Source organism: Rutidosis leptorrhynchoides, chromosome 1 (assembly GCF_046630445.1).
Source record: "Rutidosis leptorrhynchoides isolate AG116_Rl617_1_P2 chromosome 1, CSIRO_AGI_Rlap_v1, whole genome shotgun sequence".
Lineage (NCBI taxonomy): Eukaryota > Viridiplantae > Streptophyta > Magnoliopsida > Asterales > Asteraceae > Rutidosis > Rutidosis leptorrhynchoides.
The window spans coordinates 167,208,732-167,352,910 of NC_092333.1; the positions used below are offsets into that span (position 1 = coordinate 167,208,732).

At 35.1% G+C, this 144,179-nt stretch overlaps 10 protein-coding genes across 10 annotated transcripts; 3 read left to right on the forward strand and 7 right to left on the reverse strand.

Annotated features, from left to right (window-relative positions):
• Positions 1-2,578: 2,578 nt before the first annotated feature.
• LOC139891232 (DNA polymerase epsilon catalytic subunit A-like) lies at positions 2,579-14,650 on the reverse strand. The gene is made up of 37 exons (XM_071874183.1): positions 14,306-14,650; positions 13,514-13,618; positions 13,237-13,401; positions 12,955-13,131; positions 12,658-12,771; positions 12,204-12,308; positions 11,995-12,113; positions 11,688-11,915; positions 11,483-11,588; positions 11,315-11,394; positions 11,052-11,228; positions 10,872-10,956; positions 10,298-10,378; positions 10,047-10,190; positions 9,848-9,943; positions 9,538-9,738; positions 9,361-9,415; positions 9,144-9,286; positions 8,617-9,071; positions 7,946-8,288; positions 7,781-7,855; positions 7,485-7,675; positions 7,216-7,399; positions 7,066-7,130; positions 6,821-6,953; positions 6,634-6,735; positions 6,457-6,540; positions 5,820-5,894; positions 5,667-5,726; positions 4,891-5,153; positions 4,603-4,812; positions 4,444-4,510; positions 4,200-4,328; positions 3,897-4,073; positions 3,604-3,789; positions 3,404-3,510; positions 2,579-2,959 (listed from the first exon to the last, which is right to left on the reverse strand). Exons 1-37 carry the CDS (start codon positions 14,648-14,650, stop codon positions 2,599-2,601), a joined length of 5,793 nt encoding a protein of 1,930 aa, XP_071730284.1. The 3' UTR covers positions 2,579-2,598.
• Positions 14,651-17,119: 2,469 nt separating this feature from the next.
• Positions 17,120-20,203, forward strand: LOC139866834 (uncharacterized). The gene is made up of 2 exons (XM_071855128.1): positions 17,120-19,873; positions 19,998-20,203. The coding sequence occupies exon 1, from the start codon at positions 17,569-17,571 to the stop codon at positions 19,846-19,848; it is 2,280 nt and encodes a 759-aa protein (XP_071711229.1). The 5' UTR covers positions 17,120-17,568; the 3' UTR covers positions 19,849-19,873; positions 19,998-20,203.
• Positions 20,204-37,426: 17,223 nt separating this feature from the next.
• On the reverse strand, positions 37,427-38,440 carry LOC139891258 (uncharacterized). The gene is made up of 2 exons (XM_071874213.1): positions 37,637-38,440; positions 37,427-37,582 (listed from the first exon to the last, which is right to left on the reverse strand). The coding sequence occupies exons 1-2, from the start codon at positions 38,438-38,440 to the stop codon at positions 37,427-37,429; spliced, it is 960 nt and encodes a 319-aa protein (XP_071730314.1).
• A 3,289-nt stretch (positions 38,441-41,729) lies between these two features.
• On the reverse strand, positions 41,730-53,795 carry LOC139891269 (DNA polymerase epsilon catalytic subunit A-like). The gene is made up of 37 exons (XM_071874223.1): positions 53,451-53,795; positions 52,659-52,763; positions 52,382-52,546; positions 52,100-52,276; positions 51,803-51,916; positions 51,349-51,453; positions 51,140-51,258; positions 50,833-51,060; positions 50,628-50,733; positions 50,460-50,539; positions 50,197-50,373; positions 50,017-50,101; positions 49,443-49,523; positions 49,192-49,335; positions 48,993-49,088; positions 48,683-48,883; positions 48,506-48,560; positions 48,289-48,431; positions 47,762-48,216; positions 47,091-47,433; positions 46,926-47,000; positions 46,630-46,820; positions 46,361-46,544; positions 46,211-46,275; positions 45,976-46,108; positions 45,789-45,890; positions 45,612-45,695; positions 44,975-45,049; positions 44,823-44,882; positions 44,043-44,305; positions 43,755-43,964; positions 43,596-43,662; positions 43,352-43,480; positions 43,049-43,225; positions 42,756-42,941; positions 42,556-42,662; positions 41,730-42,110 (listed from the first exon to the last, which is right to left on the reverse strand). The coding sequence occupies exons 1-37, from the start codon at positions 53,793-53,795 to the stop codon at positions 41,750-41,752; spliced, it is 5,793 nt and encodes a 1,930-aa protein (XP_071730324.1). The 3' UTR covers positions 41,730-41,749.
• A 2,469-nt stretch (positions 53,796-56,264) lies between these two features.
• On the forward strand, positions 56,265-59,348 carry LOC139866843 (uncharacterized). The gene is made up of 2 exons (XM_071855138.1): positions 56,265-59,018; positions 59,143-59,348. The coding sequence occupies exon 1, from the start codon at positions 56,714-56,716 to the stop codon at positions 58,991-58,993; it is 2,280 nt and encodes a 759-aa protein (XP_071711239.1). The 5' UTR covers positions 56,265-56,713; the 3' UTR covers positions 58,994-59,018; positions 59,143-59,348.
• Positions 59,349-63,457: 4,109 nt separating this feature from the next.
• LOC139891287 (uncharacterized) lies at positions 63,458-64,393 on the reverse strand. The gene is made up of 2 exons (XM_071874243.1): positions 63,668-64,393; positions 63,458-63,613 (listed from the first exon to the last, which is right to left on the reverse strand). The coding sequence occupies exons 1-2, from the start codon at positions 64,391-64,393 to the stop codon at positions 63,458-63,460; spliced, it is 882 nt and encodes a 293-aa protein (XP_071730344.1).
• A 3,367-nt stretch (positions 64,394-67,760) lies between these two features.
• On the reverse strand, positions 67,761-79,833 carry LOC139891296 (DNA polymerase epsilon catalytic subunit A-like). The gene is made up of 37 exons (XM_071874253.1): positions 79,489-79,833; positions 78,697-78,801; positions 78,420-78,584; positions 78,138-78,314; positions 77,841-77,954; positions 77,387-77,491; positions 77,178-77,296; positions 76,871-77,098; positions 76,666-76,771; positions 76,498-76,577; positions 76,235-76,411; positions 76,055-76,139; positions 75,481-75,561; positions 75,230-75,373; positions 75,031-75,126; positions 74,721-74,921; positions 74,544-74,598; positions 74,327-74,469; positions 73,800-74,254; positions 73,129-73,471; positions 72,964-73,038; positions 72,668-72,858; positions 72,399-72,582; positions 72,249-72,313; positions 72,006-72,138; positions 71,819-71,920; positions 71,642-71,725; positions 71,005-71,079; positions 70,853-70,912; positions 70,073-70,335; positions 69,785-69,994; positions 69,626-69,692; positions 69,382-69,510; positions 69,079-69,255; positions 68,786-68,971; positions 68,586-68,692; positions 67,761-68,141 (listed from the first exon to the last, which is right to left on the reverse strand). Exons 1-37 carry the CDS (start codon positions 79,831-79,833, stop codon positions 67,781-67,783), a joined length of 5,793 nt encoding a protein of 1,930 aa, XP_071730354.1. The 3' UTR covers positions 67,761-67,780.
• A 2,459-nt stretch (positions 79,834-82,292) lies between these two features.
• On the forward strand, positions 82,293-85,392 carry LOC139866855 (uncharacterized). The gene is made up of 2 exons (XM_071855149.1): positions 82,293-85,056; positions 85,181-85,392. The coding sequence occupies exon 1, from the start codon at positions 82,752-82,754 to the stop codon at positions 85,029-85,031; it is 2,280 nt and encodes a 759-aa protein (XP_071711250.1). The 5' UTR covers positions 82,293-82,751; the 3' UTR covers positions 85,032-85,056; positions 85,181-85,392.
• A 4,102-nt stretch (positions 85,393-89,494) lies between these two features.
• Positions 89,495-90,430, reverse strand: LOC139891316 (uncharacterized). Its single transcript, XM_071874275.1, has 2 exons — positions 89,705-90,430; positions 89,495-89,650 (listed from the first exon to the last, which is right to left on the reverse strand). Exons 1-2 carry the CDS (start codon positions 90,428-90,430, stop codon positions 89,495-89,497), a joined length of 882 nt encoding a protein of 293 aa, XP_071730376.1.
• A 3,367-nt stretch (positions 90,431-93,797) lies between these two features.
• LOC139866863 (DNA polymerase epsilon catalytic subunit A-like) lies at positions 93,798-107,345 on the reverse strand. The gene is made up of 46 exons (XM_071855159.1): positions 107,184-107,345; positions 106,817-106,882; positions 106,639-106,698; positions 106,454-106,549; positions 106,113-106,273; positions 105,897-105,985; positions 105,586-105,803; positions 105,348-105,434; positions 105,121-105,255; positions 104,922-105,044; positions 104,709-104,792; positions 104,432-104,596; positions 104,150-104,326; positions 103,853-103,966; positions 103,399-103,503; positions 103,190-103,308; positions 102,883-103,110; positions 102,678-102,783; positions 102,510-102,589; positions 102,247-102,423; positions 102,069-102,153; positions 101,494-101,574; positions 101,243-101,386; positions 101,044-101,139; positions 100,734-100,934; positions 100,575-100,629; positions 100,358-100,500; positions 99,831-100,285; positions 99,160-99,502; positions 98,996-99,070; positions 98,700-98,890; positions 98,431-98,614; positions 98,281-98,345; positions 98,044-98,176; positions 97,857-97,958; positions 97,680-97,763; positions 97,043-97,117; positions 96,893-96,952; positions 96,111-96,373; positions 95,823-96,032; positions 95,664-95,730; positions 95,420-95,548; positions 95,117-95,293; positions 94,824-95,009; positions 94,624-94,730; positions 93,798-94,178 (listed from the first exon to the last, which is right to left on the reverse strand). Exons 1-46 carry the CDS (start codon positions 107,343-107,345, stop codon positions 93,818-93,820), a joined length of 6,624 nt encoding a protein of 2,207 aa, XP_071711260.1. The 3' UTR covers positions 93,798-93,817.
• Between the last annotated feature and the right edge of the window lie 36,834 nt (positions 107,346-144,179).

Below are 144,179 nucleotides of genomic sequence, written 5' to 3' on the forward strand. Positions count from 1 at the left end.
CCATGATTGGGTGAGTCTTGAATGTTTAAGTTGCGCTGGGTTTGAATTAAAATTGGGCCGGATGGACTGGATTTGTTTGTGCAGATTTTATGTGTGGTGGGTTCTTGGGCTGATGGGTCAGGTTGAGTGTTTTTTTCATTTGGGTTGGGAACATTCGGTGGATTTGTATGGGCCGAGATATGATTCTGACCAGAGACATCAAAATGATTACCTTGGGGTGATTGAGGTGGACTTTTCAGATTCGAAGCGTTTTGAGGATCATTTTTTGATGAATCTGTGTTACTTTTTTGATTATCTTTAATGCACTCCTCGAAATTGTCACCTGTGTTCAGACATTTGGATGATTGATCTTCCACTCTTTCTTTTTTCTCTGGTGATACAGTTTCCGAGACCCATTCATCATCTAAATTAATCTCATTGTCATCTTCTCTCTCTGAACACCATACACTTGAATTCTCATCGTCATCCAATTCGAGCTCGAAAACATTTCTACTATTTTCTGAGATTGTAGAAAAGAAAATGGTGGATTTAGTTTTTAACTTAATGGTTTCCTCAATTGGCTTAGTACCATGAACTTTGATAAGGACTCTTCCGGCTATTAGATTTTGATCTTTACTTTCAATAGAGCAGTTTTCATAATCAAAAACAGGACCCCACCATTGAGCGATTTTTTTGAACGTGTTAACTTTCCAACATGAAACCGGGACCCCGTAAATATTGACCCAAGTTAATCTAGTTGATCGTAAGCGATTATCATCCCACCTTCTGATATTAAGAATCCATCTGCGGATGTTATGGTCATCATCAGCTAGAATATTTTCGATTGTCTCATGAGAATCAAACATTATCATAACTTCTAGACCACCTAGGTATTTGATTGAATAATTGTTAAGTCCTTCTTCATCACAAAGATTATGTAATTGTTCAAGAATATCGATTTTTTCCACGTTTCCTAATAAGGTTCGATTGAATGACACTGCCGGTTCTTCTTCATCTTCAACGTTTATTGTTCTTTGACGATTGGGATTTGGTTCATGTTCATTATGATTAGTTTCAGGTTCATGTTTTGCATGTTGATTAGGGTTTTCAGAATTGTTTGAATTGGCTGCAAGTTCAGAAAAGTTGTTTGAATGTTGATGGTTGGTTGAGGTATTGGCATTGATGTTGGTATGGATGTTATTTGTTGCTTTAGGTTGCCATGCTTTCGAAGGAGTACGGATCTGATGGATGTTGGAGATAGGATTTTTAGGAGGGTTAGCACTATGAAAGGTATGATGGGTAGACTTATGGTTTTGGGAACGATGACGAGTTTGATTGAATGGGTTGGAGTGGGGTGGAGGATGAGGGATATTGTTATTGTCTGTTGTAGATTAGGGTTGGAAAACCTATCGTTTCTTGCTTTTTCAGAACGAGCCTTATAAACCCTAAGATAATATTCGCCTGCTTTAATCTGACATAACTTAATAGCAAACGACTCTGGATCTGAGATACCTTCGTAACGAACGAAACCAAATCGTTGCCCACTTGGTAACAATCTCTTTGCCATGTAGATATCCGATAACTAACTGACCAAAATTTTTGAAATTTCTCCAAATTTCTTCAACATCCCAGTTAGTTGGAAAATTAAAGAATAAGAAAGATGTTACCCGATTGACGTTAACCCTAGAAACCGATCTGTCGTAGCCAAACCTGTAACCTTCGTGCGCCGCCGCCGTGCTCCTCCTGCAATCATAACCTGCAAAACTCACATTAGTTCTCTCTCTCTCACCGTTTTTGTTCACACTATTTTGGTGCAACCACTTCCCGGTGGTTGATTGATTATTGAATTTAGGTTTGAAGGTTGTTGTCCGGCGTTGATTTGCCGGAAAAGGAGGCGTGAAAGGTGAAGTAGGGAAGGTGAAAGGGGTGTAGGGGAGCGGCATGATTATTTAACTCTTAGCTTATGTGGTTACCGATTTTGGGTGAAGGTAATGGTTGGATGGTGTATTATGGTGATGTTTGTTGGTGGTTTCTGGAAAAAAGAAATTAAAAATGAATTTTTTGGGTGAATTTTGATGATGAAGATGGTGGTTGGGTGGTGGATTGTGGTGGTGTGTGGTTGTTAGGTAAAAGATATTCAAATTAAAGGTATGGGGTTGTTAGCCAAAAGTTGAGAGAATCATATCCGGATCTTTTGGTAAAAGATATTCCTCAATTATAAAGGAAGTTTATTAGCTTAGTCAATTTTAGTTGGTAAGATCATAATCCATTAAAAGCCAGCTAATTTGTTGCCTTTCTTAAAGTTCAAGTGTAAATTTGAAAACTAAGTGCAAACTGCAAAGTGTAAAATTTAAAACAAAGTATACAGCTACTTTTGATATTGCTGTTTGAATCTTTTTCTTTCAGCAACATTTTTTCTTGAACAGAAAGCACTAGTTTTAAAATTAACAAATAACATAACAAAAACTTCAAAATAACATAATAATCTGGATACCTCTGTTCTTCCTGCTTCTAAAAATGTTTATTTTTGATAAATATACTATTCACTTAAACATAATACATATATACTAAATAAAAAATGAATACATAATAAGCTCAACTATATTTGTTTTTCTTTTTTTAGTTTAATTCAAGAATCCAGGAAACACATTCTTCGAGTAATTGAAACTTTTGAAACCTGGCAATGTTTAGAAACACTTCCATTTTGTCCCTAAAATCTTTCACATCCTCTCTGAGAATAAAAGATCCAGCGCAACCACAATGTTCAGCCAAATGTGCAGCTTTGATTTGCTTGCATTTTAAACAAACCAAATCTTGAAGATGGTAAAGTCGTTCTCTCTGTCGGACAATTTGCACAAGACTATTTTCCATCACCTCTCGGTTGTAAAGTTGACCACATTGCGGAACACCACATCTCCACTCTTGAGTTAATAGAGCTCGATCCTGACACAAATCTAGATCTCGACAGTCGTTGCAGTAACTGCCAAATTCGTACATTACAATTAGAAACGTTAAACGTTCACATAAACAACTGTAGATTTACTGGGAAAAAAATGATGTTTAATAGCCTACCAACTAAGAATAGGTTAAGGTTGATTTGGTACACATGTTAAAGCTTTGTAAAATGCATGATATAATATTTGGATCTGTTATTCAGACGTAGCATGCGTCTTACACTTGTATCACAACTAGATCTTGGATCTAATGATCTATTTTATTTTTAATTACTGTTTTTCGCTGAAAAAAAAAAAGAGACTGCTTATGTAAATTATTTTGTATTTAAAATTAAAACTACAACTACTATACTATAAACAATCAAGCCCCACAAAGGTATTATGGTCAAGAACATAGTGCATGAGATCCTATTATGCTATAGTTTTATATTTTATTTTTATTGATCAAGAATATACTCGTATTATTTTACCTGCAAATCACGTTTGGTAGAGTGAAGGAGAATGAAGAATTTTGAAACTGTGCCTCTGGAGCAAACTCCCTTACATGCACCAACTTTAACAGATTCCTCCTCAATATCTGCATTTTTTTTAAATGAATAAGAAGACTAATAAAATCAACAGATAGCCCATTATAAAAAGAAACCGGAAATCATTATTGAAAAGTTCTTACCCTAATATCATGCTGCACATATTGGTCAAGAAGAAGAACAGCACACACATGCTTAATGAATTCTAACGCTGGGTTTCCTTTATTCATAGTATTATCTTGAACTGCCTGAGATTTGCCTGTTTTTCTCATGTGATGATCAGTTTCACGAACTATCTTCAATAGTTTTCCACTGAAGTTAGTTCTAATCTGTAACCAAAAATTAAAAATAAAAATATAAAAAAATAACATATTATTAAAAAAAAAAAAAAAAAGTTGTCAGATTCCATAAAAAAACCAATCGTTCTGAATTAGACCTGCTCCCTAAGATGTTCAGTCATGGATGATTCAAATACTTCAGCAGCAGCAGCAGTGATTGATGGAGTGCATGAATCATCATCATCATCCCTTATAGTTGCTCTTTTTCTTAGTTCAACTTGTGCAAATTTCCAAGGGATGTATAGAAACTCTGAGACTGTAGAAATGAAGCGTTCCTGAAAATTTTGAATAATTAAATAAATAAATAGTCAAATACATCAGACAACAAGGGTACGAAAGATGGACTGCAATCGTAAATGATTAAAAATATTTGCATGTTGATGTTCAAAAAGGTCATGTACCTGAGTCTCCATTGGCAGGTTTTCAGCAATATTCCACATGGATACAACTTCCACTTGGGGAATAGGAACAGTATATGTGCTATCATTTGTTTCATCTGATGATATACCTTGAATTGCACCAAAGTTGTACTGTTATACAACATTGAATGGTAAATTATCGGTCGACCCAAATAAAACTATCAAGTTTTAAATAATTAACAATGTAGCTCAGAAGTAGAAATAAAGATATTCTTATTTAGCTGACCTGATCCATGAATAGGAGTGAGTGCCAAAATTGCATGGGTTCAAGCTCAATCCATTCAAACAAATCTCTAATAAATCCAAATGATAAAGAAATTAAAGATGATATAAGGGCACGAATCAGTTTAACTAACTTTTGAATGAAATATGCAAAACAACCAACCTTGATTGTATAGTTTTCAGTAAGCTATCACAGTAAGCTTGGGCAGCAAATAAGTCTGACTTTCCAGTGTCTAATATAATTCTTGAAAAATTGGCAAATATAATAGTGGCACCCAATTTCCGAAATTCGGCTAGCAGTAACGCAAAAACCTTTTGCATGACCTTGTGAAGCATTCGATGAAGAGCTGGATCGTGAAGTTTTGACCACGGACTGGATTACAGAATAAATTGTAAGTCAACATTAAGTCAAAATACAATGGATGCATTTAGGAAGAAAACGAGAAAGTACCTGCAGAGCCATCTGTATAAATGTTGTAACATTGCATCAGCGTATATGTTTCCTGATGAAACTGCGTCAGCAAGACATCTTTGAATCAATTGTTTAAGCACACGAAAGGCCTGTGAACAAGATGTGTCCACATCATATCCTAACTGCTCATTTGGAAGAAGTGATCCAGAAGTCAAATCCTGGTCAAACCCAAACAAGGTACCTCCCTCCATTTCATTTACTTGGTTGCTCTTTAGCAAAGCATTAACAGCCAAGTGATGAATCTGCACAAATTAGGCAATTTATAAGGATTCCTTGGTTCTCTCCAAATATATAGGGGAACTGGATCAAGAGAGAACCTAACCCTTCATTAATAAATAGTGAATAACACACACACACACACACACACACACACATATTTATCAATCATCGATGAATACTAAATAAACCCATTAAAAATTCGTGAACTACCACAAATTGGTGATTTTTCACATGTGATTAACTTCATACACGTGAGCATTGGTGAGGACAAAAAGAAAATAAACCATTATTTGTTCACACACAAACGATTTTGACCATTCACAGGTGAAACATCATCTAAAATTCCTTTGAACACATAATTTTACAGGATTCAACATTTCAGTGATTTTCATTAACTTCAGCCTTTTTTGACAAAATTGTATGCAAATTAACAAACAATAATATGGTTCTCCCGAGTTTTCAACTTTCCATTGGTTCTCTTAAAGTAGCGCAGTGACAGAATAAGAAACAGAATAAAAATAAAGAAAATAACAGACCTTTAGCTCAACTGTCACTTTCCTATAAGCACCGGGATAAATAAGAACTGGTTGATTGACCTATTTTCAAAAAAAAAAAAAAAAAAAATGCAATTTAGATCATAAAAGAATTTCAAACTAGATTCTAGAGTGAGATCGTTCATAAGATTTTACCTCATCAGAATAACAAGTCTCTTCTTCATGATTCCCTCCAAGGTCTGGATTTCCATCATCTGATATCCAAAGTATCTGCATATATTGTGAAAACAACAAGGCGAGATAAATAAAAACAGACATGATACTCAATAATATTCCATGTTCAACTTTCAAAGAACGTGATTAAAAAGTCAATAAACATAATCAGTAAAGCATAAACTGATGTCTTAGAAAAATAGACTTACACATGCATAAAGCAAATTGATTTACAAGTCAGCATAAGCAAACATATGCTGAACATGATACTGGCTAGAGGTGGCAAAATGGGTGGGTTGGTCAGATTGGGCGACAGGCCAAACCGGGTCCGGTTGAAACAGTAGTAATTTATGTTCAGATCGAAACAGCTTCTGTTGACACTTTGTCCAATTATTCAGTTATAAAATAAATTTCTGTGTCCAACGTGACCACAATATTGTATTACTTCAGTTATAACTCTTTGATCTAAAGCGGATTTTCCACCAGTTCAATCTGTTTAACCCTTCAGTTATAAGTTACTCATTTTTCTTTTATTAAACCCGTTAAGAGCACAAATCGCCTATTGACAAGTAAACAGTCCTGACCACCTCTAAATTAATAACATGAACCAGAGACATACCTGTTGTTGATCACGTAATGCTCTTGAAAAGAAGATATCAGCAGTGTGCATAAGCCAATCTATTTCAAAATTGCCTAGTGGAACCTGTTCAAATAACATCATCATAAACTCAGTAATAACGACTTAAAAATGTTGATGACATATACACACGAAGGCCGAAGCAGATATAAATATTACATGGGAATATCTGGAAAGAGAAATTTTTTCATTTAACCAAAGAGATGATGCAGCACAACGCTGCAACCCGATTTTTGCCGCTCCATTTTGCCACCCAAGAGTCTGTATAGAGCAACAAAAGAGTATAATGAGTACCAAAACAATGTCAGCTCATCAGTTGAAGCAGTTAATAAGGTTAGTCAACTACCTGATATTCACTGTCACGAGCATTAGAAGGAATGTTGACGCACGGGAAATCATCTAAAGCCCGTATACCGGACTTCATTGAGTTGACGTCTGGGCACTCGATTACAGCAATTGCAGGTCCATGATGCTGATGTCTGTCAATCAGTAGAGACTTAAAAAAATACAAAAAAAAAAAAAAAAAAAAAAAAAAAAAAAAAAAAAAGCTTTGTATTATATAATGTTATTATTGCTTGGAAAATCAAATACCTGAATTCACTTATCGATATCTGTAAGATCTTTTCAGCATCCCTGGGGTTTCCAACATAGTCCACCTGAATGATTTCATGAAACTTAATAAGCCACGAAACATGACATTATATTACATGACATTTTTGGATTAGAAAAGTCAAAGCTGACCTTGAAACTGGAAGCTTCTCTAGACATAGAAGGTTCAATTGACAATGCGTTGCATGCTTCACGAAACTGTTTCTCTAAAATATTTGGTGATAAGTCTTTATTCTGAAAACGATGAACCACTATCGCATGGATGGTTGAAGATGATGGAAAATATATAAGATATATACCACGCGCTTCGGATGTGCTGGAATTGAAAATGATACAAAGACAATTTTCAGTTCTCACCCTATAATAATCATCAAGAAAATGCAATAAAATCTTTAACTTACCTTTGATATAAGTAGAAAAAAGGGATGGAAGAATCCAGATAAGAGCATTCTGTAGTGGTTTTCATGTGCAATTCACTTAAATCCCAACCATCTTTCGGATCTCGCTTCTTGGCTGATTTATCCACTTTACAAACGCAACCAATCTGAAGAATAGAATTAAAATCGAGCCCTACTTTCATTTCATATAACCCCTGAAATGTGATTGAACATATAGCAGATAAAAACAAGTTTGATGAGTTTAATAATTTTTGGAAATAGGCAAACCAGCAATCTGGAACTGTTAATATTAAACTGACCTCCACATCAGGATCGGCCAGGTGAGCAGCAAGTTTCCTGCTTTCTTCTATAAACTCAACTTCACCAGTAACGACCTATACATGATACAGTATGCTAATCATTTAGCTTGTGTAGATTAATCATTTCCTTAGTAAAAAAAGTTATAAAATTACAGATTTTTTTACCTCAATCAAGTTATAGGAACGGCGTCCATGAGGAAGAATCTTATTGACAAGTCTTCCAGGTAATTCTTCAGTTGTAGGAGTTTTATAATTAGCATAAAATACTCTGGGAACATTGACAGGGATCTTATGCATGGTTCCATCCACAACAACCCAAGCAAAAAACTGGCCAGGTTGCAAACTTGGAACAAGTTGAATTATCTGCCAGTGGCTAACTCCTACGGCTGCTTCTCGCCTTTTAAAATATGAGCCAACCCCAGTTCCCTTGGCTTGTGTCTTATATGCCACCCCATTAGGAATACCAGAAACTGCATCCCTTTGATTAAACTTGTCCATACGGTCCAACCTGGCAAGCCAAAATATACCACAATCAACAATCAATATAGATCGTCGCTGGAGGCGGCAATTTTGATCGATTTATTCAAAAATGGGTTAAGAGGGATCGTTTACTTATCCTAATAGGTCGATAAATTTTGCTATAAGGGGAACAGTTCAAAAGCATTGAAATAATTGTAATAATTATTATTGGCCTTTACAACATAAAATCCAACTCATTATATAGACACATTTGAACCCGCCCATATTGACACGTTTCCAAACCTGCCTAACCAATTTGACCATCTATTCTTTTCTATGCACACCCATGATAGTATTGGGGCACCCAAGATACTTACTTTTGCCTCTTCCTTTTTTCACGAATCTGCTTCCACTTACGTTTCCTTGAATCGAGCCATCCTTGGTAATCCAAATGTCTATCTATTTCCTCATCATTGATATCCAACGGTTGTGGTGATGACATCAGTGGATGCATGTTTTTATCCTGACCAGGTTTTTCCCTAGAACTTCCTTTGCCACTTGCATTCGGGTTGGTTTCATAAGAACGACTGATAGGTCTAGGTCCAACATTTGAAGCTTTTCGATTGTTCCCGAAGTCCTCTAGATCCACAACATTTTGTTCATGGGGTAAATGATCTTTTCCATTTGCATCAATTTGTGGGCCATCTTCATTACCCTTTTTCAAAGAACTAAATATATCAACCAACTTTCTTTGACGCATTTTGTCCTCTTTCTCACGAACCTTCTTGTGCAACCAATCAGGATGAACTACTCTTGGAACAGGGTTTGAAACCTGAACAAACATACATATCAGTTGCAAGCCAAAAAGATGTAATACTTCACTAACTTATGAGAAATAGTGTACCTTCTGCATTGCTGCTGGAATAGTAATAATTTTTTGTATTGCAGAGCTAAGCCTTTGTTTGTAATATGACCAGTCAATAATGGATCGAATGCCAATATCTGATGAGATTTTGCACCACTTTTTCACATAGAACTTCATTATTTCTGCAAATGAAACAAAGTAAGTCTTTGTCCCTTCAAGTTCAAAACAATATAGGCATAACAGTCAAGAGTTCTACCAGCATCAGTTTCAAATATAGCAACAGGAACAGCCCTTTCACTCACTGGAGTTCCCTGTTCTCATCAAGATACAAATTTGATCAAGATTCAATTTTAAGAATGGTGTATAATGGAAATGAAATATACAATAAAAAATATCAGATGGCTATTTTTAACAGAAATATTAAGTCACTTACGCGTGGTTCACATGCAACAACGTATTGACAACGTAGCCCTTTGTCTTTAACCATTGCATCTCCTAGAAAATCAGCAAGACGCCTTGCTGTGGTCACTGCACACGATTTTTGTTCACCATAATCTACTAAAGACTTGCTCATAGTGCTTGATTCTGATATGTAATCAAGCAACTCACTGTCTGCAATATCGTTCCCTTGATTCTGAAATATTTAATTATCAGATAAGCTTTGTACATCCTCATTTTCTTGTCATATAAACAAACCAAAACCAAAAACTTAACAAAAACGTGATTAAAATTTGATTACGTACATCTAGAAGATCAAGCCAACGGTTGGCAACTGAAGCAACTACAGAATAGCATTCCTCTAAGGTAGACCCATGAAGAAACTTGTCAAAAAGTTCAGCCTGAATACAGTTGGATTTCAAGTGTTATGAGAAAACTCCTAGCTATAACTAACAAAATATATGAAAAAACAAACCAAACAGATTTATGAGATGAAGATAGTACTTGGAAAACTTTAATAAGCTTTAGTTCACCCCTCCTTTTTATTTCAAAGCCCTTAAGTTCGGCAAGAGTACCATCGTCATTAAAAACAGCATACCGCTTCTTTATTAAAATTCCTTCTTCTTTAGATGCGGGTAGGATCATTGCCTTCATTCAGAAATAGTACATGAGCATGAGAGGTTCCTTGACCAGATAACTAATAAATTACAGTAATTGCCAAAACATGATGTCACTTTAAGGATTTTTCCATTTACCTTATATGGTCCGTCGACTTCAAATTCAATAGAACATTCACTGTGTGTTGTATAAGTTCTGTTGACAGGATCTTTGAGAGTCTGATGAAAAAACAGAACACAAAGATTTCAGACATAATATATCTAAACCAATAAGTAAATTAACTGTTTAATAGATGACCAGGTTGTGTGGAGGGTTAAAACAAGTCAAATTTTAGTACAACTCTAGGCCAGGTCATACAGATTTGCCTGCAAACGTTTTCTTGACAGTTTCTTTAACATTTAAGAAATAACATTTCTTAATTATTTCCAAGATAACAAGAAAATAATATTACAACAAATCAAATAAAAGAATTTTAAAAAATTGGATACATTGATAAGAGACGAGTTTAATAACTGTCAAGTTTCAACCCATTCATCCCCATCCTCTTCAAGCTAAACTTTTTTTTATTGAACCCATTTGAGATAAAAACGCATACCAAATCAACCATGGGCCAAAACCATAAATCTCTATTTATTATTAGATAACCTATTATAAAACTTGTCTTAAGTGAAATAATTACAGGAGCGGAATAGAAATGATAACCCATCTAACCTGGTATTGGTCATTTGTGTTGTTTCTTGCCACATCAACATTTAGCATAACACATGGATAGGAAATTGTTAGCTTCTTTGAGTCTCTGCAATTGAAGTTCCAAAGAAGGTGAAAAAAATGCAGTGCCAAAAAACTACAACAAATTCACATTAATAATTTGGCAGAAAAAAAAAAACACACCTCGTTTTAAAAGTGAAGTTTTCGGGAAATGACCCGGGCAAAGCACACCATATACCATCTGTGTCCAGTTCAAGTGGTCTTCCAATCTTTTCAACCAGTAAACTAGCATTTTGGATAATTTTTGCTCCAGTATAAGTAACAACTCCTGCCATTTCCATTGAATACCATCTTGCACCTCTGAAACAATAAAATATAATGTCATATTTATTTACATTACATTATAAAAAAATGTGTAAAAAATCTATGCTACATAAAATACATACTTGCGCATGACATATCCATAGAAAGAATTCAGAATACATTTATGTGCCAGCTGAAGTGAATCATAAAGAACCACCATATCCTGCAATAATAAAATATATCAACAATAAATAAAACTTAAGTATAATAGTAATTTAAAATACTAATTGAAAAGGTCACGATAAAATTACTTGTGCTTCCTGGATTTTTATAGGATTTCCACTAGCCTTTGCTTCTGACAATTTCCCCTTCCACACTTTATTGAGTCCTTTGTATTCATATCTTCTATCACGAAAACTTTAATACACAAGATAAAATGTTATGATCTCATACTACATACACAGGCAGACAATAAAGTTATGTGCATTAAACTGCATAGATTAACGCAATGCTTACCTTCTGACAGTATCAACGTAAAACGGATTCTCACGCATGCATATCCCTGCTTCACGAACCTCAGTAACTGGTTTATCAAGCACTCGCTTATATGCCTTTTGGCAGTATTTCTTTAAACGATCTTTCAACTTCAATTGTTGGTCCACTTTAGGCAGGTCAAGAAACGGTTTTGATGTGGACCCATCAACAAACTCGGATTCAATTTGCCTCTTAATATGATAGTAATCACTAATTTCCAATTTTGAGATAAGTAAAATTCAATTATGAATAAGTAGCCAAGTTAAGGTAAAAGAGTAAACATATGTACCTTCTCTTTGCTGTATATGTTTCTCCACGCCAAACCCATTCAAGTTTTCTAAGACAAGTTTTCCCTGGACGATTGAAATCACATGCAGTGCAAACCTCATCTGAAACGATAGATGGTGGCTGATATTGCATAAAAGTAATGGTTTTTATCAGTAAGTAGCAAGTTACATCAACATATACATATTTCTAAAAGATAATCGATGTGTGAACCTGAAGTCTGTTTGTCAAAATAATATTGGGATACATCGCAGCAACATCTAGATGATAAATAAGAGGGCATTCTTCTCGTGTCGGTTCATCTCGTAATGAAATAAGCTGCAAATGTAAAAAGAAATAAACTAGGTGTAAATTTGCAACATCTTTATAGCTCCTTGGACTTCAGATATAGCTTATAGAAGCATACGAAGCATGTGAGAAAAGAATATCTATAGTGGATATGATCTTAAGTTGTTAGGCGAGATAACAAACGAAAGACCACGACTACGGTGAACAAGCCCCTTCAGTATTTGTCACACATAGATACAATAAATGTTTCATGGAGACTTCAAAAGACCAGTAAAATAGAACATTGCCAGTTGACAATTAAAACTTGTCATGCCACTGGAAAATTTATGCTATTTCCTAGCGTCATTACAACCACATGCAGTTAAAGTCCTTACAGTACCTTTTCCATGATAGCATTCTTCACTTCGTTGTAGTTTAAAACTGATTCAATGTCCATCTTACCCTCAACTCTAATAGCATATAGCAGATCACGATCAAGATTTTCGATAAGTTGCTGGAGAAAATAACATAAAACCAAGCTAAAGTTAGCTAACATCTCAAACAACATGCTATACAAGTCTTGTCCAACCACACACACACGTATGTGTATAGATAGATATATTACATCTGACTGATAACTAATACTATATTTAACTAAATTTAATTAATCTAAGTACATTTCCAGTTCCAAATTTACCTTAAAGGCAGATGGATCAAGTTTGAAACTAGTTGGAAGGTCAGATCTGAAGACACCAGTTTCTAGACACTCTACATGGCCACCAATATATGTCTCACTTTCAAGAAGGCGACTGTTATAAAACTTTTCTGGTTCAGCTTGGTGCTTATTAGGACATATAACATTTGCCATGTATGCCTGCATATATAACACAAAGTTAAAGTGTGAGGTTTTAACTTATGTAGTATGCAAATCAAGAAAATATAAATCAATCAGGTTACAAGATATGTCCAAACCACGCACCTGAACCATGAGAAGCATTTCACAAAGGGTCCCACTTCCTTTACGCAATACTTCATCAGGTGGCATTGGTATTATAGTTGCAAGGGAGAAAATAAACGGATGAACATAAGTCATATACAAGTAATACGTTGATACAGCATCGGATACAGAATAGGATGCCATCATCTGCAATTAAGTATTTCCAAGATAAATATTAAAAAACATTCTAAATAGCTTAAAATGCCCTTAAGAATAGATTGTTGAACCATATAGATGATCATTTCTACCAAGTCCATACCTTCTTAGCATCTGCATCAGATATGCTGCTAAAAAATTGGGCTAGTGAAGGACACATCATGGCGTTTAAAAAATTCATGAAATCCTGGTAAGAGTGTGGTGGTCCCTTTAAAAAGAAGGAAAGTATATTTGTGTCAAGATTGGGAAGCGTAATTTGTTGCTGAGAAGAACTAGTGCCAGCTCCTTGTTGAGCGGATAACGGAGGATTTTGACCAGTTCTTCTTCTCTTGGCGGAAGGCGGAAGAGTCACTAATGTAGTATCTTGGTGTGATGCACTAGCTGTTGGAGACAAAGGGAAATTGTTACTTATAAAAGAGTTCCAATATGCTTCACAAGATTTCAAGGGTGGCATAATGTATAAAGAAGGGTCGGGATTATAAAATCCACCAGTACTGGGCCTAAAAGAAAACAAATACAGGTTGTGGTATGGTATTTTACTAAATTCAGTGATATCATTCTCATTACCCGAGTCACGACGTTCCCTAGAAGCAACTCGGTTCATACCTATGTCTTCTACTTCTTCTTCTTGATCTTCCTCCTCCCTTACAGCATCCTCTTCAGGAATGGGAGTATCGTCAATAATTGTTTACGTGGTAAAGGTAAGTTGTGAGTAAGATGACGATCGCATGGCGGTAAGCAGAGTAATTTATGCAGAATATTAACAGTCACAGGGATTAATAGGATAAATAAAGGGGAGCATTTTATTAAGCATATATAGCAAAAGTAAGCACTTACTCTTCCTGCCAGCAAGAACACAGGCATAACCTTGTGTGATATCTCAATCCTAGCTTACAGATGTCAACGAAAGCATGTGTTCTCCATATTTAACGTCATTGATCTGTTCAGCTTTAATTCTCTTAAACAACATGTTTTCCTTGTTCTTTAGTCTCGGAAAGGTAACTGATACGGTATGCAAGTATTTACGCCAAACTCGAGCAGCTGAGTATTTATCATCAATTGCATCTTCATTTATAAAGATAAATGAAGCGTACCAATCATTGCTGGGATGATCAAGTGCAGGTCTCAGAAAACCATGAACTTTGTTGAATATAAACCAACCTTTTTCGTGGGATGCTATACGCACCAAATGGCAAAATATACGAATAGATGGCTCTATATTTCTTGCGTGGCAATACATTTCAAAAATAAGAATCTTTCGAATTGATGCTGGTTCGAATTACCCAACGGCAACACCTAGAACTTGCAAACTTCTAAAAAGAACGGCGTAAATGGCAGTCGCAAACAAAAGTTGAAAATTGAATGGCAATAAATAGCAACCTTGCCAGGGGGTGGTGATCAGGCTCTGGCATTAGTTGCAGGAATAATTGGTTCAATGCCAGCTAATCTAGGAAAACGTTGCAGTAGCTCGCCCAAATATTTCTCATTTACTCTGCTATGAATAGCTGTAACATCCTTTATGGCTGCTATTAAAGCTTTAATGTAACAGGAAATAAAGAGGGTATTGATGGTAGATGATGAAGACTGTAGAAAAAAGCTGTGAAAGTGAAAAATTGATTAGGGTTTTTGGTGGTTAAAAAGGGAGAAGATATAACAGCTGTGATCGGTGGTGATTTTGGGGGTTTTATTTTCAACCACACACGTATAAGGACACGATTAAAGGACGAGTACATCGAAATGCCTTTTTACAGCTAGAGGCGCGTGGGGTATTATAGCCATGCGAAAAGCAATCATCACGATGTCAGTAAATTTCGCCTATCATTTAATGCCTGTAATGTGCTCCCCGATGCAAAAGGGAAACGTGGAGACTTGGTTGGGATGTGTTTATCAAAAGTTTAACAACTTAATCATTTTTCAAACGCTTAAGTCATTAAACTGGGGGGACTTAATGGTGTATCCTATCGTATACACGCATAAAAGGCATAATGATCGTATAAAATTACCATCAGAAGCACTGAGAACAACAGTTTTATGAGACTGTCCGTCCAGCGTTCTCCGCTGTACAGGCTGCTCCGTCATGCGTAAGCCCTAAAGGCCGCCTAGCGCGTAAGCCCTGGCCGGAGAATGCCACTTTTAGCATAAATTTCGGATCACAAGCAACAGAACGTATCATCATCTGACACGTGTCCCCGAACAATCCGGTGGATCTGACACTATAAATAGACCCCTTGGGTCGTCATTTTACACAGTTCAGATATTCTGACAAACTTGAGAGCTGAGACTTCATCTCTATCTCTCTAGCACTTTCTCTCACTAGAAGTCATCCGGCTAGCACTTCTACGCTCTACGGACGACAGATTGATTAAGCCACCCCACAAGTTTCTACACTTGTGAACCGGGTCTGCAGGGATTATTTCTCAAGGGCAAACATCAATCGGCAACACTCACCCACCTAAAGCTAGATCACTTCTAGTATCGTGTTGACACACTAAGCCTTACCTCAGAAGGAAATAGGTGTTAACAGTAACCTACATGCGATGGGTGCATAAACATACAGTTGGGAACATATGTACTGTTTGCGCCACATTCGTAGCAACTTAATGACCAAATTTAAAGTTGCAGCGCTCAAACAGTTGTGTTGGACAGCCGGTTCGACATCGAATCAAATACTCTACAAGAATTCCCTCAAAGCAATCAAACGCGCAAGTCGAGAGGCTTGGGATTATTTGCATGAAGCGGATGTAGGAATATAATGTGGACTGTGTATAGGGACAAAGACATGAGTCGTTGGGGTAACACAACGATAAATATTGTTGATTCCCTCAACAATGTATTCAGTCATGCCCGTATGGACGATCAAAGCGTGTACTGAATATACAATTAAATATATGAGAAGTGATCCTCACACACTCCTTTCTATCTATCCACTGGAGCGATTCTAGTATGGGTACGGTCATACTACTAGTTTGAAAAAAAAAATCAAAGTAACCTCCAACATATAGAACAACATTAAATTTAAATATGTGACTCTCTGTATTCTCAGAATTTACGCTCAAAGGGGTCCTGAAATTTTTTCTCAAACTAATTATATTTAAATGGAACGGTGATTATAAACCTTCCAAAGACTAGATTCGCCACCATTGTCCACACCAATTATTTCCTCCGTCTCAAAATAACTGTATACCTTACTATTTTGGTTTGTTCCAAAAATATTGTCCCTTACTTTAAATAATTATAAAAAAAAAAAACCAATTCATTTTCAATTAAACACTTTTTATAATTGAAAATGTAAACATTTGATATAGAAACAAATATACTAATTACTCTTTGTAATACAAAAAGTTAATCCAGACAATAATTCAATTAAATTAATCACTAGACCCTTCAACAAAACTTGCATATTTTGCCCCAATAAAGCCTTCAGCAAAGACTTACATATTTTAAGTCAATAAACCCCAACTGGAGCTTAATTTTGGTGGTGATTGACTGGTTGAGTGATTAAATTTCCAAGAATATGATGAGAACTTTCAAAGTGTACCCAATGTATTATTATTGCATTATTCGTCAACGTTCTGAAAGTCAACGTCAACGGCACTCCGCACCAGTTATTACGATTATTGCAAATCAATTAACAATATCCACATATATATAACACTTATCTTATTGCATTATTGGTGTTACCTGTTGAAAGTCCAAGTCACCCAAGTGGCTACAAATTTATTTTGGTGACTCATACAACTTTAAAGGTTGCATTTCATATGGTTCGTACCAATATCGGAGTGGAAATTACATTTACTTACATATGCAACCACTTTTTTTAAAATGCAATAGTTGGCATCGAATACTCTCATTTACCACGCACACACACGCTTTCGGGCGGAAACCCGAACCATATTACAGGGATCGGAACCTTAAACGATCCCGAGGGGCAGACGGGTCAGACCTGGATCCTGAATATGGTTGGTAAAACCTCTCATGGGACAACCCGGCTTATCGGAATAAATTCCACGGGTATACAACCACTTTTTTTTTTAACTCTCATATTTTTCTCTTGCATTCTTTTTCTTTCAAATATTTAACCATCTATAATACAGCATAATATATATCTTTAGTTTTTCTCAAATTCATTTCATCATTGTCTTTGCAAGGAACCTAATTATGAGTGAAATCACGTATGGATGGTATCGAGATCTTTTGGATGAACTAGCAAAAACCTTTTCAGTAGATTTGTGGTTTTCATTTAGTGCTTTCAGCACAACAATATACCATGCAGAAGAGCAAAACAAGTACAGCAAACCAATGCCATGGATAGGGATGTATATCGCATTAGCTTCTCTGTTTTGCATACTTGCAATGGTGGCTGATTTATTACATGGTTTAAAAATTAAAAAACTATGGTTCCCGTGTAAATATTTCACACTTAATGCTGCTTCTCTCACAGTGATAGCTGTTGCAATGAAGTTACCTACGGATCTAACTACTGTAATGCCGCGTATTGTAGACCAAACGGTTAAGCTTGGAAGCTTATCTTTTATGTGCACCATGATGGCTAACTTGTTGCCTTCTCTAGCAACCATGGACAACAATGAACTTGTTACAAACATCATAGCTTTAGGTATTCTAGTTATCACTGTGGTTGTCAATGTTTGCATTGAGATAACAACAGGAGCTTTATCCACCCCTGAATCTGAGATCTTCTTGGGTATCATTTTTAAAAATAATACTTTTATTAAAATAGCGGCAATCACTTATGTGGTTATGTTACTCATGTTGCTGATTATACACACATCTTCAACTTTAACGATTGTGAAGTTCAAACAACTACTAGAATCAAAATACCAAACAGGTCATGAAAAAGCTCTCGGGGACGTAAAGACACAAGAATCAATATTAACTTTTGAGAAGATAAAGCAGCATGTTACAAAGTATTGGATTATGGCAGGAACTGGTAGCCCTCAATTCGTTACAGGTTGCTCTGCCACAAATTCTGCTTCTGGGGTAATATGTGCTTCAAGCACCTTCTTACACATTCTTATTATGATTCCAACTATTACAAATATAAATTACTATGAGTCAGATTATAAGTGGTCAACATATGTAATATTTGTTACACAATCTATCGGAGTCCTACTTGGTACAATTTCACCAGTTTCGAGATGTTTTGCAAACTTGAGCTTTGAGCTTTCCATTAAATGGATATGGAGTCATATTAAGGTCTTTAATGTAGAGAACTACTGGACTGAGAAGTTGTGTGATTGGAAACAGAGTAGCATACCGTTCTTTGCTAGAAACCGCAAAATCAAGATTATCATTAAGAAATTAAAAATACTTATTCTGAAGTTTTGTGTAATATTTCAGAAGACCGTTGTTGTGACATGCAAAACGATAGCGTTGATACCAACTTTATTTGTGATTTGTGTCTTGTATTGTAAACGTTGTAAGAAGTGCTTAAAGGAAATGTTTAGTGATTCAGATATGGTATTAGGTGATGCGGCTAGTCAACAAGGTACAAACTCAGATCTTAGCCATTTTGTTTTAAAGTATCAAGACGATATGGAGCTTACTATGACAACATTCAAGAAGATTTTGAACTCCATGGAGGTCATAATCAAGAAGGCGGAAAAGCAACAACCGTATAACCTTATGAAGCTACTAGAGAGATCTAATGGTTTTCAAGGAGTTGAAAGTTTTGATAACCATGATGTTATAGGTTTACTTATAGAAGAACCCCATAATAGTTGGAGCTTACCCGTAGTAACCTTGACATGCATCGCTATTTCTCTTCCTAACATCCCAAAGAACAGAGTTAATAGCTTGTTGCAAGGTGTAAGTGAAGGTCTTGTATATGTTAGGCTTGTGGAAAAAGTACTCAACGGTATGGATGAATACGTATGCATTCAAAAAGCGGCTGAAATGTTGTGGATAGAAGTTGAAGATTCACATAAGTGGTTAGGAAACAACCTGCAAAACCTTCCTCGTCAAGTGAATATGGTTGGACAAATATTGCAATGGTTCAAAGATACAGCAAAAAATGTGGTAGATGAGGTAAAAAGTATGGATATTGAAAGCGCAAAAGCTAATTCCAGGCAAAAGTCTATTTGCGCCAACTCTATGTACCGGATAACTGAAAAAATGTTGCTTTCATACCACACCAACATTGACCAGGTTCGTGAAGAGGAACTATTTGAGAAATTATCATCGTTGGTCTCTGACATATTGGCCGCTTGTTTGACCAACTTACCTCAAGTCATAATAACTAAATGCCATGAAAGTGCAATTGAGAAGAGGGAGGCGAGTGTCACTGATGTAGTCAAACTCCTTGGTACGACTGAAAAGATAATCATCGGCCTTCAAGAACGTGAACTTCCAAACTTGAATCTGGACGAATTTCCGTTTATTGACAAGTGGCGTGCTAAATTAATGCATACCTCTCCTTAATAACCAAACCGGTTCAACCAATGAGGTATGTTCTTGAAGTTTTTCATTGCCTATTATTTTCTTTTTGGGTAAAGCTATCTCATTTGTTATTCAAACTCTTCTGTTAATTGTATTTGATACTTGTTAAAATTCTTAAACTTGAACTGCAGAATCAAGCTATTTAATAATCGAAGACAACGAAGTTTTTGAAAGATTTAGAATGAGAGCATTAATAGAGTATGTTAAGTTTGGGTTTCTTCTAGTTAATTTGTAAACTTAGATGGTCGATCTTGTGGCGTAGTCCTTGTTTCTCATCGTATTTACTCTCATGTGGTGGATTATTTTTAATGATAAGACAATATATCGTTTGTTTCAATGCATTTACCGGTATATCTGTATATATTTTCTTTTTCTTTTTTTTACAGCGATTGGGATCACCCGAGGGGGACTAAACCACCTGTTGCGATCATCTCCCGTTTCGACTATGCCGATGCAGCGATAATAACCCCGCCCCCATCACTGCCCGGGAGGAAACCTTGAAACCGATCCAAGGGCACGGCCAAGTAAAACCCCCTCCCCTTTACCCCCCAAACGATATGGGAAATATGTCATGGGTGAATACTTCATGGCAGGGACTGGACCACATCACAACTTCATAGTATATTTGTATATATACTTGCTGATATTATGTGTCCCTAATGAATGTACGTTGTTCTAATTTTGAAATACTCACCCAAGTTCTGAAATATTTGTTTAGTTACATTAGTTACATACCCTTTGATTTCATTTTACTGAAAATTTGTCACTTCATTCGGAATTGGAATTTTCGGATGAATGGTTTTATGGTTGATAAAAAAACATTCGTATGTTTAGTGGTGAGATTGCCTCAAACTAGTTTATAGAAAATTAGAATTCGTATGTTATAGTATGTTTAAGCAAACGAAGTGATCAGAAGAAGAATTGAGCAAGGTTATTCAGAAGTATATTCAGTTCAAATTGTTGACTTTGAAAGTCAAACAATGGGATGATGTGATGATGGTGTCGAATTAATGGAATCTGAAGTGGGCAAACATGTGCTTTAGTCATTATGGGAAATTGTTCAAAATACACTTTTTTTTAAATGTCTTTAAACAAAATATATTTTTTTTTTTAAATTGTCTTTTTACACCATTCAGTAGACGGGAATTTTGTCTACCACCTTTATCTGTCGTCTACTATCATTTTTACAAAGTAGTAGACAGTTTCAATAAGATAGTAGACAGTGAGAACAAAGCAGTAGACAGCCAATTACAAGGTAGCTGACCGTCTACTGCCTTGTTGTTATTGTCTACTACCTTGTTGTAGGTGTCGACTGATATGTATTATTGGTGTCGACACCTACAACAAGGTAGTAGACAATAACAACAAGGCAGTAGACAGTCAGCTACCTTGTAAATTGGCTGTCTACTGCTTTGTTCTCACTGTCTACTACCTTGTTGTTACTGTCTACTACTTTGTAAAAATGGTAGTAGACGACAGATAAAGGTGGTAGACTAAATTTTCGTCTACTGAATGGTGTAAAAAGACAAAAAAAATTTAAAAAAGTGTATTTTGTTTGAAGGCATTAAAAAAAGTGACCGTCTACTGCCTTGTTGTTATTGTCTACTACTTTGTTGTAGGTGTCGACTGATATGTATTATTGGTGTCGACACCTACAACAAGGTAGTAGACAATAACAACAAGGCAGTAGACGGTCAGCTACCTTGTAAATTGGCTGTCTACTGCTTTGTTCTCACTGTCTACTACCTTGTTGTTACTGTCTACTACTTTGTAAAAATGGTAGTAAACGACAGAAGCCAATCATTCCAATTAAGCGTTATTTTCTTCGACCTTCTCGAAATCCATTCAAACGTATTAACTTGGATGTCGTTAAGCAACATGGGACCACTACTTTTATTATTTTTGAATAATGTAAGGTTCTGATTTTTCCAAATTGTGTAACCACACACCCACTTGATTGCTTGCCAAATTTGCAATTTCGACGAAGGTTGTGAGTTAATCTGAATGCCTTCGAACATATCCTCAAACTTTGTGTAGTCGTTTCTCCCGGATTTCCACCATCTTATAACTCAAGACCAGATCTCTTTTGCGAGGGGGCAATGAAAAAAAATGTGTTCGACCGTTTCAACCTCATTTTTACAAACCGAACATAAGACCGAGTCTAGGTCGATTCCCCTTTTATCTAGTTCAACTCGAATCGGTAGTCTATGACGCTTCACTCTCCAAATGAATATGCGAATTTTGGAAGGAAGAAACGGGTTCAGCAGTGTTCCATTCTAGTTAGCATAAGACCCGAGTAGTTTAGCATCCAAAAGCGAAGTTAGTGCTTTTGTAGTAAACAACCCGTTGCTTTGTAGCTTCCAATTCCAAGTATTTGAATCCGAACCTGCATACCTAAAACCGTTAATACATACGAGCAACTCATTCAATTCTCCCAAAGTGCGTCCGCTGGGAATTCTGGACCACGACCAAGAAGCTTGCCAAGATTGACTCGTTTTCAATAAACGATCATTGAGTAGCGCATCCTTATTGTCCTCCAGACGAAACAATCTTCCAAATTTAATGTACAACGGTTGATCACCCATCCATAAGTCTTTCCAAAAAAGAACGTCATCACCATTGCCAATGCTCCTAGTAAACGAGTCAGAGAAAGGAATGCCAAGTGAAATGATTTGATTCCCTACTTCACATATAGATCTCCAAGTTGATTGTTTTGCTTTCGGGATGTTTAAACCGAAATGACCCAAACCCCCTTCCCGGCCGTATAGACTTTTTATTACTTTTGTCCAAAGCGCGTCTTTTTCTATTCGAAAACGCCACCACCACTTGCCTAACAAAGCCAAGTTTTTTGCTTTTAAAGTACCTATGTTTAACCCCCCGCCCGCATAAAGTGAAAGAATGTTTTCCCATTTTACCCATGAAATTTTGGATTTTTCATCCGACCCGCCCCAAAAAAACTTACGACGAATACCCTCGAGCAAGTTGATGACGCTTGATGGAGCACGGAATAGGGAGAAGGCGTACAATGGTAAACTACTCAAGACCGATTTGATTAGGGTTAAACGACCACCGAAAGACATAACCTTTGTTTTCCAACCCGCCAATCTAGATCGAAATTTATCAATAATTGGATCCCATTCTTTTACACTTTTCATCTTTTGACCAATTGGGAGACCAAGATAGGTAAATGGAAACTCCCCTACACGACATCCGTACGAACCAGCCATTTCGGAAATAGAAGAATCATGCACCCCGATACCGTAAATACAACTTTTCGAGAAATTAACTTTAAGGCCCGAATAAATTTCAAAACATTTCAAAAGTTTGAAAAGGTTACTTACGTTTCTTTTGCTCCACTCTCCAAAAAAAATTGTATCATCTGCATATTGCAAATGAGATATAACTACTTTATCCACTCCTAATTCTAGGCCCTTGAATAGTTTCGAAGAGATAGCATGCTTGACCATTTGGTTTAGACCTTCGTCAACTATTATGAAGAGGTAAGGTGATAATGGATCACCTTGTCTAATGCCTCTTTGCAAAGTAAATTCTTTCGTTGGTGAACCATTAACCAAAACCGAGATTAAAGCCGATTGAAGGCATGCGTTAATCCAACTTATCCATCTCGAGCTAAAACCCATTTTTTCCATGATCTTAAAAAGAAAATTCCACTTAATGCTATCAAAAGCTTTTTGAAAATCGGCTTTAAAGAGCAAATCTTTTTGTTTTTTGAATTTAAGATCCGAAATTAATTCGTTTGTCACAAGGATTCCATCAAGAATGTAATGCCCTTATATGAAGGCGCTTTGTTCAACCCCAACGATTTTGGTAATGATCTTTTGAAGACGACATTCAAGAATTTTTGTGATGATTTTGTAATAGCTTCCTATCAAGCTAATTGGTCGGTAATCTCCAAGTCCGATTGGATCGATTTTTTTTGGCAACAAAGTAAGGAAAGATGCGTTACAACTGTAGTGACCCGAACTTTTCCATGTTTATATATATATATTAAATGAAATTTTTATTTACATGATTAAGTGTTTCCAACATGTTAAGCAATCAAACTTGTCAAGACTTGATTAATTGAAATATGTTTCATATAGACAATTGACCACCCAAGTTGACCGGCGATTCACGAACGTTAAAACTTGTAAAAACGACATGACGATATATATATGGATATACATATGGTTAACATGAGATTATGATAAGTAAGTATCTCCATAAGTATATTAACAATGAGTTATATATATATAAACAAGACTACTAACTTAAGGATTTCGAAACGAGACATATATGTAACGATTATCGTTGTAACGACATTTAAATGTATATATATCATATTAAGATATATTAATATATTATAATATCATGATAATATAATAATTTAACATCTCATTAGATATAATAAACAATGGGTTAACAACATTAATTGAGATCGTTAACTTAAAGGTTTCAAAACAACACTTACATGTAACGACTAACGATGACTTAACGACTCAGTTAAAATGTATATACATGTAGTGTATTTAGATGTATTAAAATACTTTTGGAAGACTTCAAGACATATATCAAAACACTCATACTTAACGAAAATGGTTACAGTTACTTTTCCATTCTTTTCTTTCATCAAGAATTCTAGTCGTATTCTTACCCGTATTATACACAGCTTCAAAACGTATTTACTATGAGTATATACCAATAGGAACTAGCATGGGATTCCACTCTTGATTATGTCATGTATGACTAATCAATTTTAACTTCTACCATGAGCTAGTCAACTAACTAGAACTCCTTTTAACCCCACTCACCACTCACCAATTACCACTCATCATTCACTCCATTTCACTTCCAATTCTCTTTCTAATTCTCTCTCAACACACACACACTATTATGAACGTATTTTTCCAGTAGTTAATCATCATCTTCATCAAAAATCACTTCAAGAATCAAGCTATAATCATCATAGGAAGAACACTTCAAGAACACTTCAAAAATCCCTTCAAGTTTACTAATTTACTTCCAAGCTTTCTAATCCATTCCAAGTAATCATCTAAGATCAAGAAACCTTTGTTATATACAGTAGGTTATCTTTCTTATTCAAGGTAATATTCATATTCAAACTTTGATTCAATTTCTATAACTATAAACTATCTTAATTCGAGTAAAAATCTTACTTGAACTTGTTTTGGTGTCATGATCCTACTTCAAGAACTTTCAAGCCATCCAAGATCCTTTGAAGCTAGATCATTTCTTGTCACTTCCAGTAGGTTTACCTACTAAACTTGAGGTAGTAATGATGTTCATAACATCATTCAATTCATATATATAAAACTATCTTATTCGAAGGTTTAAACTCGTAATCACTAGAACATAGTTTAGTTAATTCTAAACTTGTTCGCAAACAAAAGTTAATCCTTCTAACTTGACTTTTAAAATTAACTATACACATGTTCTATATCTATATGATATGCTAACTTAATGATTTAAAACCTGGAAACACGAAAAACACCGTAAAATCGGATTTACGCCGTCGTAGTAACACCGCGGGCTGTTTTGGGTTAGTTAATTAAAAACTATGATAAACTTTGATTTAAAAGTTGTTATTCTGGGAAAATGATTTTTATTATGAACATGAAACTATATCCAAAAATTATGGTTAAACTCAAAGTGTAAGTATGTTTTCTAAAATGGTCATCTAGACGTCGTTCTTTCGACTGAAATGACTACCTTTACAAAAACGACTTGTAACTTATTTTTTCGACTATAAACCTATACTTTTTATGTTTAGATTCATAAAATAGAGTTCAATATTAAACCATCGCAATTTGATTCACTCAAAACGGATTTAAAATGAAGAAGTTATGGGTAAAACAAGATTGGATAATTTTTCTCATTTTAGCTACGTGAAAATTGGTAACAAATCTATTCCAACCATAACTTAATCAACTTGTATTGTATATTATGTAATCTTGAGATACCATAGACACGTATACAATGTTTCGACCTATCATGTCGACACATCTATATATATTTCGGAACAACCATAGACACTCTATATGTGAATGTTGGAGTTAGCTATACAGGGTTGAGGTTGATTCCAAAATATATATAGTTTGAGTTGTGATCAATACTGAGATACGTATACACTGGGTCGTGGATTGATTCAAGATAATATTTATCGATTTATTTCTGTACATCTAACTGTGGACAACTAGTTGTAGGTTACTAACGAGGACAGCTGACTTAATAAACTTAAAACATCAAAATATATTAAAAGTGTTGTAAATATATTTTGAACATACTTTGATATATATGTATATATTGTTATAGGTTCGTGAATCAACCAGTGGCCAAGTCTTACTTCCCGACGAAGTAAAAATCTGTGAAAGTGAGTTATAGTCCCACTTTTAAAATCTAATATTTTTGGGATGAGAATACATGCAGGTTTTATAAATGATTTACAAAATAGACACAAGTACGTAAAACTACATTCTATGGTTGAATTATCGAAATCGAATATGCCCCTTTTTATTAAGTCTGGTAATCTAAGAATTAGGGAACAGACACCCTAATTGACGCGAATCCTAAAGATAGATCTATTGGGCCTAACAAACTCCATCCAAAGTACCGGATGCTTTAGTACTTCGAAATTTATATCATATCCGAAGGGTGTCCCGGAATGATGGGGATATTCTTATATATGCATCTTGTTAATGTCGGTTACCAGGTGTTCACCATATGAATGATTTTTATCTCTATGTATGGGATGTGTATTGAAATATAAAATCTTGTGGTCTATTGTTACGATTTGATATATATAGGTTAAACCTATAACTCACCAACATTTTTGTTGACGTTTAAACCATGTTTATTCTCAGGTGAATACTAAGAGCTTCCGCTGTTGCATACTAAAATAAGGACAAGATTTGGAGTCCATGTTTGTATGATATTGTGTAAAAACTGCATTCAAGAAACTGATTTCGATGTAACATATTTGTATTGTAAACCATTATGTAATGGTCGTGTGTAAACATGATATTTTAGATTATCATTATTTGATAATCTACGTAAAGCTTTTTAAACCTTTATTTATGAAATAAAGGTTATGGTTTGTTTTAAAAATGAATGCAGTCTTTGAAAAACATCTCATATAGAGGTCAAAATCTCGCAACGAAATCAATTAATATGGAACGTTTTTAATCAATAAGAACGGGACATTTCAGTTGGTATCAGAGCGTTGGTCTTAGAGAACCAGAAAATTTGCATTAGTGTGTCTTATCGAGTTTGTTAGGATGCATTAGTGAGTCTGGACTTCGACCGTGTTTTCTTTAAAAATGATTGCTTAACATTTTTGTTGGAAACTATATATTTTTTAACATATGAATATTATGTGATATATTAATCTCTTAACGTGTTTGATATTATGTGATAGATGTCTACCTCTAGAACAAGTCCCATTGACTCACCTAATAATAATGAAGAGTCAAATGTAAATTGGAATGATTCGTGGACTGATTCACAAGTTCCCGAAGAGGAACCGGAAGAAGAGTCGGAACCGGAAGAAGAATCGGAACCGGAAGAAGAATTGGAACCGGAAGAAGAAATAGAACCGGTGGGGGAAATAATAAAACGGTTAAGTAAAAGAGAATCCTCAACCAACCGACCAAGGTTAATTATGGTCAATGGTGTTTCCGCCAAGGAAGCAAAATATTGGGAGGATTACCAATTCTCCGATGAATCGGATTCCGACGAGAATTCCGATGATGTTATAGAAATTACCCCAACTGAATTTAAAAAGGCAAAAGAAAATAATAAGGGAAAGGGCATAAAAATAGAGAAATCTAATTCCAACCCCGATGAACTTTATATGTATCGTCAACCCCCGAAGTCCTTAAGTTGTAACAATGACCTGGGAACCTCTAAACCACCAGGTTTTTCAAAACCAATGTGGACAATGACGGCTCGTATTAGGGGAACATCATATATCCCTAGAAACTTGGCAAAACGAACCAAAACCGAATAAGAAGAAACGAGCGAGTCGGAATAAGATAGTTGTATTCGTGTGGTGTAATATATGTAATATAGTGTGCTTATGCTTTATGATATATGTAAAAATTGCTTGTATTAATAAGTATTTTTTTTATGAATCTAACTCTTGTCTATTTTACAGTATAAAAACACAAAATGGATAGACAACCCAATATTTTAAGAGACCTACCCGGAGACATGATTGATAAAATCTTGTCTAGAGTCGGTCAGAATTCTTCGGCACAACTATTTACGGCAAAATCAGTTTGTAAGACATTCGAAGAACGTTCCAAGAATGTCTTGGTTTATAAGAGACTTTCGTTTGAAAGATGGGGGATATCACATTGGGAAAACCATAAGTTACGACGTGTTTACTTTGACGCATATATTGCGGGGAACCCAAATGCTATTTTACGCATCGGGTTAAGAAATTATTTTGACTCAATGTATCCGAATATAGGACTTCATGATTTAGAAAAAGCGGCTAACATGCAACATAAAGAAGCATGTTATGCTTACGGGTTAGTAATGTTCGCTTCTCACCAAAGTGAGAAAAAGAACATCGGGCTAAAACTATTAAACAAAACGTTCCCACAAGTGACGGAGTCGGTAATTGGGGTAAGAAATGAGGTTTTTAGGTTATTACGAGACTGTTGGTCATTACGTAACCCTCGTCCCTTTGATGACGTTACAACACGCTGTCTTATCAACGGCCATAACGGTTATGTTCCACAAGATCAAGGATGGGAAGTAGTCCTAGTAAAACCAGAATGCATGACTTGTTTCTGGACGTATGAATTACGTGTCTTTATTGCCTTTGCTGAACGACTTGTGTACTAGCTAGAATTATCTTCACAACTATCTTGTATCAAAGTTATTGTGTGCTATATTTCATGCTTTATGTAAAATAAGCGGTATTGTAAGTTTGTAAAATATTGTATAAAAGTTTGAACGCGAAATATTATTATAATCAGTTTTTCATATAGAATTGTAGTAGTTGAATTGTATATTAGCTACTAAGTATGAACTTAACGGGTAGGTACTACCCGAATTTAAACTTATAAAACGCTAATATGAAGAAAAAGCTTTTATAAATGAGTTCATATTATGCTACGAAATACTATTAACTACTCTTAATATTCTGTATGATTAACTTGTTCCATTTGACTATTTTGAAGGAAATGGCACCGACTACTCGACACACCGTGAATATGAATGAAGAGGAATTCCGTACTTTTCTAGCTTCAAACATAGCCGCAGTACAGGCTGCGCTACATACCAACAATAACCTTGGATCTGGCAGTACAGGAAATCGTGTAGGATGTACCTACAAAGAATTCACTGCCTGCAAACCTTTGGAATTTGATGGAACCGAAGGACCGATCGGATTGAAACGGTGGACCGAGAAGGTTGAATCGGTGTTTGCCATAAGTAAGTGTACTGAAGAGGACAAAGTGAAGTACGCTACGCATACCTTCACAGGTTCTGCGTTAACATGGTGGAATACCTATCTAGAGCAAGTGGGACAAGATGATGCGTACGCACTACCGTGGCCAGTATTCAAGCACTTGATGAACGAGAAGTACCGTCCCAGAACCGAGGTCAATAAGCTCAAGACAGAACTTAGAGGGTTACGAACCCAAGGATTTGATATTACCACGTACGAAAGACGATTCACAGAATTGTGCCTATTGTGTCCGGGAGCATTCGAAGATGAGGAAGAGAAGATCGACGCGTTTGTGAAAGGATTACCGGAAAGAATCCAAGAAGATATAAGTTCACACGAGCCCGCCTCCATACAACAGGCATGTAGAATGGCTCACAAACTAGTGAACCAGATTGAAGAAAGAATTAAAGAACAGACTGCTGAAGAGGCCAATGTGAAGCAAGTCAAAAGAAAGTGGGAGGAAAACGGTGATAAGAATCACCAATACAACAACAACAACAACAATTACAACAATAATCGCAACAATTATCCCAACAATCGCAACTACAACAAACGGCCCAACAACAACAACAACAACAACAACAACAGCAACTACAACAATCATCCCAACAACAATAATAACCGTAACAACAACAACAATCAGAAGCAGCTATGCCAAAGGTGTGAAAAGTATCACTCGGGGTTCTGCACCAAATTTTGCAACAAGTGTAAAAGAAATGGTCATAGCACGGCGAAGTGTGAGGTCTACGGACCAGGGGTTAATAGAACGAAAGGAACAAATGGTGTCGGAATGAGTAATGGCGGAGCAAGTAGTGTCGGAGCAAGTTATGCCAATGTAGTTTGTTATAAATGTGGAAAACCGGGCCACATTATTAGAAATTGCCCGAACCAGGAGAACACGAATGGACAAGGCCGCGGAAGAGTTTTCAATATTAATGCGGCAGAGGCACAGGAAGACCCGGAGCTTGTTACGGGTACGTTTCTTATTGACAATAAATCTACTTACGTTTTATTTGATTCGGGTGCGGATAGAAGCTATATGAGTAGAGATTTTTGTGCTAAATAAAGTTGTCCATTGACGCCTTTGAATAGTAAATTTTTACTCGAATTAGCAAATGGTAAATTAATTTCAGCAGATAATATATGTCGGAATCGAGAAATTAAACTGGTTAGCGAAACATTTAAGATTGATTTGATACCAGTAGAGTTAGGGAGTTTTGATGTGATAATCGGTATGGACTGGTTGAAAGAAGTGAAAGCAGAGATCGTTTGTTACAAAAATGCAATTCGCATTATACAAGAAAAAGGAAAACCCTTAATGGTGTACGGAGAAAAGGGCAACACGAAGCTACATATTATTAGTAATTTGGAGGCACAAAAACTAATAAGAAAAGGTTGCTATGCTGTTCTAGCACACGTCAAGAAAGTACAAACTGAAGAAAAGAGCATCAATGATGTTCCCATTGCAAAAGAATTTCCCGATGTATTTCCGAAAGAATTACCGGGATTACCCCCACAGCGATCCGTTGAATTTCAAATAGATCTTGTACCAGGAGCTGCACCAATAGCTCGTGCTTCTTACAGACTCGCACCCAGCGAGATGAAAGAACTGCAAAGCCAATTACAAGAACTTTTAGAGCGTGGTTTCATTCGACCAAGCACATCACCGTGGGGAGCTCCTGTTTTGTTTGTCAAGAAGAAAGATGGCACATTCAGGTTGTGTATCGACTCCCGAGAGTTGAACAAACTTACCATCAAGAACCGCTACCCACTACCGAGAATCGACGACTTATTTGATCAACTACAAGGCTCGTCTGTTTATTCAAAGATTGACTTACGTTCCGGGTATCATCAAATGCGGGTAAAAGAAGATGATATTCCAAAGACTGCTTTCAGAACACGTTACGGTCATTACGAGTTTATGGTCATGCCGTTTGGTTTAACTAATGCACCAGCTGTGTTCATGGACCTTATGAACCGAGTGTGTGGACCATACCTTGACAAGTTTGTCATTGTTTTCATTGATGACATACTTATTTACTCAAAGAATGACCAAGAACACGGTGAACATTTGAGAAAGGTGTTAGAAGTATTGAGGAAGGAAGAATTGTACGCTAAGTTTTCAAAGTGTGCATTTTGGTTGGAAGAAGTTCAATTCCTCGGTCACATAGTGAACAAAGAAGGTATTAAGGTGGATCCGGCAAAGATAGAAACTGTTGAAAAGTGGGAAACCCCGAAAACTCCGAAACACATACGCCAGTTTTTAGGACTAGCTGGTTACTACAGAAGGTTCATCCAAGACTTTTCCAGAATAGCAAAACCCTTGACTGCATTAACGCATAAAGGGAAGAAATTTGAATGGAATGATGAACAAGAGAAAGCGTTTCAGTTATTGAAGAAAAAGCTAACTACGGCACCTATATTGTCATTGCCTGAAGGGAATGATGATTTTGTGATTTATTGTGATGCATCAAAGCAAGGTCTCGGTTGTGTATTAATGCAACGAACGAAGGTGATTGCTTATGCGTCTAGACAATTGAAGATTCACGAACAAAATTATACGACGCATGATTTGGAATTAGGCGCGGTTGTTTTTTGCATTAAAGACTTGGAGGCACTACTTATATGGGGTCAAAAGTATTATATATACCGACCACAAAAGTCTTCAACACATATTTAATCAGAAACAACTGAATATGAGGCAGCGTAGGTGGATTGAATTGTTGAATGATTACGACTTTGAGATTCGTTACCACCCGGGGAAGGCAAATGTGGTAGCCGACGCCTTGAGCAGAAAGGATAGAGAACCCATTCGAGTAAAATCTATGAATATAATGATTCACACTAACCTTACTACTCAAATAAAGGAGGCGCAACAAGGAGTTTTAAAAGAGGAAAATTTAAAGGATGAAATACCCAAAGGATCGGAGAAGCATCTTAATATTCGGGAAAATGGAACCCGGTATAGGGCTGAAAGAATTTGGGTACCAAAATTTGGAGATATGAGAGAAATGGTACTTAGAGAAGCTCATAAAACCAGATACTCAATACATCCTTGAACGGGGAAGATGTACAAGGATCTTAAGAAACATTTTTGGTGGCCAGGTATGAAAGCCGATATTGCTAAATATGTAGGAGAATGTTTGACGTGTTCTAAGGTCAAAGCTGAACATCAGAAACCATCAGGTCTACTACAACAACCTGAAATCCCGGAATGGAAATGGGAAAACATTACCATGGATTTCATTACTAAATTGCCAAGGACTGCAAGTGGTTTTGATACTATTTGGGTAATAGTTGATCGTCTCACCAAATCAGCACATTTCCTGCCAATAAGAGAAGATGACAAGATGGAGAAGTTAGCACGACTGTATTTGAAGGAAGTCGTCTCCAGACATGGAATACCAATCTCTATTATCTCTGATAGGGATGGCAGATTTATTTCAAGATTCTGGCAGACATTACAGCAAGCATTGGGAACTCGTCTAGACATGAGTACTACCTATCATCCACAAACTGATGGGCAGAACGAAAGGACGATACAAACGCTTGAAGACATGCTACGAGCTTGTGTTATTGATTTTGGAAATAGTTGGGATCGACATCTACCATTAGCAGAATTTTCCTTCAACAACAGCTACCATTCAAGCATTGAGATGGCGCCGTTTGAAGCACTTTATGGTAGAAAGTGCAGGTCTCCGATTTGTTGGAGTGAAGTGGGGGATAGACAGATTACGGGTCCAGAGATAATACAAGAAACTACCGAGAAAATCATCCAAATTCAACAAAGATTGAAAACCGCCCAGAGTCGACAAAAGAGCTACGCGGACAGTAAAAGAAAAGATATAGAGTTTGAAATTGGAGAAATGGTCATGCTTAAGGTTTCACCTTGGAAAGGCGTTGTTCGATTTGGTAAACGGGGGAAACTAAATCCAAGGTACATTGGACCATTCAAGATTATAGATCGTGTCGGACCAGTAGCTTACCAACTGGAGCTACCTCAACAACTCGCGGCTGTACATAACACTTTCCACGTCTCAAATTTGAAGAAATGTTTTGCTAAAGAAGATCTCACTATTCCGTTGGACGAAATCCAAATCAATGAAAAACTTCAATTCATTGAAGAACCCGTCGAAATAATGGATCGTGAGGTTAAGAGACTTAAACAAAACAAGATACCGATTGTTAAGGTTCAATGGAATGCTCGTAGAAGACTCGAGTTCACCTGGGATCATGAAGATCAAATGAAGAAGAAATACCCGCATTTATTTCCAGAAGATACGTCAACACCTCCAACTGCTTAAAATTTCGGGACGAAATTTATTTAACGGGTAGGTACTGTAATGACCCGAACTTTTCCATGTTTATATATATATATTAAATGAAATTTTTATTTACATGATTAAGTGTTTCCAACATGTTAAGCAATCAAACTTTTCAAGACTTGATTAATTGAAATATGTTTCATATAGACAATTGACCACCCAAGTTGACCGGCGATTCACGAACGTTAAAACTTGTAAAAATGACATGACGATATATATATGGATATACATATGGTTAACATGAGATTATGATAAGTAAGTATCTCCATAAGTATATTAACAATGAGTTATATACATATAAACAAGACTACTAACTTAAGGATTTCGAAACGAGACATATATGTAACGATTATCGTTGTAACGACATTTAAATGTATATATATCATATTAAGATATATTAATATATCATAATATCATGATAATATAATAATATAATAATTTAACATCTCATTAGATATAATAAACAATGGGTTAACAACATTAATTGAGATCGTTAACTTAAAGGTTTCAAAACAACACTTACATGTAACGACTAACGATGACTTAACGACTCAGTTAAAATGTATATACATGTAGTGTATTTAGATGTATTAAAATACTTTTGGAAGACTTCAAGACATATATCAAAACACTCATACTTAACGAAAATGGTTACAGTTACTTTTCCATTCTTTTCTTTCATCAAGAATTCTAGTCGTATTCTTACCCGTATTATACACAGCTTCAAAACGTATTTACTATGAGTATATACCAATAGGAACTAGCATGGGATTCCACTCTTGATTATGTCATGTATGACTAATCAATTTTAACTTCTACCATGAGCTAGTCAACTAACTAGAACTCCTTTTAACCCCACTCACCACTCACCAATTACCACTCATCATTCACTCCATTTCACTTCCAATTCTCTTTCTAATTCTCTCTCAACACACACACACTATTATGAACGTATTTTTCCAGTAGTTAATCATCATCTTCATCAAAAATCACTTCAAGAATCAAGCTATAATCATCATAGGAAGAACACTTCAAGAACACTTCAAAAATCCCTTCAAGTTTACTAATTTACTTCCAAGCTTTCTAATCCATTCCAAGTAATCATCTAAGATCAAGAAACCTTTGTTATATACAGTAGGTTATCTTTCTTATTCAAGGTAATATTCATATTCAAACTTTGATTCAATTTCTATAACTATAAACTATCTTAATTCGAGTAAAAATCTTACTTGAACTTGTTTTTGTGTCATGATCCTACTTCAAGAACTTTCAAGCCATCCAAGATCCTTTGAAGCTAGATCATTTCTTGTCACTTCCAGTAGGTTTACCTACTAAACTTGAGGTAGTAATGATGTTCATAACATCATTCGATTCATATATATAAAACTATCTTATTCGAAGGTTTAAACTCGTAATCACTAGAACATAGTTTAGTTAATTCTAAACTTGTTCGCAAACAAAAGTTAATTCTTCTAACTTGACTTTTAAAATTAACTATACACATGTTCTATATCTATATGATATGCTAACTTAATGATTTAAAACCTGGAAACACGAAAAACACCGTAAAATCGGATTTACGCCGTCGTAGTAACACCGCGGGCTGTTTTGGGTTAGTTAATTAAAAACTATGATAAACTTTGATTTAAAAGTTGTTATTCTGGGAAAATGATTTTTATTATGAACATGAAACTATATCCAAAAATTATGGTTAAACTCAAAGTGGAAGTATGTTTTCTAAAATGGTCATCTAGACGTCGTTCTTTCGACTGAAATGACTACCTTTACAAAAACGACTTGTAACTTAATTTTTCGACTATAAACCTATACTTTTTCTGTTTAGATTCATAAAATAGAGTTCAATATGAAATCATCGCAATTTGATTCACTCAAAACGGATTTAAAATGAAGAAGTTATGGGTAAAACAAGATTGGATAATTTTTCTCATTTTAGCTACGTGAAAATTGGTAACAAATCTATTCCAACCATAACTTAATCAACTTGTATTGTATATTATGTAATCTTGAGATACCATAGACACGTATACAATGTTTCGACCTATCATGTCGACACATCTATATATATTTTGGAACAACCATAGACACTCTATATGTGAATGTTGGAGTTAGCTATACAGGGTTGAGGTTGATTCCAAAATATATATAGTTTGAGTTGTGATCAATACTGAGATACGTATACACTGGGTCGTGGATTGATTCAAGATAATATTTATCGATTTATTTCTGTACATCTAACTGTGGACAACTAGTTGTAGGTTACTAACGAGGACAGCTGACTTAATAAACTTAAAACATCAAAATATATTAAAAGTGTTGTAAATATATTTTGAACATACTTTGATATATATGTATATATTGTTATAGGTTCGTGAATCAACCAGTGGCCAAGTCTTACTTCCCGACGAAGTAAAAATCTGTGAAAGTGAGTTATAGTCCCACTTTTAAAATCTAATATTTTTGGGATGAGAATACATGCAGGTTTTATAAATGATTTACAAAATAGACACAAGTACGTAAAACTACATTCTATGGTTGAATTATCGAAATCGAATATGCCCCTTTTTATTAAGTCTGGTAATCTAAGAATTAGGGAACAGACACCCTAATTGACGCGAATCCTAAAGATAGATCTATTGGGCCTAACAAACCCCATCCAAAGTACCGGATGCTTTAGTACTTCGAAATTTATATCATATCCGAAGGGTGTCCCGGAATGATGGGGATATTCTTATATATGCATCTTGTTAATGTCGGTTACCAGGTGTTCACCATATGAATGATTTTTATCTCTATGTATGGGATGTGTATTGAAATATGAAATATTGTGGTCTATTGTTACGATTTGATATATATAGGTTAAACCTATAAATCACCAACATTTTTGTTGACGTTTAACGCATGTTTATTCTCAGGTGAATACTAAGAGCTTCCGCTGTTGCATACTAAAATAAGGACAAGATTTGGAGTCCATGTTTGTATGATATTGTGTAAAAACTGCATTCAAGAAACTGATTTCGATGTAACATATTTGTATTGTAAACCATTATGTAATGGTCGTGTGTAAACATGATATTTTAGATTATCATTATTTGATAATCTACGTAAAGCTTTTTAAACCTTTATTTATGAAATAAAGGTTATGGTTTGTTTTAAAAATGAATGCAGTCTTTGAAAAACATCTCATATAGAGGTCAAAATCTCGCAACGAAATCAATTAATATGGAACGTTTTTAATCAATAAGAACGGGACATTTCAACAACCTCTTGAAATTTCACCATGAGCCCAAAACCAATCTATAGCTTTTTTTAAGTCATCTTTTATTAACCAGAAGAATTTTTTGTAAAAGCCAAGATTGAACCCGTCGGGTCCAGGGGCTTTTTCATCCCCACAATCTCTAATAGTGTTCCAAATATCTGATTCAGAAATGGGTGCTTCAAGCATGTCGGCGTCAACAAACAACATCGAAGGGAATGGAAACTGATCGAGACAAGAAAGATCAGGGACCGTTTGACATTTATTTTCAAAAATGGATTTGAAATAATTGTGGATTTCACTTTTGATTGCTTCCGGTTTTGCTTCCCAGATTCCATTAATGTGGAGACCTCTAATATTCGAAGAGTTGTTTCGTCTCCGTATCGTGGAATGGAAAAAAGCGGTGTTTTCATCTCCTTCTTCGCACCATTTTATTCTTGATTTTTGTTGAATCATTTTGGTTTTTTCTTTTTCTTTTTGCAACTAAATTGCTCTCGCGTTAATCCATGAAGTTCGATCATCATCATTTAATGAACCGGAATCAGCCTTTTCTTCCATCTCTTTGGTTATATTTTGCCAATTTTCAATTTCCTCATCAAGCGTTCCATATTGGTATTTGCTCCATGTTCGAAGAGCATTCTTTACATTTTTCAAATGATCTCAAAAAATGCAATCCGGACGTGATCCTGAGACCTGCTCGTTCCAAGCATCAACAATGATCTTTTCGACATCTTTGTTTTCGAGCCAGATATTAAACAATTTAAACGGTTTAGGCCCAAAATCAATGTTCGAATCTCGAAGAATCAACGGACAATGGTCAGAAGTACGTCTATCCAAGGCGATGACAGAGGTATGACCCCATGTTTGAACAAAACTTTCATTTACCAAAAAACGATCAAGCTTACTCAATTTACGACCGTCATCACTAATTCTCGTAAATCTTTTCCCGAGTAGGGGGATTTCAATAAGTTGGTTACGATCAATAAAATCATTGAACACACAAGCTCGCCTACTGATGAATCTCGAATTTTGACATTCTGAACTAAAACGAACCTCATTAAAATCACCCCCTATAATCCAATCGACATTTGAGACGTTTAACAAAACATCCAGGCTATCGAAGAAAATGCTTTTATCATTATCATTATGGGGTCCGTACACATTTACTATGATCGATTCATTATCTTTACCCTTCCATTTACCTTTAATAGCTATGAAGTGCCTCTTTTCGACTGCAGCAGTAACAACGAAGATCGATGGGTCCCAAATTATTAACAATCCACCCGACTTACCAATTTTTGGTTTCTGTACGTAACTAACATTTGATGAACCCCAAATGAGTTCAACCCACCTATCATCAACTGTATTACATTTAGATTCTTGAACGAAAACTATGTCCGGATTTTTAGTTTGGCACATTTTACAAAACCAATTTACCTTACTTTCTGACTCAACATCTTTACCGAATCCGCGGATATTGAGAGTTAGAATCTTCATTTAAAAACATGAGGAAACGAGAAGAAATGACCGCGAATTATTGGGATTTATTATCCCAACGTAATCCAAGTTTGCTCCCATAAATTTCGAGACCAATACTATCGGAGCTTTTAGAAGTGGTAAGTGATTTACTTGAGGTGGACGGAAGGTTGGATTTTGATGTGGTTTTAGTAGGCTTGGAGGTTGATTTTTGTCTAGCTAGATTTTTGAATTGGAGAAAATGGGATGTGGTTTTAAGGGTGGTTGGAGTGCTACTACGTTTCTTGTATTTTGTTGACTTATCTTTGTGACAGCTTTTAGAACATGGGATATTTGAAGATGATAATGATGTATTTGTTGTGACAATGTTGGGTTTACGAGGAGGTGGGAATTGTAAGGTAGGAGAGAGTGTCGATCTTTTGGCTTTGGTGTTGATTGATTTGGAGGAAAGAACGGAGTTATGTTTAGAGTGACGTGTTTTAAAATGAGGAGGATTGGTGCTTGTAAGTTTATCCAGGTTTAAGGTTCTTACTAGACTGAAGGAAATCGGAACGAAAGATGGATTTTGTTCTTGACAGTGATCAGAATTGGATGATATTGGAGTGGTTTCTCTGGGTTCGGTATCAGAAAGGATTGCAGAAGGAATGTGAGTTGGGCTAGAGTGTTGTGGACTACGATGAGTGTTTGAACATGGAGCAGCTTCATTTTGTTTACTGGGTTGAGCTATATGTGGGCCATGATTGGTTGAGTCTTGAATGTTTAAGTTGCGCTGGGTTTGAATTAAAATTGGGCCGGATGGACTGGATTTGTTTGTGCAGATTTTATGTGTGGTGGGTTCGTGGGCTGATGGGTCAGGTTGAGTGTTTTTTTCATTTGGGTTGGGAACATTCGGTGGATTTGTATGGGCCGAGATATGATTCTGACCAGAGACATCAAAATGATTACCTTGGGGTGATTGAGGTGGACTTTTCAGATTCGAAGCGTTTTGAGGATCATTTTTTGATGAATCTGTGTTACTTTTTTGATTATCATTAATGCACTCCTCGAAATTGTCACCTGTGTTCAGACATTTGGATGATTGATCTTCCATTCTTTCTTTTTTCTCTGGTGATACAGTTTCCGAGACCCATTCATCATCTAAATTAATCTCATTGTCATCTTCTCTCTCTGAACACCATACACTTGAATTCTCATCGTCATCCAATTCGAGCTCGAAAACATTTCTACTATTTTCTGAGATTGTAGAAAAGAAAATGGTGGATTTAGTTTTTAACTTAATGGTTTCCTCAATTGGCTTAGTACCATGAACTTTGATAAGGACTCTTCCGGCTATTAGATTTTGATCTTTACTTTCAATAGAGCAGTTTTCATAATCAAAAACAGGACCCCACCATTGAGCGATTTTTTTGAACGTGTTAACTTTCCAACATGAAACCGGGACCCCGTAAATATTGACCCAAGTTAATCTAGTTGATCGTAAGCGATTATCATCCCACCTTCTGATATTAAGAATCCATCTGCGGATGTTATGGTCATCATCAGCTAGAATATTTTCGATTGTCTCATGAGAATCAAACATTATCATAACTTCTAGACCACCTAGGTATTTGATTGAATAATTGTTAAGTCCTTCTTCATCACAAAGATAATGTAATTGTTCAAGAATATCGATTTTTTCCACGTTTCCTAATAAGGTTCGATTGAATGACACTGCCGGTTCTTCTTCATCTTCAACGTTTATTGTTCTTTGACGATTGGGATTTGGTTCATGTTCATTATGATTAGTTTCAGGTTCATGTTTTGCATGTTGATTAGGGTTTTCAGAATTGTTTGAATTGGCTGCAAGTTGAGAAAAGTTGTTTGAATGTTGATGGTTGGTTGAGGTATTGGCATTGATGTTGGTATGGATGTTATTTGTTGCTTTAGGTTGCCATGCTTTCGAAGGAGTACGGATCTGATGGATGTTGGAGATATGATTTTTAGGAGGGTTAGCACTATGGAAGGTATGATGGGTAGACTTATGGTTTTGGGAACGATGACGAGTTTGATTGAATGGGTTGGAGTGGGGTGGAGGATGAGGGATATTGTTATTGTCTGTTGTAGATTAGGGTTGGAAAACCTATCGTTTCTTGCTTTTTCAGAACGAGCCTTATAAACCCTAAGATAATATTCGCCTGCTTTAATCTGACATAACTTAATAGCAAACGACTCTGGATCTGAGATACCTTCGTAACGAACGAAACCAAATCGTTGCCCACTTGGTAACAATCTCTTTGCCATGTAGATATCCGATAACTGACCAAAATTTTTGTAATTTCTCCAAATTTCTTCAACATCCCAGTTAGTTGGAAAATTAAAGAATAAGAAAGATGTTACCCGATTGACGTTAACCCTATAAACCGATCTGTCGTAGCCAAACCCGTAACCTTCGTGCGCCGCCGCCGTGCTCCTCCTGCAATCATAACCTGCAAAACTCACATTAGTTCTCTCTCTCTCACCGTTTTTGTTCACACTATTTTGGTGCAACCACTTCCCGGTGGTTGATTGATTATTGAATTTAGGTTTGAAGGTTGTTGTCCGGCGTTGATTTGCCGGAAAAGGAGGCGTGAAAGGTGAAGTAGGGAAGGTGAAAGGGGTGTAGGGGAGCGGCATGATTATTTAACTCTTAGCTTATGTGGTTACCGATTTTGGGTGAAGGTAATGGTTGGATGGTGTATTATGGTGATGTTTGTTGGTGGTTTCTCGAAAAAAGAAATTAAAAATGAATTTTTTGGGTGAATTTTGGTGATGAAGATGGTGGTTGGGTGGTGGATTGTGGTGGTGTGTGGTTGTTGGGTAAAAGATATTCAAATTAAAGGTATGGGGTTGTTAGCCGAAAGTTGAGAGAGAATCATATCCGGATCTTTTGGTAAAAGATATTCCTCAATTATAAAGGAAGTTTATTAGCTTAGTCAATTTTAGTTGGTAAGATCATAATCCATTAAAAGCCAGCTAATTTGTTGCCTTTCTTAAAGTTCAAGTGTAAATTTGAAAACTAAGTGCAAACTGCAAAGTGTAAAATTTAAAACAAAGTATACAGCTACTTTTGATATTGCTGTTTGAATCTTTTTCTTTCAGCAACATTTTTTCTTGAACAGAAAGCACTAGTTTAAAATTTAACAAATAACATAACAAAAACTTCAAAATAACATAATAATCTGGATACCTCTGTTCTTCCTGCTTCTAAAAATGTTTATTTTTGATAAATATACTATTCACTTAAACATAATACATATATACTAAATAAAAAATGAATACATAATAAGCTCAACTATATTTGTTTTTCTTTTTTTAGTTTAATTCAAGAATCCAGGAAACACATTCTTCGAGTAATTGAAACTTTTGAAACCTGGCAATGTTTAGAAACACTTCCATTTTGTCCCTAAAATCTTTCACATCCTCTCTGAGAATAAAAGATCCAGCGCAACCACAATGTTCAGCCAAATGTGCAGCTTTGATTTGCTTGCATTTTAAACAAACCAAATCTTGAAGATGGTAAAGTCGTTCTCTCTGTCGGACAATTTGCACAAGACTATTTTCCATCACCTCTCGGTTGTAAAGTTGACCACATTGCGGAACACCACATCTCCACTCTTGAGTTAATAGAGCTCGATCCTGACACAAATCTAGATCTCGACAGTCGTTGCAGTAACTGCCAAATTCGTACATTACAATTAGAAACGTTAAACGTTCACATAAACAACTGTAGATTTACTGGGAAAAAAATGATGTTTAATAGCCTACCAACTAAGAATAGGTTAAGGTTGATTTGGTACACATGTTAAAGCTTTGTAAAATGCATGATATAATATTTGGATCTGTTATTCAGACGTAGCATGCGTCTTACACTTGTATCACAACTAGATCTTGGATCTAATGATCTATTTTATTTTTAATTACTGTTTTTCGCTGAAAAAAAAAAAAGAGACTGCTTATGTAAATTATTTTGTATTTAAAATTAAAACTACAACTACTATACTATAAACAATCAAGCCCCACAAAGGTATTATGGTCAAGAACATAGTGCATGAGATCCTATTATGCTATAGTTTTATATTTTATTTTTATTGATCAAGAATATACTCGTATTATTTTACCTGCAAATCACGTTTGGTAGAGTGAAGGAGAATGAAGAATTTTGAAACTGTGCCTCTGGAGCAAACTCCCTTACATGCACCAACTTTAACAGATTCCTCCTCAATATCTGCATTTTTTTTAAATGAATAAGAAGACTAATAAAATCAACAGATAGCCCATTATAAAAAGAAACCGGAAATCATTATTGAAAAGTTCTTACCCTAATATCATGCTGCACATATTGGTCAAGAAGAAGAACAGCACACACATGCTTAATGAATTCTAACGCTGGGTTTCCTTTATTCATAGTATTATCTTGAACTGCCTGAGATTTGCCTGTTTTTCTCATGTGATGATCAGTTTCACGAACTATCTTCAATAGTTTTCCACTGAAGTTAGTTCTAATCTGTAACCAAAAATTAAAAATAAAAATATAAAAAAATAACATATTATTAAAAAAAAAAAAAAAAAGTTGTCAGATTCCATAAAAAAACCAATCGTTCTGAATTAGACCTGCTCCCTAAGATGTTCAGTCATGGATGATTCAAATACTTCAGCAGCAGCAGCAGTGATTGATGGAGTGCATGAATCATCATCATCATCCCTTATAGTTGCTCTTTTTCTTAGTTCAACTTGTGCAAATTTCCAAGGGATGTATAGAAACTCTGAGACTGTAGAAATGAAGCGTTCCTGAAAATTTTGAATAATTAAATAAATAAATAGTCAAATACATCAGACAACAAGGGTACGAAAGATGGACTGCAATCGTAAATGATTAAAAATATTTGCATGTTGATGTTCAAAAAGGTCATGTACCTGAGTCTCCATTGGCAGGTTTTCAGCAATATTCCACATGGATACAACTTCCACTTGGGGAATAGGAACAGTATATGTGCTATCATTTGTTTCATCTGATGATATACCTTGAATTGCACCAAAGTTGTACTGTTATACAACATTGAATGGTAAATTATCGGTCGACCCAAATAAAACTATCAAGTTTTAAATAATTAACAATGTAGCTCAGAAGTAGAAATAAAGATATTCTTATTTAGCTGACCTGATCCATGAATAGGAGTGAGTGCCAAAATTGCATGGGTTCAAGCTCAATCCATTCAAACAAATCTCTAATAAATCCAAATGATAAAGAAATTAAAGATGATATAAGGGCACGAATCAGTTTAACTAACTTTTGAATGAAATATGCAAAACATCCAACCTTGATTGTATAGTTTTCAGTAAGCTATCACAGTAAGCTTGGGCAGCAAATAAGTCTGACTTTCCAGTGTCTAATATAATTCTTGAAAAATTGGCAAATATAATAGTGGCACCCAATTTCCGAAATTCGGCTAGCAGTAACGCAAAAACCTTTTGCATGACCTTGTGAAGCATTCGATGAAGAGCTGGATCGTGAAGTTTTGACCACGGACTGGATTACAGAATAAATTGTAAGTCAACATTAAGTCAAAATACAATGGATGCATTTAGGAAGAAAACGAGAAAGTACCTGCAGAGCCATCTGTATAAATGTTGTAACATTGCATCAGCGTATATGTTTCCTGATGAAACTGCGTCAGCAAGACATCTTTGAATCAATTGTTTAAGCACACGAAAGGCCTGTGAACAAGATGTGTCCACATCATATCCTAACTGCTCATTTGGAAGAAGTGATCCAGAAGTCAAATCCTGGTCAAACCCAAACAAGGTACCTCCCTCCATTTCATTTACTTGGTTGCTCTTTAGCAAAGCATTAACAGCCAAGTGATGAATCTGCACAAATTAGGCAATTTATAAGGATTCCTTGGTTCTCTCCAAATATATAGGGGAACTGGATCAAGAGAGAACCTAACCCTTCATTAATAAATAGTGAATAACACACACACACACACACACACACACACACACATATTTATCAATCATCGATGAGTACTAAATAAACCCATTAAAAATTCGTGAACTACCACAAATTGGTGATTTTTCACATGTGATTAACTTCATACACGTGAGCATTGGTGAGGACAAAAAGAAAATAAACCATTATTTGTTCACACACAAACGATTTTGACCATTCACAGGTGAAACATCATCTAAAATTCCTTTGAACACATAATTTTACAGGATTCAACATTTCAGTGATTTTCATTAACTTCAGCCTTTTTTGACAAAATCGTATGCAAATTAACAAACAATAATATGGTTCTCCCGAGTTTTCAACTTTCCATTGGTTCTCTTAAAGTAGCGCAGTGACAGAATAAGAAACAGAATAAAAATAAAGAAAATAACAGACCTTTAGCTCAATTGTCACTTTCCTATAAGCACCGGGATAAATAAGAACTGGTTGATTGACCTATTTTCAAAAAAAAAAAAAAAAAAATGCAATTTAGATCATAAAAGAATTTCAAACTAGATTCTAGAGTGAGATCGTTCATAAGATTTTACCTCATCAGAATAACAAGTCTCTTCTTCATGATTCCCTCCAAGGTCTGGATTTCCATCATCTGATATCCAAAGTATCTGCATATATTGTGAAAACAACAAGGCGAGATAAATAAAAACAGACATGATACTCAATAATATTCAATGTTCAACTTTCAAAGAACGTGATTAAAAAGTCAATAAACATAATCAGTAAAGCATAAACTGATGTCTTAGAAAAATAGACTTACACATGCATAAAGCAAATTGATTTACAAGTCAGCATAAGCAAACATATGCTGAACATGATACTGGCTAGAGGTGGCAAAATGGGTGGGTTGGTCAGATTGGGCGACAGGCCAAACCGGGTCCGGTTGAAACAGTAGTAATTTATGTTCAGATCGAAACAGCTTCTGTTGACACTTTGTCCAATTATTCAGTTATAAAATAAATTTCTGTGTCCAACGTGACCACAATATTGTATTACTTCAGTTATAACTCTTTGATCTAAAGCGGATTTTCCACCAGTTCAATCTGTTTAACCCTTCAGTTATAAGTTACTCATTTTTCTTTTATTAAACCCGTTAAGAGCACAAATCGCCTATTGACAAGTAAACAGTCCTGACCACCTCTAAATTAATAACATGAACCAGAGACATACCTGTTGTTGATCACGTAATGCTCTTGAAAAGAAGATATCAGCAGTGTGCATAAGCCAATCTATTTCAAAATTGCCTAGTGGAACCTGTTCAAATAACATCATCATAAACTCAGTAATAACGACTTAAAAATGTTGATGACATATACACACGAAGGCCGAAGCAGATATAAATATTACATGGGAATATCTGGAAAGAGAAATTTTTTCATTTAACCAAAGAGATGATGCAGCACAACGCTGCAACCCGATTTTTGCCGCTCCATTTTGCCACCCAAGAGTCTGTATAGAGCAACAAAAGAGTATAATGAGTACCAAAACAATGTCAGCTCATCAGTTGAAGCAGTTAATAAGGTTAGTCAACTACCTGATATTCACTGTCACGAGCATTAGAAGGAATGTTGACGCACGGGAAATCATCTAAAGCCCGTATACCGGACTTCATTGAGTTGACGTCTGGGCACTCGATTACAGCAATTGCAGGTCCATGATGCTGATGTCTGTCAATCAGTAGAGACTTAAAAAAAATACACACACACAAAAAAAAAAAAAAAAAAAGCTTTGTATTATATAATGTTATTATTGCTTGGAAAATCAAATACCTGAATTCACTTATCGATATCTGTAAGATCTTTTCAGCATCCCTGGGGTTTCCAACATAGTCCACCTGAATGATTTCATGAAACTTAATAAGCCACGAAACATGACATTATATTACATGACATTTTTGGATTAGAAAAGTCAAAGCTGACCTTGAAACTGGAAGCTTCTCTAGACATAGAAGGTTCAATTGACAATGCGTTGCATGCTTCACGAAACTGTTTCTCTAAAATATTTGGTGATAAGTCTTTATTCTGAAAACGATGAACCACTATCGCATGGATGGTTGAAGATGATGGAAAATATATAAGATATATACCACGCGCTTCGGATGTGCTGGAATTGAAAATGATACAAAGACAATTTTCAGTTCTCACCCTATAATAATCATCAAGAAAATGCAATAAAATCTTTAACTTACCTTTGATATAAGTAGAAAAAAGGGATGGAAGAATCCAGATAAGAGCATTCTGTAGTGGTTTTCATGTGCAATTCACTTAAATCCCAACCATCTTTCGGATCTCGCTTCTTGGCTGATTTATCCACTTTACAAACGCAACCAATCTGAAGAATAGAATTAAAATCGAGCCCTACTTTCATTTCATATAACCCCTGAAATGTGATTGAACATATAGCAGATAAAAACAAGTTTGATGAGTTTAATAATTTTTGGAAATAGGCAAACCAGCAATCTGGAACTGTTAATATTAAACTGACCTCCACATCAGGATCGGCCAGGTGAGCAGCAAGTTTCCTGCTTTCTTCTATAAACTCAACTTCACCAGTAACGACCTATACATGATACAGTATGCTAATCATTTAGCTTGTGTAGATTAATCATTTCCTTAGTAAAAAAAGTTATAAAATTACAGATTTTTTTACCTCAATCAAGTTATAGGAACGGCGTCCATGAGGAAGAATCTTATTGACAAGTCTTCCAGGTAATTCTTCAGTTGTAGGAGTTTTATAATTAGCATAAAATACTCTGGGAACATTGACAGGGATCTTATGCATGGTTCCATCCACAACAACCCAAGCAAAAAACTGGCCAGGTTGCAAACTTGGAACAAGTTGAATTATCTGCCAGTGGCTAACTCCTACGGCTGCTTCTCGCCTTTTAAAATATGAGCCAACCCCAGTTCCCTTGGCTTGTGTCTTATATGCCACCCCATTAGGAATACCAGAAACTGCATCCCTTTGATTAAACTTGTCCATACGGTCCAACCTGGCAAGCCAAAATATACCACAATCAACAATCAATATAGATCGTCGCTGGAGGCGGCAATTTTGATCGATTTATTCAAAAATGGGTTAAGAGGGATCGTTTACTTATCCTAATAGGTCGATAAATTTTGCTATAAGGGGAACAGTTCAAAAGCATTGAAATAATTGTAATAATTATTATTGGCCTTTACAACATAAAATCCAACTCATTATATAGACACATTTGAACCCGCCCATATTGACACGTTTCCAAACCTGCCTAACCAATTTGACCATCTATTCTTTTCTATGCACACCCATGATAGTATTGGGGCACCCAAGATACTTACTTTTGCCTCTTCCTTTTTTCACGAATCTGCTTCCACTTACGTTTCCTTGAATCGAGCCATCCTTGGTAATCCAAATGTCTATCTATTTCCTCATCATTGATATCCAACGGTTGTGGTGATGACATCAGTGGATGCATGTTTTTATCCTGACCAGGTTTTTCCCTAGAACTTCCTTTGCCACTTGCATTCGGGTTGGTTTCATAAGAACGACTGATAGGTCTAGGTCCAACATTTGAAGCTTTTCGATTGTTCCCGAAGTCCTCTAGATCCACAACATTTTGTTCATGGGGTAAATGATCTTTTCCATTTGCATCAATTTGTGGGCCATCTTCATTACCCTTTTTCAAAGAACTAAATATATCAACCAACTTTCTTTGACGCATTTTGTCCTCTTTCTCACGAACCTTCTTGTGCAACCAATCAGGATGAACTACTCTTGGAACAGGGTTTGAAACCTGAACAAACATACATATCAGTTGCAAGCCAAAAAGATGTAATACTTCACTAACTTATGAGAAATAGTGTACCTTCTGCATTGCTGCTGGAATAGTAATAATTTTTTGTATTGCAGAGCTAAGCCTTTGTTTGTAATATGACCAGTCAATAATGGATCGAATGCCAATATCTGATGAGATTTTGCACCACTTTTTCACATAGAACTTCATTATTTCTGCAAATGAAACAAAGTAAGTCTTTGTCCCTTCAAGTTCAAAACAATATAGGCATAACAGTCAAGAGTTCTACCAGCATCAGTTTCAAATATAGCAACAGGAACAGCCCTTTCACTCACTGGAGTTCCCTGTTCTCATCAAGATACAAATTTGATCAAGATTCAATTTTAAGAATGGTGTATAATGGAAATGAAATATACAATAAAAAATATCAGATGGCTATTTTTAACAGAAATATTAAGTCACTTACGCGTGGTTCACATGCAACAACGTATTGACAACGTAGCCCTTTGTCTTTAACCATTGCATCTCCTAGAAAATCAGCAAGACGCCTTGCTGTGGTCACTGCACACGATTTTTGTTCACCATAATCTACTAAAGACTTGCTCATAGTGCTTGATTCTGATATGTAATCAAGCAACTCACTGTCTGCAATATCGTTCCCTTGATTCTGAAATATTTAATTATCAGATAAGCTTTGTACATCCTCATTTTCTTGTCATATAAACAAACCAAAACCAAAAACTTAACAAAAACGTGATTAAAATTTGATTACGTACATCTAGAAGATCAAGCCAACGGTTGGCAACTGAAGCAACTACAGAATAGCATTCCTCTAAGGTAGACCCATGAAGAAACTTGTCAAAAAGTTCAGCCTGAATACAGTTGGATTTCAAGTGTTATGAGAAAACTCCTAGCTATAACTAACAAAATATATGAAAAAACAAACCAAACAGATTTATGAGATGAAGATAGTACTTGGAAAACTTTAATAAGCTTTAGTTCACCCCTCCTTTTTATTTCAAAGCCCTTAAGTTCGGCAAGAGTACCATCGTCATTAAAAACAGCATACCGCTTCTTTATTAAAATTCCTTCTTCTTTAGATGCGGGTAGGATCATTGCCTTCATTCAGAAATAGTACATGAGCATGAGAGGTTCCTTGACCAGATAACTAATAAATTACAGTAATTGCCAAAACATGATGTCACTTTAAGGATTTTTCCATTTACCTTATATGGTCCGTCGACTTCAAATTCAATAGAACATTCACTGTGTGTTGTATAAGTTCTGTTGACAGGATCTTTGAGAGTCTGATGAAAAAACAGAACACAAAGATTTCAGACATAATATATCTAAACCAATAAGTAAATTAACTGTTTAATAGATGACCAGGTTGTGTGGAGGGTTAAAACAAGTCAAATTTTAGTACAACTCTAGGCCAGGTCATACAGATTTGCCTGCAAACGTTTTCTTGACAGTTTCTTTAACATTTAAGAAATAACATTTCTTAATTATTTCCAAGATAACAAGAAAATAATATTACAACAAATCAAATAAAAGAATTTTAAAAAATTGGATACATTGATAAGAGACGAGTTTAATAACTGTCAAGTTTCAACCCATTCATCCCCATCCTCTTCAAGCTAAACTTTTTTTTATTGAACCCATTTGAGATAAAAACGCATACCAAATCAACCATGGGCCAAAACCATAAATCTCTATTTATTATTAGATAACCTATTATAAAACTTGTCTTAAGTGAAATAATTACAGGAGCGGAATAGAAATGATAACCCATCTAACCTGGTATTGGTCATTTGTGTTGTTTCTTGCCACATCAACATTTAGCATAACACATGGATAGGAAATTGTTAGCTTCTTTGAGTCTCTGCAATTGAAGTTCCAAAGAAGGTGAAAAAAATGCAGTGCCAAAAAACTACAACAAATTCACATTAATAATTTGGCAGAAAAAAAAAAACACACCTCGTTTTAAAAGTGAAGTTTTCGGGAAATGACCCGGGCAAAGCACACCATATACCATCTGTGTCCAGTTCAAGTGGTCTTCCAATCTTTTCAACCAGTAAACTAGCATTTTGGATAATTTTTGCTCCAGTATAAGTAACAACTCCTGCCATTTCCATTGAATACCATCTTGCACCTCTGAAACAATAAAATATAATGTCATATTTATTTACATTACATTATAAAAAAATGTGTAAAAAATCTATGCTACATAAAATACATACTTGCGCATGACATATCCATAGAAAGAATTCAGAATACATTTATGTGCCAGCTGAAGTGAATCATAAAGAACCACCATATCCTGCAATAATAAAATATATCAACAATAAATAAAACTTAAGTATAATAGTAATTTAAAATACTAATTGAAAAGGTCACGATAAAATTACTTGTGCTTCCTGGATTTTTATAGGATTTCCACTAGCCTTTGCTTCTGACAATTTCCCCTTCCACACTTTATTGAGTCCTTTGTATTCATATCTTCTATCACGAAAACTTTAATACACAAGATAAAATGTTATGATCTCATACTACATACACAGGCAGACAATAAAGTTATGTGCATTAAACTGCATAGATTAACGCAATGCTTACCTTCTGACAGTATCAACGTAAAACGGATTCTCACGCATGCATATCCCTGCTTCACGAACCTCAGTAACTGGTTTATCAAGCACTCGCTTATATGCCTTTTGGCAGTATTTCTTTAAACGATCTTTCAACTTCAATTGTTGGTCCACTTTAGGCAGGTCAAGAAACGGTTTTGATGTGGACCCATCAACAAACTCGGATTCAATTTGCCTCTTAATATGATAGTAATCACTAATTTCCAATTTTGAGATAAGTAAAATTCAATTATGAATAAGTAGCCAAGTTAAGGTAAAAGAGTAAACATATGTACCTTCTCTTTGCTGTATATGTTTCTCCACGCCAAACCCATTCAAGTTTTCTAAGACAAGTTTTCCCTGGACGATTGAAATCACATGCAGTGCAAACCTCATCTGAAACGATAGATGGTGGCTGATATTGCATAAAAGTAATGGTTTTTATCAGTAAGTAGCAAGTTACATCAACATATACATATTTCTAAAAGATAATCGATGTGTGAACCTGAAGTCTGTTTGTCAAAATAATATTGGGATACATCGCAGCAACATCTAGATGATAAATAAGAGGGCATTCTTCTCGTGTCGGTTCATCTCGTAATGAAATAAGCTGCAAATGTAAAAAGAAATAAACTAGGTGTAAATTTGCAACATCTTTATAGCTCCTTGGACTTCAGATATAGCTTATAGAAGCATACGAAGCATGTGAGAAAAGAATATCTATAGTGGATATGATCTTAAGTTGTTAGGCGAGATAACAAACGAAAGACCACGACTACGGTGAACAAGCCCCTTCAGTATTTGTCACACATAGATACAATAAATGTTTCATGGAGACTTCAAAAGACCAGTAAAATAGAACATTGCCAGTTGACAATTAAAACTTGTCATGCCACTGGAAAATTTATGCTATTTCCTAGCGTCATTACAACCACATGCAGTTAAAGTCCTTACAGTACCTTTTCCATGATAGCATTCTTCACTTCGTTGTAGTTTAAAACTGATTCAATGTCCATCTTACCCTCAACTCTAATAGCATATAGCAGATCACGATCAAGATTTTCGATAAGTTGCTGGAGAAAATAACATAAAACCAAGCTAAAGTTAGCTAACATCTCAAACAACATGCTATACAAGTCTTGTCCAACCACACACACACGTATGTGTATAGATAGATATATTACATCTGACTGATAACTAATACTATATTTAACTAAATTTAATTAATCTAAGTACATTTCCAGTTCCAAATTTACCTTAAAGGCAGATGGATCAAGTTTGAAACTAGTTGGAAGGTCAGATCTGAAGACACCAGTTTCTAGACACTCTACATGGCCACCAATATATGTCTCACTTTCAAGAAGGCGACTGTTATAAAACTTTTCTGGTTCAGCTTGGTGCTTATTAGGACATATAACATTTGCCATGTATGCCTGCATATATAACACAAAGTTAAAGTGTGAGGTTTTAACTTATGTAGTATGCAAATCAAGAAAATATAAATCAATCAGGTTACAAGATATGTCCAAACCACGCACCTGAACCATGAGAAGCATTTCACAAAGGGTCCCACTTCCTTTACGCAATACTTCATCAGGTGGCATTGGTATTATAGTTGCAAGGGAGAAAATAAACGGATGAACATAAGTCATATACAAGTAATACGTTGATACAGCATCGGATACAGAATAGGATGCCATCATCTGCAATTAAGTATTTCCAAGATAAATATTAAAAAACATTCTAAATAGCTTAAAATGCCCTTAAGAATAGATTGTTGAACCATATAGATGATCATTTCTACCAAGTCCATACCTTCTTAGCATCTGCATCAGATATGCTGCTAAAAAATTGGGCTAGTGAAGGACACATCATGGCGTTTAAAAAATTCATGAAATCCTGGTAAGAGTGTGGTGGTCCCTTTAAAAAGAAGGAAAGTATATTTGTGTCAAGATTGGGAAGCGTAATTTGTTGCTGAGAAGAACTAGTGCCAGCTCCTTGTTGAGCGGATAACGGAGGATTTTGACCAGTTCTTCTTCTCTTGGCGGAAGGCGGAAGAGTCACTAATGTAGTATCTTGGTGTGATGCACTAGCTGTTGGAGACAAAGGGAAATTGTTACTTATAAAAGAGTTCCAATATGCTTCACAAGATTTCAAGGGTGGCATAATGTATAAAGAAGGGTCGGGATTATAAAATCCACCAGTACTGGGCCTAAAAGAAAACAAATACAGGTTGTGGTATGGTATTTTACTAAATTCAGTGATATCATTCTCATTACCCGAGTCACGACGTTCCCTAGAAGCAACTCGGTTCATACCTATGTCTTCTACTTCTTCTTCTTGATCTTCCTCCTCCCTTACAGCATCCTCTTCAGGAATGGGAGTATCGTCAATAATTGTTTACGTGGTAAAGGTAAGTTGTGAGTAAGATGACGATCGCATGGCGGTAAGCAGAGTAATTTATGCAGAATATTAACAGTCACAGGGATTAATAGGATAAATAAAGGGGAGCATTTTATTAAGCATATATAGCAAAAGTAAGCACTTACTCTTCCTGCCAGCAAGAACACAGGCATAACCTTGTGTGATATCTCAATCCTGGCTTACAGATGTCAACGAAAGCATGTGTTCTCCATATTTAACGTCATTGATCTGTTCAGCTTTAATTCTCTTAAACAACATGTTTTCCTTGTTCTTTAGTCTCGGAAAGGTAACTGATACGGTATGCAAGTATTTACGCCAAACTCGAGCAGCTGAGTATTTATCATCAATTGCATCTTCATTTATAAAGATAAATGAAGCGTACCAATCATTGCTGGGATGATCAAGTGCAGGTCTCAGAAAACCATGAACTTTGTTGAATATAAACCAACCTTTTTCGTGGGATGCTATACGCACCAAATGGCAAAATATACGAATAGATGGCTCTATATTTCTTGCGTGGCAATACATTTCAAAAATAAGAATCTTTCGAATTGATGCTGGTTCGAATTACCCAACGGCAACACCTAGAACTTGCAAACTTCTAAAAAGAACGGCGTAAATGGCAGTCGCAAACAAAAGTTGAAAATTGAATGGCAATAAATAGCAACCTTGCCAGGGGGTGGTGATCAGGCTCTGGCATTAGTTGCAGGAATAATTGGTTCAATGCCAGCTAATCTAGGAAAACGTTGCAGTAGCTCGCCCAAATATTTCTCATTTACTCTGCTATGAATAGCTGTAACATCCTTTATGGCTGCTATTAAAGCTTTAATGTAACAGGAAATAAAGAGGGTATTGATGGTAGATGATGAAGACTGTAGAAAAAAGCTGTGAAAGTGAAAAATTGATTAGGGTTTTTGGTGGTTAAAAAGGGAGAAGATATAACAGCTGTGATCGGTGGTGATTTTGAGCGTTTTATTTTCAACCACACACGTATAAGGACACGATTAAAGGACGAGTACATCGAAATGCCTTTTTACAGCTAGAGGCGCGTGGGGTATTATAGCCATGCGAAAAGCAATCATCACGATGTCAGTAAATTTCGCCTATCATTTAATGCCTGTAATGTGCTCCCCGATGCAAAAGGGAAACGTGGAGACTTGGTTGGGATGTGTTTATCAAAAGTTTAACAACTTAATCATTTTTCAAACGCTTAAGTCATTAAACTGGGGGGACTTAATGGTGTATCCTATCGTATACACGCATAAAAGGCATAATGATCGTATAAAATTACCATCAGAAGCACTGAGAACAACAGTTTTACGAGACTGTCCGTCCAGCGTTCTCCGCTGTACAGGCTGCTCCGTCATGCGTAAGCCCTAAAGGCCGCCTAGCGCGTAAGCCCTGGCCGGAGAATGCCACTTTTAGCATAAATTTCGGATCACAAGCAACAGAACGTATCATCATCTGACACGTGTCCCCGAACAATCCGGTGGATCTGACACTATAAATAGACCCCTTGGGTCGTCATTTTACACAGTTCAGATATTCTGACAAACTTGAGAGCTGAGACTTCATCTCTATCTCTCTAGCACTTTCTCTCACTAGAAGTCATCCGGCTAGCACTTCTACGCTCTACGGACGACAGATTGATTAAGCCACCCCACAAGTTTCTACACTTGTGAACCGGGTCTGCAGGGATTATTTCTCAAGGGCAAACATCAATCGGCAACACTCACCCACCTAAAGCTAGATCACTTCTAGTATCGTGTTGACACACTAAGCCTTACCTCAGAAGGAAATAGGTGTTAACAGTAACCTACATGCGATGGGTGCATAAACATACAGTTGGGAACATATGTACTGTTTGCGCCACATTCGTAGCAACTTAATGACCAAATTTAAAGTTGCAGCGCTCAAACAGTTGTGTTGGACAGCCGGTTCGACATCGAATCAAATACTCTACAAGAATTCCCTCAAAGCAATCAAACGCGCAAGTCGAGAGGCTTGGGATTATTTGCATGAAGCGGATGTAGGAATATAATGTGGACTGTGTATAGGGACAAAGACATGAGTCGTTGGGGTAACACAACGATAAATATTGTTGATTCCCTCAACAATGTATTTAGTCATGCCCGTATGGACGATCAAAGCGTGTACTGAATATACAATTAAATATATGAGAAGTGATCCTCACACACTCCTTTCTATCTATCCACTGGAGCGATTCTAGTATGGGTACGGTCATACTACTAGTTTGAAAAAAAAAATCAAAGTAACCTCCAACATATAGAACAACATTAAATTTAAATATGTGACTCTCTGTATTCTCAGAATTTACGCTCAAAGGGGTCCTGAAATTTTTTCTCAAACTAATTATATTTAAATGGAACGGTGATTATAAACCTTCCAAAGACTAGATTCGCCACCATTGTCCACACCAATTATTTCCTCCGTCTCAAAATAACTGTATACCTTACTATTTTGGTTTGTTCCAAAAATATTGTCCCTTACTTTAAATAATTATAAAAAAAAAAAACCAATTCATTTTCAATTAAACACTTTTTATAATTGAAAATGTAAACATTTGATATAGAAACAAATATACTAATTACTCTTTGTAATACAAAAAGTTAATCCAGACAATAATTCAATTAAATTAATCACTAGACCCTTCAACAAAACTTGCATATTTTGCCCCAATAAAGCCTTCAGCAAAGACTTACATATTTTAAGTCAATAAACCCCAACTGGAGCTTAATTTTGGTGGTGATTGACTGGTTGAGTGATTAAATTTCCAAGAATATGATGAGAACTTTCAAAGTGTACCCAATGTATTATTATTGCATTATTCGTCAACGTTCTGAAAGTCAACGTCAACGGCACTCCGCACCAGTTATTACGATTATTGCAAATCAATTAACAATATCCACATATATATAACACTTATCTTATTGCATTATTGGTGTTACCTGTTGAAAGTCCAAGTCACCCAAGTGGCTACAAATTTATTTTGGTGACTCATACAACTTTAAAGGTTGCATTTCATATGGTTCGTACCAATATCGGAGTGGAAATTACATTTACTTACATATGCAACCACTTTTTTTAAAATGCAATAGTTGGCATCGAATACTCTCATTTACCACGCACACACACGCTTTCGGGCGGAAACCCGAACCATATTACAGGGATCGGAACCTTAAACGATCCCGAGGGGCAGACGGGTCAGACCTGGATCCTGAATATGGTTGGTAAAACCTCTCATGGGACAACCCGGCTTATCGGAATAAATTCCACGGGTATACAACCACTTTTTTTTTTAACTCTCATATTTTTCTCTTGCATTCTTTTTCTTTCAAATATTTAACCATCTATAATACAGCATAATATATATCTTTAGTTTTTCTCAAATTCATTTCATCATTGTCTTTGCAAGGAACCTAATTATGAGTGAAATCACGTATGGATGGTATCGAGATCTTTTGGATGAACTAGCAAAAACCTTTTCAGTAGATTTGTGGTTTTCATTTAGTGCTTTCAGCACAACAATATACCATGCAGAAGAGCAAAACAAGTACAGCAAACCAATGCCATGGATAGGGATGTATATCGCATTAGCTTCTCTGTTTTGCATACTTGCAATGGTGGCTGATTTATTACATGGTTTAAAAATTAAAAAACTATGGTTCCCGTGTAAATATTTCACACTTAATGCTGCTTCTCTCACAGTGATAGCTGTTGCAATGAAGTTACCTACGGATCTAACTACTGTAATGCCGCGTATTGTAGACCAAACGGTTAAGCTTGGAAGCTTATCTTTTATGTGCACCATGATGGCTAACTTGTTGCCTTCTCTAGCAACCATGGACAACAATGAACTTGTTACAAACATCATAGCTTTAGGTATTCTAGTTATCACTGTGGTTGTCAATGTTTGCATTGAGATAACAACAGGAGCTTTATCCACCCCTGAATCTGAGATCTTCTTGGGTATCATTTTTAAAAATAATACTTTTATTAAAATAGCGGCAATCACTTATGTGGTTATGTTACTCATGTTGCTGATTATACACACATCTTCAACTTTAACGATTGTGAAGTTCAAACAACTACTAGAATCAAAATACCAAACAGGTCATGAAAAAGCTCTCGGGGACGTAAAGACACAAGAATCAATATTAACTTTTGAGAAGATAAAGCAGCATGTTACAAAGTATTGGATTATGGCAGGAACTGGTAGCCCTCAATTCGTTACAGGTTGCTCTGCCACAAATTCTGCTTCTGGGGTAATATGTGCTTCAAGCACCTTCTTACACATTCTTATTATGATTCCAACTATTACAAATATAAATTACTATGAGTCAGATTATAAGTGGTCAACATATGTAATATTTGTTACACAATCTATCGGAGTCCTACTTGGTACAATTTCACCAGTTTCGAGATGTTTTGCAAACTTGAGCTTTGAGCTTTCCATTAAATGGATATGGAGTCATATTAAGGTCTTTAATGTAGAGAACTACTGGACTGAGAAGTTGTGTGATTGGAAACAGAGTAGCATACCGTTCTTTGCTAGAAACCGCAAAATCAAGATTATCATTAAGAAATTAAAAATACTTATTCTGAAGTTTTGTGTAATATTTCAGAAGACCGTTGTTGTGACATGCAAAACGATAGCGTTGATACCAACTTTATTTGTGATTTGTGTCTTGTATTGTAAACGTTGTAAGAAGTGCTTAAAGGAAATGTTTAGTGATTCAGATATGGTATTAGGTGATGCGGCTAGTCAACAAGGTACAAACTCAGATCTTAGCCATTTTGTTTTAAAGTATCAAGACGATATGGAGCTTACTATGACAACATTCAAGAAGATTTTGAACTCCATGGAGGTCATAATCAAGAAGGCGGAAAAGCAACAACCGTATAACCTTATGAAGCTACTAGAGAGATCTAATGGTTTTCAAGGAGTTGAAAGTTTTGATAACCATGATGTTATAGGTTTACTTATAGAAGAACCCCATAATAGTTGGAGCTTACCCGTAGTAACCTTGACATGCATCGCTATTTCTCTTCCTAACATCCCAAAGAACAGAGTTAATAGCTTGTTGCAAGGTGTAAGTGAAGGTCTTGTATATGTTAGGCTTGTGGAAAAAGTACTCAACGGTATGGATGAATACGTATGCATTCAAAAAGCGGCTGAAATGTTGTGGATAGAAGTTGAAGATTCACATAAGTGGTTAGGAAACAACCTGCAAAACCTTCCTCGTCAAGTGAATATGGTTGGACAAATATTGCAATGGTTCAAAGATACAGCAAAAAATGTGGTAGATGAGGTAAAAAGTATGGATATTGAAAGCGCAAAAGCTAATTCCAGGCAAAAGTCTATTTGCGCCAACTCTATGTACCGGATAACTGAAAAAATGTTGCTTTCATACCACACCAACATTGACCAGGTTCGTGAAGAGGAACTATTTGAGAAATTATCATCGTTGGTCTCTGACATATTGGCCGCTTGTTTGACCAACTTACCTCAAGTCATAATAACTAAATGCCATGAAAGTGCAATTGAGAAGAGGGAGGCGAGTGTCACTGATGTAGTCAAACTCCTTGGTACGACTGAAAAGATAATCATCGGCCTTCAAGAACGTGAACTTCCAAACTTGAATCTGGACGAATTTCCGTTTATTGACAAGTGGCGTGCTAAATTAATGCATACCTCTCCTTAATAACCAAACCGGTTCAACCAATGAGGTATGTTCTTGAAGTTTTTCATTGCCTATTATTTTCTTTTTGGGTAAAGCTATCTCATTTGTTATTCAAACTCTTCTGTTAATTGTATTTGATACTTGTTAAAATTCTTAAACTTGAACTGCAGAATCAAGCTATTTAATAATCGAAGACAACGAAGTTTTTGAAAGATTTAGAATGAGAGCATTAATAGAGTATGTTAAGTTTGGGTTTCTTCTAGTTAATTTGTAAACTTAGATGGTCGATCTTGTGGCGTAGTCCTTGTTTCTCATCGTATTTACTCTCATGTGGTGGATTATTTTTAATGATAAGACAATATATCGTTTGTTTCAATGCATTTACCGGTATATCTGTATATATTTTCTTTTTCTTTTTTTTACAGCGATTGGGATCACCCGAGGGGGACTAAACCACCTGTTGCGATCATCTCCCGTTTCGACTATGCCGATGCAGCGATAATAACCCCGCCCCCATCACTGCCCGGGAGGAAACCTTGAAACCGATCCAAGGGCACGGCCAAGTAAAACCCCCTCCCCTTTACCCCCCAAACGATATGGGAAATATGTCATGGGTGAATACTTCATGGCAGGGACTGGACCACATCACAACTTCATAGTATATTTGTATATATACTTCCTGATATTATGTGTCCCTAATGAATGTACGTTGTTCTAATTTTGAAATACTCACCCAAGTTCTGAAATATTTGTTTAGTTACATTAGTTACATACCCTTTGATTTCATTTTACTGAAAATTTGTCACTTCATTCGGAATTGGAATTTTCGGATGAATGGTTTTATGGTTGATAAAAAACATTCGTATGTTTAGTGGTGAGATTGCCTCAAACTAGTTTATAGAAAATTAAAATTCGTATGTTATAGTATGTTTAAGCAAACGAAGTGATCAGAAGAAGAATTGAGCAAGGTTATTCAGAAGTATATTCAGTTCAAATTGTTGACTTTGAAAGTCAAACAATGGGATGATGTGATGATGGTGTCGAATTAATGGAATCTGAAGTGGGCAAACATGCGCTTTAGTCATTATGGAAAATTGTTCAAAATACACTTTTTTAATGTCTTCAAACAAAATATACTTTTTAAAAAAAATTGTCTTTTTACACCATTCAGTAGACGGGAATTTTGTCTACCACCTTTATCTGTCGTCTACTATCATTTTTACAAAGTAGTAGACAGTTTCAATAAGATAGTAGACAGTGAGAACAAAGCAGTAGACAGCCAATTACAAGGTAGCTGACCGTCTACTGCCTTGTTGTTATTGTCTACTACCTTGTTGTAGGTGTCGACTGATATGTATTATTGGTGTCGACACCTACAACAAGGTAGTAGACAATAACAACAAGGCAGTAGACAGTCAGCTACCTTGTAAATTGGCTGTCTACTGCTTTGTTCTCACTGTCTACTACCTTGTTGTTACTGTCTACTACTTTGTAAAAATGGTAGTAGACGACAGATAAAGGTGGTAGACAAAATTTTCGTCTACTGAATGGTGTAAAAAGACAAAATTTTTTTAAAAAAGTGTATTTTGTTTGAAGGCATTAAAAAAAGTGACCGTCTACTGCCTTGTTGTTATTGTCTACTACCTTGTTGTAGGTGTCGACTGATATGTATTATTGGTGTCGACACCTACAACAAGGTAGTAGACAATAACAACAAGGCAGTAGACGGTCAGCTACCTTGTAAATTGGCTGTCTACTGCTTTGTTCTCACTGTCTACTACCTTGTTGTTACTGTCTACTACTTTGTAAAAATGGTAGTAGACGACAGAAGCCAATCATTCCAATTAAGCGTTATTTTCTTCGACCTTCTCGAAATCCATTCAAACGTATTAACTTGGATGTCGTTAAGCAACATGGGACCACTACTTTTATTATTTTTGAATAATGTAAGGTTCTGATTTTTTCAAATTGTGTAACCACACACCCACTCGATTGCTTGCCAAATTTGCAATTTCGACGAAGGTTGTGAGTTAATCTGAATGCCTTCGAACATATCCTCAAACTTTGTGTATTCGTTTCTCCCGGATTTCCACCATCTTATAACTCAAGACCAGATCTCTTTTGCGAGGGGGCAATGAAAAAAAATGTGTTCGACCGTTTCAACCTCATTTTTACAAACCGGACATAAGACCGAGTCTAGGTCGATTCCCCTTTTATCTAGTTCCACTCGAACCGGTAGTCTATGACGCTTCACTCTCCAAATGAATATGCGAATTTTGGAAGGAAGAAACGGATTCAGCAGTGTTCCATTCGAGTTAGCATAAGACCCGAGTAGTTTAGCATCCAAAAGCGAAGTTAGTGCTTTTGTAGTAAACAACCCGTTGCTTTGTAGCTTCCAATTCCAAGTATTTGAATCCGAACCTGCATACCTAAAACCGTTAATACATACGAGCAACTCATTCAATTCTCCCAAAGTGCGTCCGCTGGGAATTCTGGACCACGACCAAGAAGCTTGCCAAGATTGACTCGTTTTCAATAAACGATCATTGAGTAGCGCATCCTTATTGTCCTCCAGACGAAACAATCTTCCAAATTTAATGTACAACGGTTGATCACCAATCCATAAGTCTTTCCAAAAAAGAACGTCATCACCATTGCCAATGCTCCTAGTAAACGAGTCAGAGAAAGGAATGCCAAGTGAAATGATTTGATTCCCTACTTCACATATAGATCTCCAAGTTGATTGTTTTGCTTTCGGGATGTTTAAACCTAAATGACCCAAACCCCCTTCCCGGCCGTATAGACTTTTTATTACTTTTGTCCAAAGCGCGTCTTTTTCTATTCGAAAACGCCACCACCACTTGCCTAACAAAGTCAAGTTTTTTGCTTTTAAAGTACCTATGTTTAACCCCCCGCCCGCATAAAGTGAAAGAATGTTTTCCCATTTTACCCATGAAATTTTGGATTTTTCATCCGACCCGCCCCAAAAAAACTTACGACGAATACCCTCGAGCAAGTTGATGACGCTTGATGGAGCACGGAATAGGGAGAAGGCGTACAATGGTAAACTACTCAAGACCGATTTGATTAGGGTTAAACGACCACCGAAAGACATAACCTTTGTTTTCCAATCCGCCAATCTAGATCGAAATTTATCAATAATTGGATCCCATTCTTTTACACTTTTCATCTTTTGACCAATTGGGAGACCAAGATAGGTAAATGGAAACTCCCCTACACGACATCCGTACGAACCAGCCATTTCGGCAATAGAAGAATCATGCACCCCGATACAGTAAATACAACTTTTCGAGAAATTAACTTTAAGGCCCAAATAAATTTCAAAACATTTCAAAAGTTTGAAAAGGTTACTTACGTTTCTTTTGCTCCACTCTCCAAAAAAAAAAATTGTATCATCGGCATATTGCAAATGAGATATAACTACTTTATCCACTCCCAATTCTAGGCCCTTGAATAGTTTCGAAGAGATAGCATGCTTGACCATTTGGTTTAGACCTTCGGCAACTATTATGAAGAGGTAAGGTGATAATGGATCACCTTGTCTAATGCCTCTTTGCAAAGTAAATTCTTTCGTTGGTGAACCATTAACCAAAACCGAGATTGAAGCCGATTGAAGGCATGCGTTAATCCAACTTATCCATCTCGAGCTAAAACCCATTTTTTCCATGATCTTAAAAAGAAAATTCCACTTAATGCTATCAAAAGCTTTTTGAAAATCGGCTTTAAAGAGCAAATCTTTTTGTTTTTTGAATTTAAGATCCGAAATTAATTCGTTTGTCACAAGGATTCCATCAAGAATGTAACGCCCTTGTATGAAGGCGCTTTGTTCAACCCCAACGATTTTGGTAATGATCTTTTGAAGACGACATTCAAGAATTTTTGTGATGATTTTGTAATAGCTTCCTATCAAGCTAATTGGTCGGTAATCTCCAAGTCCGATTGGATCGATTTTTTTTGGCAACAAAGTAAGGAAAGACGCGTTACAACCTCTTGAAATTTCACCATGAGCCCAAAACCAATCTATAGCTTTTTTTTTAAGTCATCTTTTATTAACCAGAAGAATTTTTTGTAAAAGCCAAGATTGAACCCGTCGGGTCCAGGGGCTTTTTCATCCCCACAATCTCTAATAGTGTTCCAAATATCTGATTCAGAAATGGGTGCTTCAAGCATGTCGGCGTCAACAAACAACATCGAAGGGAATGGAAACTGATCGAGACAAGAAAGATCAGGGACCGTTTGACATTTATTTTCAAAAATGGATTTGAAATAATTGTGGATTTCACTTTTGATTGCTTCCGGTTTTGCTTCCCAGATTCCATTAATGTGGAGACCTCTAATATTCGAAGAGTTGTTTCGTCTCCGTATCGTGGAATGGAAAAAAGCGGTGTTTTCATCTCCTTCTTCGCACCATTTTATTCTTGATTTTTGTTGAATCATTTTGGTTTTTTCTTTTTCTTTTTGCAACTAAATTGCTCTCGCGTTAATCCATGAAGTTCGATCATCATCATTTAATGAACCGGAATCAGCCTTTTCTTCCATCTCTTTGGTTATATTTTGCCAATTTTCAATTTCCTCATCAAGCGTTCCATATTGGTATTTGCTCCATGTTCGAAGAGCATTCTTTACATTTTTCAAATGATCTCAAAAAATGCAATCCGGACGTGATCCTGAGACCTGCTCGTTCCAAGCATCAACAATGATCTTTTCGACATCTTTGTTTTCGAGCCAGATATTAAACAATTTAAACAGTTTAGGCCCAAAATCAATGTTCGAATCTCGAAGAATCAACGGACAATGGTCAGAAGTACGTCTATCCAAGGCGATGACAGAGGTATGACCCCACATTTGAACAAAACTTTCATTTACCAAAAAACGATCAAGCTTACTCAATTCACGACCGTCATCACTAATTCTCGTAAATCTTTTCCCGAGTAGGGGGATTTCAATAAGTTGGTTACGATCAATAAAATCATTGAACACACAAGCTCGCCTACTGATGAATCTCGAATTTTGACATTCTGAACTAAAATGAACCTCATTAAAATCACCCCCTATAATCCAATCGACATTTGAGGCGTTTAACAAAACATCCAGGCTATCGAAGAAAATGCTTTTATCATTATCATTATGGGGTCCGTACACATTTACTATGATCGATTCATTATCTTTACCCTTCAATTTACCTTTAATAGCTATGAAGTGCCTCTTTTCGACTGCAGCAGTAACAACGAAGATCGATGGGTCCCGAATTATTAACAATCCACCCGACTTACCAATTTTTGGTTTCTGTACGTAACTAACATTTGATGAACCCCAAATGAGTTCAACCCACCTATCATCAACTGTATTACATTTAGATTCTTGAACGAAAACTATGTCCGGATTTTTAGTTCGGCACATTTTACAAAACCAATTTACCTTACTTTCTGACTCAACATCTTTACCAAATCCGCGGATATTGAGAGTTAGAATCTTCATTTAAAAACATGAGGAAACGAGAAGAAATGACCGCGAATTATTGGGATTTATTATCCCAACGTAATCCAAGTTTGCTCCCATAAATTTCGAGACCAATACTATCGGAGCTTTTAGAAGTGGTAAGAAATTTACGTGAGGTGGACGGAAGGTTGGATTTTGATGTGGTTTTGGTAGGCTTGGAGGTTGATTTTTGTCTAGATAGATTTTTGAATTGGAGAAAATGGGATGTGGTTTTAAGGGTGGTTGGAGTGCTACTACGATTCTTGTATTTTGTTGACTTATCTTTGTGAGAAGTTTTAGAACATGGGGTATTTGAAGATGATAATGATGTATTTGTTGTGACAATGTTGGGTTTACGAGGAGGTGGGAATTGTAAGGTAGGAGAGAGTGTCGATCTTTTGGCTTTGGTGTTGATTGATTTGGAGAAAAGAACGGAGTTATGTTTAGAGTGACGTGTTTTAAAATGAGGAGGATTGGTGCTTGTAAGTTTATCCAGGTTTAAGGTTCTTACTGGACTGAAGGAAATCGGAACGGAAGATGGATTTTGTTCTTGACAGTGATCAGAATTGGATGATATTGGAGTGGTTTCTCTGGGTTCGGTATCAGAAAGGATTGCAGAAGGAATGTGAGTTGGGCTAGAGTGTTGTGGACTACGATGAGTGTTTGAACATGGAGCATCTTCATTTTGTTTACTGGGTTGAGCTATATGTGGGCCATGATTGGGTGAGTCTTGAATGTTTAAGTTACGCTGGGTTTGAATTAAAATTGGGTCGGATGGACTGGATTTGTTTGTGCAGATTTTATGTGTGGTGGGTTCGTGGGCTGATGGGTCAGGTTGAGTGTTTTTTTCATTTGGGTTGGGAACATTCGGTGGATTTGTATGGGCCGAGATATGATTCTGACCAGAGACATCAAAATGATTACCTTGGGGTGATTGAGGTGGACTTTTCAGATTCGAAGCGTTTTGAGGATCATTTTTTGATGAATCTGTGTTACTTTTTTGATTATCATTAATGCACTCCTCGAAATTGTCACCTGTGTTCAGACATTTGGATGATTGATCTTCCACTCTTTCTTTTTTCTCTGGTGATACAGTTTCCGAGACCCATTCATCATCTAAATTAATCTCATTGTCATCTTCTCTCTCTGAACACCATACACTTGAATTCTCATCGTCATCCAATTCGAGCTCGAAAACATTTCTACTATTTTCTGAGATTGTAGAAAAGAAAATGGTGGATTTAGTTTTTAACTTAATGGTTTCCTCAATTGGCTTAGTACCATGAACTTTGATAAGGACTCTTCCGGCTATTAGATTTTGATCTTTACTTTCAATAGAGCAGTTTTCATAATCAAAAACAGGACCCCACCATTGAGCGATTTTTTTGAACGTGTTAACTTTCCAACATGAAACCGGGACCCCGTAAATATTGACCCAAGTTAATCTAGTTGATCGTAAGCGATTATCATCCCACCTTCTGATATTAAGAATCCATCTGCGGATGTTATGGTCATCATCAGCTAGAATATTTTCGATTGTCTCATGAGAATCAAACATTATCATAACTTCTAGACCACCTAGGTATTTGATTGAATAATTGTTAAGTCCTTCTTCATCACAAAGATAATGTAATTGTTCAAGAATATCGATTTTTTCCACGTTTCCTAATAAGGTTCGATTGAATGACACTGCCGGTTCTTCTTCATCTTCAACGTTTATTGTTCTTTGACGATTGGGATTTGGTTCATGTTCATTATGATTAGTTTCAGGTTCATGTTTTGCATGTTGATTAGGGTTTTCAGAATTGTTTGAATTGGCTGCAAGTTGAGAAAAGTTGTTTGAATGTTGATGGTTGGTTGAGGTATTGGCATTGATGTTGGTATGGATGTTATTTGTTGCTTTAGGTTGCCATGCTTTCGAAGGAGTACGGATCTGATGGATGTTGGAGATATGATTTTTAGGAGGGTTAGCACTATGGAAGGTATGATGGGTAGACTTATGGTTTTGGGAACGATGACGAGTTTGATTGAATGGGTTGGAGTGGGGTGGAGGATGAGGGATATTGTTATTGTCTGTTGTAGATTAGGGTTGGAAAACCTATCGTTTCTTGCTTTTTCAGAACGAGCCTTATAAACCCTAAGATAATATTCGCCTGCTTTAATCTGACATAACTTAATAGCAAACGACTCTGGATCTGAGATACCTTCGTAACGAACGAAACCAAATCGTTGCCCACTTGGTAACAATCTCTTTGCCATGTAGATATCCGATAACTGACCAAAATTTTTGTAATTTCTCCAAATTTCTTCAACATCCCAGTTAGTTGGAAAATTAAAGAATAAGAAAGATGTTACCCGATTGACGTTAACCCTATAAACCGATCTGTCGTAGCCAAACCCGTAACCTTCGTGCGCCGCCGCCGTGCTCCTCCTGCAATCATAACCTGCAAAACTCACATTAGTTCTCTCTCTCTCACCGTTTTTGTTCACACTATTTTGGTGCAACCACTTCCCGGTGGTTGATTGATTATTGAATTTAGGTTTGAAGGTTGTTGTCCGGCGTTGATTTGCCGGAAAAGGAGGCGTGAAAGGTGAAGTAGGGAAGGTGAAAGGGGTGTAGGGGAGCGGCATGATTATTTAACTCTTAGCTTATGTGGTTACCGATTTTGGGTGAAGGTAATGGTTGGATGGTGTATTATGGTGATGTTTGTTGGTGGTTTCTCGAAAAAAGAAATTAAAAATGAATTTTTTGGGTGAATTTTGGTGATGAAGATGGTGGTTGGGTGGTGGATTGTGGTGGTGTGTGGTTGTTGGGTAAAAGATATTCAAATTAAAGGTATGGGGTTGTTAGCCGAAAGTTGAGAGAGAATCATATCCGGATCTTTTGGTAAAAGATATTCCTCAATTATAAAGGAAGTTTATTAGCTTAGTCAATTTTAGTTGGTAAGATCATAATCCATTAAAAGCCAGCTAATTTGTTGCCTTTCTTAAAGTTCAAGTGTAAATTTGAAAACTAAGTGCAAACTGCAAAGTGTAAAATTTAAAACAAAGTATACAGCTACTTTTGATATTGCTGTTTGAATCTTTTTCTTTCAGCAACATTTTTTCTTGAACAGAAAGCACTAGTTTAAAATTTAACAAATAACATAACAAAAACTTCAAAATAACATAATAATCTGGATACCTCTGTTCTTCCTGCTTCTAAAAATGTTTATTTTTGATAAATATACTATTCACTTAAACATAATACATATATACTAAATAAAAAATGAATACATAATAAGCTCAACTATATTTGTTTTTCTTTTTTTAGTTTAATTCAAGAATCCAGGAAACACATTCTTCGAGTAATTGAAACTTTTGAAACCTGGCAATGTTTAGAAACACTTCCATTTTGTCCCTAAAATCTTTCACATCCTCTCTGAGAATAAAAGATCCAGCGCAACCACAATGTTCAGCCAAATGTGCAGCTTTGATTTGCTTGCATTTTAAACAAACCAAATCTTGAAGATGGTAAAGTCGTTCTCTCTGTCGGACAATTTGCACAAGACTATTTTCCATCACCTCTCGGTTGTAAAGTTGACCACATTGCGGAACACCACATCTCCACTCTTGAGTTAATAGAGCTCGATCCTGACACAAATCTAGATCTCGACAGTCGTTGCAGTAACTGCCAAATTCGTACATTACAATTAGAAACGTTAAACGTTCACATAAACAACTGTAGATTTACTGGGAAAAAAATGATGTTTAATAGCCTACCAACTAAGAATAGGTTAAGGTTGATTTGGTACACATGTTAAAGCTTTGTAAAATGCATGATATAATATTTGGATCTGTTATTCAGACGTAGCATGCGTCTTACACTTGTATCACAACTAGATCTTGGATCTAATGATCTATTTTATTTTTAATTACTGTTTTTCGCTGAAAAAAAAAAAGAGACTGCTTATGTAAATTATTTTGTATTTAAAATTAAAACTACAACTACTATACTATAAACAATCAAGCCCCACAAAGGTATTATGGTCAAGAACATAGTGCATGAGATCCTATTATGCTATAGTTTTATATTTTATTTTTATTGATCAAGAATATACTCGTATTATTTTACCTGCAAATCACGTTTGGTAGAGTGAAGGAGAATGAAGAATTTTGAAACTGTGCCTCTGGAGCAAACTCCCTTACATGCACCAACTTTAACAGATTCCTCCTCAATATCTGCATTTTTTTTAAATGAATAAGAAGACTAATAAAATCAACAGATAGCCCATTATAAAAAGAAACCGGAAATCATTATTGAAAAGTTCTTACCCTAATATCATGCTGCACATATTGGTCAAGAAGAAGAACAGCACACACATGCTTAATGAATTCTAACGCTGGGTTTCCTTTATTCATAGTATTATCTTGAACTGCCTGAGATTTGCCTGTTTTTCTCATGTGATGATCAGTTTCACGAACTATCTTCAATAGTTTTCCACTGAAGTTAGTTCTAATCTGTAACCAAAAATTAAAAATAAAAATATAAAAAAATAACATATTATTAAAAAAAAAAAAAAAAAGTTGTCAGATTCCATAAAAAAACCAATCGTTCTGAATTAGACCTGCTCCCTAAGATGTTCAGTCATGGATGATTCAAATACTTCAGCAGCAGCAGCAGTGATTGATGGAGTGCATGAATCATCATCATCATCCCTTATAGTTGCTCTTTTTCTTAGTTCAACTTGTGCAAATTTCCAAGGGATGTATAGAAACTCTGAGACTGTAGAAATGAAGCGTTCCTGAAAATTTTGAATAATTAAATAAATAAATAGTCAAATACATCAGACAACAAGGGTACGAAAGATGGACTGCAATCGTAAATGATTAAAAATATTTGCATGTTGATGTTCAAAAAGGTCATGTACCTGAGTCTCCATTGGCAGGTTTTCAGCAATATTCCACATGGATACAACTTCCACTTGGGGAATAGGAACAGTATATGTGCTATCATTTGTTTCATCTGATGATATACCTTGAATTGCACCAAAGTTGTACTGTTATACAACATTGAATGGTAAATTATCGGTCGACCCAAATAAAACTATCAAGTTTTAAATAATTAACAATGTAGCTCAGAAGTAGAAATAAAGATATTCTTATTTAGCTGACCTGATCCATGAATAGGAGTGAGTGCCAAAATTGCATGGGTTCAAGCTCAATCCATTCAAACAAATCTCTAATAAATCCAAATGATAAAGAAATTAAAGATGATATAAGGGCACGAATCAGTTTAACTAACTTTTGAATGAAATATGCAAAACATCCAACCTTGATTGTATAGTTTTCAGTAAGCTATCACAGTAAGCTTGGGCAGCAAATAAGTCTGACTTTCCAGTGTCTAATATAATTCTTGAAAAATTGGCAAATATAATAGTGGCACCCAATTTCCGAAATTCGGCTAGCAGTAACGCAAAAACCTTTTGCATGACCTTGTGAAGCATTCGATGAAGAGCTGGATCGTGAAGTTTTGACCACGGACTGGATTACAGAATAAATTGTAAGTCAACATTAAGTCAAAATACAATGGATGCATTTAGGAAGAAAACGAGAAAGTACCTGCAGAGCCATCTGTATAAATGTTGTAACATTGCATCAGCGTATATGTTTCCTGATGAAACTGCGTCAGCAAGACATCTTTGAATCAATTGTTTAAGCACACGAAAGGCCTGTGAACAAGATGTGTCCACATCATATCCTAACTGCTCATTTGGAAGAAGTGATCCAGAAGTCAAATCCTGGTCAAACCCAAACAAGGTACCTCCCTCCATTTCATTTACTTGGTTGCTCTTTAGCAAAGCATTAACAGCCAAGTGATGAATCTGCACAAATTAGGCAATTTATAAGGATTCCTTGGTTCTCTCCAAATATATAGGGGAACTGGATCAAGAGAGAACCTAACCCTTCATTAATAAATAGTGAATAACACACACACACACACACACACACACACACACATATTTATCAATCATCGATGAGTACTAAATAAACCCATTAAAAATTCGTGAACTACCACAAATTGGTGATTTTTCACATGTGATTAACTTCATACACGTGAGCATTGGTGAGGACAAAAAGAAAATAAACCATTATTTGTTCACACACAAACGATTTTGACCATTCACAGGTGAAACATCATCTAAAATTCCTTTGAACACATAATTTTACAGGATTCAACATTTCAGTGATTTTCATTAACTTCAGCCTTTTTTGACAAAATCGTATGCAAATTAACAAACAATAATATGGTTCTCCCGAGTTTTCAACTTTCCATTGGTTCTCTTAAAGTAGCGCAGTGACAGAATAAGAAACAGAATAAAAATAAAGAAAATAACAGACCTTTAGCTCAATTGTCACTTTCCTATAAGCACCGGGATAAATAAGAACTGGTTGATTGACCTATTTTCAAAAAAAAAAAAAAAAAAATGCAATTTAGATCATAAAAGAATTTCAAACTAGATTCTAGAGTGAGATCGTTCATAAGATTTTACCTCATCAGAATAACAAGTCTCTTCTTCATGATTCCCTCCAAGGTCTGGATTTCCATCATCTGATATCCAAAGTATCTGCATATATTGTGAAAACAACAAGGCGAGATAAATAAAAACAGACATGATACTCAATAATATTCAATGTTCAACTTTCAAAGAACGTGATTAAAAAGTCAATAAACATAATCAGTAAAGCATAAACTGATGTCTTAGAAAAATAGACTTACACATGCATAAAGCAAATTGATTTACAAGTCAGCATAAGCAAACATATGCTGAACATGATACTGGCTAGAGGTGGCAAAATGGGTGGGTTGGTCAGATTGGGCGACAGGCCAAACCGGGTCCGGTTGAAACAGTAGTAATTTATGTTCAGATCGAAACAGCTTCTGTTGACACTTTGTCCAATTATTCAGTTATAAAATAAATTTCTGTGTCCAACGTGACCACAATATTGTATTACTTCAGTTATAACTCTTTGATCTAAAGCGGATTTTCCACCAGTTCAATCTGTTTAACCCTTCAGTTATAAGTTACTCATTTTTCTTTTATTAAACCCGTTAAGAGCACAAATCGCCTATTGACAAGTAAACAGTCCTGACCACCTCTAAATTAATAACATGAACCAGAGACATACCTGTTGTTGATCACGTAATGCTCTTGAAAAGAAGATATCAGCAGTGTGCATAAGCCAATCTATTTCAAAATTGCCTAGTGGAACCTGTTCAAATAACATCATCATAAACTCAGTAATAACGACTTAAAAATGTTGATGACATATACACACGAAGGCCGAAGCAGATATAAATATTACATGGGAATATCTGGAAAGAGAAATTTTTTCATTTAACCAAAGAGATGATGCAGCACAACGCTGCAACCCGATTTTTGCCGCTCCATTTTGCCACCCAAGAGTCTGTATAGAGCAACAAAAGAGTATAATGAGTACCAAAACAATGTCAGCTCATCAGTTGAAGCAGTTAATAAGGTTAGTCAACTACCTGATATTCACTGTCACGAGCATTAGAAGGAATGTTGACGCACGGGAAATCATCTAAAGCCCGTATACCGGACTTCATTGAGTTGACGTCTGGGCACTCGATTACAGCAATTGCAGGTCCATGATGCTGATGTCTGTCAATCAGTAGAGACTTAAAAAAATACAAAAAAAAAAAAAAAAAAAAAAAAAAAAAAAAAAAAGCTTTGTATTATATAATGTTATTATTGCTTGGAAAATCAAATACCTGAATTCACTTATCGATATCTGTAAGATCTTTTCAGCATCCCTGGGGTTTCCAACATAGTCCACCTGAATGATTTCATGAAACTTAATAAGCCACGAAACATGACATTATATTACATGACATTTTTGGATTAGAAAAGTCAAAGCTGACCTTGAAACTGGAAGCTTCTCTAGACATAGAAGGTTCAATTGACAATGCGTTGCATGCTTCACGAAACTGTTTCTCTAAAATATTTGGTGATAAGTCTTTATTCTGAAAACGATGAACCACTATCGCATGGATGGTTGAAGATGATGGAAAATATATAATATATATACCACGCGCTTCGGATGTGCTGGAATTGAAAATGATACAAAGACAATTTTCAGTTCTCACCCTATAATAATCATCAAGAAAATGCAATAAAATCTTTAACTTACCTTTGATATAAGTAGAAAAAAGGGATGGAAGAATCCAGATAAGAGCATTCTGTAGTGGTTTTCATGTGCAATTCACTTAAATCCCAACCATCTTTCGGATCTCGCTTCTTGGCTGATTTATCCACTTTACAAACGCAACCAATCTGAAGAATAGAATTAAAATCGAGCCCTACTTTCATTTCATATAACCCCTGAAATGTGATTGAACATATAGCAGATAAAAACAAGTTTGATGAGTTTAATAATTTTTGGAAATAGGCAAACCAGCAATCTGGAACTGTTAATATTAAACTGACCTCCACATCAGGATCGGCCAGGTGAGCAGCAAGTTTCCTGCTTTCTTCTATAAACTCAACTTCACCAGTAACGACCTATACATGATACAGTATGCTAATCATTTAGCTTGTGTAGATTAATCATTTCCTTAGTAAAAAAAGTTATAAAATTACAGATTTTTTTACCTCAATCAAGTTATAGGAACGGCGTCCATGAGGAAGAATCTTATTGACAAGTCTTCCAGGTAATTCTTCAGTTGTAGGAGTTTTATAATTAGCATAAAATACTCTGGGAACATTGACAGGGATCTTATGCATGGTTCCATCCACAACAACCCAAGCAAAAAACTGGCCAGGTTGCAAACTTGGAACAAGTTGAATTATCTGCCAGTGGCTAACTCCTACGGCTGCTTCTCGCCTTTTAAAATATGAGCCAACCCCAGTTCCCTTGGCTTGTGTCTTATATGCCACCCCATTAGGAATACCAGAAACTGCATCCCTTTGATTAAACTTGTCCATACGGTCCAACCTGGCAAGCCAAAATATACCACAATCAACAATCAATATAGATCGTCGCTGGAGGCGGCAATTTTGATCGATTTATTCAAAAATGGGTTAAGAGGGATCGTTTACTTATCCTAATAGGTCGATAAATTTTGCTATAAGGGGAACAGTTCAAAAGCATTGAAATAATTGTAATAATTATTATTGGCCTTTACAACATAAAATCCAACTCATTATATAGACACATTTGAACCCGCCCATATTGACACGTTTCCAAACCTGCCTAACCAATTTGACCATCTATTCTTTTCTATGCACACCCATGATAGTATTGGGGCACCCAAGATACTTACTTTTGCCTCTTCCTTTTTTCACGAATCTGCTTCCACTTACGTTTCCTTGAATCGAGCCATCCTTGGTAATCCAAATGTCTATCTATTTCCTCATCATTGATATCCAACGGTTGTGGTGATGACATCAGTGGATGCATGTTTTTATCCTGACCAGGTTTTTCCCTAGAACTTCCTTTGCCACTTGCATTCGGGTTGGTTTCATAAGAACGACTGATAGGTCTAGGTCCAACATTTGAAGCTTTTCGATTGTTCCCGAAGTCCTCTAGATCCACAACATTTTGTTCATGGGGTAAATGATCTTTTCCATTTGCATCAATTTGTGGGCCATCTTCATTACCCTTTTTCAAAGAACTAAATATATCAACCAACTTTCTTTGACGCATTTTGTCCTCTTTCTCACGAACCTTCTTGTGCAACCAATCAGGATGAACTACTCTTGGAACAGGGTTTGAAACCTGAACAAACATACATATCAGTTGCAAGCCAAAAAGATGTAATACTTCACTAACTTATGAGAAATAGTGTACCTTCTGCATTGCTGCTGGAATAGTAATAATTTTTTGTATTGCAGAGCTAAGCCTTTGTTTGTAATATGACCAGTCAATAATGGATCGAATGCCAATATCTGATGAGATTTTGCACCACTTTTTCACATAGAACTTCATTATTTCTGCAAATGAAACAAAGTAAGTCTTTGTCCCTTCAAGTTCAAAACAATATAGGCATAACAGTCAAGAGTTCTACCAGCATCAGTTTCAAATATAGCAACAGGAACAGCCCTTTCACTCACTGGAGTTCCCTGTTCTCATCAAGATACAAATTTGATCAAGATTCAATTTTAAGAATGGTGTATAATGGAAATGAAATATACAATAAAAAATATCAGATGGCTATTTTTAACAGAAATATTAAGTCACTTACGCGTGGTTCACATGCAACAACGTATTGACAACGTAGCCCTTTGTCTTTAACCATTGCATCTCCTAGAAAATCAGCAAGACGCCTTGCTGTGGTCACTGCACACGATTTTTGTTCACCATAATCTACTAAAGACTTGCTCATAGTGCTTGATTCTGATATGTAATCAAGCAACTCACTGTCTGCAATATCGTTCCCTTGATTCTGAAATATTTAATTATCAGATAAGCTTTGTACATCCTCATTTTCTTGTCATATAAACAAACCAAAACCAAAAACTTAACAAAAACGTGATTAAAATTTGATTACGTACATCTAGAAGATCAAGCCAACGGTTGGCAACTGAAGCAACTACAGAATAGCATTCCTCTAAGGTAGACCCATGAAGAAACTTGTCAAAAAGTTCAGCCTGAATACAGTTGGATTTCAAGTGTTATGAGAAAACTCCTAGCTATAACTAACAAAATATATGAAAAAACAAACCAAACAGATTTATGAGATGAAGATAGTACTTGGAAAACTTTAATAAGCTTTAGTTCACCCCTCCTTTTTATTTCAAAGCCCTTAAGTTCGGCAAGAGTACCATCGTCATTAAAAACAGCATACCGCTTCTTTATTAAAATTCCTTCTTCTTTAGATGCGGGTAGGATCATTGCCTTCATTCAGAAATAGTACATGAGCATGAGAGGTTCCTTGACCAGATAACTAATAAATTACAGTAATTGCCAAAACATGATGTCACTTTAAGGATTTTTCCATTTACCTTATATGGTCCGTCGACTTCAAATTCAATAGAACATTCACTGTGTGTTGTATAAGTTCTGTTGACAGGATCTTTGAGAGTCTGATGAAAAAACAGAACACAAAGATTTCAGACATAATATATCTAAACCAATAAGTAAATTAACTGTTTAATAGATGACCAGGTTGTGTGGAGGGTTAAAACAAGTCAAATTTTAGTACAACTCTAGGCCAGGTCATACAGATTTGCCTGCAAACGTTTTCTTGACAGTTTCTTTAACATTTAAGAAATAACATTTCTTAATTATTTCCAAGATAACAAGAAAATAATATTACAACAAATCAAATAAAAGAATTTTAAAAAATTGGATACATTGATAAGAGACGAGTTTAATAACTGTCAAGTTTCAACCCATTCATCCCCATCCTCTTCAAGCTAAACTTTTTTTTATTGAACCCATTTGAGATAAAAACGCATACCAAATCAACCATGGGCCAAAACCATAAATCTCTATTTATTATTAGATAACCTATTATAAAACTTGTCTTAAGTGAAATAATTACAGGAGCGGAATAGAAATGATAACCCATCTAACCTGGTATTGGTCATTTGTGTTGTTTCTTGCCACATCAACATTTAGCATAACACATGGATAGGAAATTGTTAGCTTCTTTGAGTCTCTGCAATTGAAGTTCCAAAGAAGGTGAAAAAAATGCAGTGCCAAAAAACTACAACAAATTCACATTAATAATTTGGCAGAAAAAAAAAAACACACCTCGTTTTAAAAGTGAAGTTTTCGGGAAATGACCCGGGCAAAGCACACCATATACCATCTGTGTCCAGTTCAAGTGGTCTTCCAATCTTTTCAACCAGTAAACTAGCATTTTGGATAATTTTTGCTCCAGTATAAGTAACAACTCCTGCCATTTCCATTGAATACCATCTTGCACCTCTGAAACAATAAAATATAATGTCATATTTATTTACATTACATTATAAAAAAATGTGTAAAAAATCTATGCTACATAAAATACATACTTGCGCATGACATATCCATAGAAAGAATTCAGAATACATTTATGTGCCAGCTGAAGTGAATCATAAAGAACCACCATATCCTGCAATAATAAAATATATCAACAATAAATAAAACTTAAGTATAATAGTAATTTAAAATACTAATTGAAAAGGTCACGATAAAATTACTTGTGCTTCCTGGATTTTTATAGGATTTCCACTAGCCTTTGCTTCTGACAATTTCCCCTTCCACACTTTATTGAGTCCTTTGTATTCATATCTTCTATCACGAAAACTTTAATACACAAGATAAAATGTTATGATCTCATACTACATACACAGGCAGACAATAAAGTTATGTGCATTAAACTGCATAGATTAACGCAATGCTTACCTTCTGACAGTATCAACGTAAAACGGATTCTCACGCATGCATATCCCTGCTTCACGAACCTCAGTAACTGGTTTATCAAGCACTCGCTTATATGCCTTTTGGCAGTATTTCTTTAAACGATCTTTCAACTTCAATTGTTGGTCCACTTTAGGCAGGTCAAGAAACGGTTTTGATGTGGACCCATCAACAAACTCGGATTCAATTTGCCTCTTAATATGATAGTAATCACTAATTTCCAATTTTGAGATAAGTAAAATTCAATTATGAATAAGTAGCCAAGTTAAGGTAAAAGAGTAAACATATGTACCTTCTCTTTGCTGTATATGTTTCTCCACGCCAAACCCATTCAAGTTTTCTAAGACAAGTTTTCCCTGGACGATTGAAATCACATGCAGTGCAAACCTCATCTGAAACGATAGATGGTGGCTGATATTGCATAAAAGTAATGGTTTTTATCAGTAAGTAGCAAGTTACATCAACATATACATATTTCTAAAAGATAATCGATGTGTGAACCTGAAGTCTGTTTGTCAAAATAATATTGGGATACATCGCAGCAACATCTAGATGATAAATAAGAGGGCATTCTTCTCGTGTCGGTTCATCTCGTAATGAAATAAGCTGCAAATGTAAAAAGAAATAAACTAGGTGTAAATTTGCAACATCTTTATAGCTCCTTGGACTTCAGATATAGCTTATAGAAGCATACGAAGCATGTGAGAAAAGAATATCTATAGTGGATATGATCTTTAGTTGTTAGGCGAGATAACAAACGAAAGACCACGACTACGGTGAACAAGCCCCTTCAGTATTTGTCACACATAGATACAATAAATGTTTCATGGAGACTTCAAAAGACCAGTAAAATAGAACATTGCCAGTTGACAATTAAAACTTGTCATGCCACTGGAAAATTTATGCTATTTCCTAGCGTCATTACAACCACATGCAGTTAAAGTCCTTACAGTACCTTTTCCATGATAGCATTCTTCACTTCGTTGTAGTTTAAAACTGATTCAATGTCCATCTTACCCTCAACTCTAATAGCATATAGCAGATCACGATCAAGATTTTCGATAAGTTGCTGGAGAAAATAACATAAAACCAAGCTAAAGTTAGCTAACATCTCAAACAACATGCTATACAAGTCTTGTCCAACCACACACACACGTATGTGTATAGATAGATATATTACATCTGACTGATAACTAATACTATATTTAACTAAATTTAATTAATCTAAGTACATTTCCAGTTCCAAATTTACCTTAAAGGCAGATGGATCAAGTTTGAAACTAGTTGGAAGGTCAGATCTGAAGACACCAGTTTCTAGACACTCTACATGGCCACCAATATATGTCTCACTTTCAAGAAGGCGACTGTTATAAAACTTTTCTGGTTCAGCTTGGTGCTTATTAGGACATATAACATTTGCCATGTATGCCTGCATATATAACACAAAGTTAAAGTGTGAGGTTTTAACTTATGTAGTATGCAAATCAAGAAAATATAAATCAATCAGGTTACAAGATATGTCCAAACCACGCACCTGAACCATGAGAAGCATTTCACAAAGGGTCCCACTTCCTTTACGCAATACTTCATCAGGTGGCATTGGTATTATAGTTGCAAGGGAGAAAATAAACGGATGAACATAAGTCATATACAAGTAATACGTTGATACAGCATCGGATACAGAATAGGATGCCATCATCTGCAATTAAGTATTTCCAAGATAAATATTAAAAAACATTCTAAATAGCTTAAAATGCCCTTAAGAATAGATTGTTGAACCATATAGATGATCATTTCTACCAAGTCCATACCTTCTTAGCATCTGCATCAGATATGCTGCTAAAAAATTGGGCTAGTGAAGGACACATCATGGCGTTTAAAAAATTCATGAAATCCTGGTAAGAGTGTGGTGGTCCCTTTAAAAAGAAGGAAAGTATATTTGTGTCAAGATTGGGAAGCGTAATTTGTTGCTGAGAAGAACTAGTGCCAGCTCCTTGTTGAGCGGATAACGGAGGATTTTGACCAGTTCTTCTTCTCTTGGCGGAAGGCGGAAGAGTCACTAATGTAGTATCTTGGTGTGATGCACTAGCTGTTGGAGACAAAGGGAAATTGTTACTTATAAAAGAGTTCCAATATGCTTCACAAGATTTCAAGGGTGGCATAATGTATAAAGAAGGGTCGGGATTATAAAATCCACCAGTACTGGGCCTAAAAGAAAACAAATACAGGTTGTGGTATGGTATTTTACTAAATTCAGTGATATCATTCTCATTACCCGAGTCACGACGTTCCCTAGAAGCAACTCGGTTCATACCTATGTCTTCTACTTCTTCTTCTTGATCTTCCTCCTCCCTTACAGCATCCTCTTCAGGAATGGGAGTATCGTCAATAATTGTTTACGTGGTAAAGGTAAGTTGTGAGTAAGATGACGATCGCATGGCGGTAAGCAGAGTAATTTATGCAGAATATTAACAGTCACAGGGATTAATAGGATAAATAAAGGGGAGCATTTTATTAAGCATATATAGCAAAAGTAAGCACTTACTCTTCCTGCCAGCAAGAACACAGGCATAACCTTGTGTGATATCTCAATCCTGGCTTACAGATGTCAACGAAAGCATGTGTTCTCCATATTTAACGTCATTGATCTGTTCAGCTTTAATTCTCTTAAACAACATGTTTTCCTTGTTCTTTAGTCTCGGAAAGGTAACTGATACGGTATGCAAGTATTTACGCCAAACTCGAGCAGCTGAGTATTTATCATCAATTGCATCTTCATTTATAAAGATAAATGAAGCGTACCAATCATTGCTGGGATGATCAAGTGCAGGTCTCAGAAAACCATGAACTTTGTTGAATATAAACCAACCTTTTTCGTGGGATGCTATACGCACCAAATGGCAAAATATACGAATAGATGGCTCTATATTTCTTGCGTGGCAATACATTTCAAAAATAAGAATCTTTCGAATTGATGCTGGTTCGAATTACCCAACGGCAACACCTAGAACTTGCAAACTTCTAAAAAGAACGGCGTAAATGGCAGTCGCAAACAAAAGTTGAAAATTGAATGGCAATAAATAGCAACCTTGCCAGGGGGTGGTGATCAGGCTCTGGCATTAGTTGCAGGAATAATTGGTTCAATGCCAGCTAATCTAGGAAAACGTTGCAGTAGCTCGCCCAAATATTTCTCATTTACTCTGCTATGAATAGCTGTAACATCCTTTATGGCTGCTATTAAAGCTTTAATGTAACAGGAAATAAAGAGGGTATTGATGGTAGATGATGAAGACTGTAGAAAAAAGCTGTGAAAGTGAAAAATTGATTAGGGTTTTTGGTGGTTAAAAAGGGAGAAGATATAACAGCTGTGATCGGTGGTGATTTTGAGCGTTTTATTTTCAACCACACACGTATAAGGACACGATTAAAGGACGAGTACATCGAAATGCCTTTTTACAGCTAGAGGCGCGTGGGGTATTATAGCCATGCGAAAAGCAATCATCACGATGTCAGTAAATTTCGCCTATCATTTAATGCCTGTAATGTGCTCCCCGATGCAAAAGGGAAACGTGGAGACTTGGTTGGGATGTGTTTATCAAAAGTTTAACAACTTAATCATTTTTCAAACGCTTAAGTCATTAAACTGGGGGGACTTAATGGTGTATCCTATCGTATACACGCATAAAAGGCATAATGATCGTATAAAATTACCATCAGAAGCACTGAGAACAACAGTTTTACGAGACTGTCCGTCCAGCGTTCTCCGCTGTACAGGCTGCTCCGTCATGCGTAAGCCCTAAAGGCCGCCTAGCGCGTAAGCCCTGGCCGGAGAATGCCACTTTTAGCATAAATTTCGGATCACAAGCAACAGAACGTATCATCATCTGACACGTGTCCCCGAACAATCCGGTGGATCTGACACTATAAATAGACCCCTTGGGTCGTCATTTTACACAGTTCAGATATTCTGACAAACTTGAGAGCTGAGACTTCATCTCTATCTCTCTAGCACTTTCTCTCACTAGAAGTCATCCGGCTAGCACTTCTACGCTCTACGGACGACAGATTGATTAAGCCACCCCACAAGTTTCTACACTTGTGAACCGGGTCTGCAGGGATTATTTCTCAAGGGCAAACATCAATCGGCAACACTCACCCACCTAAAGCTAGATCACTTCTAGTATCGTGTTGACACACTAAGCCTTACCTCAGAAGGAAATAGGTGTTAACAGTAACCTACATGCGATGGGTGCATAAACATACAGTTGGGAACATATGTACTGTTTGCGCCACATTCGTAGCAACTTAATGACCAAATTTAAAGTTGCAGCGCTCAAACAGTTGTGTTGGACAGCCGGTTCGACATCGAATCAAATACTCTACAAGAATTCCCTCAAAGCAATCAAACGCGCAAGTCGAGAGGCTTGGGATTATTTGCATGAAGCGGATGTAGGAATATAATGTGGACTGTGTATAGGGACAAAGACATGAGTCGTTGGGGTAACACAACGATAAATATTGTTGATTCCCTCAACAATGTATTTAGTCATGCCCGTATGGACGATCAAAGCGTGTACTGAATATACAATTAAATATATGAGAAGTGATCCTCACACACTCCTTTCTATCTATCCACTGGAGCGATTCTAGTATGGGTACGGTCATACTACTAGTTTGAAAAAAAAAATCAAAGTAACCTCCAACATATAGAACAACATTAAATTTAAATATGTGACTCTCTGTATTCTCAGAATTTACGCTCAAAGGGGTCCTGAAATTTTTTCTCAAACTAATTATATTTAAATGGAACGGTGATTATAAACCTTCCAAAGACTAGATTCGCCACCATTGTCCACACCAATTATTTCCTCCGTCTCAAAATAACTGTATACCTTACTATTTTGGTTTGTTCCAAAAATATTGTCCCTTACTTTAAATAATTATAAAAAAAAAAAACCAATTCATTTTCAATTAAACACTTTTTATAATTGAAAATGTAAACATTTGATATAGAAACAAATATACTAATTACTCTTTGTAATACAAAAAGTTAATCCAGACAATAATTCAATTAAATTAATCACTAGACCCTTCAACAAAACTTGCATATTTTGCCCCAATAAAGCCTTCAGCAAAGACTTACATATTTTAAGTCAATAAACCCCAACTGGAGCTTAATTTTGGTGGTGATTGACTGGTTGAGTGATTAAATTTCCAAGAATATGATGAGAACTTTCAAAGTGTACCCAATGTATTATTATTGCATTATTCGTCAACGTTCTGAAAGTCAACGTCAACGGCACTCCGCACCAGTTATTACGATTATTGCAAATCAATTAACAATATCCACATATATATAACACTTATCTTATTGCATTATTGGTGTTACCTGTTGAAAGTCCAAGTCACCCAAGTGGCTACAAATTTATTTTGGTGACTCATACAACTTTAAAGGTTGCATTTCATATGGTTCGTACCAATATCGGAGTGGAAATTACATTTACTTACATATGCAACCACTTTTTTTAAAATGCAATAGTTGGCATCGAATACTCTCATTTACCACGCACACACACGCTTTCGGGCGGAAACCCGAACCATATTACAGGGATCGGAACCTTAAACGATCCCGAGGGGCAGACGGGTCAGACCTGGATCCTGAATATGGTTGGTAAAACCTCTCATGGGACAACCCGGCTTATCGGAATAAATTCCACGGGTATACAACCACTTTTTTTTTTAACTCTCATATTTTTCTCTTGCATTCTTTTTCTTTCAAATATTTAACCATCTATAATACAGCATAATATATATCTTTAGTTTTTCTCAAATTCATTTCATCATTGTCTTTGCAAGGAACCTAATTATGAGTGAAATCACGTATGGATGGTATCGAGATCTTTTGGATGAACTAGCAAAAACCTTTTCAGTAGATTTGTGGTTTTCATTTAGTGCTTTCAGCACAACAATATACCATGCAGAAGAGCAAAACAAGTACAGCAAACCAATGCCATGGATAGGGATGTATATCGCATTAGCTTCTCTGTTTTGCATACTTGCAATGGTGGCTGATTTATTACATGGTTTAAAAATTAAAAAACTATGGTTCCCGTGTAAATATTTCACACTTAATGCTGCTTCTCTCACAGTGATAGCTGTTGCAATGAAGTTACCTACGGATCTAACTACTGTAATGCCGCGTATTGTAGACCAAACGGTTAAGCTTGGAAGCTTATCTTTTATGTGCACCATGATGGCTAACTTGTTGCCTTCTCTAGCAACCATGGACAACAATGAACTTGTTACAAACATCATAGCTTTAGGTATTCTAGTTATCACTGTGGTTGTCAATGTTTGCATTGAGATAACAACAGGAGCTTTATCCACCCCTGAATCTGAGATCTTCTTGGGTATCATTTTTAAAAATAATACTTTTATTAAAATAGCGGCAATCACTTATGTGGTTATGTTACTCATGTTGCTGATTATACACACATCTTCAACTTTAACGATTGTGAAGTTCAAACAACTACTAGAATCAAAATACCAAACAGGTCATGAAAAAGCTCTCGGGGACGTAAAGACACAAGAATCAATATTAACTTTTGAGAAGATAAAGCAGCATGTTACAAAGTATTGGATTATGGCAGGAACTGGTAGCCCTCAATTCGTTACAGGTTGCTCTGCCACAAATTCTGCTTCTGGGGTAATATGTGCTTCAAGCACCTTCTTACACATTCTTATTATGATTCCAACTATTACAAATATAAATTACTATGAGTCAGATTATAAGTGGTCAACATATGTAATATTTGTTACACAATCTATCGGAGTCCTACTTGGTACAATTTCACCAGTTTCGAGATGTTTTGCAAACTTGAGCTTTGAGCTTTCCATTAAATGGATATGGAGTCATATTAAGGTCTTTAATGTAGAGAACTACTGGACTGAGAAGTTGTGTGATTGGAAACAGAGTAGCATACCGTTCTTTGCTAGAAACCGCAAAATCAAGATTATCATTAAGAAATTAAAAATACTTATTCTGAAGTTTTGTGTAATATTTCAGAAGACCGTTGTTGTGACATGCAAAACGATAGCGTTGATACCAACTTTATTTGTGATTTGTGTCTTGTATTGTAAACGTTGTAAGAAGTGCTTAAAGGAAATGTTTAGTGATTCAGATATGGTATTAGGTGATGCGGCTAGTCAACAAGGTACAAACTCAGATCTTAGCCATTTTGTTTTAAAGTATCAAGACGATATGGAGCTTACTATGACAACATTCAAGAAGATTTTGAACTCCATGGAGGTCATAATCAAGAAGGCGGAAAAGCAACAACCGTATAACCTTATGAAGCTACTAGAGAGATCTAATGGTTTTCAAGGAGTTGAAAGTTTTGATAACCATGATGTTATAGGTTTACTTATAGAAGAACCCCATAATAGTTGGAGCTTACCCGTAGTAACCTTGACATGCATCGCTATTTCTCTTCCTAACATCCCAAAGAACAGAGTTAATAGCTTGTTGCAAGGTGTAAGTGAAGGTCTTGTATATGTTAGGCTTGTGGAAAAAGTACTCAACGGTATGGATGAATACGTATGCATTCAAAAAGCGGCTGAAATGTTGTGGATAGAAGTTGAAGATTCACATAAGTGGTTAGGAAACAACCTGCAAAACCTTCCTCGTCAAGTGAATATGGTTGGACAAATATTGCAATGGTTCAAAGATACAGCAAAAAATGTGGTAGATGAGGTAAAAAGTATGGATATTGAAAGCGCAAAAGCTAATTCCAGGCAAAAGTCTATTTGCGCCAACTCTATGTACCGGATAACTGAAAAAATGTTGCTTTCATACCACACCAACATTGACCAGGTTCGTGAAGAGGAACTATTTGAGAAATTATCATCGTTGGTCTCTGACATATTGGCCGCTTGTTTGACCAACTTACCTCAAGTCATAATAACTAAATGCCATGAAAGTGCAATTGAGAAGAGGGAGGCGAGTGTCACTGATGTAGTCAAACTCCTTGGTACGACTGAAAAGATAATCATCGGCCTTCAAGAACGTGAACTTCCAAACTTGAATCTGGACGAATTTCCGTTTATTGACAAGTGGTGTGCTAAATTAATGCATACCTCTCCTTAATAACCAAACCGGTTCAACCAATGAGGTATGTTCTTGAAGTTTTTCATTGCCTATTATTTTCTTTTTGGGTAAAGCTATCTCATTTGTTATTCAAACTCTTCTGTTAATTGTATTTGATACTTGTTAAAATTCTTAAACTTGAACTGCAGAATCAAGCTATTTAATAATCGAAGACAACGAAGTTTTTGAAAGATTTAGAATGAGAGCATTAATAGAGTATGTTAAGTTTGGGTTTCTTCTAGTTAATTTGTAAACTTAGATGGTCGATCTTGTGGCGTAGTCCTTGTTTCTCATCGTATTTACTCTCATGTGGTGGATTATTTTTAATGATAAGACAATATATCGTTTGTTTCAATGCATTTACCGGTATATCTGTATATATTTTCTTTTTCTTTTTTTTACAGCGATTGGGATCACCCGAGGGGGACTAAACCACCTGTTGCGATCATCTCCCGTTTCGACTATGCCGATGCAGCGATAATAACCCCGCCCCCATCACTGCCCGGGAGGAAACCTTGAAACCGATCCAAGGGCACGGCCAAGTAAAACCCCCTCCCCTTTACCCCCCAAACGATATGGGAAATATGTCATGGGTGAATACTTCATGGCAGGGACTGGACCACATCACAACTTCATAGTATATTTGTATATATACTTCCTGATATTATGTGTCCCTAATGAATGTACGTTGTTCTAATTTTGAAATACTCACCCAAGTTCTGAAATATTTGTTTAGTTACATTAGTTACATACCCTTTGATTTCATTTTACTGAAAATTTGTCACTTCATTCGGAATTGGAATTTTCGGATGAATGGTTTTATGGTTGATAAAAAACATTCGTATGTTTAGTGGTGAGATTGCCTCAAACTAGTTTATAGAAAATTAAAATTCGTATGTTATAGTATGTTTAAGCAAACGAAGTGATCAGAAGAAGAATTGAGCAAGATTATTCAGAAGTATATTCAGTTCAAATTGTTGACTTTGAAAGTCAAACAATGGGATGATGTGATGATGGTGTCGAATTAATGGAATCTGAAGTGGGCAAACATGCGCTTTAGTCATTATGGAAAATTGTTCAAAATACACTTTTTTAATGTCTTCAAACAAAATATACTTTTTAAAAAAAATTGTCTTTTTACACCATTCAGTAGACGGGAATTTTGTCTACCACCTTTATCTGTCGTCTACTATCATTTTTACAAAGTAGTAGACAGTTTCAATAAGATAGTAGACAGTGAGAACAAAGCAGTAGACAGCCAATTACAAGGTAGCTGACCGTCTACTGCCTTGTTGTTATTGTCTACTACCTTGTTGTAGGTGTCGACTGATATGTATTATTGGTGTCGACACCTACAACAAGGTAGTAGACAATAACAACAAGGCAGTAGACAGTCAGCTACCTTGTAAATTGGCTGTCTACTGCTTTGTTCTCACTGTCTACTACCTTGTTGTTACTGTCTACTACTTTGTAAAAATGGTAGTAGACGACAGATAAAGGTGGTAGACAAAATTTTCGTCTACTGAATGGTGTAAAAAGACAAAATTTTTTTAAAAAAGTGTATTTTGTTTGAAGGCATTAAAAAAAGTGACCGTCTACTGCCTTGTTGTTATTGTCTACTACCTTGTTGTAGGTGTCGACTGATATGTATTATTGGTGTCGACACCTACAACAAGGTAGTAGACAATAACAACAAGGCAGTAGACGGTCAGCTACCTTGTAAATTGGCTGTCTACTGCTTTGTTCTCACTGTCTACTACCTTGTTGTTACTGTCTACTACTTTGTAAAAATGGTAGTAGACGACAGAAGCCAATCATTCCAATTAAGCGTTATTTTCTTCGACCTTCTCGAAATCCATTCAAACGTATTAACTTGGATGTCGTTAAGCAACATGGGACCACTACTTTTATTATTTTTGAATAATGTAAGGTTCTGATTTTTTCAAATTGTGTAACCACACACCCACTCGATTGCTTGCCAAATTTGCAATTTCGACGAAGGTTGTGAGTTAATCTGAATGCCTTCGAACATATCCTCAAACTTTGTGTATTCGTTTCTCCCGGATTTCCACCATCTTATAACTCAAGACCAGATCTCTTTTGCGAGGGGGCAATGAAAAAAAATGTGTTCGACCGTTTCAACCTCATTTTTACAAACCGGACATAAGACCGAGTCTAGGTCGATTCCCCTTTTATCTAGTTCCACTCGAACCGGTAGTCTATGACGCTTCACTCTCCAAATGAATATGCGAATTTTGGAAGGAAGAAACGGATTCAGCAGTGTTCCATTCGAGTTAGCATAAGACCCGAGTAGTTTAGCATCCAAAAGCGAAGTTAGTGCTTTTGTAGTAAACAACCCGTTGCTTTGTAGCTTCCAATTCCAAGTATTTGAATCCGAACCTGCATACCTAAAACCGTTAATACATACGAGCAACTCATTCAATTCTCCCAAAGTGCGTCCGCTGGGAATTCTGGACCACGACCAAGAAGCTTGCCAAGATTGACTCGTTTTCAATAAACGATCATTGAGTAGCGCATCCTTATTGTCCTCCAGACGAAACAATCTTCCAAATTTAATGTACAACGGTTGATCACCAATCCATAAGTCTTTCCAAAAAAGAACGTCATCACCATTGCCAATGCTCCTAGTAAACGAGTCAGAGAAAGGAATGCCAAGTGAAATGATTTGATTCCCTACTTCACATATAGATCTCCAAGTTGATTGTTTTGCTTTCGGGATGTTTAAACCTAAATGACCCAAACCCCCTTCCCGGCCGTATAGACTTTTTATTACTTTTGTCCAAAGCGCGTCTTTTTCTATTCGAAAACGCCACCACCACTTGCCTAACAAAGTCAAGTTTTTTGCTTTTAAAGTACCTATGTTTAACCCCCCGCCCGCATAAAGTGAAAGAATGTTTTCCCATTTTACCCATGAAATTTTGGATTTTTCATCCGACCCGCCCCAAAAAAACTTACGACGAATACCCTCGAGCAAGTTGATGACGCTTGATGGAGCACGGAATAGGGAGAAGGCGTACAATGGTAAACTACTCAAGACCGATTTGATTAGGGTTAAACGACCACCGAAAGACATAACCTTTGTTTTCCAATCCGCCAATCTAGATCGAAATTTATCAATAATTGGATCCCATTCTTTTACACTTTTCATCTTTTGACCAATTGGGAGACCAAGATAGGTAAATGGAAACTCCCCTACACGACATCCGTACGAACCAGCCATTTCGGCAATAGAAGAATCATGCACCCCGATACAGTAAATACAACTTTTCGAGAAATTAACTTTAAGGCCCAAATAAATTTCAAAACATTTCAAAAGTTTGAAAAGGTTACTTACGTTTCTTTTGCTCCACTCTCCAAAAAAAAAAATTGTATCATCGGCATATTGCAAATGAGATATAACTACTTTATCCACTCCCAATTCTAGGCCCTTGAATAGTTTCGAAGAGATAGCATGCTTGACCATTTGGTTTAGACCTTCGGCAACTATTATGAAGAGGTAAGGTGATAATGGATCACCTTGTCTAATGCCTCTTTGCAAAGTAAATTCTTTCGTTGGTGAACCATTAACCAAAACCGAGATTGAAGCCGATTGAAGGCATGCGTTAATCCAACTTATCCATCTCGAGCTAAAACCCATTTTTTCCATGATCTTAAAAAGAAAATTCCACTTAATGCTATCAAAAGCTTTTTGAAAATCGGCTTTAAAGAGCAAATCTTTTTGTTTTTTGAATTTAAGATCCGAAATTAATTCGTTTGTCACAAGGATTCCATCAAGAATGTAACGCCCTTGTATGAAGGCGCTTTGTTCAACCCCAACGATTTTGGTAATGATCTTTTGAAGACGACATTCAAGAATTTTTGTGATGATTTTGTAATAGCTTCCTATCAAGCTAATTGGTCGGTAATCTCCAAGTCCGATTGGATCGATTTTTTTTGGCAACAAAGTAAGGAAAGACGCGTTACAACCTCTTGAAATTTCACCATGAGCCCAAAACCAATCTATAGCTTTTTTTTAAGTCATCTTTTATTAACCAGAAGAATTTTTTGTAAAAGCCAAGATTGAACCCGTCGGGTCCAGGGGCTTTTTCATCCCCACAATCTCTAATAGTGTTCCAAATATCTGATTCAGAAATGGGTGCTTCAAGCATGTCGGCGTCAACAAACAACATCGAAGGGAATGGAAACTGATCGAGACAAGAAAGATCAGGGACCGTTTGACATTTATTTTCAAAAATGGATTTGAAATAATTGTGGATTTCACTTTTGATTGCTTCCGGTTTTGCTTCCCAGATTCCATTAATGTGGAGACCTCTAATATTCGAAGAGTTGTTTCGTCTCCGTATCGTGGAATGGAAAAAAGCGGTGTTTTCATCTCCTTCTTCGCACCATTTTATTCTTGATTTTTGTTGAATCATTTTGGTTTTTTCTTTTTCTTTTTGCAACTAAATTGCTCTCGCGTTAATCCATGAAGTTCGATCATCATCATTTAATGAACCGGAATCAGCCTTTTCTTCCATCTCTTTGGTTATATTTTGCCAATTTTCAATTTCCTCATCAAGCGTTCCATATTGGTATTTGCTCCATGTTCGAAGAGCATTCTTTACATTTTTCAAATGATCTCAAAAAATGCAATCCGGACGTGATCCTGAGACCTGCTCGTTCCAAGCATCAACAATGATCTTTTCGACATCTTTGTTTTCGAGCCAGATATTAAACAATTTAAACAGTTTAGGCCCAAAATCAATGTTCGAATCTCGAAGAATCAACGGACAATGGTCAGAAGTACGTCTATCCAAGGCGATGACAGAGGTATGACCCCACATTTGAACAAAACTTTCATTTACCAAAAAACGATCAAGCTTACTCAATTCACGACCGTCATCACTAATTCTCGTAAATCTTTTCCCGAGTAGGGGGATTTCAATAAGTTGGTTACGATCAATAAAATCATTGAACACACAAGCTCGCCTACTGATGAATCTCGAATTTTGACATTCTGAACTAAAATGAACCTCATTAAAATCACCCCCTATAATCCAATCGACATTTGAGGCGTTTAACAAAACATCCAGGCTATCGAAGAAAATGCTTTTATCATTATCATTATGGGGTCCGTACACATTTACTATGATCGATTCATTATCTTTACCCTTCAATTTACCTTTAATAGCTATGAAGTGCCTCTTTTCGACTGCAGCAGTAACAACGAAGATCGATGGGTCCCGAATTATTAACAATCCACCCGACTTACCAATTTTTGGTTTCTGTACGTAACTAACATTTGATGAACCCCAAATGAGTTCAACCCACCTATCATCAACTGTATTACATTTAGATTCTTGAACGAAAACTATGTCCGGATTTTTAGTTCGGCACATTTTACAAAACCAATTTACCTTACTTTCTGACTCAACATCTTTACCAAATCCGCGGATATTGAGAGTTAGAATCTTCATTTAAAAACATGAGGAAACGAGAAGAAATGACCGCGAATTATTGGGATTTATTATCCCAACGTAATCCAAGTTTGCTCCCATAAATTTCGAGACCAATACTATCGGAGCTTTTAGAAGTGGTAAGTGATTTACGTGAGGTGGACGGAAGGTTGGATTTTGATGTGGTTTTGGTAGGCTTGGAGGTTGATTTTTGTCTAGATAGATTTTTGAATTGGAGAAAATGGGATGTGGTTTTAAGGGTGGTTGGAGTGCTACTACGATTCTTGTATTTTGTTGACTTATCTTTGTGAGAAGTTTTAGAACATGGGGTATTTGAAGATGATAATGATGTATTTGTTGTGACAATGTTGGGTTTACGAGGAGGTGGGAATTGTAAGGTAGGAGAGAGTGTCGATCTTTTGGCTTTGGTGTTGATTGATTTGGAGAAAAGAACGGAGTTATGTTTAGAGTGACGTGTTTTAAAATGAGGAGGATTGGTGCTTGTAAGTTTATCCAGGTTTAAGGTTCTTACTGGACTGAAGGAAATCGGAACGGAAGATGGATTTTGTTCTTGACAGTGATCAGAATTGGATGATATTGGAGTGGTTTCTCTGGGTTCGGTATCAGAAAGGATTGCAGAAGGAATGTGAGTTGGGCTAGAGTGTTGTGAACTACGATGAGTGTTTGAACATGGAGCATCTTCATTTTGTTTACTGGGTTGAGCTATATGTGGGCCATGATTGGGTGAGTCTTGAATGTTTAAGTTACGCTGGGTTTGAATTAAAATTGGGTCGGATGGACTGGATTTGTTTGTGCAGATTTTATGTGTGGTGGGTTCGTGGGCTGATGGGTCAGGTTGAGTGTTTTTTTCATTTGGGTTGGGAACATTCGGTGGATTTGTATGGGCCGAGATATGATTCTGACCAGAGACATCAAAATGATTACCTTGGGGTGATTGAGGTGGACTTTTCAGATTCGAAGCGTTTTGAGGATCATTTTTTGATGAATCTGTGTTACTTTTTTGATTATCATTAATGCACTCCTCGAAATTGTCACCTGTGTTCAGACATTTGGATGATTGATCTTCCACTCTTTCTTTTTTCTCTGGTGATACAGTTTCCGAGACCCATTCATCATCTAAATTAATCTCATTGTCATCTTCTCTCTCTGAACACCATACACTTGAATTCTCATCGTCATCCAATTCGAGCTCGAAAACATTTCTACTATTTTCTGAGATTGTAGAAAAGAAAATGGTGGATTTAGTTTTTAACTTAATGGTTTCCTCAATTGGCTTAGTACCATGAACTTTGATAAGGACTCTTCCGGCTATTAGATTTTGATCTTTACTTTCAATAGAGCAGTTTTCATAATCAAAAACAGGACCCCACCATTGAGCGATTTTTTTGAACGTGTTAACTTTCCAACATGAAACCGGGACCCCGTAAATATTGACCCAAGTTAATCTAGTTGATCGTAAGCGATTATCATCCCACCTTCTGATATTAAGAATCCATCTGCGGATGTTATGGTCATCATCAGCTAGAATATTTTCGATTGTCTCATGAGAATCAAACATTATCAAAACTTCTAGACCACCTAGGTATTTGATTGAATAATTGTTAAGTCCTTCTTCATCACAAAGATTATGTAATTGTTCAAGAATATCGATTTTTTCCACGTTTCCTAATAAGGTTCGATTGAATGACACTGCCGGTTCTTCTTCATCTTCAACGTTTATTGTTCTTTGACGATTGGGATTTGGTTCATGTTCATTATGATTAGTTTCATGTTCATGTTTTGCATGTTGATTAGGGTTTTCAGAATTGTTTGAATTGGCTGCAAGTTCAGAAAAGTTGTTTGAATGTTGATGGTTGGTTGAGGTATTGGCATTGATGTTGGTATGGATGTTATTTGTTGCTTTAGGTTGCCATGCTTTCGAAGGAGTACGGATCTGATGGATGTTGGAGATAGGATTTTTAGGAGGGTTAGCACTATGGAAGGTATGATGGGTAGACTTATGGTTTTGGGAACGATGACGAGTTTGATTGAATGGGTTGGAGTGGGGTGGAGGATGAGGGATATTGTTATTGTCTGTTGTAGATTAGGGTTGGAAAACCTATCGTTTCTTGCTTTTTCAGAACGAGCCTTATAAACCCTAAGATAATTTTCGCCTGCTTTAATCTGACATAACTTAATAGCAAACGACTCTGGATCTGAGATACCTTCGTAACGAACGAAACCAAATCGTTGCCCACTTGGTAACAATCTCTTTGCCATGTAGATATCCGATAACTGACCAAAATTTTTGAAATTTCTCCAAATTTCTTCAACATCCCAGTTAGTTGGAAAATTAAAGAATAAGAAAGATGTTACCCGATTGACGTTAACCCTATAAACCGATCTGTCGTAGCCAAACCCGTAACCTTCGTGCGCCGCCGTCGTGCTCCTCCTGCAATCATAACCTGCAAAACTCACATTAGTTCTCTCTCTCTCACCGTTTTTGTTCACACTATTTTGGTGCAACCACTTCCCGGTGGTTGATTGATTATTGAATTTAGGTTTGAAGGTTGTTGTCCGGCGTTGATTTGCCGGAAAAGGAGGCGTGAAAGGTGAAGTAGGGAAGGTGAAAGGGGTGTAGGGGAGCGGCATGATTATTTAACTCTTAGCTTATGTGGTTACCGATTTTGGGTGAAGGTAATGGTTGGATGGTGTATTATGGTGATGTTTGTTGGTGGTTTCTGGAAAAAAGAAATTAAAAATGAATTTTTTGGGTGAATTTTGATGATGAAGATGGTGGTTGGGTGGTGGATTGTGGTGGTGTGTGGTTGTTGGGTAAAAGATATTCAAATTAAAGGTATGGGGTTGTTAGCCGAAAGTTGAGAGAGAATCATATCCGGATCTTTTGGTAAAAGATATTCCTCAATTATAAAGGAAGTTTATTAGCTTAGTCAATTTTAGTTGGTAAGATCATAATCCATTAAAAGCCAGCTAATTTGTTGCCTTTCTTAAAGTTCAAGTGTAAATTTGAAAACTAAGTGCAAACTGCAAAGTGTAAAATTTAAAACAAAGTATACAGCTACTTTTGATATTGCTGTTTGAATCTTTTTCTTTCAGCAACATTTTTTCTTGAACAGAAAGCACTAGTTTAAAATTTAACAAATAACATAACAAAAACTTCAAAATAACATAATAATCTGGATACCTCTGTTCTTCCTGCTTCTAAAAATGTTTATTTTTGATAAATATACTATTCACTTAAACATAATACATATATACTAAATAAAAAATGAATACATAATAAGCTCAACTATATTTGTTTTTCTTTTTTTAGTTTAATTCAAGAATCCAGGAAACACATTCTTCGAGTAATTGAAACTTTTGAAACCTGGCAATGTTTAGAAACACTTCCATTTTGTCCCTAAAATCTTTCACATCCTCTCTGAGAATAAAAGATCCAGCGCAACCACAATGTTCAGCCAAATGTGCAGCTTTGATTTGCTTGCATTTTAAACAAACCAAATCTTGAAGATGGTAAAGTCGTTCTCTCTGTCGGACAATTTGCACAAGACTATTTTCCATCACCTCTCGGTTGTAAAGTTGACCACATTGCGGAACACCACATCTCCACTCTTGAGTTAATAGAGCTCGATCCTGACACAAATCTAGATCTCGACAGTCGTTGCAGTAACTGCCAAATTCGTACATTACAATTAGAAACGTTAAACGTTCACATAAACAACTGTAGATTTACTGGGAAAAAAATGATGTTTAATAGCCTACCAACTAAGAATAGGTTAAGGTTGATTTGGTACACATGTTAAAGCTTTGTAAAATGCATGATATAATATTTGGATCTGTTATTCAGACGTAGCATGCGTCTTACACTTGTATCACAACTAGATCTTGGATCTAATGATCTATTTTATTTTTAATTACTGTTTTTCGCTGAAAAAAAAAAAAGAGACTGCTTATGTAAATTATTTTGTATTTAAAATTAAAACTACAACTACTATACTATAAACAATCAAGCCCCACAAAGGTATTATGGTCAAGAACATAGTGCATGAGATCCTATTATGCTATAGTTTTATATTTTATTTTTATTGATCAAGAATATACTCGTATTATTTTACCTGCAAATCACGTTTGGTAGAGTGAAGGAGAATGAAGAATTTTGAAACTGTGCCTCTGGAGCAAACTCCCTTACATGCACCAACTTTAACAGATTCCTCCTCAATATCTGCATTTTTTTTAAATGAATAAGAAGACTAATAAAATCAACAGATAGCCCATTATAAAAAGAAACCGGAAATCATTATTGAAAAGTTCTTACCCTAATATCATGCTGCACATATTGGTCAAGAAGAAGAACAGCACACACATGCTTAATGAATTCTAACGCTGGGTTTCCTTTATTCATAGTATTATCTTGAACTGCCTGAGATTTGCCTGTTTTTCTCATGTGATGATCAGTTTCACGAACTATCTTCAATAGTTTTCCACTGAAGTTAGTTCTAATCTGTAACCAAAAATTAAAAATAAAAATATAAAAAAATAACATATTATTAAAAAAAAAAAAAAAAAGTTGTCAGATTCCATAAAAAAACCAATCGTTCTGAATTAGACCTGCTCCCTAAGATGTTCAGTCATGGATGATTCAAATACTTCAGCAGCAGCAGCAGTGATTGATGGAGTGCATGAATCATCATCATCATCCCTTATAGTTGCTCTTTTTCTTAGTTCAACTTGTGCAAATTTCCAAGGGATGTATAGAAACTCTGAGACTGTAGAAATGAAGCGTTCCTGAAAATTTTGAATAATTAAATAAATAAATAGTCAAATACATCAGACAACAAGGGTACGAAAGATGGACTGCAATCGTAAATGATTAAAAATATTTGCATGTTGATGTTCAAAAAGGTCATGTACCTGAGTCTCCATTGGCAGGTTTTCAGCAATATTCCACATGGATACAACTTCCACTTGGGGAATAGGAACAGTATATGTGCTATCATTTGTTTCATCTGATGATATACCTTGAATTGCACCAAAGTTGTACTGTTATACAACATTGAATGGTAAATTATCGGTCGACCCAAATAAAACTATCAAGTTTTAAATAATTAACAATGTAGCTCAGAAGTAGAAATAAAGATATTCTTATTTAGCTGACCTGATCCATGAATAGGAGTGAGTGCCAAAATTGCATGGGTTCAAGCTCAATCCATTCAAACAAATCTCTAATAAATCCAAATGATAAAGAAATTAAAGATGATATAAGGGCACGAATCAGTTTAACTAACTTTTGAATGAAATATGCAAAACATCCAACCTTGATTGTATAGTTTTCAGTAAGCTATCACAGTAAGCTTGGGCAGCAAATAAGTCTGACTTTCCAGTGTCTAATATAATTCTTGAAAAATTGGCAAATATAATAGTGGCACCCAATTTCCGAAATTCGGCTAGCAGTAACGCAAAAACCTTTTGCATGACCTTGTGAAGCATTCGATGAAGAGCTGGATCGTGAAGTTTTGACCACGGACTGGATTACAGAATAAATTGTAAGTCAACATTAAGTCAAAATACAATGGATGCATTTAGGAAGAAAACGAGAAAGTACCTGCAGAGCCATCTGTATAAATGTTGTAACATTGCATCAGCGTATATGTTTCCTGATGAAACTGCGTCAGCAAGACATCTTTGAATCAATTGTTTAAGCACACGAAAGGCCTGTGAACAAGATGTGTCCACATCATATCCTAACTGCTCATTTGGAAGAAGTGATCCAGAAGTCAAATCCTGGTCAAACCCAAACAAGGTACCTCCCTCCATTTCATTTACTTGGTTGCTCTTTAGCAAAGCATTAACAGCCAAGTGATGAATCTGCACAAATTAGGCAATTTATAAGGATTCCTTGGTTCTCTCCAAATATATAGGGGAACTGGATCAAGAGAGAACCTAACCCTTCATTAATAAATAGTGAATAACACACACACACACACACACACACACACACACACATATTTATCAATCATCGATGAGTACTAAATAAACCCATTAAAAATTCGTGAACTACCACAAATTGGTGATTTTTCACATGTGATTAACTTCATACACGTGAGCATTGGTGAGGACAAAAAGAAAATAAACCATTATTTGTTCACACACAAACGATTTTGACCATTCACAGGTGAAACATCATCTAAAATTCCTTTGAACACATAATTTTACAGGATTCAACATTTCAGTGATTTTCATTAACTTCAGCCTTTTTTGACAAAATCGTATGCAAATTAACAAACAATAATATGGTTCTCCCGAGTTTTCAACTTTCCATTGGTTCTCTTAAAGTAGCGCAGTGACAGAATAAGAAACAGAATAAAAATAAAGAAAATAACAGACCTTTAGCTCAATTGTCACTTTCCTATAAGCACCGGGATAAATAAGAACTGGTTGATTGACCTATTTTCAAAAAAAAAAAAAAAAATGCAATTTAGATCATAAAAGAATTTCAAACTAGATTCTAGAGTGAGATCGTTCATAAGATTTTACCTCATCAGAATAACAAGTCTCTTCTTCATGATTCCCTCCAAGGTCTGGATTTCCATCATCTGATATCCAAAGTATCTGCATATATTGTGAAAACAACAAGGCGAGATAAATAAAAACAGACATGATACTCAATAATATTCAATGTTCAACTTTCAAAGAACGTGATTAAAAAGTCAATAAACATAATCAGTAAAGCATAAACGGATGTCTTAGAAAAATAGACTTACACATGCATAAAGCAAATTGATTTACAAGTCAGCATAAGCAAACATATGCTGAACATGATACTGGCTAGAGGTGGCAAAATGGGTGGGTTGGTCAGATTGGGCGACAGGCCAAACCGGGTCCGGTTGAAACAGTAGTAATTTATGTTCAGATCGAAACAGCTTCTGTTGACACTTTGTCCAATTATTCAGTTATAAAATAAATTTCTGTGTCCAACGTGACCACAATATTGTATTACTTCAGTTATAACTCTTTGATCTAAAGCGGATTTTCCACCAGTTCAATCTGTTTAACCCTTCAGTTATAAGTTACTCATTTTTCTTTTATTAAACCCGTTAAGAGCACAAATCGCCTATTGACAAGTAAACAGTCCTGACCACCTCTAAATTAATAACATGAACCAGAGACATACCTGTTGTTGATCACGTAATGCTCTTGAAAAGAAGATATCAGCAGTGTGCATAAGCCAATCTATTTCAAAATTGCCTAGTGGAACCTGTTCAAATAACATCATCATAAACTCAGTAATAACGACTTAAAAATGTTGATGACATATACACACGAAGGCCGAAGCAGATATAAATATTACATGGGAATATCTGGAAAGAGAAATTTTTTCATTTAACCAAAGAGATGATGCAGCACAACGCTGCAACCCGATTTTTGCCGCTCCATTTTGCCACCCAAGAGTCTGTATAGAGCAACAAAAGAGTATAATGAGTACCAAAACAATGTCAGCTCATCAGTTGAAGCAGTTAATAAGGTTAGTCAACTACCTGATATTCACTGTCACGAGCATTAGAAGGAATGTTGACGCACGGGAAATCATCTAAAGCCCGTATACCGGACTTCATTGAGTTGACGTCTGGGCACTCGATTACAGCAATTGCAGGTCCATGATGCTGATGTCTGTCAATCAGTAGAGACTTAAAAAAAATACACACACACAAAAAAAAAAAAAAAAAAAAAGCTTTGTATTATATAATGTTATTATTGCTTGGAAAATCAAATACCTGAATTCACTTATCGATATCTGTAAGATCTTTTCAGCATCCCTGGGGTTTCCAACATAGTCCACCTGAATGATTTCATGAAACTTAATAAGCCACGAAACATGACATTATATTACATGACATTTTTGGATTAGAAAAGTCAAAGCTGACCTTGAAACTGGAAGCTTCTCTAGACATAGAAGGTTCAATTGACAATGCGTTGCATGCTTCACGAAACTGTTTCTCTAAAATATTTGGTGATAAGTCTTTATTCTGAAAACGATGAACCACTATCGCATGGATGGTTGAAGATGATGGAAAATATATAAGATATATACCACGCGCTTCGGATGTGCTGGAATTGAAAATGATACAAAGACAATTTTCAGTTCTCACCCTATAATAATCATCAAGAAAATGCAATAAAATCTTTAACTTACCTTTGATATAAGTAGAAAAAAGGGATGGAAGAATCCAGATAAGAGCATTCTGTAGTGGTTTTCATGTGCAATTCACTTAAATCCCAACCATCTTTCGGATCTCGCTTCTTGGCTGATTTATCCACTTTACAAACGCAACCAATCTGAAGAATAGAATTAAAATCGAGCCCTACTTTCATTTCATATAACCCCTGAAATGTGATTGAACATATAGCAGATAAAAACAAGTTTGATGAGTTTAATAATTTTTGGAAATAGGCAAACCAGCAATCTGGAACTGTTAATATTAAACTGACCTCCACATCAGGATCGGCCAGGTGAGCAGCAAGTTTCCTGCTTTCTTCTATAAACTCAACTTCACCAGTAACGACCTATACATGATACAGTATGCTAATCATTTAGCTTGTGTAGATTAATCATTTCCGTAGTAAAAACGTTATAAAATTACAGATTTTTTTACCTCAATCAAGTTATAGGAACGGCGTCCATGAGGAAGAATCTTATTGACAAGTCTTCCAGGTAATTCTTCAGTTGTAGGAGTTTTATAATTAGCATAAAATACTCTGGGAACGTTGACAGGGATCTTATGCATGGTTCCATCCACAACAACCCAAGCAAAAAACTGGCCAGGTTGCAAACTTGGAACAAGTTGAATTATCTGCCAGTGGCTAACTCCTACGGCTGCTTCTCGCCTTTTAAAATATGAGCCAACCCCAGTTCCCTTAGCTTGTGTCTTATTTGCCACCCCATTAGGAATACCAGAAACTCCATCCCTTTGATTAAACTTGTCCATACGGTCCAACCTGGCAAGCCAAAATATACCACAATCAACAATCAATATAGATCGTCGCTTGAGGTGGCAATTTTGATCGATTTATTCAAAAATGGGTTAAGAGGGATCGTTTACTTGTCCTAATAGGTCGATAAATTTTGCTATAAGGGGAACAGTTCAAAAGCATTGAAATAATTGTAATAATTATTATTGGCCTTTACAACATAAAATCCAACTCATTCAATAGACACATTTGAACCAGCCCATATTGACACATTTCCCACCCTGCCTAACCAATTTGACCATCTATTCTTCTCTATGCACACCCATGATAGTATTGGGGCACCCAAGATACTTACTTTTGCCTCTTCCTTTTTTCACGAATCTGCTTCCACTTACGTTTCCTTGAATCGAGCCATCCTTGGTAATCCAAATGTCTATCTATTTCCTCATCATTGATATCCAACGGTTGTGGTGATGACATCAGTGGATGCATGTTTTTATCCTGACCAGGTTTTTCCCTAGAACTTCCTTTGCCACTTGCATTTGGGTTGGTTTCATAAGAACGACTGATAGGTCTAGGTCCAACATTTGAAGCTTTTCGATTGTTCCCGAAGTCCTCTAGATCCACAACATTTTGTTCATGGGGTAAATGATCTTTTCCATTTGCATCAATTTGTGGGCCATCTTCATTACCCTTTTTCAAAGAACTAAATATATCAACCAACTTTCTTTGACGCATTTTGTCATCTTTCTCACGAACCTTCTTGTGCAACCAATCAGGATGAACTACTCTTGGAACAGGGTTTGAAACCTGAACAAACATACATATCAGTTGCAAGCCAAAAAGATGTAATACTTCACTAACTTATGAGAAATAGTGTACCTTCTGCATTGCTGCTGGAATAGTAATAATTTTTTGTATTGCAGAGCTAAGCCTTTGTTTGTAATATGACCAGTCAATAATGGATCGAATGCCAATATCTGATGAGATTTTGCACCACTTTTTCACATAGAACTTCATTATTTCTGCAAATGAAACAAAGTAAGTCTTTGTCCCTTCAAGTTCAAAACAATATAGGCATAACAGTCAAGAGTTCTACCAGCATCAGTTTCAAATATAGCAACAGGAACAGCCCGTTCACTCACTGGAGTTCCCTGTTCTCATCAAGATACAAATTTGATCAAGATTCAATTTTAAGAATGGTGTATAATGGAAATGGTCAGATGGCTATTTTTAACAGAAATATTAAGTCACTTACGCGTGGTTCACATGCAACAACATATTGACAACGTAGCCCTTTGTCTTTAACCATTGCATCTCCTAGAAAATCAGCAAGACGCCTTGCTGTGGTTACTGCACACGATTTTTGTTCACCATAATCTACTAAAGACTTGCTCATAGTGCTTGATTCTGATATGTAATCAAGCAACTCACTGTCTGCAATATCGTTCCCTTGATTCTGAAATATTTAATTATCAGATAAGCTTTGTACATCCTCATTTTCTTGTCATATAAACAAACCAAAACCAAAAACTTAACAAAAACGTGATTAAAATTTGATTACGTACATCTAGAAGATCAAGCCAACGGTTGGCAACTGAAGCAACTACAGAATAGCATTCCTCTAAGGTAGACCCATGAAGAAACTTGTCAAAAAGTTCAGCCTGAATACAGTTGGATTTCAAGTGTTATGAGAAAACTCATAGCTATAACTAACAAAATATATGAAAAAACAAACCAAACAGATTTATGAGATGAAGATAGTACTTGGAAAACTTTAATAAGCTTTAGTTCACCCCTCCTTTTTATTTCAAAGCCCTTAAGTTCGGCAAGAGTACCATCGTCATTAAAAACAGCATACCGCTTCTTTATTAAAATTCCTTCTTCTTTAGATGCGGGTAGGATCATTGCCTTCATTCAGAAATAGTACATGAGCATGAGAGGTTCCTTGACCAGATAACTAATAAATTACAGTAATTGCCAAAACATGATGTCACTTTAAGGATTTTTCCATTTACCTTATATGGTCCGTCAACTTCAAATTCAATAGAACATTCACTGTGTGTTGTATAAGTTCTGTTGACAGGATCTTTGAGAGTCTGATGAAAAAACAGAACACAAAGATTTCAGACATAATATATCTAAACCAATAAGTAAATTAACTGTTTAATAGATGACCAGGTTGTGTGGAGGGTTAAAACAAGTTAAATTTTAGTACAACTCTAGGCCAGGTCATACAGATTTGCCTGCAAACGTTTTCTTTACAGTTTCTTTAACATTTAAGAAATAACATTTCTTAATTATTTCCAAGATAACAAGAAAATAATATTACAACAAATCAAATAAAAGAATTTTAAAAAATTGGATACATTGATAAGAGAGGAGTTTAATAACTGTCAAGTTTCAACCCATTCATCCCCATCCTCTTCAAGCTAAACTTTTTTTTTATTGAACCCATTTGAGATAAAAACGCATACCATATCAACCATGGGCCAAAACCATAAATCTCTATTTATTATTAGATAACCTATTATAAAACTTGTCTTAAGTGAAATAATTACAGAAGCGGAATAGAAATGATAACCCATCTAACCTGGTATTGGTCATTTGTGTTGTTTCTTGCCACATCAACATTTAGCATAACACATGGATAGGAAATTGTTAGCTTCTTTGAGTCTCTGCAATTGAAGTTCCAAAGAAGGTGAAAAAAATGTAGTGCCAAAAAACTACAACAAATTCACATTAATAATTTGGCAGAAAAAAAAACACACCTCGTTTTAAAAGTGAAGTTTTCGGGAAATGACCCAGGCAAAGCACACCATATACCATCTGTGTCCAGTTCAAGTGGTCTTCCAATCTTTTCAACCAATAAACGAGCATTTTGGATAATTTTTGCTCCAGTATAAGTAACAACTCCTGCCATTTCCATTGAATACCATCTTGCACCTCTGAAACAATAAAATATAATGTCATATTTATTTACATTACATTATAAAAAAATGTGTAAAAAATCTATGCTACATAAAATACATACTTGCGCATGACATATCCATAGAAAGAATTCAGAATACATTTATGTGCCAGCTGAAGTGAATCATAAAGAACCACCATATCCTGCAATAATAAAATATATCAACAATAAATAAAACTTAAGTATAATAGTAATTTAAAATACTAATTGAAAAGGTCACGATAAAATTACTTGTGCTTCCTGGATTTTTATAGGATTTCCACTAGCCTTTGCTTCTGACAATTTCCCCTTCCACACTTTATTGAGTCCTTTGTATTCATATCTTCTATCACGAAAACTTTAATACACAAGATAAAATGTTATGATCTCATACTACATACACAGGCAGACAATAAAGTTATGTGCATTAAACTGCATAGATTAACGCAATGCTTACCTTCTGACAGTATCAACGTAAAACGGATTCTCACGCATGCATATCCCTGCTTCACGAACCTCAGTAACTGGTTTATCAAGCACTCGCTTATATGCCTTTTGGCAGTATTTCTTTAAACGATCTTTCAACTTCAATTGTTGGTCCACTTTAGGCAGGTCAAGAAACGGTTTTGATGTGGATCCATCAACAAACTCGGATTCAATTTGCCTCTTAATATGATAGTAATCACTAATTTCCAATTTTGAGATTAGTAAAATTCAATTATGAATAAGTAGCCAAGTTAAGGTAAAAGAGTAAACATATGTACCTTCTCTTTGCTGTATATGTTTCTCCACGCCAAACCCATTCAAGTTCTCTAAGACAAGTTTTCCCTGGACGATTGAAATCACATGCAGTGCAAACCTCATCTGAAACGATAGATGGTGGCTGATATTGCACAAAAGTAATTGTTTTTATCAGTAAGTAGCAAGTTACATCAACATATACATATTTCTAAAAGATAATCGATGTGTGAACCTGAAGTCTGTTTGTCAAAATAATATTGGGATACATCGCAGCAACATCTAGATGATAAATAAGAGGGCATTCTTCTCGTGTAGGTTCATCTCGTAATGAAATAAGCTGCAAATGTAAAAAGAAATAAACTAGGTGTAAATTTGCAACATCTTTATAGCTCCTTGCACTTCAGATATAGCTTATAGAAGCATACGAAGCATGTGAGAAAAGAATATCTATAGTGGATATGATCTTAAGTTGTTAGGCGAGATAACAAACGAAAGACCACGACTACGGTGAACAAGCCCCTTCAGTATTTGTCACACATAGATACAACAAATGTTTCATGGAGACTTCAAAAGACCAGTAAAATAGAACATTGCCAGTTGACAATTAAAACTTGTCATGCCACTGGAAAATTTATGTTATTTCCTAGCGTCATTACAACCACATGCAGTTAAAGTCCTTACAGTACCTTTTCCATGATAGCATTCTTCACTTCGTTGTAGTTTAAAACTGATTCAATGTCCATCTTACCCTCAACTCTAATAGCATATAGCAGATCACGATCAAGATTTTCGATAAGTTGCTGGAGAAAATAACATAAAACCAAGCTAAAGTTAGCTAACATCTCAAACAACATGCTATTCAAGTCTTGTCCAACCACACACACACGTATGTGTATAGATAGATATATTACATCTGACTGATAACTAATACTATATTTAACTAAATTTAATTAATCTAAGTACATTTCCAGTTCCAAATTTACCTTAAAGGCAGATGGATCAAGTTTGAAACTAGTTGGAAGGTCAGATCTGAAGACACCAGTTTCTAGACACTCTACATGGCCACCAATATATGTCTCACTTTCAAGAAGGCGACTGTTATAAAACTTTTCTGGTTCAGCTTGGTGCTTATTAGGACATATAACATTTGCCATGTATGCCTGCATATATAACACAAAGTTAAAGTGTGAGGTTTTAACTTATGTAGTATGCAAATCAAGAAAATATAAATCAATCAGGTTACAAGATATGTCCAAACCACGCACCTGAACCATGAGAAGCATTTCACAAAGGGTCCCACTTCCTTTACGCAATACTTCATCAGGTGGCATTGGTATTATAGTTGCAAGGGAGAAAATAAACGGATGAACATAAGTCATATACAAGTAATACGTTGATACAGCATCGGATACAGAATAGGATGCCATCATCTGCAATTAAGTATTTCCAAGATAAATATTAAAAAACATTCTAAATAGCTTAAAATGCCCTTAAGAATAGATTGTTGAACCATATAGAAGATCATTTCTACCAAGTCCATACCTGAGGTTTTTCCATTGCAAAACGAACCATATCCTCCGGATTTACCTCCAATGGATCATAGCCCAATTTGGCTTTAGTGACAGCCTAATATCATATAAGAAGATATTAGTTCTTAACAACAAATCTCATTATTTATAATATACAAAAAATGGTAACCAGCCTTTGTAGTAATCTAGAAGCAAGAAATAGTAGCTATGAATCAAAAGTACGCACCTTTAAACCGTGGCTCCCTTGAGGTAGATAACTATCACGTTTGACCCATGCAAAACAATCCAGATGACAAGCAAACTTAGCACGACATTCACCTTGAACTTTGTCACACTGAAATCCTAGCTCCTGCATGACAAAAGGACTTGGTAACTATTGATAAATCACATTTATTCAAGTTTAAATACCAAAAGGTGCAACATACCTCATTCATTTTCAAGCCATGAAAAGCTGCTCTATTTTCCAAGAATGGCCAATCAAAAAAGTCTCCATTGTAAGTCACATAAATTCCAGGCTTGACGTCTCTCATATGAGAAAACCATAATTTAAGCAACTCGACCTGCATGCAAACAGAAACTTAATTGTTGAACTTCAAAGCATGCACCCAAATACCAGCTAAATGAAACCTGCCCAAATGTTAAGATATCACACCTCATTCTTCACATTTGTCACTTTGAAGTGTCCATCAAATTCAGGTTTTGGGGTATACTCCAAATCCTCTATATCTTCACCAACACACTAAAAATAGTTGCAAACGGAACCAATTGAGTCAAATTTAGTAATACAGAATATCTCATTACAAAAAAGCAACAATTATACTTATGTGTCACAAACAAGATATTAGTTATAGGGTCCAGATGTCAAAGATGACTTTTTTTATTGTACCTACCTCTCTGTTAATAATCAAATATCCTCGTCCATCAACCATGTATGAGATCATCATAACTAAATCATACTCTGCATCGGGGAATTTTAAAGGAAGCTTTGTGGTCTCTATATCAAATGCACAAACGTGAACTTCAGCACGTTGCAAAAGATCGTGCCTTCTTACTAGTGTAACTCCATCACTTGATACATTAACATCATACCACAGCCCGGATCTTACATCTGACAAGAATGATTTGAGAAGAAAGAATCTGAGATATACATCATTGTAAATAACAAAATAGAGAACAATGTTTTACTAAAAGGATATATCACCATTGTCAATGGCAAAACGAACATGGTAAGGCACATCATACTCTCGTAGATCAGTAATGCAATCTATCAAATCTTGATTTCGCTCTTTGCTGCAAACTCAAGAGCCAAAATCAGGCGAAAAATAGAGCAGCAACTTACAAAATATAGTATTAAAAGTACTTCATAAGTGAAGTTATGCAGAGTACATATCAAAACTTTCCATGAAGAATTACATACCTTTTGCCTGCCAATATGGACTCATAAGCCTCTGCAGCTTTAAACTTTTCTTTATTTCTTTCAACTACATGCATTAGGTCACTCTTTACTTGCATCAGTTGTTGTACCGTATCAAACGATATCTTTAAGTAAGTTTTCCGTAATCCAGAAAGATGGTTTTTCTGTCATAATATCAAACAAATTATTCATGTACCATACACCATATCCTTTCACAGTAAAACCAAATTGTTTCAAAAGGCTGAAAGCAACTATAAGGCACCTACTGCACTACGTATTCTAAAGTATCAATCATAACGCAAAAACAACATGAACGAAGCTAATTATATAACAAAATGACTTACAAGATCAAGGTCCTCTTTCTCAACTATTTCAATATCAGCTAATTGCCCTTCGTATCGTCGTCTTAAATGTGCATCAACATCCATTTCCATCTTATCCTATTAACCAACACACCTTTAGTCCAATTCATCAAACCATACATACAAATGCAAAAGCATTCTCCAAAATCATTTCGCTATACCCATACCTTTGTAGTAACATAAAAATAAGGTCTAAACTTGTACTTTGCTTTAAATGTCGAACCATCCTTCAGTCAAAATCAAATACAAATCAAGAATTACACAAAAATAAACAATATAAATTGATAACATCAACTCTGAACATAATTATAACAATTATCGTATTTTATTAAATGCATATTTCACCTGGCAAACGAAATATAAGTCGACACAACTATACACCTTCCGCGTATCCTGATCCTCCCATGAAGACTGCAAAAAGTATGAAAGCATATTATCATTAGCTTACAGCTACACTTTAACACCAAGGCCTAAATGTTTTAAAATATGTATTCAACTTAACACCTGCAAAATATACTGTAAGTATCCTACTTAAAAACTCGATATCGCACGTATCATACTTTAACTATTGCTACTGTAATCATATAATAACATGCTAACTTACATAACTGCCAATTAAGCACAATAAATGTATACAACAACAGTATTTCGGATAATTAGATACAAAATTAGGTTACAGGAAGGCAAAAAAAAAAAAGGTGTGTAGACTTACAGAAGCGAGTGTAAGTAGCCATCCGAGGCGTTTATCGCCTTCAGTGAAAAGGTCAAACCCTAGGTTTGACTCGAGTTTTTCTTCAGCAGATAGGATTAGCTTCTGCTTCTTTGAAATCCTTGTGTCTCTGCGATCTGTTCTTCTTCGATTATCTCCGTTCATCGTAAGAAGATTGAAATTGTCGATTTGAGATCTCGATTTATGAAATGAAAAAATGAATTGAAGAACTGGATTCTACAGATTAATTTGGGGGCGGGGAGAAAGTTTTCCCGCTCTTTTTGTGTGAGATTTGTAGAGAGAAAAAAGTGGGCTGGTAGATTACGGTGTTACCCTTCTGATAGACGGTGAGATACGTATTTTAGTCTAAGAACTTTTTTTTTCTTTTTAAATAGAAAGGAAAAAAATCACTTTGTAATCTTTGTGTTCACCACAAATTCCAAAAGACGTTCATTTTTTTTTAATGATTCACCAATGTTATATGTGTAGTCTCTAACGGTAACATACATTAAATAAGTCAGTTAAGTAAATACTTTGGTGGTCTCTGACATTAACAGATATTAATCGTTTTGATTCCACGTTTCTGTTTATTCCTTTCAGTTTTGCGTTCAAGTTTTGCGTTTCGATTTTCGCTTTTCATTTTTCACATTTCGGTTTCGCGTTTCAGTTCTGCAGTTCGATTCTGCGTTTCGTTTTCGCGTTCAGGTTCGAATCTTGAGAATGTTGTTTTTTATTTTTATTTTTATAACTCAAAACTTGTTCAATATTTAATTATAGAATTACAATTGCTACTTTTCATACCAATTTGGGCCCAATTTCGCGTTTATTTTTGTGATTTTCTACTTCGATTTTTATAACATATATAAATGCAACAAATGCTTTGAATTATTAATCGAAACCAAAAACGGCATGATGGTACGGGTCCTTACATATTGACCAATAGGTCACATGTTTGATTCTTGCAACCTACCCATTGTTTTTATTTTACTTTTTTTTCGAAAGACAAAATATTATAAAGACTAAACGAAAATGCTAGCAAGAAGCTAGCGAATACACAAAACGAAAAAAAACACACGAATCAACACTCAACCTAACCAAACACGAAATCTAACTAGAAGATCATCAAACCCCATGCCTAACAACCAAAAGTCATACGCGAAAAGAAAAAAAACACGAAGATCTTAAGTACATGAAGCCCAATATAAACAAAACGCCACGACTGAACACATAATTCTATGTTTCCGATCCGAATGATGAGCAACAATCGTCGCCGTCATCATCATCATCATCATCATCTTCATCTGAATCATTCAACAAATCATCAATAACGAACCTTTCAAACCGGTAACGCTTATCACGACATCTTTTACGCTTTTATTGTTTCCTTTCCATAACGAACTTAATAAAATGACGTTTGATTAACAGGCAGCGTTTCCTCTTTTTAATCCGAAATCTAGACACTGCACTTTGTGCCAAACTAACATCATTTGAATCCATACGGTCCACATAATTCGAACCAGGGCTCTGAGATTCGCCAATACCAAGCCCAATATCCTGAGTAGGCGCAATAAAAGATTTAGACACACTAGGAGACTTGTGAGCAAATTGTCCACTAACAATGCTATTTGGCCCATTATATTGGATATTATTCGCTTCAGTAGCCGATTGAATTACAGCATTAGAGCGTTTACATGACTTTACCCCCTCGAAACTACACCATTACTTTCTCCACACAAAATATATTCAAACGATTAAATGACATCGGAAGAAGTAAAACTAGAGCATGCTTTTGAGTCCTCAAGAATTGCACCGTCACCTTTTTTACTTGGAAATGATCCAAACGTGTTGCAACTTTCATTGAGAGCCGCACTGCTGTTGTTGGGAATCGAGGGGGCAACACAAGATTCAATCTTCGATCCTTCAACGAATTCACTTGCCGCAAATTCAACCGACGATCTGGATGTTTGATTCACAACCTCCACATGCATTTCATTCTTGAATTACTATAATCAAATATGTTTTTCAATGCATCGCTAACGAAATTCGACGAATTATCACAACCAAATGATGAGCAGGAGGGTGTAGAAACGGAAGGAACTTCAACCTTCTTGGAATCATCCATTAATGAACTGTTAGAATTCTTTTCTGAACCTCCATACTCGCTCTTGCCAACACCATCAGAAACAACATATGATGTTTTGCGATCGTTTTCAATCATGGACCATGTGTACCGCTCCTTGTTAAAGCTAAATACGATGTTGTGGTTTAAACGGATTCAGGAATATTAAATACGAAAATCTTACCATAAACACTTGGGATTCACGTGAAATGTCCCGTTCATATTGATTATAAATGTTCCATATTAATTGATTTCGTCGCGAGGTTTTGACCTCTATATGAGACGTTTTTCAAAGACTGCATTCGATTTTAAAACAAACCATAACCTTTAAAATATTACGACGATTATCAAATAATGATAATCTAAAATATAGTATTCTTCACACGACCATTACATAATGGTTTACAATAATATTACACATCAACATAAGTCTTCGAATGCAGTTTTTAAACAATATTATACAAGCATAGACTCCAAATCTTGTCCTTAATTTAGTATGCAACAGCGGAAGCTCTTAATAATCACCTGAGAATAAACATGCTTAAAATGTCAACAAAATTGTTGGTGAGTTATAGGTTTAACCTACATATTATTAAATCATAATAATAGACCACAAGATTTCATTTTTATAACACATCTCTTATCAGGCATTTCGCAAACTGCATAGAGATAAAAATCATTCATATGTTGAACACCTGGTAACCGACGTTAACTTAATGCATAGAATATCCCCAAAACAGAACCTCTCGTCTGTATAATAATCTCGAAGTACTAAACCATCCATAACCTGAATGGGGGTTGTTAAGCCCAATAGATCTATCTTTAAGATTCGCGTCAATTAGGGGCCATTTCCCTAATTCTTAGGCTACCAGACTTGAAGGGCGATATTCGGTTTAATAATCTAACCATGGAATGTAGTTTTGTGTACTTGTGTCTATTTTGTAAAACATTTATAAAACTGCATGTATTCTCATCCCAAAATATTAGATTTTAAAAGTGGGATTATAACTCACTTTCACAGATTTTTACTTCGTCGGGAAGTAAGACTTGGCCACTGGTCGGTTCACGAACCTATAACAAATATGTACATATATATAAAAGTATGTTCAAAATATATTTACAACATTTTTTAATACGTTTTAATGTTTTAAATATTTTCAGTCAGCTGTCCTTGTTAGTAACCTACAACTAGTTGTCCATAGTTAGATGTACAGAAATAAATTGATATATATTATCTTGAATCAATCCACGACCCAGTGTATACACGTCTCAGGCTAGATCACAACTCAAAGTATATATATTTTTGGAATCAACCTCAACCCTGTATAGCTAACTCCAACATTACTGCATATAAAGTGTCTATGGTTGTTCCAAATAACATATATACATGGGTCGATATGATATGTCAAAACATTTACATATGTGTCTATGGTATCCCAAGATTACATAATATATTAGAATACATGTATAATACAATATAAGTTAGCTAGGATATGATTAATATAGATTTGTTACCAATTTTCACGTAGCTACAACAAGCAAAAATATCCAATCTTGTTTTACCCATAACTTCTTCGTTTTAAATCCGTTTTGAGTGAATAAAATTGCTATGGTTTCATATTGAACTCTATTTTATGAATCTAAACAGAAAAAGTATAGGTTTATAGTCGGAAATATAAGTTACAAGTCATTTTTGTAAGAGGTAGTCATTTCAGTCGAAAGAACGACGTCTTGATGACCATTTTGAAAAACATACTTCCACTTTGAGTTTAATCATGATTTTTGGATATAGTTTCATGTTCATAAGAAAAATCATTTTTCCATAAAAAAAACTTTTAAATCAAAGTTTATCATAGTTTTTAATTAACTAACCCAAAACAGCCCGCGGTGTTACTACGACGGCGTATACCCGGTTTTACGGTGTTTTTCGTGTTTTCAGGTTTTAAATCATTAAGTTAGCATATCATATATATAGAACATGTGTTTAGTTGATTTTAAAAGTCAAGTTAGAAGGATTAACTTTTGTTTGCGAACAAGTTTAGAATTAACTAAACTATGTTCTAGTGATTACAAGTTTAAACCTTCGAATAAGATAGTTTTATATGTATGAATCGAATGATGTTATGAACATCATTACTACCTCAAGTTTAGTAGGTAAACCTACTGGAAGTGACAAGAAATGATCTAGCTTCAAAGGATCTTGGATGGTTTGAAAGTTCTTGAAGTAGAATCATGACACGAAAACAAGTTCAAGTAAGATTATCACTCGAATTAAGATAGTTATAGTTATAGGAATTGAATCAAAGTTTGTATATGAGTATTACCTTGATTTAGAATGATATCTTACTATAAACAACAAGGATTTCTTGAGTTTGGATGATCACTTTACAAGATTGGAAGTGAGCTAGTAAACTTGGAAGTATTCTTGATTTTATGAAACTAGAACTTATAGAATTTATGAAGAACACTTAGAACTTGAAGATGGAACTTGAGAGAGATCAATTAGATGAAGAAAATTGAAGAATGAAAGTATTTGTAGGTGTTTTTAGTCGTTGGTATATGGATTAGATATAAAGGATATGTAATTTTGTTTACATGTAAATAAGTCATGAATGATTACTAATATTTTTGTAATTTTATGAGATATTTCATGCTAGTTGCCAAATGATGGTTCCTACATGTGTTAGGTGACTCACATGGGCTGCTAAGAGCTGATCATTGGAGTGTATATACCAATAGTACATACATCTAAAAGCTGTGTATTGTACGAGTACGAATACGGGTGCATACGAGTAAAATTGTTGATGAAACTGAACGAGGATGTAATTGTAAGCATTTTTGTTAAGTAGAAGTATTTTGATAATTGTATTGAAGTCTTTCAAAAGTGTATAAATACATATTAAAACACTACATGTATATACATTTTAACTGAGTCGTTAAGTCATCGTTAGTCGTTACATGTAAATGTTGTTTTGAAACCTTTAGGTTAACGATCTTGTTAAATGTTGTTAACCCATTGTTTATTATATCTAAATAGATGTTAAATTATTACATTATCATGATATTATGATTTATTAATATATCTTAGTATGATATATATACAGTTAAATGTTGTTACAACGATAATCGTTACATATGTGTCTCGTTTCAAAATCATTAAGTTAGTAGTCTTGTTTTTACATATATAGTTCATTGCTAATACACTTAATGACATGTTTACTTATCATTTATCATGATTAAACATAATGTATCAATAGCTTAATATGATTCATATGTATTTAGTAAGACGTTGTTATAAAAATAATCGTTATATATATCGTTTCGAGTTTCTTAATTCAATAAACTCAATTTTATGTATATAACTCATTGTTAAAATACCTAATGAGATACTTACTTATCATAATATCATGTTAAATATATATATAATCATATATATGTCATCATATAGTTTTTACAAGTTTTAATGTTCGTGAATCATCGGTCAACTTGGGTGGTCAATTGTCTATATGAAACCTATTTCAATTAATCAAGTCTTAACAAGTTTGATTGCTTAACATGTTGGAAACACTTAATTATGTAAATATCAATTTCATTTAATATATATAAACATGGAAAAGTTCGGGTCACTACATGTAATGACCCGGACTTTTTCGATCAATTTATACTTATAAGATTAATATTTACATAAATTAAACCTTACCAACATGATAAGCAATCTAAATTGTTGAGATTTATGTTTTTGAAAAGAGTTTTACACAACGTTTGACCGTCCAATTTGACCGATGATATCACGAACTATATAACATACGATAATTATACGTTTATGTATATATATGTATTTATATATATTTAACATGATCTAAGGATGTTTAACATCTCATTGGGTACTAATAACAATGAGTTATAAGTATATTTTGAAACTACTAACTTAAGTTTTCAAAACGATAACTATACGTAACGTTCTTCGACATAAATACTTATAACCTATAATACTTATACATGCATCGTATAGATATGTATTTTATCACTTTTAAAGGGCTTACATACATAAAACAATATAAGTATATTTACAAAAGATAGCTATATTTGAATCCTCGTTCCGTTTTCTCAAAGATTTCTACACGTATATCTAGGGTATATGTACCCGTATCATACGCAGCTTCTAGATGTATTTACTATTGGTATATACCAATAAAAATCTGCTCCTTAGCAGCCTTAAATGATTAAGAAACATGTGGAACCAACCATTTGTCAAGTAGCATGAATTATTTAGCAAGAAAACAAAGTTAGGTATCTTTTTTTTCCTTTATAACCTAAAAACGTTTTTATGCATGCACACCATTTCTTCACCCCATTTTCTCATACTTACACTCCCATTTCTCTCTCAAAATACTCTTAACTTCATACTTGATCATCTCCAAGCATTTTCCCCATCATTTAGCTTCAAAAATAACCCTTAATCATCATAAGAAAAACCATACAATAACACTTCAAGAATCCTTTCAAGAACACAAGTTTACTTCCAATCTTTCATCCAATTCCATCACTCTTTTGGTTCTAGGTTCTTACTCCTCTTTTACAGAAATCTTGTCCAAGTAACTTGAGGTAGTAACTTTGTTCATAACCTTATTCGATTCATATATATATAGCTAACTTATTTTATGGTATAAAATTTTAACAACAAGAACATAGTTTGAATGTTTTCAAACTTGTTTGCAAACTAAATAGATCCTTCTAACTTAACTTTTAAAATACTTCAAGACCTGTAATATAACTTAAATATATGCTAATTTAACAAGGTATAACTTGGTTTTTCAAAGAACACCTTAAAACTGAATCTACGGTGTCGGAGTGTAACCGGGGGCTGTTTTGGGTTGGATAATTAAAAACTATTTTGAACTTTGAATTGGAGGCTTATTTTCTGGAAAATTGATATTTACTATGAATATGTTAACACATAAAAATTTCATGATTTAACTCAAAGTATAAGTATTTTTAGAAAAATAATCATTTAAGGTTGTTTACATGATGGAAAATGATCAACTCCATAAGTTTCACTAAAGTTTGACCTATGACCTGTGATTTCGAATACAAACTAAGGTATTTACAGTTCATAGTCTTAAAGAGGGACTCGATCCAAGGAAGTGGCAAGTTGAATCAACGAAAACGGAGTTGTAACGAAGAAACTATGACCAAAACGAGATCGGATATCTAAGACTAGTTTAGCTACGAAAATAATTGGAGAAAATTAAATAAATCACATCTTTTTAAAATAACATGATATTTTATATATATGTACTCATAATTTAATTTTATATGGTTCAGGATCACCCGTAAACAATACGAGAAGATTAATCATAAGATCTCATGATTGTACGCAACACGTCATTTGACAACACCGGTACTTTATGTACGCAACACGTCATTTGACAACACCGGTACCGTGGGTCAAGATTAATCTCGACCAATACATATACGATGGGGGTTTTTATTTATTTCATTGGGGGTTTATTAAACACCTAAAAATGAACCATTAAAATTGAATTACTAACATCGGACTGCTAACTACGGACTAAGAAATTATTAAAACTATTAAAAGTATAAAAAGTATATATATGTGACGATTGTTTAAAATAGAAATATATTGATAAACTATATATGGATAGGTTCGTGATATCAATCGGAGACCAAGTCGAAATTACATATCTTCAAGACAAAAGTGAGTATATAGTCCCACTTTTAAACTCTAAGTATTTCGGGATGAGAATACATGTATTTTATGTTTTACGTTATGGACACAAGTAACTGAAAAATATATTCTACGTTGAGTTGTACCACTGGCATACTTCCCTGTAGCTTGGTAACTGTTATTTACAGCGGTATTGTAAACGCGAATCCTGTTGATAGATCTATCGGGCCTGACAACCCCAACCGGACTGGACGACCAGTATTCAACGGTTGCACAGTACTTCGTTTTGTGACTACACTTGGTACGGTGTAGTAAGATTTCATAATAAAGGGAATATGCGACGTGATTAAATGTTAAGTATGGTTACCAAGTGCTCAACCACTTAGAATATTTTTATTAAAATGTTTATATATGAAATCTTGTGGTCTATATTTATATCGCTGCCGGCATTAAACCTATATCTCACCAACTTTATGTTGACGTTTTAAACATGTCTATTCTCAGGTGATAATTAGAAGCTTCCGCTGCAACATGTTGAATTTAAACAAGATCTTGAGTATGCATATTTGTGTCAAAAATAAAACTGCATATCGGAGGATTTGTAATGTAAAATATGCTAGAAATCGTATTGTTATCATCACATGTAAAGTTTGTAAGTCTAAGATTATCGCTAAACGATAATCATCTTTATTTTGTCTAAAGCTTGTATCAAAATAAGAATTATGGTTTGTAATGTAAAATATATGCAGTTGTTCTTTTAAAAATGTCGCATATAGAGGTCAATACCTCGCAATGAAATCATACGTTATCTAACACGTTCTTATGGTTAAGGACGGGTTATGACATGTGGTATCAGAGCGGTGGTCTTAGCGAACCAGGTTTGCATTAGTGTGTCTAAACCGATAAGTCGTTAGGATACATTAGTAAGTCTGGACTTTGACCGGGTCTGATTTAAAAACCATTGCTTATCATTGTTGGTTAAAATTTATATGTAAATATTATGTAGTACTAATGGGTTAGTTGTTGTGTGATAGATGTCGGGCTCAAAACTTGTCATCACATTCAGCGACTCCGAACCAGAATCTTCAGATGGTGTTCCAGTCATTAACCTATCCGATGACGAAAATAATATCTTTGGGGAAGACTCACAAATTCCGGATGAACCGACTATAGAGAACCCGGAAAGTGAACCCGAGGAGGAAAGTGAACCCGAGGAGGAAAGTGAACCCGAGGAGGAAAGTGAACCCGAGGAGGAAAGTGAACCCGAGGAAGAAATACAGGAAATTACAAAAGATGAGTTCGAACTAGGAAAGAAACGAAAGGCTAATGAATTAGAAAATTCAAATCCCGAGTTTAGTAAGGATGATGTGGCACCAACTCCACTAGACACTACCACCCCTATTCCCGCTATTCCTATTCGTTCTATCCCGGCATCCAGTTCTTCAGCCCCACAGCCAAAATATAGGCAGACAGCCAGGATAAGCGTTAAGCGATTCTTTGAACCTAAACGTCCTAGAAAATAGACCAAACGATGCGCTGCCGTATTAAACCATGGGATCATATAATGTTTTGTATAATATTATTAGTGTGGTTTGCTTAATGTTCGATGTAAGATAAGCATATGTAAAATAGTGAAGTGTGAAATGCAATAATTTTCCATGGTTAAGTATTACTTAGATGGTAGTAATTGATTCTGTACTAAGCTATTAAGTATGGACATTAACGGGTAGGTACTACCCTAGATATAATTATAAAACGCTAATAAGAAGAAAAGGCTTTTATAATAATACCTGGTTCATATTATTAATAAGCTATAATGTACTGTAAATATACACTACATCTATAATATTCCATGTGAATAATTATTTTCTTTTCATTCTTATAGAAGAATATGGCGCGATTGAACCGAATGACGGAACAAGAAATCCAGGAACTCATCAATCAGCGAGTGAACGACAGAATGTTATTGGTCGAGGCTGCAAGAGGTGCTGCAGTTAACCCAAATCCTCGTGTGGGGTGCACTTACAAAACTTTTCAAGCTTGCAAGCCCTCATCATTCAGTGGAACAGAAGGACCGATCGGTTTAACCCGGTGGATAGAAAAGATGGAGACTGTGTTTAAAATAAGTGGTTGTGTTGAAAAGGACATGACCAAGTATGCATCGTGCACTTTACAAGATAGTGCACTCACGTGGTGGAAAAATTATGTGAAGGCTGTAGGAGGAGATGTAGCTTATGATACTCCTTGGGAAGAATTCAAAACAATGTTAATCAACGAGTATTGTCCAAGGAACGAGGTTAGGAAGTTGGAAGATGAATTACGAAGCCTGAAGGTTGTTGGTACTGAAATCACCAACTACAATCAGCGATTCATGGAATTAGTTTTGCTATGTCCTGAATTGGTTCCAACCGAAGAACGGAAGATTGAAATGTACAAAGATGGTTTGCCCAAAAAGGTCAAGGCAAACGTTACAGCATCGAAACCTAAGACAATTCATGAAGCTATAACCATGGCAAACGAGCTAATGGATCAGGTCATCATGGATAAGAAAGCATCCAATACTGATGTGAAGGTAGCAGGTAACAAAAGAAAGTGGAATGGAAATTATGATCGAGGTAACCAACAACAATCTTTTAAGAAACAAGAAACCATACAAGGTGCAGGTAGTGGTTCAAGCTTTGGTTACAAAGGACAAAATCCTTTATGCAACCGATGCCACAAACATCACTCTGGCTACTGTAATGTGGTATGCAACAAATGTAATCGAAAGGGTCATCTTACTGAAGATTGTAGGGCTCTCGTTACAAATACAAATGGTACCAAGACTCCTGCCACCAATGCAAATAGAACTGCTTTGGCTACCATTACTTGTTATGGGTGTGGAAAACAAGGTCACTATAAGAGCCAGTGTCCGAATCCAGAGAAGAATAATAGATCTGCACGTGGAAGAGCATTTGTTATTAATGCTAGAGAGGCGTGTGAAGACCCGGAGCTTGTTACGGGTACGTTTACCATTAATAACTTATCCGCATCTATTATATTTGATACTGGTGCCGATAGAAGTTATGTGAGTAGAGGCTTTTACGTTAAATTGAATTGTTCATCATTACCTCTAGATGCTAAGTACATGATTGAGTTAGCTAATGGTAAACTAATTAAAGCCGATAAAATTTGCCGTGATTGTAAAATAAATTTAGCCGGAGAAACATTTAAAATTGACTTAATACCCGTAGAATTAGGAAGTTTTGATGTAATAGTCGGCATGGACTGGATGTCCAAAGTAGGAGCTGAAGTTGTGTGTGCCAAGAAGGCAATTCGCATTCCTTGTAAGGATAGAATGCCGGTGATGATTTATGGAGAGAAGGGTAACTCAAAGCTAAAACTCATTAGTTATTTGAAAGCTCAAAAGTGCTTGAAGAAAGGGTGCTATGCTATCTTAGCACATGTTAATAAAGTAGAAAAGAAAGAAAAAGAGAAGTGCATCAACGACGTGCCTGTGGCAAGAGATTTTCCTGAAGTTTTTCCGGAAGAGTTGCCGGGATTACCTCCATTTAGATCTGTAGAATTTCAAATAGATTTAGTACCAGGAGTCGCACCAGTGGCTCGTGCTCCATATAGACTTGCACCGTCCGAGTTAAAAGAACTTCAGAGTCAGTTAAAAGAATTACTGGATCATGGATTCATACGACCAAGTACTTCACCGTGGGGAGCTCCGATTCTATTTGTTAAAAAGAAAGATGGATCTTTTAGGATGTGTATAGATTATCGTGAATTAAATAAGTTAACTATCAAAAATCGGTATCCACTACCGAGAATTGATGACTTATTTGATCAACTCCAGGGATCATGTGTTTATTCGAAAATCGACCTAAGATCGGGCTATCATCAACTACGTGTCAAAGAAGAGGACATTCTGAAAACTGCTTTTCGGACACGTTATGGTCATTACGAATTTTTGGTCATGCCGTTTGGATTGACGAATGCGCCAGCTGTATTCATGGACCTCATGAATCGAGTTTGTAGTCCGTATTTAGATAAGTTTGTTATCGTTTTCGTTGATGACATTCTTATCTATTCCAAGAGTGAGCAAGAGCATGAGCAGCATTTAAGGTTGATATTAGAGTTGTTGAGAAAAGAACAGCTATACGCTAAATTTTCTAAGTGTGCTTTCTGGTTGAAAGAAGTGCAATTTCTTGGCCACGTTGTTAGTAGCAAAGGAATTCAGGTTGATCCAGCAAAAATTGAAGCCATTGAAAAATGGGAGACTCCTAAAACACCAATGCAGATACGCCAATTTTTGGGTTTAGCCGGTTATTATAGAAGGTTTATTCAAGATTTTTCCCGAATAGCTAAGCCGTTGACAGCATTAACGCAAAAAGGGAAGAAATACGAATGGACCTCGGAGCAGGAGAACGCATTTCAATTACTGAAGAAGAAGTTAACTACGGCGCCTATTTTATCGTTACCTGAAGGGAACGATGATTTTGAAATATATTGTGACGCTTCGCGACAAGGTTTTGGTTGTGTTCTTATGCAACGAAAGAAAGTTATTGCATACGCATCCCGACAATTAAAGATTCACGAGCGGAATTATACTACGCATGATCTAGAACTGGGAGCAGTCGTGTTTGCATTGAAGATATGGAGACACTACTTGTATGGGGTTAAATGCACTGTGTTTACTGATCATAAAAGCCTTCAACATATTTTCGATCAAAAACAGCTGAACATGAGGCAACGTAGGTGGGTTGAGTTAATAAATGACTATGATTGTGAAATTCGTTATCATCCCGGGAAAGCGAACGTGGTGGCCGACGCTCTAAGCAGAAAGGAACGAGAACCAATTCGAGTACGAGCGATGAACATAAAAATTCGCATGAATCTCAACTCACAAATCAAAGAAGTTCAACGAGAAGCACTTACTAAAGAAAATATAGGAAATAAAATAATGAAGAAGTATGAGAAGCAACTCGTTATGCGGGAAGATGGAATTCGATATTTTGCAAATCGTATTTGGGTACCGAAGTTGGGTGGATTAAGGAAGTTGATATTGAACGAGGCACATAAGACAAGATATTCGATACATCCTGGAGTTGGAAAGATGTACCAAGATCTTAAGACGCATTATTGGTGACCTAATTTGAAGACAGACGTTGCAACATATGTTGGGGAATGTTTAACTTGTTCCAAAGTCAAAGCAGAACACCAGAAGCCGTCAGGGTTACTTCAACAACCAGAAATTCCAGAATGGAAATGGGACGGTATTACCATGGATTTCATCACGAAGTTACCAAAGACTGCCTGGGGATACGACACCATTTGGGTGATTGTTGATCGTCTCACCAAGTCTGCACATTTCTTGCCTATGAAGGAAACGGATAGAATGGAGAAACTATTACGATTGTATATAAAGGAAATTGTTTCAAGGCATGGAATACCTATTTCCATTATATCTGATCGTGATAGTAGATTTACCTCAAAGTTCTAGCAATCACTACAGGAGGCCCTAGGAACTCGTTTGGATATGAGCACCGCATATCATCCGCAAACCGACGGGCAGAGTGAAAGAACAATTCAGACTCTTGAAGACATGCTCAGGGCATGTGTGATCGATTTTGGAAACGGATGGGATAAATATTTACCATTAGCAGAATTCTCGTATAATAATAGTTATCATGCGAGCATTAAAGCTGCGCCATTCGAAGCATTGTACGGAAGGAAGTGTAGATCTCCTATCTGTTGGAATGAAGTAGGAGATCGACAATTAACTGGTCCCGAGATCATACATGAAACTACTGAAAAGATAGTACAAATCAAGGAGAGATTGAAAACAGCCCGTAGTCGCCAAAAGAGCTACGCCGATGTCCGAAGGAAACCATTAGAGTTTCAGATTGGTGACATGGTTATGCTAAAGGTGTCACCTTGGAAAGGTGTAATACGTTTCGGTAAAAGAGGTAAACTGAACCCAAGATATGTAGGCCCGTTCAAGATCATCGAACGCATTGGACCGGTAGCTTATCGACTCGAGTTACCGCAACAACTCGCCGGAGTACATAATACATTTCACGTCTCGAACCTTAAGAAGTGTCTTGCAAAGGAAGACCTCACCATTCCTCTTGAAGAAATTCAAGTTGACGAGAAACTACAATTCATAGAAAAACCAATCGAGATCTTGGATCGTGAAGTTAAACGGCTCAAGCAGAGCAACATACCGATCGTTAAAGTTCGTTGGAATGCACGAAGAGGTCCCAAGTTTACTTGGGAGCGAGAGGATCAAATGAAACAAAAATACCCGCATTTGTTTCCCGATGACGCAAAATAGGTACGATTTTAAAATTTCGGGACGAAATTTATTTAACGGGTAGGTACTGTAATGACCCGGACTTTTTCGATCAATTTATACTTATAAGATTAATATTTACATAAATTAAACCTTACCAACATGATAAGCAATCTAAATTGTTGAGATTTATGTTTTTGAAAAGAGTTTTACACAACGTTTGACCGTCCAATTTGACCGATGATATCACGAACTATATAACATACGATAATTATACGTTTATGTATATATATGTATTTATATATATTTAATATGATCTAAGGATGTTTAACATCTCATTGGGTACTAATAACAATGAGTTATAAGTATATTTTGAAACTACTAACTTAAGTTTTCAAAACGATAACTATATGTAACGTTCTTCGACATAAATACTTATAACCTATAATACTTATACATGCATCGTATAGATATGTATTTTATCACTTTTAAAGGGCTTACATACATAAAACAATATAAGTATATTTACAAAAGATAGCTATATTTGAATCCTCGTTCCGTTTTCTCAAAGATTTCTACACGTATATCTAGGGTATATGTACCCGTATCATACGCAGCTTCTAGATGTATTTACTATTGGTATATACCAATAAAAATCTGCTCCTTAGCAGCCTTAAATGATTAAGAAACATGTGGAACCAACCATTTGTCAAGTAGCATGAATTATTTAGCAAGAAAACAAAGTTAGGTATCTTTTTTTTCCTTTATAACCTAAAAACGTTTTTATGCATGCACACCATTTCTTCACCCCATTTTCTCATACTTACACTCCCATTTCTCTCTCAAAATACTATTAACTTCATACTTGATCATCTCCAAGCATTTTCCCCATCATTTAGCTTCAAAAACAACCCTTAATCATCATAAGAAAAACCATACAAGAACACTTCAAGAATCCTTTCAAGAACACAAGTTTACTTCCAATCTTTCATCCAATTCCATCACTCTTTTGGTTCTAGGTTCTTACTCCTCTTTTATAGCAATCTTGTCCAAGTAACTTGAGGTAGTAACTTTGTTCATAACCTTATTCGATTCATATATATATAGCTAACTTATTTTATGGTATAAAATTTTAACAACAAGAACATAGTTTGAATGTTTTCAAACTTGTTTGCAAACTAAATAGATCCTTCTAACTTAACTTTTAAAATACTTCAAGACCTGTAATATAACTTAAATATATGCTAATTTAACAAGGTATAACTTGGTTTTTCAAAGAACACCTTAAAACTGAATCTACGGTGTCGGAGTGTAACCGGGGGCTGTTTTGGGTTGGATAATTAAAAACTATTTTGAACTTTGAATTGGAGGCTTATTTTCTGGAAAATTGATATTTACTATGAATATGTTAACACATAAAAATTTCATGATTTAACTCAAAGTATAAGTATTTTTAGAAAAATAATCATTTAAGGTTGTTTACATGATGGAAAATGATCAACTCCATAAGTTTCACTAAAGTTTGACCTATGACCTGTGATTTCGAATACAAACTAAGGTATTTACAGTTCATAGTCTTAAAGAGGGACTCGATCCAAGGAAGTGGCAAGTTGAATCAACGAAAACGGAGTTGTAACGAAGAAACTATGACCAAAACGAGATCGGATATCTAAGACTAGTTTAGCTACGAAAATAATTGGAGAAAATTAAATAAATCACATCTTTTTAAAATAACATGATATTTTATATATATGTACTCATAATTTAATTTTATATGGTTCAGGATCACCCGTAAACAATACGAGAAGATTAATCATAAGATCCCATGATTGTACGCAACACGTCATTTGACAACACCGGTACTTTATGTACGCAACACGTCATTTGACAACACCGGTACCGTGGGTCAAGATTAATCTCGACCAATACATATACGATGGGGGTTTTTATTTATTTCATTGGGGGTTTATTAAACACCTAAAAATGAACCATTAAAATTGAATTACTAACATCGGACTGCTAACTACGGACTAAGAAATTATTAAAACTATTAAAAGTATAAAATGTATATATATGTGACGATTGTTTAAAATAGAAATATATTGATAAACTATATATGGATAGGTTCGTGATATCAATCGGAGACCAAGTCGAAATTACATATCTTCAAGACAAAAGTGAGTATATAGTCCCACTTTTAAACTCTAAGTATTTCGGGATGAGAATACATGTATTTTATGTTTTACGTTATGGACACAAGTAACTGAAAAATATATTCTACGTTGAGTTGTACCACTGGCATACTTCCCTGTAGCTTGGTAACTGTTATTTACAGCGGTATTGTAAACGCGAATCCTGTTGATAGATCTATCGGGCCTGACAACCCCAACCGGACTGGACGACCAGTATTCAACGGTTGCACAGTACTTCATTTTGTGACTACACTTGGTACGGTGTAGTAAGATTTCATAATAAAGGGAATATGCGACGTGATTAAATGTTAAGTATGGTTACCAAGTGCTCAACCACTTAGAATATTTTTATTAAAATGTTTATATATGAAATCTTGTGGTCTATATTTATATCGCTGCCGGCATTAAACCTATATCTCACCAACTTTATGTTGACGTTTTAAACATGTCTATTCTCAGGTGATAATTAGAAGCTTCCGCTGCAACATGTTGAATTTAAACAAGATCTTGAGTATGCATATTTGTGTCAAAAATAAAACTGCATATCGGAGGATTTGTAATGTAAAATATGCTAGAAATCGTATTGTTATCATCACATGTAAAGTTTGTAAGTCTAAGATTATCGCTAAACGATAATCATCTTTATTTTGTCTAAAGCTTGTATCAAAATAAGAATTATGGTTTGTAATGTAAAATATATGCAGTTGTTCTTTTAAAAATGTCGCATATAGAGGTCAATACCTCGCAATGAAATCATACGTTATCTAACACGTTCTTATGGTTAAGGACGGGTTATGACACTACAGTACCTACCCGTTAAATAAATTTCGTCCCGAAATTTTAAGCAGTTGGAGGTGTTGACGTATCTTCTGGAAATAAGTGCGGGTATTTCTTCTTCATCTGATCTTCTCATTCCCAGGTGAACTTGGGTCCTCTACGAGCATTCCATCGAACCTTAACAATTGGTTTCTTGTTTTGTTTAAGTCTTTTAACCTCACGATCCATTATTTCGACGGGTTCTTCTATAAATTGAAGTTTTTCGTTGATTTGGATTTCGTCTAACGGAATAGTGAGATCTTCTTTAGCAAAACATTTCTTCAAATTTGAGACGTGGAAAGTGTTATGTACAGTCGCGAGTTGTTGAGGTAACTCAAGTCGGTAAGCTACTGGTCCGACACGATCAATAATCTTGAATGGTCCAATTTACCTTGAATTTAATTTCCCTCGTTTACCAAATCGAACAACGCCTTTCGAAGGTGCAACCTTAAGCATGACCATCTCTCCAATTTCAAATTCTATATCTTTTCTTTTAATGTCGGCGTAGCTCTTTTGTCGACTTTGGGCGGTTTTCAACCGTTGTTGAATTTGGATGATCTTCTCGGTAGTTTCTTGTATTATCTCCGGACCCGTAATCTGTATATCCCCCACTTCACTCCAACAAATTGGAGACCTGCACTTTCTTCCATAAAGTGCTTCAAACGGCGCCATCTCAATGCTTGAATGGTAGCTGTTGTTGTAGGAAAATTCTGCTAACGGTAGATGTCGATCCCAACTATTTTCGAAATCAATAACACATGCTCGTAGCATGTCTTCAAGTGTTTGTATCATCCTTTCACTCTGCCCATCAGTTTGTGGATGATAGGCAGTACTCATGTCTAGACAAGTTCCTAATGCTTGCTGTAATGTCTGCCAGAATCTTGAAATAAATTTGCCATCCCTATCAGAGATAATAGAGATTGGTATTCCATGTATAGAGACGACTTCCTTCAAATACAGTCGTGCTAACTTCTCCATCTTGTCATCTTCTCTTATTTGCAGGAAGTGTGCTGATTTGGTGAGACGATCAACTATTACCCAAATAGTATCAAAACCACTTGCAGTCCTTGGCAATTTAGTGATGAAATCCATGGTAATGTTTTCCCATTTCCATTCCGGGATTTCGGGTTGTTGAAGTAGACCTGATGGTTTCTGATGCTCCGCTTTGATCTTAGAACATGTCAAACATTCCCCTACGTATTTAGGAACATCGGTTTTCATACCTGGCCACCAAAAATGTTTCTTGAGATCCTTGTACATCTTCCCCGTTCCAGGATGTATTGAGTATCTGGTTTTATGAGCTTCTTTAAGTACCATTTCTCTCATATCTTCAAATTTTGGTACCCAAATTCTTTCAGCCCTATACCAGGTTCCATCTTCCCGAATATTAAGATGCTTCTCCGATCCTTTGGATATTTCATTCTTTAAATTTCCCTCTTTTAAAACTCCTTGTTGCGCCTCCTTTATTTGAGTAGTAAGGTTATTGTGAATCATTATATTCATAGATTTTACTCGAATGGGTTCTCTGTCCTTTCTACTCAAAGCGTCGGCTACCACATTTGCCTTCCCCGGGTGGTAACGAATCTCAAAGTCGTAATCATTCAACAATCCAATCCACCTGTGCTGCCTCATGTTCAGTTGTTTCTGATTAAATATATGTTGAAGACTTTTGTGGTCGGTATATATAATACTTTTGACCCCATATAAGTAGTGCCTCAAAGTCTTTAATGCAAAAACAACAGCGCCTAATTCCAAATCGTGTGTCGTATAATTTTGCTCGTGAATCTTCAATTGTCTAGACGCATAAGCAATTACCTTCGTTCGTTGCATTAATACACAACCGAGGCCTTGCTTTGAGGAGTCACAATATATCACAAAATCATCATTCCCTTCAGGCAATGACAATATAGGTGCCGTAGTTAACTTTTTCTTCAACAATTGAAACGCTTTTTCTTGTTCATCCTTCCATTCAAATTTCTTCCCTTTATGCGTTAATGCAGTCAAGGGTTTTGCTATTTTGGAAAAATCTTGGATGAATCTTCTGTAGTAACCAGCCAGTCCTAAAAATTGGCATATATGCTTCGGAGTTTTAGGGGTTTCCCACTTTTCAACGGTCTCAATCTTTGCCGGATCCACCTGAATACCTTCTTTGTTCACTATATGACCGAGGAATTGAACTTCTTCCAACCAAAATGCACACTTTGAAAACTTAGCGTACAGTTTTTCTTTCCTCAGCAACTCTAGCACTTTTCTCAAATGTTATTCGTGCTCTTGATCATTCTTTGAGTAGATAAGTATGTCATCAATGAAAACAATGATAAACTTGTCAAGATATGGCCCACACATACGGTTCATGAGGTCCATGAACACAGCTGGTGCGTTAGTCAATCCAAACGGCATAACCATAAACTCGTAATGACCATAACGCGTTCTGAAAGTAGTATTCGGAATATCGTCCTCCTTCACCCGCATTGGATGATACCCAGAACGTAAATCAATCTTCGAATAAACTGACGAGCCTTGTAATTGATCAAATAAGTCATCGATTCTCGGTAGTGGGTAACGGTTCTTGATGGTAAGTTTGTTCAACTCTCGGTAGTCGATACACAACCTGAATGTACCATCCTTCTTTTTGACAAACAAAATAGGAGCTCCCCATGGTGATGTACTTGGTCGTATGAAACCACGCTCTAGAAGTTCTTGTAATTTTCTTTGAAGTTCCTTCATTTCGCTGGGTACGAGTCTGTATGGAGCACGAGCTATTGGTGCAGCTTCCGGTACAAGGTCTATTTGAAATTCAACGGATCGGTGTGGAGGTAGTCCCGGTAATTCTTTCGAAAATACATCGGGAAATTCTTTTGCGACGGGAACATCACTGATGTTCTTTTCTTCAGGTTTAACTTCCTCGATGTGTGCTAGAATAAAGTAACAACCTTTTCTTATTAGTTTTTGCGCCTTCAAACTACTAATAAGATTTAATTTCACGTTGTTCTTTTCTCCGTACACCATTAAAGGTTTTCCTTTTTCACGCATAATGCGAATCGCATTTTTGTAACAAACGACCTCTGTTCTTACCTTCTTGAACCAGTCCATGCCAATTATTACATCAAAACTCCCTAACTCGACTGGTATTAAATCAATCTTAAACGTTTCATCACCCAGTTTAATTTCTCTATCCCGACATATATTATCTGCTGAAATTAATTTACCATTTACTAATTCGAGTAAAAATTTATTATCCAAAGGCGTCAATGGGAAACTTAATTTAGCACAAAATTCTCTACTCATATAGCTTCTATCCGCACCCGAATTAAATAAAACATAAGCAGATTTATCGTCAATAAGAAACGTACCCATAACAAGCTCCGGGTCTTCATGTGCTTCTGCCACATTAATATTGAAAACTCTTCCACGGCCCTGCCCATTAGTATTCCCCTGATTCGGGCAATTTCTAATAATGTGCCCCAGTTTTCCACATTTATAACAAACAGCGTTGGTATTACTTGCTCCGACACTATTCGTTTTGGCATTACTTGTTCCGACATTATTTGTTCCTTTAGTTCTGTTAAACTTTGGTCCGTAGACCTCACACTTTGTCGCGCTATGACCATTTCTTTTACACCTGTTGCAAAATGTCGTACAAAACCCCTGATGATTTTCTTCACACCTATGACATGGCTGTTTTTGGTTTTTGTTGTCGTTGTTATTGAGGTTGTTGTTGGGATTGTTATTGTTGTTGAAATGGTTGTTGTAGTTGTTGTTGTTGTTGGGATGTTTGTTGTAGTTATTGTTAGGATTGCGGTTATTGTTGCGATTGTTGTTGCGGTTGTTGGGATAGTTGTTGCGATTGTGGTTGTAATTGTTGTTGTTGTTGTACTGGTGACTCTTATCACCGTTTTCCTCCCATTTCCTCTTGAGTTATTTTGTGTTGGCTTCTTCAGCCGCCTGCTCTTTAATTCTTCCCTCAATCTGATTTATGAGTTTATGAGCCATTCGACTTGCCTTATGTATAGAAGCGGGCTCGTGTGAACTCACATCTTCTTGAATCCTTACTGGTAACCCTTTTACAAATGCGTCGATCTTCTCTTCTTCATCTTCGAATGATCCCGGACACAATAGGCACAACTCTGTGAATCGTCGTTCATATGTGGTAACGTCGAACCCTTGTGTTCATATCTCTCTAAGTTTTGCCTTGAGTTTATTGACTTCGTTTCTAGGACGGTACTGCTCGTTCATCAATTGCTTGAATGCCGACCACGGTAGTGCGTAAGCAGCATTTTGTCCTACCTGTTCAAGATAGGTGTTCCACCATGTTAACGCAGTACCTTTGAAGGTATGCGTAGCGTACTTAACTTTGTCCTCTTCAGTACACTTACTTATGGCAAACACCGATTCGACTTTCTCGGTCCACCGTTTCAATCCAATTGGTCCTTCGGTTCCATCAAATTCCAAAGGTTTGCAGGCAGTAAATTCTTTGTAGGAGCATCCTACACGATTTCTTGTGCCGTTAGCTGCATTGCTAGATTCAGAGTTATTGTTGGTATGTAGAGCAGCCTGTACTGCAGCTATGTTTGCAGCACAAAAGGTACGAAATTCCTCTTCGCTCATATTCATGGTGTGTCGAGTAGTCGGTGCCATTTCCTTCAAAATAGCCAACTGAATCGAGTTAATCATACAGAATATTAAGAGTAGTCAATAGTATTTTGTAGCATAATATGAACTCATTTATAAAAGCTTTTTCTTCATATTAGCATTTTATAAGTTTAAATTCGGGTACTACCTACCCGTTAAGTTCATACTTAGTAGCTAATATACAATTCAACTACTTCAATTCCATATGAAAAACTGATTATAATAATATATCACATACAAATATTCTTCAAACTTACAACTTCGCTATATTACATATAACATAAAATATAGCACACTGTGATACAGGACAGTTTTGAAGATAAATCTAGTTAATACGCAAGTTGTTCAGCAAAGGAAATAAAGACATGTAATTCATAAGTCCAGAAACAAGTCATGCATTCTGGTTTTACTAAGACGACTTCCCATCCTTGGTCTTGTGGAAAATAACCGTTATGACCATTGGCTAGGCAGCACGTTGTAATGTCGTCAAAAGGACGAGGGTTTCGTAATGTCCAACAGCCCCGTAATAATCTAAAAACCTTGTTTCTCACCCCAACTACTAAATCCGTCACTTGTGGGAAGGTTTTATTTAAAAGTTGAAATTCGATGTTCTTTTTCTCACTTTGGTAAGAAGCGAACATCACTAACCCGTAAGCATAACATGCTTCTTTATGTTGCATGTTATAAGCTCTTTCTAATTCACGAAATCCTATGTTGGGATATGTTGAGTCAAAATAGGTTCTTAACCCGTAGCGTAAAATTGCATTTGGGTTCCCCGCATTTAATGCTTTAAAGAAAATACGGCGTAACTTACGGTCTCCTCAATGTGATGTACCCCACCTATCAAAGGAAAGCCTTTTATAAACTAAGGCATTTCTGGAAAGTCTTTCAAATGTTTGACAAGTTAATTTCGCCATAACTAAATGTGCTGATGAATTCTGACCGACTCTATACAAGATTTCCTCAATCATATCCTCTGATAGGTCTTCTAAAATATTCGGTTGTCTACCCTTAACGTCCATTTTGTTTTTATACTATAAAATAGACAAGGATTAGATTCGTAAAAGATAATTACTAAATAATACAAACAATTTTTACATAGAACATAAATGTACAAGCACACTACAATACATATAATATACAACATGATTACAACCCTCTAATTTGAATCACTGGTTTCTTCTTCTTCGGACTTTGTTCGTTTTCCTAATTTTCTAGGAATATATGGTGTTCCTCTAATACGAGCCGTCGTTTTCCACAATGGTTTAGAAAAACCTGGTGGTTTAGAGGTTCCCGGGTCATTGTTACATTTTAGGAAATACGGATGTTGCCGATACATATAAAGTTCATTGGGGTTGGAATCGCGTTTCTCTATTTTTATACCTTTTTCCTTATTATTTTCTTTCGCTTTATCAAATTGGGTCGAGGTAATTTCTATAACATCATCGGAATCCTCATCGGGATCCGATTCATCGGAAAATTGGTAATCTTCCCAATATTTTGCTTCCTCGTTGGAAACACCATTGACCATTATTAACTTTGTTCCGTTGGTTGAGGATTTTCTTTTATTTAATCGATTTACTATAGGTATCAATATTTCTTCCTCCGGAACCTATTCTTCTTCTGGTTCCTCCTCTTCCGGTTCCTCCTCTTCTGGTTCCTATTCTTCCGGTTCCTCCTCTTCCGGATCCTCCTCTTCCTGTTCCTCTTCGGGAATTTGTGAATCTTCCTAAAATATATTTGACTCTTCATTATTATTAGGTGAATCAATGGAATTTGTACTAGAGGTAGACATCTATCACAAAATATCAAACACGTTAAGAGATTAATATATCATATAATATTTACATGTTAATAATGTATAGTTTCCAACAAAAAAATGTTAAGCAATCGTTTTTGAAGAAAAATACGGTCGGATTCCAGACTCACTAATGCATCCTAACAAACTCGGTAAGACACACTAATGCAATTTTCTGGTTCTCTAAGACCAACGCTCGGATACCAACTGAAATGTCCCGTTCATATTGATTATAAACGTTCCATATTAATTGATTTCGTCGCGAGGTTTTGACCTCTATATGAGACGTTTTTCAAAGACTGCATTCGATTTTAAAACAAACCATAACCTTTAAAATATTACGATGATTATCAAATAATGATAATCTAAAATATAGCGTTTTTTACACGACCATTACATAATGGTTTACAATAATATTACACATCAACATAAGTCTTTGAATGCAGTTTTTAAACAATATTATACAAGCATGGACTCCAAATCTTGTCCTTAATTTAGTATGCAACAGCGGAAGCTCTTAATAATCACCTGAGAATAAACATGCTTAAAATGTCAACAAAATTGTTGGTGAGTTATAGGTTTAACCTACATATTATTAAATCATAATAATAGACCACAAGATTTCATTTTTATAACACATCTCTTATCAGGCATTTCGCAAACTGCATAGAGATAAAAATCATTCATATGTTGAACACCTGGTAACCGACGTTAACTTAATGCATAGAATATCCCCAAAACAGAACCTCTCATCTGTATAATAATCTCGAAGTACTAAACCATCCATAACCTGAATGGGGGTTGTTAAGCCCAATAGATCTATCTTTAAGATTCGCGTCAATTAGGGGTCATTTCCCTAATTCTTAGGTTACCAGACTTGAGGGGCGATATTCGGTTTAATAATCCAACCATAGAATGTAGTTTTGCGTACTTGTGTCTATTTTGTAAAACATTTATAAAGCTGCATGTATTCTCATCCCAAAATATTAGATTTTAAAAGTGGGACTATAACTCACTTTCACAGATTTTTACTTCTTCGGGAAGTAAGACTTGGCCACTGGTCGATTCACGAACCTATAACAAATATGTACATATATATCAAAGTATGTTTAAAATATATTTACAACATTTTTTAATACGTTTTAATGTTTTAAATATTTTCAGTCAGCTGTCCTTGTTAGTAACCTACAACTAATTGTCCATAGTTAGATGTACAGAAATAAATTGATATATATTATCTTGAATCAATCCACGACCCAGTGTATACACGTCTCAAGCTAGATCACAACTCAAAGTATATATATTTTTGGAATCAACCTCAACCCTGTATAGCTAACTCCAACATTACTGCATATAGAGTGTCTATGGTTGTTCCAAATAACATATAGAGTGTCTATGGTTGTTCCAAATAACATATATACATGGGTCGGTATGATATGTCAAAACATTTGCATACGTGTCTATGGTATCCCAAGATTACATAATATATTAGAATACATGTATAATACAATATAAGTTAGCTAGGATATGATTAATATAGATTTGTTACCAATTTTCACGTAGCTACAACAAGCAAAAATATTCAATCTTGTTTTACCCATAACTTCTTCGTTTTAAATCCTTTTTGAGTGAATCAAATTGCTATGGTTTCATATTGAACTGTTTATAGTCGGAAATATAAGTTACAAGTAGTTTTTGTAAGAGGTAGTCATTTCAGTCGAAAGAACGACGTCTTGATGACCATTTAGAAAAACATACTTTCACTTTGAGTTTAATCATGATTTTTGGATATAGTTTCATGTTCATAAGAAAAATCATTTTCCCAGAAGAAAAACTTTTAAATCAAAGTTTATCATAGTTTTTAATTAACTAACCCAAAACAGCCCGCGGTGTTACTACGACGACGTATATCCGGTTTTACGGTGTTTTTCGTGTTTTCATATTTTAAATCATTAAGTTAGCATATCATATAGATATAGAACATGTGTTTAGTTGATTTTAAAAGTCAAGTTAGAAGGATTAACTTTTGTTTGCGAACAAGTTTAGAATTAACTAAACTATGTTCTAGTGATTACAAGTTTAAACCTTCGAATAAGATAGTTTTATATGTATGAATCGAATGATGTTATGAACATCATTACTACCTCAAGTTTAGTAGGTAAACCTACTGGAAGTGACAAGAAATGATCTAGCTTCAAAGGATCTTGGATGGTTTGAAAGTTCTTGAAGTAGAATCATGACACGAAAACAAGTTCAAGTAAGATTATCACTCGAATTAAGATAGTTATAGTTATAGGAATTGAATCAAAGTTTGTATATGAGTATTACCTTGATTTAGAATGATATCTTAGTAGTCTTGTTTTTACATATATAGTTCATTGTTAATACACCTAATGACATGTTTACTTATCATTTATCATGATTAAACATAGTGTATCAATATCTTAATATGATTCATTTGTATTTAGTAAGATGTTGTTATAACGATAATCGTTATATATATCATTTCGAGTTTCTTAATTCAATAAACTCAATTTTATGTATATAACTCATTGTTAAAATACCTAATGAGATACTTACTTATCATAATATCATGTTAACTATATATATAATCATATATATGTCATCATATAGTTTTTACAAGTTTTAATGTTCGTGAATCACCGAGCAACTTGGGTGGTCAATTGTCTATATGAAACCTATTTCAATTAATCAAGTCTTAACAATTTTGATTGCTTAACATGTTGGAAACACTTAATCATGTAAATATCAATTTCATTTAATATATATAAACATGGAAAAGTTTGGGTCACTACATCACGTTGGAGATACAAGGCTTGAGATGACATACTGGAATCCATTTGATTAAATGAATAACTTTTCTCACCGGCAACAACATATACGAACCTTCTCTTGTTCCACTGTGCACCCGACTTCTCAATTCTACCATGCTTTGAACTGTCCACACCCACTTCATTAGTGGACCGACAAACGAAAGCCTCTTTCTTCTCTATCACTTTACAGACACGTACCCATCGTCCATTGTAAAGACCCGTCCTAATCCATAAGGACGAATACAATAACATATGGTTACATTGCGAGGTAGTTGACCTCTATATGATACATTTTACAAACATTGCATTCGTTTTTAAAATACAAACTTTCATTTCATCGAAATTTGACGACATGCATACCATTTCATAATATATCCAACTATAATTGACTTAATAATAATCTTGATGAACTCAACGACTCGAATGCAACGTCTTTTGAAATATGTCATGAATGACTTCAAGTAATATCTCTAAAATGAGCAAATGCACAGCGGAAGATTTCTTTCGTACATGAGAATAAACATGATTTAAAGTGTCAACTAAAAGGTTGACGAGTTCATTAGTTTATCATAAACAATCATTTCCAATAATATAATAGACCACAAGATTTTTATTTTATAAACATAATCCTCAAGCAGAATTCTCTCGTCTGCATTAAGGTAAAATCATTCTTATGGTGAACACCTGGTAACCGACATTAACAAGATGCATATAGAATATCCCCAAAACAGAATCCTCTCGTCTGTATAACAGAATCCTCTCGTCTGTATAAAAATCAAAGTACTAAAGCATCTGTACCTCGGATGGGGTTTGTTAGGCCCATAGATCTATCTTTAGGATTCGCTTCAATTATGGGTATTGTTCCCTAATTCTTAGGTTACCAAGCTAAAGGGGTGATATTCGATTTCGATAATCCAACAATAGAATGTAGTTTTGAGTACTTGTGTCTATTTTGTCAAACATTTATAAAAACAGCGCATGTATTCTCAGTCCCAAAAATATATATTGCAAAAATATTTAAAAAAGGAGTAAATGAAAACTCACAATACTGTATTTTGTAGTAAAAATACATATGTCGACATTGAACAAGTGTAGGATTGGCCTCGGATTCACGAACATATATCATTTATATATATATTAACACATATAATTGTAATCGAACAAATTTATATATTATTCTTAGTGATATAATTACATTTAATAATTTATATGCTTCCTTAATAATTTAGTTAAATATATTCACTTTAGATAGATAAAAATACTAATATAGTTATATTATATGTGTTAAATATATTTTTATATAATTAATGTTCATTTACGATAGTATTAATAATATGAATAATATTAATAATAATGATACTTATAATAATAATAATGATAATACTAACTATAATGTTAATATTGATAACAAAAATGATAATAATAATAAAATATATAATTTTTTTAATAATGATAGTAATAATAAAACTAAAAAGGTTGTATTATTTTTACAATAAAATACTAATTTTGATAAAATTTATTAATACTAATAATACTTACTAATAATACTTGTTAATAAATATATTAATGTTAATAATAGTAATAATAATAATAATATTAATAGTAGTATTGATAATAGTAATATAGTTAATATAATGATAATAATAATATTAGTAGTAAAAATGATAATAATAACATTGTTAAAAATAATAATATTAATGTTAAAAATAATAATAATAATAATAATAATGATATTTTTAATGATAGTAAAATGATAATAATGATAACAATACTATTAATGATAGTTATACTTATGTTAATAATGATAATAATACTATTATTAATGATAATAATAATGTTAATTCTAATACTAATGTTAGTAATAATAATAATTAATAATAACAATTATATTGATAATAATAATAATAATAATAATAATAATAATAAAATAATAATAATATTAATAATAGAATACAACCTTTGAAGAAACAAGCATTTAAAAAGGAAATGCCACTGCCCGGACTCTAACCCACGACCTCTCGGTTAAACATAAACACACTGAACCATCCCTCTACTCCTTACTTTCTGTTATAATTACTATTTTATGTTCTTTAATTCGTCATCTCAATTCACTGCAAGGACCCAATTCGAACCTTGGCCCAATAACATAAATAAACACAGCCCAACAGAAAATAAGTCTCGACCCAATAAATTAAAATCATAACAGCCCAACATTTTCCCAAGCCCATTACATGTTTTAATTAAACCGATCGTGATTGTGGAGCTTGTAGTGACCCAAACTTTTCCATGTTTAAATATATTAAATGAAATTGATATTTACATGATTAAATATTTCTAACATGTTAAGCAATCAAACTTGTTAAGACTTGATTAATTGAAATAGGTTTTATATAGACAATTGATCACCCAAATTGACCGGCGATTCATGAACGTTACAAATTCGTAAAAACTATATGATGTTATATATATACATATATATGGTTAACATGAAATTATGATAAGTAAGTATCTCACTAGGTATGTTAACAATGAGTGATATACATAAAAATGAGTTTATTGAATTAAGAAATTCGAAACGATATATATAACGATTATCGTTATAACAACGTCTTACTAAATACATATGAATCATATTAATATATTGTTACACTATGTTTAAATATGATAAATGATAAGTAAACATATCATTAAGTGTATTAACAATGAACTACATATGTAAAAACAAGACTAATAACTTAAGGATTTCAAAATGAGTCATATATGTAACGATTATCGTTGTAACGACATTTAAATGTATATATATCTTATTAAGATATATTAGTACATCATAATATCATGATAATGTAATAATTTAACATCTCATTAGATATTATAAACAATGGGTTAACAACATTTAACAAGATCGTTAACTTAAAGGTTTCAAAACAACACTTACATGTAACGACTAACGATGACTTAACGACTCAGTTAAATGTATATACATGTAGTGTATTATGTTGTAAAAATACACTTTTGGAAGACTTCAAGACACATATCAAAGTACTTCTATTTAACAAAAATGCTTACAATTACATTCTCGTTCAATTTCATCAACAATTCTACTCGTATGCAACCGTATTCGTACTCGTACAATACCCAGCTCCTAGACGTATATACTATTGGTATATACACATAATAATTCAGCTCTTAGCAGCCCTAGATAGTCAACAAACATGTGAAACTAACAATTAGACAACTAGCATGACTTATGAGCAAGGAAACAAAAACAAGAACTCCTTTTAACCCCACTCACCTTCACCACTCACCACTCACCACCTACTCCATTTCACTTCCAATTTTCTTCCCAATTCTCTCTCAAAACACACACACTCTTCCATGAACGTCTAAGTTACTATTTTTCCAGCAAAAATCATCAAATACAAGCTTTGGTTATTACCTATAATCATCATAAAAACAATTACTCAAGAACACATCAAGAACATTTCCAAGTTTACAAGTTTACTTCCAAGTTTCCTAATCCATTCCAAGCAATCATCTAAGATCAAGAAACCTTTGTTATTTACAGTAGGTTATATTTCTAAATCAAGGTAATATTCATATTCAAGCTTTGATTCAATTTCTATAACTATAACTATCTTAATTCGAGTAATAATCTTACTTGAACTTGTTTTTGTGTCATGATTCTATTTCAAGAACTTCTAAGCCATCAAAGATTCTTTGAGCTCAAGTTATTTTTTCATCATTTCCAGTAGGTTTACCTACTAAACTTGAGGTATTAACGATGTTCATAACATCATTCGATTCATATATGTATAACTATCTTATTCGAAGATTTGAACATGTAATCACTAGAACATAGTTTAGTTAATTCTAAACTTGTTCGCAAACAAAGTTAATCCTTCTAACTTGACTTTTTAAAATCAACTAAACACATGTTCTATATCTATATTATATGCTAACTTAATGATTTAAAATCTGGAAACACGAAAAACACCGTAAAACCGGACATACGCCGTCGTAGTAACACCGCGGGCTGTTTTGGGTTAGTTAATTAAAAACTATGATAAATTTTGATTTAAAAGTTGTTCTTCTGGGAAAATGATTTTTCTTATGAACATGAAACTATATCCAAAAATCATTATTAAACTCAAAGTGAAAGTATGTTTTTCAAAATGGTCATCAAGACATCGTTCTTTCGACTGAAATGACTATCTTTACAAAAATGACTTGTAATCTATATTTCTGACTATAAACTTATACTTTTTCTGTTTTGATTCATAAACTTAAGTTCAATATGAAACCATAGCAACTTGAATCACTCAAAACGGATTTAAAACGAAGAAGTTATGGTAAAACAAGATTGGATAATTTTGCTTGATGCAGCTACATGAAAATTGGTAACAAATCTATATTAATCATATCCTAGCTAACTTATATTGTATCATACATGTATTCTAATATATTATGTAATCTTGGGATACCATAGACACGTATGCAAATGTTTTGACATATCATATCGACCCATGTATATATATTATTTGGAACAACCATAGACACTCTATATGCAGTAATGATTGAGTTAGCTATACAGGGTTGAGGTTGATTCCAAAAATATATATACTTTGAGTTGTGATCTAGCCTGAGACATGTATACACTGGGTCGTGGATTGATTCAAGATAATATATCAATTTATTTCTGTACATCTAACTGTGGACAACTAGTTGTAGGTTACTAACGAGGACAGCTGACTTAATAAACTTAAAACATTAAAACGTATTAAAAATGTTGTAAATATATTTTGAACATACTTTGATATATATGTACATATTTATTATAGGTTCGTGAATCGACCAGTGGCCAAGTCTTACTTCCCGATAAGTAAAAATCTGTGAAAGTGAGTTATAGTCCCACTTTTAAAATCTATTATTTTGAGATGAGAATACATGCGATTTTATAAATGTTTTACAAAATAGACACAAGTAATCGAAAATACTTTCTATGTTGGATTATCGAACCGAATATGCCCCTTTTTAGCTTGGTAGCCTAAGAATTAGGGAAATGGCCCTTAATTGATGTGAATCCTAAAGATAGATCTATTTGGCCCAACAAGCCTCATCTGAGTTACGGATGCTTTAGTACTTCGATTTATCATATACGATGAGAGTCCCAAAATGATGGGGATATTCTATATGCATCTTGTTAAGGTCGGTTACCAGGTGTTCAACATATGAATGATTTTTATCTCTATGCAGTTCGCGAAATGCCTGATATGAGATGTGTTATAAAAATGAAATCTTGTGGTATATTATTATGATTTGATAATATGTAGGTTAAACCTATAACTCACCAACAATTTTTTTGACGTTTTAAGCATGTTTATTCTCAGGTGATTATTAAGAGCTTCCGCTATTGCATACTAAAATAAGGACAAGATTTGGAGTCCATACGTGTATGATATTGTGTAAAAATTGCATTCAAGAAACTTATTTTGATGTAATATATTCTTATTGTAAACCATTATGTAATGGTAGTGTGTAAACGATATATTTTAGGTTATCATTATTTGATAATCTACGTAATGCTTTTTAAACCATTATCGATAAAATAAAAATTATGGTTGTTTTAAAAATGAATGCAGACTTTGAAAAATGTCTCATATAGAGGTCAAAACCTCGCGACGAAATCAATTAATATGGAACGTTTATAATCAATATGAACGGGACATTTCAGTTGGTATCCGAGCGTTGGTCTTAGAGAACCAGAATTTTTGCATTAGTGTATCTTACCGAGTTTGTTAGGATGCATTAGTGAGTCTGGACTTCGACCTTGTTTTTTTTACCAAAAACGATTGCTTAACATTTTTTGTTGGAAACTATATATTATTAACATGTAAATATTATGTGATATAGTAATCTCTTAACGTGTTTGATATTGTGTGATAGATGTTGTCACACCCCCAAAATGGACCAGGGGTAATTGTGACCAATCATATCATAACACAGTTGTATAAGCGATAACGACTCTAAATGAGACTTTTTATTTATTAAATAAACAGCGGAAGCATTATTCAAAGTTTTAAATCATAAGAGTACAGTAAATGGAAAATGTCTTAAACAAAATGATAAATATGAATGATGGACTCCATGCAAGCAGCAAAGCATACATCAATCATCTAGTAGCAAGTAGCAGCTAGCTCAATCATCACCTGAGACAAAACACGCTTAAAGTGTCAACCAAAAAGGTTGAGTGAAATTCATAGGTTTATAAATAATATCCAAAGTTTTTGACCGAAGATTTAGTTTAAAGTTGATCAATATAGATATATCAATCTAAAAGTGTTGCTGCAGTTTGTAATATCGTTACTAAACAATTTACCCTATGACACCTTGTACTGTCAGTGTCGTGGAATCATTATTATGTAACCAAAGACCAACGGTCGAATGGTTAGAGACGTTACTCTCAATAGGCCTACTCACAATAATTAAGTTTGCATTTAAACGTAGCAATTGACGATATTACGGTAGGGATTTAGCATGAATCAAAGCATGACAACATAGTTAACAATTTAGTACTTGTGTCTAAGCGTAAAACAGTTATAAAGCAAGCATGTGTCTCACCCCAAAAGTTATAAAACTGTTATGAAACAGTAAAAAGTGGGGCTATGAAGTTCACCTTAGTAGCACACGAAAGAATTGAACGGAAGGACGTGACCGAGATCTCAACCTAGAGATAGAACGTACGATCAGACATTGCCTAACAGACAATAGTATATAGTACTATATTGATAGTAATGGTTCACTAAAGAATTTTCATTTTCGGAAGGTTACTATTTATGGAAAGTTTCCACTTATAGTAATTTTCCAATTTTAGAAAGTTCGGGTTAATCTTTAGCAAGATGTTGTACAACTCTACTCAAACTTCGTTGCTATCAAATAAGTCAGGAATGACCAGATGTAACCGGGGGCCCAGGATTCTTGACCAGAATCTAAGTCATGGCATTCGAGATCCACATGCTTACCCATAAATGGCAACCTAGACATCATTCACTTACGACCGTGAGTAGCGATGAAGTTCACATGAATTATACATTATCTTTGATTAACCTTCACTTTAGGTGTATACACACAACGAATTATTAATGTACTTAATAATTATATATGTGATAATATAACCTAAGTTTTATTTAATATTTAGTTATTATACCTTAGTATGTCTTATATATATTAAATATAATTACCTTTAAATAAATACCTAAATTACTTCAAAAATAATAGTGTTTTATTAATCGAACATTATTCAAAAAATGTCTAAATAATAAATTAAATATCTAAAAATTACATACATAATTTTTATAGTCTTAGTTAATCATATAGATTAGTAGAAAAATTTAAGAAAACGTTTTTATTATATTTTTGTATTTATTTTTATTTTTACCCTTAATGTATTCACAAAACAATTTTAATTCTATATAATTACTAAATAAACCCAAATAATTATTTTTATAATTTTTATAAGTTTCTATCAGTCTAATAACCTGTAGAAAAATATTTTTTTTTTATTATTTTATATTTATTCTTAATTTACCTTCAAATTACATAATAATAGAGTTTAATTATATAATAAATACCAATTCGACCTAAGTAATTATTTTTATAATTTTTTTCATATCTATATAAGTTTTAAAAACTTAGAAAAAAATTATATATATTTTATTTTTGGTTAAAAGTATTTATTACGAATTTTACATTGTTTTTACGTCTAAACACTACATAATTCGTATTTAATTATAAATAATATTCCATAAATTATCAAAATTATTTTTATGCATCATAACACTTATAATACTAATTATAACATATAAACATAATTAATTTCGAATTTTACAAAGAATATACAATAAATATAAATATAAATGACAATATTGAAAAAAATTAATAAAAATAGAAAGTACCTCAAATTTTCTTCAAGGTTTTGAGAGAATAACTTAAGTTTTTGTGTTTGGCAAGAAAAAATGAATGAGGAGCCATGTATTTATAGGTAAAAAATAGTTGGTGAAAAGAAAAATAAAAATAAAACAAAGGTGCCAATTTTGACAAAATAATAGAAACATGTTAAAAATGTTTTTAATAAGTTTTTGTTTTTGAAAATATTTAGTCAAAATTCATGGGCTCATTATTTAATTTATAAAAAAAATCTTATTTCTTTTTATTTTTATTTTTTTTATAAGCTAAAAATATATATATAATGATTAAAATAACTTATCATTTAATTAATAATTATGTTTCATATAGTTTTAAATATAATACGCATTAATATTAATATTAACTAAAGTTATTTTATATAATTAGTGTAAACTTTAGTTAACAAAAAGTGTCGACTAAAAATAAATATTTGATCAATGTCAAATTTAATTATATATTACGTATGGATAACAACCCTATAGTCAAATTAGTCAATTCAGGTATGGAAATATGAGGGTTGTTATAGTACCTACCCGTTAAAAGAAATTTCGTCCCGAAATTTAGTTGTTTCCATTAATCGGTGTTGTTCGTACATAGACGAGGATATTTACGTTTTATTTGGTTTTCACGTTCCCAGGTATGCTCGGGGCCTTGCGTGAATTCCAACGGATAGAATATTGTTCTGTTTCAAGAATTAAAATCATACAAACCATAATTTCTACAAGTTCTTCTACGAAGTGCATTTTATTATTAATGCGGAGATCATTCAAAATGATGATGTTTTACAAGTCATTTCAGTAAATTAGATACATGAAATATGTTATGAATAATATTGTGCTCATTTAAATCCTTGAGCGTTTATGCCACAATATTGGGGCAGATAAGACAGAGAGGAGTTCGTGAAATCATATTCATGAAATTTGATAGAGATTATCATTGTTTACAACAAGAATATCTTAATGATGAATATGAGTTGAAAAATAAAGTTTTATCACTATTTAATAATATGGATAAAACGATTCGATTATAGGAAGCGTATAAACGAAGCTATCGTAAAAGAGTGAATGAGAAAATTAAATGTTCGCCTTAACTTTTGACGTAGTCACGATTGATTTCCGGAATTCAAGGGATTAAAGGAAATCTTTCGTAATCTATAAGATTTGATTCTTCGGTATTCACGGAATTTTGAGATTTCTTTGATTAAATGCGGTTAATTGCCTTGATTGACGTATTTGGAAATTTTGCTATAAATTAGCTTCTTCCGTTTCATTATCTTCACCACTTCTATACTTTCTTCCTAAATTCATACTTCCAAAAGATTTGTTAATATGCTCAATCCTGTATTGATACTTGTTATTATATTGACCATATATGCAGTCATTCTTCTTTTTCTTTTACCACCAGAGGAATCTGTTTACTTCTACTATGCTCTTGGGGTTATAGTGTTTTTAATTCTCCCGTGTCTTTATATTGTTATACGCATTGATATACACGGTTTGTAGTTTCGGAGTCGTTATCGGGCTTTATATTTTCCCTTATATGTCAGAGCTTTATGCTTTTGTTTCTTCTTCTCGACTTCAAGTCAAGCGAATAATGGTCCAGAACTAGTAGGTATGAAGTTTCGAATGATCATAATCTATAAAGTAGAAAGGAAAGGTAATAGCACGATTTGATTTGTCAAATTACCAGAATATTCGGAAAAGACCGAATCATCAAGAAAAATATTTTCTTGATATGTTTAGAGGTTAAATAGAATGTAAGAGTCGTGTAACATGGCGAATGGTGATTTATACAGTCTATGAATCATCATCTTCCATTAAAAATTTAGCATGACTTACTGTAATATAATCACGTTGGCCTGACATCATTATATTATACTAACTCATGCTTCAATTCCAAACACTTCTTCAAATCATTCATAATTTAAACTTGAATTTTACAGAATATAGAAACTAATACAGTTTCCTTTATGATGTGATAAAGATATCGCAAAGAGATAATTAATTGCGGACAAGAATCGTTATGATGATATCATCAGAAATATAGAGGATATTTATGATGATATTTTGGAATTTCTAAGTTCGAAAGTTGATGAAGAAAAATTTTCCGCAAGCTTTTAACATGACTTCGGAGCAAGATATTCTCTAAAGAATTCATTGGATCCAGAATTACCTGGATTCTTTGAATATAGGGTTTGGTCCTTGTATTTGTCCTTGGTCTCCTCCATGGTTAGCTCAATTCGTTTTTCAGTTCCAAATTTTCTTTTGAGCTTTTCCAACGTACCATTCTTTATTATAAAACTTTTTTCCATTGAGACCATATACAATTTTGCTGTTTCCTCTGCATTTAATGCAGCCATATTTGAATCATTGGTTATCAATCCGAGATGGTTTCAAGAAATTTCATTTTTAGATGATTAAACGCTGATTGTAATCGTCAACGGATCTAATAGTTGATGAATAGGCGTTGTTGATTTCAAAAGAAATGAACGATAATTTCGGCTGTTTGATGTGATAATTCATCATAGAATACGAATGAATATATATATGAATTTAGTAATCTTTAGGAAGATAACACCTGCTAAAGCTTTACTTGGATTCTGATATGTCAAAATTAGAATATGTAATTGAATTTGTACGAAAATGGTTGTTCTTTAGTGAATGGATACATATATCTT

Bases quoted from the DNA above. Each gene is read 5' to 3' on its own strand.
- LOC139891232 (XM_071874183.1), bottom strand. From the start codon at position 14,650: ATGTATTGCCACGCAAGAAATATAGAGCCATCTATTCGTATATTTTGC. The intron at 13,402-13,513 runs GTATGGACTTGG...ACTTAATTGCAG, and splicing joins CTGATGCAGATGCTAAGAAG to ATGATGGCATCCTATTCTGT. The intron at 10,957-11,051 runs GTGTGTTTTTTT...CTTCAATTGCAG, and splicing joins AACTTCACTTTTAAAACGAG to AGACTCAAAGAAGCTAACAA.
- LOC139866834 (XM_071855128.1), top strand. From the start codon at position 17,569: ATGAGTGAAATCACGTATGGATGGTATCGAGATCTTTTGGATGAACTA.
- LOC139891258 (XM_071874213.1), bottom strand. From the start codon at position 38,440: ATGAAGATTCTAACTCTCAATATCCGCGGATTCGGTAAAGATGTTGAG. The intron at 37,583-37,636 runs GTCTCAGGATCA...AAAAATGTAAAG, and splicing joins TTGATGCTTGGAACGAGCAG to AATGCTCTTCGAACATGGAG.
- LOC139891269 (XM_071874223.1), bottom strand. From the start codon at position 53,795: ATGTATTGCCACGCAAGAAATATAGAGCCATCTATTCGTATATTTTGC. The intron at 51,454-51,802 runs GTACTGTAAGGA...TTACATTTGCAG, and splicing joins AGAATGCTATCATGGAAAAG to CTTATTTCATTACGAGATGA. The intron at 43,226-43,351 runs GTACATGACCTT...CAAAATTTTCAG, and splicing joins ACCTGCCAATGGAGACTCAG to GAACGCTTCATTTCTACAGT.
- LOC139866843 (XM_071855138.1), top strand. From the start codon at position 56,714: ATGAGTGAAATCACGTATGGATGGTATCGAGATCTTTTGGATGAACTA.
- LOC139891287 (XM_071874243.1), bottom strand. From the start codon at position 64,393: ATGTGCCGAACTAAAAATCCGGACATAGTTTTCGTTCAAGAATCTAAA. The intron at 63,614-63,667 runs GTCTCAGGATCA...AAAAATGTAAAG, and splicing joins TTGATGCTTGGAACGAGCAG to AATGCTCTTCGAACATGGAG.
- LOC139891296 (XM_071874253.1), bottom strand. From the start codon at position 79,833: ATGTATTGCCACGCAAGAAATATAGAGCCATCTATTCGTATATTTTGC. The intron at 76,140-76,234 runs GTGTGTTTTTTT...CTTCAATTGCAG, and splicing joins AACTTCACTTTTAAAACGAG to AGACTCAAAGAAGCTAACAA. The intron at 72,859-72,963 runs GTCAGTTTAATA...ATCACATTTCAG, and splicing joins TGGCCGATCCTGATGTGGAG to GGGTTATATGAAATGAAAGT.
- LOC139866855 (XM_071855149.1), top strand. From the start codon at position 82,752: ATGAGTGAAATCACGTATGGATGGTATCGAGATCTTTTGGATGAACTA.
- LOC139891316 (XM_071874275.1), bottom strand. From the start codon at position 90,430: ATGTGCCGAACTAAAAATCCGGACATAGTTTTCGTTCAAGAATCTAAA. The intron at 89,651-89,704 runs GTCTCAGGATCA...AAAAATGTAAAG, and splicing joins TTGATGCTTGGAACGAGCAG to AATGCTCTTCGAACATGGAG.
- LOC139866863 (XM_071855159.1), bottom strand. From the start codon at position 107,345: ATGAACGGAGATAATCGAAGAAGAACAGATCGCAGAGACACAAGGATT. The intron at 97,959-98,043 runs GTAGTTGACTAA...TGCTCTATACAG, and splicing joins CTCGTGACAGTGAATATCAG to ACTCTTGGGTGGCAAAATGG. The intron at 95,731-95,822 runs GTTGGATGTTTT...TGGATTTATTAG, and splicing joins CTGAAAACTATACAATCAAG to AGATTTGTTTGAATGGATTG.